The 144179-nt window shown below is 43.4% G+C and overlaps 1 protein-coding gene and 1 pseudogene across 1 annotated transcript; one reads left to right on the top strand and one right to left on the bottom strand.

Annotated features, from left to right (window-relative positions):
* The first annotated feature begins 34569 nt into the window (after positions 1 to 34569).
* Positions 34570 to 137240, top strand: LOC126252421 (uncharacterized). The gene is made up of 8 exons (XM_049953311.1): positions 34570 to 35123; positions 35217 to 35296; positions 69939 to 70162; positions 76517 to 76663; positions 83163 to 83327; positions 112154 to 112441; positions 136827 to 137027; positions 137058 to 137240. The coding sequence occupies exons 1-8, from the start codon at positions 34570 to 34572 to the stop codon at positions 137238 to 137240; spliced, it is 1842 nt and encodes a 613-aa protein (XP_049809268.1).
* LOC126254257 (5S ribosomal RNA) lies at positions 113790 to 113908 on the bottom strand (annotated as a pseudogene).
* Positions 137241 to 144179: the final 6939 nt, after the last annotated feature.

Here is a 144179-nt window from a genome sequence, read left to right as displayed (position 1 = left end):
GGTCAACAGAAATGGCGCGAGTTGAACGAGGGTGTGCCTAACTAGGGGATCTTAGAGGACCCCTTTGACGTTTTATTCACGTATGTGTCAATGTCGCATACTCCATGATCACGCCACAGAAAGGCACGAAGCTGGAGAGCTGAAAAAGCATAAACTCCATTTACTGCTTCAGATTACGTTCGAATTTCATCGAATGTCTTTGAACTGCCCTAGTGGCTCCACCCTACAAACGAAAGCAAAAACCGCGATCGTATTGCACTCCAGATGGGTCAGATCGCGTTTGATTGGAGATGCAGCCCAACGGTGTCCTTAGAGAAGGGATGAATTGGCCAAAGGATGTCAGGAGTGCCGAGCTTTGTCAAGAACGTCACCCTGTTGCTCATCACAGAGCGAACTGACGTTTTCTATTGCGAAATGTGTGGGGATCCATGCCCCAAAGGAAGGTGTGGCTTCATCGACCCCTGTACGTTATCTCCTGAGACCTTTTCGTGTCGATCCTGAGCTGCGGTGTAACTGTAATGTGTAAGAAAACAGTTTGGTTTGAACACTGGGCATCGCGGTTCCGATCATCGTAAAGGCGCCAAAAGAAAAAGTAAAATGTGAGTAAAAGAGGGTGTGAGTACTTTCTCATCATGGGAAACGTCCACGACGGTAGTGGGCACAATTCTGGTGAATGCTGGTGCCAATGTGACATGATTGACGCACCTTACACCTCAACTGAACTTGTGAGCTGAGGCCGTTTTCTCGCATGTGTCGATATCTTGCTGTTCGAAGCATCGGCGAGCCAGAGGGTGACCCCGCAGGGCGGCACGCTTTTGCGCCTTTACAGGGGAAGGCTGCACACGCCTTTGAGCCAAATTTCTAATTTTCGCGCAGCAGTTGGAGTCAGTTATGGGGTTTCTAAAACGTGATGCCTTAATTGTGTTGTTCCGTGTACTTTCTGTTCTAAAGGCAAGAGTTATCTTGATTTTCGTAGAGATCGTTCAATTTTATCAAACGTTGTGCCACGGTGTGTTTTGCTGACGAAGTTACATTACATTGTTCCTTAAATTAGGTGTAACTGTAGAGCTGTGGTATCCACTTGCTTCCGTAATCTGTGTAAAGATCTCAATTACTCTACCAATTTCATCCGTGTTAAACAAAGTCGTAACATACTATGCAACACTGAATGAATATAGGCTTCGTTGTACCATTCTGGATGGCATGATTTCGCACGGATTGTAATACAGGTTTCCTAAAGACACTGAATTTGTGCTTACCTTTACTTGAGACTTGCCATCAGTTATGAAGTACGAGCCTAGTCAAGCGATGGAAGAAGAAGTTAGGCAAATTTAAATTTCAAATTATGAAAGTGAACGTGAAGATTAAGCTTAATAAGATGTTCTTGCAGAGCCGTGTAATCCAAAAGTAGGCTACAGTAATAATTCAGAATAAGTCATATATTGCTTGTTCGATAATTTCGCACTTTGTCTCACGAAGTGTTTCCACGTACACCAAAATTTATAATGCACAATTTACTGTCATGTTTTATGATTTTTTTATAATCTTTATAGTGTTGCTTCTTATGTTTCCTTTTCCCAAATTTGATCTGAAGATGATATACAAGTCACATTGAAACGAGTCATCATTAAAAAAAATAGTGATTCACACGGTGTTTTCATTCAGTATACGAAAAGAGCTCTCGGTTTCCTGTTCTAACAGTTCCTTGAGACATGCGGTCAGTTATGAAATCTTCAAATGGTATTTCAGTCGTCGTACTAGAACTTTGTGTTGATATAAGTATGACAGCATACAAGCTGATTTACTTTTGTGAACCGTTGAAGTCATGCAACAGTTCCTGGAAGAATATTCAGAAGTACTAAGTGCAACGAGTACATGCGCTTTGTTGCACCGTACGGTGATTTCCATTGTTTTTCTAGGTCTTTTCTGGATAAATATTTCCAAATGACAGACCTGCTTAATAACTACAGGCATAGCAAAGGCCTACTAATATATATATATATATATATATATATATATATATATATATATATATATATATATATATATATCCGTGGTGTCAAATTTATGTTTTTTGATTATGTTCCTGAATTCAGTTCCATTTTCTGCATCGTTTACTGTTATGTGTGCTTGTTTGAGGTCATCTTCAACTTCTTTTATCCATTTTGTTTTTCCCCTGCCTGAGTTGATGACTTTAAGAATTCGCTTTGAAATTCGGTTTTCATTCATCCTGTGGATATGTCCGTTGAACTGCATTCTTCTTTTCCTTATTGTATCTGTAATCTTGTCTGTGTATTTATATAATTCTGATGTTGGTCTCTTCTTCCAGATTCCTTGCTCTTGTGTCGGGCCAAAAATTTTCCTGAGAATTTTCCTTTCTTGTTTCTCTATTTCTTTGATTTTAGTTTGGCCACCTATTTGTGTTGTTTCAGATGCATACAGTGCCTCCGGAAGTACGACAGTGTTGTAGTGCCTCAATTTTGCGTTAATGGATATGGACTTTTTGTTATAATAGCTCCACGTGAGTTTATATGCTTTCTGTAGTTTTTTTATTCTTTCCTCATTGGCCTTTAGGTTGATCCCTGATGGCTGGATGATTTCTCCCAGGCACTTAAAATGTGGTACTTGTACGATTTTCCCATGGGTTGTCACAATAGGCAATTTGTCTTGTGGCACTCTCTCTATGTACTGGGTTTTCTCATATGAGATTTGCAGGCCGGTTCTTTGTGCAATTTCGTGTAACTTCTCTATGGCGTTAGTGGTTTCTTTTCTATTATTTGTGTGGATTGCAAGGTCATCCGCAAAATCTTAACACTTCACATTGAATCTATTATCTTTTCTAATGCCAATTTGGATTCCTTTGACTTCTTTTTCCCATGTCCTGATAATTTTTTCAAGAATGATATTAAAGAGTAATGGTGAAAGTCCGTCACCCTGTCGCAGTCCAGTTTGGATTTCAAATGGTTCCGAGATATCCCCCATAAATTTAACCTTGGAGACTGTGTCAGTTAATGTTTCCCGAATGATTGTTCTTGTCTTTCTGTCAATGCTGAAATCTTCCAGCGTCTTGCAGAGCGCTACCCTGTCTATTGAGTCGTAGGCCTTTTTAAAATCTACAAAAGTGACCACTTTGTTTCGGGTGTTTCTCATCTGGAGAATCATTTTCAGATTCCAGATCTGCTCTATGCATGATCGTCCCTTGCGAAAACCAGCCTGGTATTCTCCTATTTGTGGGTCAGCTTGTTCTTCTAACTTTTGATAGGATTTTATATGTGACCGGTACGAGTGAGATACCCCTGTAATTATTTGGTTCAGTTTTGTCCCCTTCTTTGTGGAGTGGATGGATGAGTGCGCATTTCCATTCAGAAAGGATCTGTTCTGTTTCCCAAATGTCTAATATGATTCTGTGAATTTTTCCTGTTAATCTTTCATCATTTAGTTTCCATAGTTGTGCAATAATTCCATCTTCTCCTGGGGCTCTATTGTTTTTCAGTGTCTTGATAATTTCTGCTATTTCGTTGATGGTTGGCGGTTTAGCGTCAGGATTTGGTGTAGACGTCTGGTAGTGAATATCCTCTGTAGGTCTTTCGCAGTTGAGAAGTTTGTTGAAATAGTCTCCGAGGATTTGGCAGTTATTCTTCGTGTTAGTTTATAGTGAACCATCCGCTTTCTTGAAGCAAAGATTGGGTGGCTGGTATCCTGCAATATGTTCTTTAAACGTCTTATAAAAATTCCTGGTGTTGTTCTTCTTAAAGTCTTGTTCTATCTCATCTAGTCACCGTTTGTCATAATTTCTTTTTTCCCTCCGAATAGTTTTCGATGTTTGTTTTCGGATTACTAGAAATTGTCGCCATTTTTCTGATGTTTTGTGACTATTGAAGTTTTTCCAGGCATTGGTCCTTTCTTCTACTGCTTGGTCACATATTATATTCCACCACCTGTGTTTTCTCCTTCTCGGGGGTTGACCCAATTTCATCGTGGATTTGAGGACGTCCACAAGTTCTGTCCAGTTTGTGGTGTTTGTCTGACTAATTTCCTTTAAGATGTTTTCCTTGTTGAGTTTTATGTATTCGGGGTCTGGTCTCAGCATTTTGTTTAGTTTCGGCTTTTTCTATTGGGTTGTAATGTGGTCTTTATCTGTAGAAGATAGTGGTCTGAGTCAAAAAATCCTCTTCTCGTTTTCACATTCAGAATTTCTGCTGTGTTACTCTTGGAGATGGCCACATGGTCTATCTGGAATTCACCCAACATTGTGTTGGGCGACTTCCAAGTATACAGTTTCTTGTTGGGTTTTTTGAATTGTGTTGACATAATTACGAGGCCGAAATTTTCGCAAAAGCTTATCAATCTGGTTAGTTCTCTTGTGCTGTATGGATTCCGGTGATTTTCCTGTATTTTTTCTTTTTGCCTAATTGTGCGTTAAAGTCGCCTAACAAGATTATTACATGATGTTTGGCAATTTTGTTTGTCGTCTCTTCAAGGTCATTCCAGAAGTCATCCACTTTCTGGCGGTTCTTCTTCTTATAGTTATTTGTGGGTGCGTGTGCGTTGATCAAGGTATATGTTTTGTTGGCCGATTTCACGGAGAGCGTTGATATACGTTCTGAGGCAGACTGGAAGTCAATGACGGAGTCGCTGATAGATTTGTGGACTGCAAATACTGTACCAAACTGTTTGAGTCCTTTCTCATTAGTTTTAACTGCTGGTTTTCCTTTGTAGATCCTGTAGTTGTCTGTATCAAAATGGTTTTTCGTCCGTAAATCGTGTTTCCTGGATTGCAAGGATTTTGATCTGGAATTTTTGCAGTTGTTTCATCTTGCCTAGTTTGAAAAGAGTATTAGTATTAAGTGTACCGATGAAGTGTCTTTGTTCTGTGTGTAATAATTTGGACGTCGTCTGGTTCTCAACTTTAGGCGTAACATGATGCTCCTGGTCCCCCGGAATCCGATGACCAGGTAAAGCCAGCCTTGCGACTGGTGCCCGGGGTAGTGGATTCATTCCTTGTGTTATCATGTTTGGTTTTCAAGTTGAAAACTAACTTGGTGGTGGTCCTTCCGAGGAAAGATCACGAGGAATACGACTAGATTGTTGAGATCAAGAAGGTTGCTGCAGCCGCACCACTAGACGCTGACCCCTAACCGCTGGAAACCAGGCAGACGTTAGTGGATTTCGGTTGATAGTTTTGGTCCACCCCGGGTATTTTATTTCCCCGGTACCCACCATATCTGGAGAGCATTCCCCTATCCGCCACCTGAGGAGGCGCCCGATGGGATCCACACGGGATATATATATATATATATATATATATATATATATATATATATATATATATATATATATATTATTTGTCTGTTTCCGCATTATAAGTACTAAGAAAAATAGTAATGCCTGAGAATAATGTTGGTAACGTGGAATCTCGTTATCTGACTAACTCTCATAATTTTGATTTTCCCACTGTGCTTCTGAAGTATAATGAAAGTTTTAGCGTTGGTATACAAGTGTTAACTTACGCTATGTTCGCTTCTACAGACAGCTTGTTGCTTTGCTTGATTAATTTCCAATGACTTTCCTGCATGGCTTATAATAGGCATCTATGTCTATAGTTTTGACTTGTCTTTTCCTTTCTTATGGAGGAATTTAATTACAGATATTGTGTAAATAATTTTCCAATTTCCTTTTTATCATCTTTACTCCAGCTTGAACCATTTCCATTGAAACACCAATTATTTCCAGTCGCTTCTCCTTTTTCCATACCTCATAAGTCTTTATTCATCTCACCTGTCATTACTGGTGACTTGTAATTATTTTCGTTATTAACCATCAACATGTCTGACTTTTGCTTTGAAATATAAAAATATTCAAAGAATTTATCGAAGAGTTATGTAACTTTATTACTGTTGTTAGTTATTGTGTCGTCTGTCATTTTAAGTGAAGAAAAGTCGTATCCAGCGAAAACACTTTTCATTTTGTTTCCTTCACACTCTTATTGCTTATTTTTTATAAGTAGGCCTATTACAATATTGTAAACATAATATAAGGAAGAGAAAAAGTTGTCATGTATACAAATGTGGAACTAAGTCCCTGGTCATAGGTCAGTGCTCTGCTTCAGTGACACTCGAGAAATGATATGCGAGATAGAGTTTCCGACAGTCCGTAGGTTTGCAGTTGAAAACGTTTTGAACTCCACAGCCATTTAAGAAGAGTAATAATAAGACTCGGTAGAAATATCTGAAAAGTCACTGAATATAGTGATTTCAATATTGATTTCATTTTCGATGGTACTCAAGACACCTAGCGCTAATCATGTTCAGCTTTTGCTTGTTCCCTACAGTAGTTCGTTAGATTTCTTTTAAGACCTACTGTCTTTTATAAAACAGACATTATCCTTGCAATAAATAAATTAAAAATGACTTTAAAGGACTAGGTGACGAGTTTTTGTATGTAGGGCTTTACAGACTGCAAATGAATAGACAAAAGAAGAAATAAGCTTCCAGTGTGTCTCAAAAGGAACTTCAGTCAGTATCTATCGCCATTTTTCGCTAATTTTTTATCCACGCCTATATACATACTCCGCTAGCCGGCGTACGCTGCGTAAGCGGAGGTTACGTTGAATCACAACTTATTTTCTTCCTGTTCCATTAGCAAACAGAGCGAGGAAAAACAATATTTATATGCCTCCCCCCACGAACGCTACTTTTTCTCATCTTCGTGGTCCTAACGCCGAATGTGCATTGGCGGCAATCGTTCTTCAGTCAGCTGCAAATGCCAGTTCTGAAGTTTCGCACTTGTATTTCGCAAAAAGAATTTCGTCTTCCCTCCAGAGATTCCTGTTTGGGTTCATGACGCATTTCCGTAGTGCTTGCGATTCGATCAAACTTCTGATAACAAATGTAGCAGCACGCCTCTAAATTGCTTCGACGTGTTCCTTTAATCTGACTTAGCTGGGATCCCAGACACTAGAGCAGTATTGAAGAAAGGGTCGTACTAGTGCTCGTACACCTGCTCTCCTTTATAGATGAGGAACACTTTCCTAAATTCTTCCAATAAGCCTGAGTACCTACTCGCCTTCCCTAATACTGTCCCTAAGTGCTCATTTCATTTCACATCGCTTGCAATGCTATGACAAAATGCTTCGAAAGGTGTCTGTTTCAGCCAGCTTTGAAATTATTACTTGTAATGATTAACTTCGTTTCATTTAGGTCGGCAGATGGTTTCTCTGTTATTTGCTTAACTTATCTTTTAGCAACTTTCTTTCGCACCTGTAGCGTGTGCTTGAGCCTTAGTGCGTTCACAAGAGATCCTGTGTTCCATCCTTCTGATGACACGATCCTTTGCTGAAAGAATTATATCAAGAGAGTTTGTTAAAAGCGCCCCACAAGCGGAAGGAACCATATTATTAAAATGACTTCGCTTTGTTAAAAGATTGCTAAAATCCAGCAGAGAATCTCACACCCATAATAAATGTCCTCTTTCATGGATTATAGTCTGTTAGTGTTTTCACCCACATGCAGTCCACCACTCCCTTCCACCTCCTGTGGTTGACAATAGCTCCCCTGGTTGAACAATGTCATTAGAAATGATTAACGTAATTCATTCTCTGATCAGTCGTTCTGAAGTCGCTTAGTTTCGTTCTGTTTACAGATAAATCATAAGGCCAAATTGCATTAAAATCTCGTAATGACTTCAGACGTCGCAAATGCAGAGGAACTGGTTGTTCACGATGGCTTTATGAAATAGTGAAAGAAGTATCCCTTAATTTACTAAAATCGTCAGTTAGGCCACGGTCAGATGATAGATAGCACCAGTGCGTAAAGCAAATATTATAGAAAGAGCAACGACCATCTTTCAATTTAATCGACGTAGTACTCTGTATTCGAACATTAGGGGATTGTTTATCCTCCTTGTCTGCGTTAACTTATATTTTCTACATTTAGAGCAACCTACCACTCATCATAGCGGCTAGAAATTCTTTTAAGCCATCACGTATCCCCCTACAGTCACTCAACGACGACACCTTCCCGTACACCTCAGCGTCGTCAACAAACAGCTGCTGATCGCTCTGTCCGTCACATCATTTATGTATATAGAGAATAAGAACGGTCCTACCACACTTCGATAGGGCACTCCTTGCGATACCCGCGGCTTTGATGAAGACTCACCTTCGAGGACCACGTATCGGGTTTTATTACTTCAGTATTCGAGCCACTCACATACCGCGAAACCTAAACCGAATGCTCGGACTTTCTTTAACAGCTTGCAGTGGGGCTCCGAATCAAACGTTTTACGCAAATCCAGGAATATGAACTCTTACAATTAAACATGGCTGCGCTTCAGCAGTGGTGCACGTAAAATCTTAATAGGATTGGAAAATAAGAGCCAACCAATTGCATAAGGTTTTTAACGCTTCACCATGGTTTCGACAAATATAATTTTATCTTTTTCAGAAGGAAAATTCACACGTCAAATCACATTTTTATATAAACGGATGCCGGCCACTGTGGCCGAGCGGTTCTAGGCGCTTCAGTCTGGATCCGCGCGACCGCTACGGTCGCAGGTTCGAATCCTGCCTCGGGCATGGATGTGTGTGGTGTCCTTAGTTAGGTTTAAGTAGTTCTAAGTTCTAGGGAACTGATAACCTCAGATGTTAAGTCCCATAGTGCTCAGAGCCATTTAAACCATTTATAAACGGATGTTTTAAGGCACTCATCTCGTACAATGTGCATGTCACCCACAAATATCAACAAGTGAAAAGCATACGTGAAGATAGTAGCCGAATACTGTAGAGTTTGGTCGTAAAACTTTATAATAAAATACACGTGACATTGGCTCCAGTAGACATTTAGTATGACACAACTTTCATGTGCCGTAATACGTCCTTAGCGGATACTATGTAACATACGGCGTAAAATTTTGTTGCATGGTACTATAACGAACAGCGTACCAAGGTATTTTTGTGCATTGCTCCTTGAGGCTGTTCATTAAAGTTAATTAATATCCTTCGTGCGCTAAAATATTAGCTTTTTACGAAAAAATGTGAAGACAGTATGACTAAACACTCTTCTGCGTTTAGAAGTATTCCTTTTCTAGTTTTTAGGGTTCCGTGCCTCACTCTGTAAAAACGGAACCTTTATAGGATCGCTTTCTTGTCTGTCTGTCTGTCTGTCTGTCCGTCTGTTAACAACCATCTTCCTCATAAACGAGTAGACGTATCAAATGGAAATTTATATCACACACTAAGTTTTGTAGTCCCTTGGCAGCGTAAAGATTTTAAGCTCACAAGTCAGTTCAATCAAAAGATTCGGCCATTTATGTGACATGTTTTCATACTCGAAAACTCACTCTCAGAACGTATAGGGTACGTCCTATTGACCTAGAATCATAAAATTAGGCAAGAAGCAATGTTTCACAGTACAAGTAAAGTAAAAAATCCGAAAATTGTTAATTCATATTATTTTTCATCCGTCTGTCTGTGTTTCCGTCCGTCTGTTACGACCTCTTTACTCTTGAACAGATTGGCGTAACGAGTCAAATCTGCGTCACTTTCTGAGGTTTATGGTCTCTTGGCGGTGTAAGAATTTTAAGCTTCTAAGTCAATGCAATCAAAAGATACGGCCATTTATATCACATCTTGATACTCGGAAACTTACTCGTCAAAGCCTACAGGGTACATCCCGTTGACATAGCATCATGAAATTTGCCAACAATCAAGGTTTCAGAGCACAGCTGAAGGAAAAAAAAATTATCAGACGAAAAATTTTTTTGTCATTTGTTATCAGACTGTCTTTCTGTCCGTCTTTTTCTCAGGAGCGGGTAGTCGTATGAAGTTGAAACTTATGTCAGAATTAAGGTCTATGAACCCTTGACGATGTAAAAAAAATAGAGCTTCTTAGTAATCTTATCATACGGAAAAATATTCTTTTGTCATTTCTTACCCGAGTTCAGGCTTTAAAGTAAAACATTCTCAAAAATCTTGGAATCTCTGGGACCGATATCTTGACAGTATCAATGTCGATAACAGGCAAAGATCTTCGAGATTTTCGGTCCCCTGCGTGGATGAACTGTCTATATACATAATAAAGTTTGTACGGAAAATTTGTACTCGCGCCTGGCCAATTGTTTTTGTATTTGTCCTCTGACAAACCAGCTACAAAGCTATGGGTCGTTTTACTTCTGAAAAACTGTCTATGCTTTTGCAATGGGGTTCAGCTTTAAGCTTCGCGAAAGCGAGACAATAACAATGGGATACAGAGAGACACATTATTAGTCGTTTCTGGGAAACGAACTTTGTTTCGTCACGGAGCTAGCGACTGCATAAAATTATCAGGTATGTGTGAATGAGCTAAGTAGTTAATATAATTTCAGAATCATTTGGTTACATTACGTGTTTAGATTCTTTCGCGGCATTTTAGAAGTAAGGCACTAACTTTAGTCTTAGCGAATGTACACCATCTAATCAGTATCTAGACGCTGCTACGTAATGCGGAATTGACTGTAAAATGTTACAAGAAGCCGACCCAGCAGTATGAAAAGAGTCGGGGAGTACTGCATAATGGGTCGGTCGGGAGAGATCCATGTATTTGAACGACATTGAATGACATCTGAGTAACAGATGCATCACGAAAGTTTCAGTTTTTCCAAAGCTGCCATATCGACTGTTGGTGAAGTGAGTATGAAGTGGAAACGCGAAGGGACATCCACGACTAAGCCAAAACCAGGCAGACCTCATATACAGACGAACAGATACCGTCGAACATTGTGGAGTGCGGTTGTATAAAAATCGCGTAAAATCAGCGGAAGGAATCACTACTGAGTTTCAAAGTGCTACTAACAGTGCCACTAGCATAGTGATTGAGCGTAGGACGTACAGCCACACATTTCTGTGCCTAAGCGACGATTCAGATGGCCTAAAGAGCTACGTCACCGGAAAGCGGTTAAGAGGAAACGAATGATTTGATGTCATGAGTCACACTATACCATGTGGCAATCCAGTGGAAGGGGTTGGGTTTGGTGACTGCCAGGACAACGTTACCTGCTATCGCGTGTAGTGCCAACAGTGCAGTACGGAAGAGATCATATTAAGGTACGGGTTTTTTTTTTTTCGTGGTTAGGGTGTGGGTCACTTAATGCGTTTAAGGAAACGCTAAATTCGGAAGGCTGTGAACACATTTTACAGCATTGTTTTGAGCAATAATGGGCCGCCATTCTTCTATAGACTTTCAGATACACTCTGTGATGAAAAGTATCCGGACACCTGGCTGAAAATTCCTTACAAGTTTGTGGTGCCCACCATTGGTAATGCTGGAATTCAATATGGTGGTAGCCCCTTTAGGCTTGATGACATCTTCCACTCTCGTAGGCATACGTTCAGTCAGGTGCTGGAAGGTTTCTTGGGGAATGGCAGTCCATTCTTCACGGAGTGCTGCACTGAGGAGATGTATCGATGTCGGTCGCTGAGGCCTGGCACGAAGTCGGTGTTCCAAACCATCCCTAAGGTGTTCCATAGGATTCAGGTCAGGAATCTGTGCAGGCCAGTCCAACAGGTGCCCGATCCTGTTGAAAGATGCAATCGCCATTCCCGAATTGCTCTTCAACAGTGGGAAGTTAGAAGGTACTTACAACATCAATGTAAGCCTGTACTGTAATAGTGCCACGCAAAACACGTCCACATCATAGCACCACCGCCTCCGAATTTTACTGTTAGCACTGCACACGCTGGCAGATGACGTTCACCGGGCATTCGCCATACCCACACCCTCCCATCGGATCGCCACATTGTGTACCGTGATTCATCACTCCACACAACGTTTTTCCACTGTTCAATCGTCCAATGTTTACGCTCCTTACACCAAGCGCGGCGTCGTTTCGCATTTACCGGCGTGATGTGTGGCTTATGAGCAGCCGCTCGACCATGAAATCCAACTTTTCTCACCTCCCGCCTAACAGTCATAGTACTTGCAGTGGATCCTTGTGCAGTTTGGATTTCCTGTGTGATGGTCTGGATAGATGTCTGCCTATTACACATTACGACCCTCTTCAACTGTCGGCGCTCTCTGTCAGTCAACAGATGAGGTCGGCCTATACGTTTTTGTGCTGAACATGTCTCTTCACGTTTCCACTTAACTATCACATCGGAAACAGTGGGCCTAAGGGTGTTTAGGAGTGTGGAAATCTCGCGTACAGGCGTATGACACAAAGGACACCCAATCACCTGGCCACGTTTGAAGTCCGTGAGTTCCGCGGAGCGCCGCATTCTGCTCTCACACGTTGTCCAATGAGGTCGCTGATATGGAGTACCTGGCAGTAGGTGGCAGCACAATGCACCTAACATGAAAAACGTATCTTTTTTTAGAGGGGGGGGGGGGGAGGGTGTCCGGATACTCTTGATCACATAGTGTATCTCACTGAAGATGCCCCAGCAGAGCTCAAGCAGTCATAATGGCAAAGGGTGAATACGTATTATAGGTGCGTTGAATATCACTTCACGTTATAACCACTACAACGAGAGACAGGACAACCAACCACAGGACAAGATACCATTACTATTGAACTGACTGGAAGGACTATAGATGATATGTCACAGGTAGCAAATATATTTAATAATCATTTCTTAAGTACAGTAGGAACTATAGGGACCAACAGTTCAAGACAAAAATCACTGCAGTATGTTAAAGAAGCGACTCTCATAAAATTCAGTCATATCAATGTATCACCAACTTCTCCTTCTAAAATTATGCAAATTATGTATTCTGTCAAGAATAAAACCTCATGTGGTTTTGATGGTGTTACCAATAGAGTACTACAGATTTGTTCCTATTTAATAAGCTCTGTCTTATCTGAAATATGTAATGCATCACTAATCCCAGGCAGTTTTCCACATAGACCCTTCAATCAGATAGACGACGGGAGAAATGTCATTAATTATCGACCTGTTTCGTTCCTGACATAATTTCCCAAATTTTTTGAGAAGGTGATGTGTTCTAGAGTAGGATCACACCCGAGCAACAACAATATCCTCAGCAAATCACAGTATGGATCTTAAAAGAGTTACAGTGCTGAGAATGTCATGTAGATGTTTACTCACTAAATTTTACAACAGTAAATAATAAAAGAGTGATGGTTGGTATTTTCTGTGACCTATCTATGACATTTGGCTGTGTGAATCACAGCATTCTCCTCAATAAATTGAATTTTATGGGGCTGATGGTATAACCAAACAATGGATAATCTCTTATCTAACCAAAACAATGCAGGAAGTTGTACTGAGTAGTTCAACCCATGTAGCCCGTGGACATTATTCTGACTGGAGAGAAGTCACATACAGTGTTTCCCAAGTCTCGGTCTTAATTGCACTGTTGTTCCTTGTATATGTGAACGATCTTCGGTTGAATATGTACGGAGCAGAATTAGTGCTTTTTTCAGATGGCACTAGTATTACATCAATCCAAAAATACATGCAAAGTATCATTGGCTGGTTTTCTGCGAATGGTCTCACCGTCAGTTTTAAAAAGTTTCGCACATGTAGAGGTACTACAACAGTGATACATGTAACACATGATGCGGAAAGAATAAATAGGGAGGAAACTTCAAAAAAATTAGGTGTCCATATTTGTGAGAATTTAAACTGCAGAATGCACTTTTCGGAACTCCTAAAAAACAATTTAGCCGCTTTCGCACTTAGAATCATTGCAAATCTTGTGGAGAGACAAGTTAGGAGGTTGACACATTTTGCAAATTTTCATTCAGTAATGTCATGTGAAATAATGTTGCGGGGTAAGTCGTCTTTAAAAGTCTTCATTGCTGAAAAACATTCTGTAAGAATAAAATGGGTGCTTATCTTCTACTTCTGTTTATGGAGTTCGGTATTCTCACTACTACTTCACAGTATATTTATTCCCTCATGACGTTTGTTGAAAATAATAAATTACAATTCAAAAGCAACAATGACTTACGTAAGTAAAGCACACGAAGAAAAAATGACGTTAATTACTCCACATTAAGGCTCTCTTTGTGCTAAGAGCGGTGCACAATGCCGCAGCAAAACTTTTTCATAATTCACCCAGAGATATAAAATGTCTGACAGACAGCATAGTAAGATTTGAAAAAAAAAAAAAAAACGAAAAAGTTTCTCCTTGACAACTCTTTCTATTCGGTAGAAAGATTTCTGTTATTGTAACGTGTGAAAATTAGTGGGTAGGAATTACTAACTCACATCTATATATTTAAAAAAAAAGCCTAGTAAATTTTCAGCTTGTAACCATATTTACAAATTAATTTTCTATGTTAATGTGAAATAACTCACTCCACATCATTACAATTCATCGTGCAAATGATCCATGCAACATGGAACTAACTAAAACTTGAAGCTAAAGGCTTATCGCATCGTATGCCGAGGAGAATGACGTTATTTAACTAAACAGGATGACTGAAAAAATAAATGTTCAAACGTGTGTGAAATCTTATGTTACTTAAATACTAAGGTCATCAGTCCCTAAACTTACACACTACTTAACCTAAATTATCCTAAGGACAAACACATACACCCATGCCCGAGGGAGGAACCAGCCGCACAGTCCATGACTGCAGCGCCTAAGACCGCTCGGCTAATCCCGCGCGGCAGGATGACTGACCTAAATCGTTAACCTCAGGTGATTCTGGTGTTAATGAAGATGTCCAAAGAAGTTTTTCGAAAGTTCTCTTGAACAGGCGTTTCAGTAATGTCGTATTTACGTGTTGGGATGTTAAATGTTTTGGTTTATATAACTGTTTTTAACAGATCTTTATCTCGGTCACTCTCTGTTCCGTATACAGGTTGAGAAATGTACAACAGGCCATCCCAAACATAGCCAAGACCAGTGGATGCAGTGAGAAGCGGTTTTCGTTCAGTTATTGCGGACAATGTGGAGAATTTTCTTACGTATGGTATCTAATTTTTAACATTTATGGTTACCGAATTATGACATCTTTTAAAATGGAACTGTGTACTTCTTTGTCGCATTAGAAAGAGCTTTCGAAGAGGGCTTCATGGACATGGCATGTGCGGAAGTTGATCAAACAGTAACAAGATACCAGCACCGTAGACCACTATCCCGCCCTTCAGGAGGCGAGAGTCATCGATAACGGATTACTGTAAGCTGGATACAGAACCCGAGTTGCCATGCATCGTTTACCGCTGACGATATACCACAGGCTACATAGAGTCGCATGGCGCAGAGCCAGAGTCAATTGGGACGTTAAGTGGCATTTTCTGGAGGTCACGAACGAATCTGGTTCTGTTTGTGGCCGCCAACTGCTCTTAGACGACATAGACAGGGGTCACACGCAGCAACGATTCTCAAGACCCATGCCTCTCCAAATCCTGGTATGATGGCTTGGGGAGCTATTAGATACAACAAAATGACTGCTTTGGTAGTTGAAAGGAGGGTGAAAGCCCGCCAACATGATGCCATTTATGGCCACGGAACCAAATTGCATATTCCTGCAGGATAATACAAGAGCCCACACTACAGTTCACACCACATACGTATGCCTTGACGAATTTACGGACCACTGACTAGTGTGCCTGGTCCTCGCATTTGTCACCCATAAAACGTGTCTGGGATGCGATGGGAAGACGTTTATTCGTACTTTCGTACCAGCGTCCTGCCAGTGATCTTCATGGACTGACATAAAATGTGTTTCAGAGATGGCACAAAATTCCTCAAGATGACATTCGACGGATATTTAATTGCATACTACAACGAATAAAAGAGTGTATTCGAGTGCATGGGCGGGGGGCACATGTTGAAAATGGAAATCAGTTTCAGATGGAATGAAAGTTTAATCAGTTAATAACAGTTATGTGATTAACATCTTAGATAAGTTGATAAATGACAAATTTCATAAATTGTTCATATCAACCATGTAGGCTCAGAAGTTTTTTACTTAATTTAGTAATGATAGCAACTACTGTGGTTTCAGCAGCTTATCCACTTCAAAATTACTCTCAAGTGACCATCTTTAAGCTCAGAAGTTTTTTACTTAATTTAGTAATGATAGCAACTACTGTGGTTTCAGCAGCTTATCCACTTCAAAATTACTCTCAAGTGACCATCTTTAAGCCATCTACATATTAATAAAACTGCATAAGAAATATTACATGTAAAATACACTGCTCAGAACAAATAGGGGAACATCTATACCAACGTCCGGTATGTTAAATCTATTTCGGTATGGGCTGTACCTGTGGTCTTATTGCATAGCTTGAGATCTTCGCTTTCAGAATATGCAATAATTAAACTCATTCGCCATGTATTCGCTGCTTTATACATTAGAGTATCAGATGACCCCTCAGAAGGAAGTGAGTACCGGGGTCCCAGTGTTCTATAGTGAGGTACACAGATGGCCGTTGTCAATTGTGGAAGCTCTATTCGACCAAACGCATGTAATGCAACATCTTACTGCAGTGCAGGTTGCAATGGCGGTTCGTTTGATACCAGAAAGATGGACTGTCAGTAGTTTTGCTGCAGGTGCCAATGTTCAAATGGTTCAAATGGCTCTGAGCACTATGGGACTCAACATCTTAGGTCATAAGTCCCCTAGAACTTAGAACTACTTAAACCTAACTAACCTAAGGACATCACACACATCCATGCCCGAGGCAGGATTCGAACCTGCGACCGTAGCAGTCCCGCGGTTCCGGACTGCAGCGCCAGAGCCGCTAGACCACCGCGGCCGGCAGGTGCCAATGTCTCTGCATCTGTGATTGATAGGTTGTGCCCAGGCTACAGGCAGACACGGCGAATTGCACAAGTTTGCGACACATTACAAACCTACGTGAAGACCAATGTATGGCCATCTCAGCATTACGGCTATTACCAGAGCTCTGCAAGACGGTCTCAGAAGCACCACTGGAGCCGGTGTGTCCGATCAAACTGTGTGGAACAGGTTACATCAAAGGACCTTACGTTCCTGAAGACTTGTTCGAGTACTCCGCTTGACACCTCGACTGTTCGCTTTCACTTCTGTCGTTCACATTTCGACTAGCAACTTCATCAATTGCGAAAAGTGTTATAAACAGACGAGTCTAAATTTCCTCTGACACAAACTGATGGCTGTGTTCATGGGTGGAGACGTCGTGGTGGCAACTGTTGTCCAGGAAATCGGCAGAATCGGCCAAGGCTCTGTGGTGATGCGGGGAGACATCAATGTTGACAGCCATATAGATCTTTTCAATGTCCAATCTCACCTTACCGTCAGGCAGTACATATAACAGATCCTGTTGAGCCATGTGGTGGCTGTTGAATACGGTGGTGGCCCTGAATTTCTTTTCATACACGATAATTCCAGGGCCCAAGTGGCGGGTGAAACAAGGAATATCTTGCAAAACCAGGACACTGAAGCAATGGAATGGCCACCGGTGACTCCCGGCCTAAGGCCCATCAGGCATTTGTGGGACGTGTTTGACAGACGTTTTCATGGTCGTACTGTTCCACCACAGACTCTCCAAGATCTCTCAAGGACCCTAATTGAAGAGTGGGAACGGATACCATGGAGTTACATCTGTATACTTACACGGAGCATGTCATGTAGTTGTCAGGCGGTGATCAACGGTCATGGAGGGTATACTCGTTGTTGAAGCTCTCAGAGTCCAATAAAAAGCATGATGATGGGATGAATGATTGTTTCCACTCTATTTTGGACGTATGTTGGATATTTCAGTTCTTGGTATGTTAATTAACGGGGATGTAATGCTATGTGTTGTGTACTTGACTTGTGGAGGATAAAGGTATAAGTTGGTAACACAACCAGTGCTCAAACGCTGCTTAGTGGGCTATGGTAGACGCCCAAAGTTATATTCCCATAGTCCTTCTGAACAGCTTAATTATTCTGATTCATTGTATTATAAGCCGGCCGCGGTGGCCGTGCGGTTCTAGGCGCTTCAGTCCGGAACCGCGTGACTGCTACGGTCGCAGATTCGAATCCTGCCTCGGGCATGGATGTGTGTGATGTGCTTAGGTTAGTTAGGTTTAAGTAGTTCTAAGTTCTAGGGGACTGATGACCATAGAAGTTAAGTCCCATAGTGCTCAGAGCCATTTGAACCATTGTATTATATCATGTGTTCATGTTGTTGTTGTTGTTGTGGTCTTCAGTCCTGAGACTGGTTTGATGCAGCTCTCCATGCTACTCTATCCTGTGCAAGCTTCTTCATCTCCCAGTACCTACTGCAACCTACATCCTTCTGAATCTGCTTAGTGTATTGATCTCTTGGTCTCCCTCTACGATTTTTACCCTCCACGCTGCCCTCCAATGCTAAATTTGTGATCCCTTGATGCCTCAAAACATGTCCTACCAACCGATCCCTTCTTCTAGTCAAGTTGTGCCACAAACTTCTCTTCTCCCCAATCCTATTCAATACCTCCTCATTAGTTACGTGATCTACCCACCTTATCTTCAGCATTCTTCTGTAGCACCACATTTCGAAAGCTTCTATTCTCTTCTTGTCCAAACTGGTTATCGTCCATGTTTCCATGTGTTCATATTAATTATTATCAGCTGCTACATCTAAATGTAACTGTTAAAATACAACATGCGTGAAGATATTAAAATACATAGAGTATATACAGGGTGGTTCATTGATCGTTGACCGGGCCAAATATTTCACGGAATAAGCGTCAAATGAAAAACTACAAAGAACGAAACTTGTCTATCTTGAAGGGGGAAGCCGGATGGCACTATGGTTGGCCCGCAAGATGGCGCTGCCATAGGTCAAACGGATATCAACTGCGTTTTTTTAATAGGAACCCCCATTTTTATTACATATTCATGTAGTACGTAAAGAAATATGAATGTTTTAGTTGGACCACTTTTTTCGCTTTGTGATAGATGACGCTGTAATAATCACAAACGTATATTTGAACATTTTATTTCGGTTGTTCCAATGTGATACATGTACCTTTGTGAACTTATCGTTTCTGAGAACGCATGCTGTTACAGCGTGATTACCTGTAAATACCACATTAATGCAATAAATGCTCAAAATGATGTCCGTCAACCTCAATGCATTTGGCAATACCTGTAACGACATTCCTCTCAACACCGAGTAGTTCGCCTTCCGTAATGTTCGCACATGCATTGACAATGTGCTGACGCATGTTGTCAGGCGTTGTCGTTAGATCACGATAGCAAATATCCTTCAACTTTCCCCACAGAAAGAAATCCGGGGACGTCAGGTCCGGTGAACGTGCGGGCCGTGGTATGGTGCTTCGACGACCAATCCACCTGTCATGAAATATGCTATTCAATACCGCGACTATGTGCTGGACATCCATCATGTTGGAAGTACATCGCCATTCTGTCATGCAGTGAAACATCTTGTAGTAACATCGGTAGAACATTACGTAGGAAATCAGCATACATTGCACCATTTAGATTGCCATCGATGAAATGGGGGCCAATTATCCTTCCTCCCATAAAACCACACCATACATTAACCGCCAAGGTCGCTGAAGTTCCACTTGTCGCTGCCATAGTGGATTTTCCGTTGCCCAATAGTGCATATTATGTCGGTTTACGTTACCGCTGTTGGTGAATGACGCTTCGTCGCTAAATAGAACGCGTGCAAAAAGTCTGTCATCGTCCCGTAATTTCTCTTATGCCCAGTGGCAGAACTGTACACGACGTTCAAAGTCGTCGCCATGCAATTCCTGGTGCATAGAAATATGGTACGGGTGCAATCGATGTTAATGTAGCGTTCGAACACTTCCTGTTTCCTTAAATAACGTAACTATCCGGCGAACGGTCCGGACACTTGGATAACGTCGTCCAGGATACCGAGCAGCTTACATAGCACACGCCCGTTGGGCATTTTGATCACAATAGCCATACATCAACACGATGTCTATTTCAACACGGGTAATGTATCACGAAGCAAATACCGTCCGCACTGGCGGAATGTTACGTGATACCACGTACGTATGCGTTTGTCACTATTACAGCGCCATCTATCACGAAGCGAAAAAAGTGGTCCAACTAAAACATTCATATTTCTTTACGTACTACACGAATATGTAATAAAAATGGGGGCTCCAATTTTTAAGAAAACGCAGTTGATATCCGTTTGACCTATGGCAGCGCCATCTAGCGGGCCAACCATAGCGCCATCTGGTTTCCCTCTTCAAACTAGACGAGCTTCGTTCTTTGTATTTTTTCGTTTGATGCTTATTTCGTGAGATATTTGGCCCGGTCACTATCAATGGACCACCCTGTGTACCTGTATATACGTTACAGGTATACAGATGTGTATTATTTGAGACTTTGCTATATACAATGGTTCACCATAATTATTTTTGTGTGAAATATTCCTTTGCATTATTATTAATATGTAGGGGACTTGAAGATAGTTGCTTGAGCTAAAGTGGTTGTCTGTGAATAAATACATACATACGTCATCAAAAGTATCCGGACACCTGGCTGAAAATGACTTACAAGTTCCTGGCGCCATTCATCGGTAATGCTGAAATTCAATATGGTTTTGGCCCACCCTTAGCCTTGATGACAACTTCCACTCTCGCAAGTATACGTTCAATAAGGTGCTGAAAGGTTTCTTGGGGATTGGCAGCCCATTCTCCACAGAGTGCTGCACTGAGGAGAGGTATCGATGTCGGTCAACGAGGCCTGGCACGAAGTCGGCGTTCCAACACATCTCAAAGGTCTTTTACAAGATTCAGGTAAGGAATCTGTGCAGGCCAGGCCATTACATGGGTGTTATTATCGTGTAACCACCCTGCCATAGGCCGTGCATTATGAACAAGTCCTCGATCGTACTGAAAGATGCAGTCGCCATCCCCGAATTGCTCTTCAACAGTAGGAAGCAAGAAGATGCTTAAAACATCAATGTAGGCCTATGCTGTGATAGTGCAACGCAAAACAACAAGGGGTTCAAGCCCCTTCCATGAGAAACAGACCACACCATAACACCACCGCCTCCAAATTTTACTGTTGGCACTGCACAAGCTGGCAGATGACGCTCACCGGGCATTCGCCATACCCACACCCTCCATCGGATAGCCACATTGTGTACCGTGATTCGTCACTCCACACAACATTTTTCCACTGACCACTGTTTACGCTCCTTACACCAAGCGTGGCGTCGTTTGGCATTTACGGGCGTGATGTGTGGCTTATGAGCAGCCGCTCGACCATGAAATCCAAGTTTTCTCACCTGCAGCCTTACTGTCATAGTACTTGCAGTGGATCCTGACGCAGTTTGGATTTCCTGTGTGATGGTCCGGATAGATATCTGCCTATTACACATTACGACCCTCTTCAACAGACGAGGTCGGCCTATACGTTTTTGTGCTGAACGTGTCTCTTCACGTTTCCACTTCACTATCACATCGGAAACAGTGGACCTAGGGATGTTTAGGAGTGTGGAAATCTCGCGTACAGACATATGACACAAGTGGCACCCAATCACCTGACCACGTTCGGAGTCCGTGAGTTCCGCGGAGCGCCCCATTCTGCTCTCCCACGATGTCTAATGACTTTTGAGGTCGCTGATATGGAGTACCTGGCAGTAGGTGGCAGCACAATGCACCTAATATGAAAACTTATGTTTTTGGGAGTGTCCGGATACTTTTGATCACATGGTGTATAACAACAGCTTTTGCGATTTCCTTGCGCCTTTTTTTTTTTTTTTTTTTTACTACATGTGCTTACCTATCTCCTGTTGTTGTAGTGATCTTCAGTCCGAAGACTTGTTTTATGCAGCTCTCCTCACTACTCTATACTGTGCAAGCCTTACAACTGCGATCTATATACATTTTAACCCGCTTAGTGTGTTCACGCCTGTCTCCCTCTGCAATTTTTAGCCCCCACACATTTCTCCATTACCAGATTAACTATTACTTGGTGCCTCCGGATTTTTTATATCAACCGATCCCTTCATTTCTTTTCTTCCCAATTCTATTCAGTACCTTCTCATTAGTTATTCGTTCGACCCACACAAACTTCAACATTGCGCTGTTGTACCACACTTCCGATGCTTCTGATCTCTTCCCTTCTGAACAGCTTATCGTCCACGTATAAATTCCGGACAAGGCTAAACACAACAAAAACCTCATAACACTTTTGTTTTCGATGTTAACAAAATTCTACATTCCACAAACACTTTTCTTGCTAATGCCAGTCTACATTTTACGTCCTCTCTACTTCGTCCATCATCAGTTATTTTGCTGTCAAATGGTTCAAATGGCTCTGAACACTATGGGACTTAACATCTGTGGTCATCAGTCCCCTAGAACTTAGAACTACTTAAACCTAACTAACCTAAGGACATTACACACATCCATGCCCGAGGCAGGATTCGAACCTGCGACCGTAGCGGTCACGCGGTTCCAGACTGAAGCGCCTAGAACCGCACGGCCACAACGGCCGGCATTTTGCTGTCCAAATAGCATAACACTTATACTATTTCTAATCGAATTCCCTCAACATCACCTGATTTAATTCAACTACATTCCATTATCCTTGTTTTGCTATTGTTGATATTCATCTTATATCCTCCTTTCAAGACACTATCCGTTCCGTTCAACTGCTCTGCCAAGTTCTTTGCTGCCTTTGACAGAATTACAATGTCATCCGCAAATCTCAAAATTTTTATTTCTTCTCCCTGAACTTTAATTGCTTCTCCAAATTTTGCTTTGGTTTCCTTTACTGCTTGCTGAATGTACAAATTGAATAACATCGGCAATAGGCTACAAACCTATGTAACTCCCTTCTTAACCACTGCTTTCCTTTCATGCCCCTCGACACTTGTAACTACTGTCCGGTTTATGTACAAGTTGTAAATAGCCTTTTGCTCTCCGTATTTTATCCTTGCCATCTTCAGAATTTCAAAGCGTGTGTTTCAGTTAACATTGACAAAAGCTTCCTCTAAATCTACAAGTTCGATAAAAGTAGATATGTCTTTCTTCAGTCTGGGATATGTCGTAGGGCCAGTAACGCCACGCGTGTTCCTACATTTCTCCTGAAACCAAAATGAAGTTCCCCGAGGTTGGTTTCTGACCAGTTTCTCCATTTTTCTGTAAATAATTCGTGTCAGTATTTTGTAACCAAAGCTGATTAAAGTATAAGATCCGTAGTGTTCAGATATGCCAGCATGTGCCTTCTGTGGAATAGGTTCAAAATGGCTCTGAGCACTATGGGACTCAACTGCTGTGGTCATAAGTCCCCTAGAACTTAGAACTACTTAAACCTAACTAACCTAAGGACAGCACACAACACCAAGCCATCACGAGGCAGAGAAGTGGAATAGGAATGAAGCCACTTTTCATGGAGTCGGAGAGTTATCTAGATAGTTACATTATACCTGTCTCATATGTCTCATATATCTTGGATACAAGTGGAATAGTTTTGTCACTCTGAAAGACCTCAATAATTCTGAGAGAACGTCGTCTTGTTTCGTCTTAGATCTTTCAGATCCTTCAGATTTCTGTCAAATTTTTGCCGCAGTATCATATCTCTCAACTCATCTTCATTTCCTTCCTCTTGTCTTGCTATAACATTATCTTCAAATTTGTCCCCCTTCTGTCTATCCCCTAGAAAATCCTTCTACCCATCTTCTTCCCTTATTTTCTTCTTACAGACTTGTCATCTGAGCTCTTAATATTCGTACTGGTGATTCTCTTTTCACAAAAGGCTCTTGAACCTTCATATACACATCCTTCTTTCCCATTGTCGTGCACGTTTCTACAGCATTGCATGCTGCATTTCTCTTTGCCAATTTGTAGGTCCTGTCAGTTTCATTTTCTAGACGTTCATACCAATATTTTTAGACTTTTGTCCGAGTTTTTAAGATGTCTCTACAGAGCAGAACATAGAGGTTTATTCATTAGTACCTCTGGGGTTTCAGACTGTGTGAAATCTACAAGACACACAGAAAAATGAGATCAATGGGTAGAGCATGTCTCAAAGTTTTTAACTCACATTACCGATGGTAAGCATGGGCATCGTTTGTGGTGTTTCAAACGTCAACAACAGCTTGGAAATTGCCTGGGAAATTGGCCGGTAAGGCGCGACTGCAGCACACTTTGGAAATTGTATGAATGGGTGCCTTTCTGAAGACACGAAGAAGTTTGGTGCTACAGTTATCGTACTGTTCGTGAAAACTGCAACACCAAGAAAATTGCAACACCAAGAAGGAGCCGGCCAGAGTGGCCGAGCGATTCTAGGCGCTTCAGTCTGGAACCGCGAAACCGCTACGGTCGCAGGTTCGAATCCTGCCTCGGGCATGGACGTGTGTGACGTCCTTAGGTGAGTTAGGTTTAAGTAGTTCTAAGTTCTAGGGGACTGATGACCACAGATGTTAAGTCCCATAGTGCTCAGAGCCATTTTTTGGACCAAGAAGGAGACATGTAGGTTCATGGAAACTGCTTCCTCATGTTTGGAAAATGACAATACGCAAATGATTAGAAGTACAGAATTGTACATGCAGTTTGACTAACGGAATTCAGTACGGTTTGAAACGGCCATATGCTGCAATCAGAGTCTCCAGATGTCGTGGTATGGAATCAAAGAAGATCTCCTTATGCTGTTGGGGAAAACACTGCCGCGTTATTTGTAGGAGCAGCCATAAAACATGGGCAGTGGTTGCATGAGAACCACAACGAACAAGCTGCTGGAAGACCGTTTTCCAGACAAATTTGATGGACGACTTGGTCAGGCTCACGTGCACGATTGGGAATTAGTCGTACACGTCATTCTCTGGAGGAGGTTTGCACATTCCTCCCCACACGTAGCTAGCCCCTGTCGTGTTCGTATATGGCACGTGGAGTTGCCTGCAAGAGGGGCAGTGCCCCAGGCTCTAACATGTCTCTGATGCTGTGACTGCTGTTCAGATTGCCCTCAGTACATAGGAGACGAGATTGCACATTGTAGTCAATGACGCCAGGAACCATCACATTTGGTGTTTGTCGGTTACGCCACTCAATGAAGCAGTGTATCAGACAGCTGTCAACACGGTAGCATGAAACGTATATGCTACCATCACTGTAGAACATGCAGAAGCAGTATCCATCTGAAATTCCTGGGTTTTGCCACTCAGCACTCCAGTGGTGGCATTTACGCGCCCATAGCAGTGTGAGGCGTTATTGGTTTCTGAACAATGGAAGCCGACGCAATCACATGTGTGCCACCAGCCCAGTCAGCAGAAGGTGTCAAACCGTCGACACAGACACGTCCACTCCCGTTGCAGCGCTCTAACATCGAGTCAGTGCTATGGAAGTAAGTTACGGCCACACGAACAAGACGGCTGTCATCCTGCGCTGTGGTAATATTGCGTGGTCCAGTAACCACTTGTTGGTGTATTCGACCCTCCTCTGTCCACTGGCTCCACACAGGTATTACTCTCACAGCAATGTGCTCCGTACAAGCTGCAGTGTCACAGTGCGACAAATTCGTTTCCCGGAGACAAATCATTCTACCCCGTTCGAGCTTTTATTTCAGAGTTTGACATTACAAGGCGTACCGGAACTTGACTGGACATTTCTACTTTGTTCGACAGCTTTGCACCAACTGAGCTTGGCGGAACACTTACCTGTCTGGACACATTGCATTGCTGGGCCTACGTGCATGGCATTACTCTGAAATCTTAATCACTTATTATGATTCCACTGTCTACACATCTACCGGTTTGGGAATGATTCAGCGCATTGATTATGAGGGTTGCAGTATTCGCAAACACTAGAGTAGAAGAAAATAATTCGTTTGCCGCTCCCCTACTGCAACTATACCTCAGCGCATATTGCGAATCGAAAATTGGACAGATGCTCTATCCATTGATTTGTGTCCGTTTTCTGTATGTCTTGGCAGTTGTCGCGCAGTCGTCTTCTGAAACCCCACAAGTACTTCTGAGTAGCCCTGTACTGTGTATTTCTGAGGGCAAGTGAGAGGCTACATTTTCCCCCCCCTACAGCTGCATTTCATTTAGACAACTACGGCCCGTCATCTGACATGGCTTGTGGGGTCCGTTGTTCCCCACTCAGTCCACTTAGCCACTACCCTCAGCCCCCCACCGCACAATGAAATTTGACTGCGGAACTCAGGCCGTGGCCACCGTTGCCCATGCAGCACCTCGTGGAAGTGGGGCTGCGTGGAGGTCTTTAGTCCTCTTTTGTGTTGTTATTACTTCTAGAAATTATAATACATGAAAGTACAAAACGGAAAGTTATAACATATTAACTTTTAAGAAGAGAAAAAAAGAATAAGATAAAAAACATCAGTGCCAGTGATAGTTGTACCTTAACCGGCGCTGCTCAGGGAGCTGGTCTCGGAATGTATTCTCGAGCCGGACGTGTCTGGTTAGCGCGCAGCGCTGTTAGTTCATCACACGACATAATTCACGTATGGAATGTCACGATTCGATTCATCTCTCGTATAATTGTTCAAATACCTAAGTTTTGATAGTGTTTTATACTTTATGTATGCTGATTAGCTAGTTTACTTGTGTTGCTGTTTTTCTACGTCAGTGTAATCACATATTTTGCGTGGCGCCTAGTACAAAAACCGGCCGCGATGTATCCAAATTAATGTATTAACAAGTTTCTATTCTAATCTACATACACATCTATACGATTATTCTGCAGTTCACAACTATATCTTTCCGTCCGATCTCTCATTTTCCTTATATTATTAAAGTGATCGTTTTCTCCTAGGTCGGCGTCAACAAAATATTTTCGCATTCGGAGGAGAAAGTTGGTGATTGAAATTTCGTGAGAAGATTCCGCCGCAACAAAAAACGCCTTTGTTTTAATTATGTCCATCCCAAATCTTTTCAGTGACACTCTCTCCCCTATTTCGCGATAATACAAAACGTGCTACTCTTCTTTGAACTTTTTCGATGTACTTCGTCAATCCTATCTGATAAGGATCCCACACAGCGCAGAAGTATTCTAAAATATGACGGACAGGCGTAGTGTAGCCAGTCTCTTTAGTAAATCTGTTACATTTTCTAAGTGTCCTGCCAATAAAACGCAGTCTATGGTTAGCCTTCCTCACAACATTTTCTATGTGTTCCTTCTAATTTAGGTTGTTCGTAACTGTAAATCCCGGGTATTTAGTTAAATTTACGGTCTTTAGATTTGACTGATTTATCGTGTAACCGAAGCTTAACGGATTCCTTTTAGCACTCTTGTCGATGACCTCACACTTTTCGTTATTTATGGTCAACTGCCAATTTTCGCACCATGCAGATATCTTTTCTAAATAGTTTTGCAATTTTGTTTTGATCTTCTGATGACTTTACTAGTCGTTAAACGACAGCGTCATCTGCAGACGACCAAAGATGGCTGCTCAGATTGTCTCCAAAATCGGTTATATAGACAAGGAACAGCAAAGGTCTACAACACTACCTTGGGAAACGCCAGAAATCACTCCTATTTTACTCAATGACTTTCCGTCAATTACTACGAATTGTGACCTCTCTGACAGAAAGTCACGAATCCACTCACATAACTGAGAAAATATTCCAAAAGCTCGCAATTTCATCACAAGCCGCTTGTGTGGTACAGTGTCAAAAGCCTTCCGGAAATCAAGAAATACGGAATCAATTTGAAATCCCTTATCAATAGCACTCAACACTTCGCGCGAGTAAAGAGCTAGTTGTGGTTCATCAGAAAGATGTTTTCTAAATCCGTGTTGACTGCATGTCAGTAGACTGTTTTCTGAGGTAGTTCATAATATCTGAACACAATATATGTTCAAAAATCCTGTTGCATATCAACGTTAATGATAAGGACCTGTAACTTAGTGGATTAGTCCTACTACCTTTTTTGAATAGTGGTGTGACCTGTGTAACTTTCCAGTCTTTGGGTACGGATCTACTTCTATGTTACTCATGTTGGCAACTGTACTTGATTCGAATTCAGGAATATTTACTTTGTTTTCACTAGTGACGGAATTTCGGAAAGCTGTGTTTAGTAACTCTGCTCCGGCAGCACTGTCTTCGATAGTATCTCCAATGCTATCGCGCAGAGAAGGCATTGATTGTGTTTTGCCGCAAGCATATTTCACATGCGACCAGAATCTCTCTGCATTTTCTGCCAGGTGTGGAGACAAAGTTTCGTTGTGGAAACTATTATAAGCATCTCGCATTGAAGTCCGCGCGAAATTTCCAGCTTCTGTGAAAGATCGCCAATCTTGGAGATTTTGTTTCCGTTTAAATTTGGCATGTTATTTCGTTGTTCCTGCAACACTGTCGTTTGTTAATTTATTTGGTGTAAATTTCTCAATTGCCACCGATACTATTTCTTTGAATTTAGGCCGCATCTGGTCTACCTTTACTTTGTTAATTTGGAATGAGTGGAGATTGTCTCTCGGCGACGCATCAAGTGAATTTTTATCTGCTTTTTTGAGTAGTTATATTTTTCTTGTAGTTTTGTAGGTTTTGGGGGTTACAATATTCAATGTCGCTACGTCAGTCCTGTGTTCTCTAATCCCTGTATCCGTTTTGATGCCCGTTATTAGCTCAGGATTATTTTTTGCTAAAATGTTTTTTCACAACCGTTTACTATTCACGTGGGCTATGAACTAACTGCTCGAAAGAATTTTCGGAGAACGCGTTTAGCACAATTTCGGATGATGTTTTACGCGTACCTCCGGAATTAAACATGTATTTTCGCCAACATATCGAGGGTAAATTAAAGTCACCACCATTATGAACCTTTCAGCAATTGTATCATTTGAATTGGGAGGTCGGTAAAAGGATCCAATTATTATTTTACTCCGGTTGCCAAGAATGATCTCTGCCCATACTAGCTCACAGGAACTCTCTACTTCAGCTTCGCGACAAGGTAAACTACTAACAGCATCAAACACGCCACCGCCAACGATGTTTAGCCTATCCTTTCGGAACACCGTTAGGTTCTTCGCAATAATTTTGGCTGAATTTATCTCTCAGTGCCTACAACGATTTGAGCATCAGTGCTTTTTATTAGTGCTTGGAGCTCTGGTAGTTTCCCAACACTGCTACGACAATTTACAACTGTTATACCGACAGTTCCTGTATCTACTTTCTTCCCGTAATCGGCGAGCACCCTTTGTGAGTGAAACCCATTTTGCGTATTCTCGAGACCCTCCAACCTAAAAAAAACCTCCCCAGTCTACGCCACACAACCCCTGCTACTCGTGTACTCGCCTCCTGCGTGTAGTGGACTCCTGACCTATTCGGCGGAACACGAAACCCAAACACCCTAAGGCGCAAGTCGAGGAATCTGCAGCCTACACGGTCGCAGAACCGTCTGTGCCTCTGATTCAGACCCTTCACTCGGCTCTGTACCAGAGGTCCGCCATCGGTTCTGTCGACTATGCTGCAAATAGTCAGCTCAGCTTTCCTCTCGCAAGCAAGACTGGCAACCTTTACCACTTCTGTTAGCCGCTCGAAACCAGAGAGAATCTCTTCCGATCCAGGATGACACATATCATTGGTACCGACATGAGCTATTTATGTACCGTTACACACTCGAACGGCGCGCAAATTCAAATTTCACGAAAAGGTCCTGCAGCAACGAGAAATGCCTTCGTTTTAATGATTGCCACCCCCTTCAGGAATTTGTCCGTGGCATTCTCTCCTGTTTCGCGATATTACAAACGAGCTGTCCTTCTTTGAACCTTTTCAATGTCCTCCGTCAGTCCAACTTGTTGCAGATCCCACACCGCACAGTCTCTTGCGTAGACCTGCTGCCCTTTGTGATTTATTGATTCAAATGGTTCAAATGGCTCTGAGCACTATGGGACTTAACTGCTGTGGTCGTCAGTCCCCTAGAACTTAGAACTACTTAAACCTAATTAACCTAAGGACATCACACACATCCATGCCCGAGGCAGGATTCCAGACTGTAGCGCCTAGAACCGTTCGGCCACTTCGGTCGGCTGTGATTTATTGGCAGAACATTTAGAGTCTTTGATCTGCTTTCCCCGCAATTTAAGTTATTCGTAATTTTAATCCCTAAGTATTTAGTTGAATTTACAGCCTTTAGATTTGTGAGCATTACCGTGCAACAGAAATTTAGCGGATTTCTTTTAGCGGTAATGCGGATGACTTCACACTTTTCATTACTTAGAGTCAGTTGCCACTTTACGGACGATACAGATAGCTCGTCTAAATCATTTTGCAATTGGATTTGGTTATCTCATGACCTTACAAGATGGTAAATGACAACATCATCTGCATACAACATAAGACGGCTTCTAAGATAGTCTGACACGTCATTTATGTGGATGAGGAACAGAAGAGGGTCCATAACACCTCCTTGGAAAACGCCATTTATTACTTCTGTTTTACTCGATGACTTTCCGTCTATAACTACGAACTGTGACCTTTCTGATAGGAAATCACGAATCCAGTCACACACAACCGAGGTGATACTCCATAGGCACACAATTTTATTAAAAGTCTCTTGTGAGGAACGGTGTCCAACGTTTTCTGGAAATCTAAAAATATGTAACCAGTTTAACATCCCTAGTCGATAGCACTCATTACTTCGTGAGAATAAAAAGCTACTTGTGTTTCACAAGAGCGACATTTTCTGAATCTTAGCTGTCTATTTGTCAATAAGTCGTTTACTTCGAGGCAGTTCATAACGTTCGAACACAGTGTACGTTCCAAAGTCCTACTGCAAATCGAGGTTAACGATATGGGTCCGTAATTCAGCGGATTACCCCTATTTCCCTTCTTTGGCATTCGTGTGAATTGTGCAACTTTCTAGTCTTCGTGTATGAATATTTAGATGAGCGAGCGGTTGTAAATGATTGCTAAGTGTTAAGCTATTGTATTAGCATACTCTGGAATGAACCTGACTGGTGTATAATCTGGACAGGAGGCCTTGCCCTTATTAAGTGATACAAGCTGCTTCGCTACACCGATGATATCTACCTCTCAGTTACTCATGTTGGCAGTTGTTCTTGATTCGAATTCTGGAATATTTACTTCGTCTATGTCTGTGTATTACTACTTCGTCATTTAGCGATTTAGTGTCATGTATGTTTCATGTACATGTTACTGTTCATTTGTCTCGTCGTTGGTGTTAATGTCAGAGGAATCCGTTGTGCCGGAGTCTTCATCTGAGCTAATCCACTCGCCTCGCGCTCATCTAAATCGATATGGATATATTCTCATTTCCTTCTAGACTTTTTTCCTTTTTCTCATCAGTGTCCTGACTGGTTTGATGCGGATCGTCACGAATTCCTCGCCTGTGTCAACATCTTAATCTCAGATTAGCACTTGCATCCTACGTCTTCAATTAACACCTATATGTATTCCAATCTCTGTTTTCCTCTACAGTTTTTACCCTCTAGTACCACGGAGGTGACGTCTTCACAGATGTCCAACCATTCTGTCCCTTCTTCTTGTCATTGTATTCGATAAATTCATTTACTCGACGATTCTCCGGAGAATCCCCTCATTCCTTACCTTATTAGTCCACCTAATAGCACCATATCTCAAATGTTTCGATTCTCCTCAGCATTGGTTTTTCCACAGTCCATGTTTCACTACCATCATACATTCTCAGAAATTTCTTCCTCAAATAAGGCCTATGTTTGACACTAGTATACTTCTCTTGGCCTGGAATCCCCTTTTTTCCAGTGCCAGTCCACTTCTGATGTTCCCCCTGCTCCGTCCGTCGTGGGCTATTTTGCTGCCTAGGTATCAGCATTCCTTAACTTCATCTACTTTGTGATGACCAATCCTAATGTTAAGTTTCTCGCAGTCCTCATTTCTGCTACTTCTCATTACTTTCGCCTTTCTTTCAGTTTACTCTCAATCCATATTCTGTACTCATTAGACTGTTCATTCCAGTCAACAGATCCTGTATTTCTTCTTCACTTTCACTGAGCATAGCAATGTCATCAGCGAGTCTTATCGTAGATATCCTTTCACCATGAGTTTTAAGTTAACTCTTGAACTTTTCTTTTACTTCCGTCATTGCTTCTTCGATGTACAGATTGAACAATAGGAGCGAAAGACTACACCCCTGTCTTACACCCTTCTTAATTCGAGAATTTCGTTCTTGGTCTTCCACTCTTTTTGTTCCCTCCCGTTTCTTGTACATATTCTACATTATCCGTCTTCCCCTGCAGCTTACCGCTATTTTTCTCAGAATTTCGAACATCTTGCACCATTTTACATTGTCAAACGCTTTTTCCAGGTCGACAGATCCCATGAACGTTCCTTGGTTTTTCTTTAGTCTTGCTTCCATTATCAACAGCAACGTCAGAATTGACCTATCTAGTGCCTTTGCCTTTCCTAAAGCCAAACTGATTGTCATCTAACACATCCTCAGTTTTCTTTTCCACTCTTCTGTATATTATCCTTGTCAGCAACTTGAATGCATAAACTGTTAAGCCGATGGTAGGATAATTCTCGCACTTGTCGGCTCTTGCTGTCTTCGGAACTATGTGGATGATGTTTCTGCGAAAGTCAGATGGTATATTGCCAGACCCACACATTCTACACACCAGTGTGAATAGTCGTTTTGTTGCCGCTTCTCCCAATGATTTTAGAAATTCTGATGGAATATGTTCTATTCCTGCTGCCTGCTTCGATATTAAGTCTTCCAAAGCTCTTCTAAATTCTGGTTCCAATACTAGATCCCGTGTATATTCCATATCGACTCCTATTTTTTCCTCTATCACGTCGTCAGACAAGTCTTTGCTCTTGTAGAGGTCTTTAATGTACTTCAATGTACCCGCTCTCTCCTCTCCATTTAACAGTGAAATTCCCATTGAACTATTAATATTACCATCCTTACTTTTAATTTTGTCGAAAGTTGTTTTGACTTTTCTATACGCTGAGTCAATTCTTCCGACAAAGATTTCTTTTTCGATTTCTTCACATTTTTCAGGCAGCCATTTCGTCTTAGCTTCCTTACACTTCCTATTTATTTCATTCCTCAGCGACTTGTATTTCTGTATTCCTGAATTTCTCTGTACATTTTTATACTTACTTCTTTTATTGATCAGCTGAAGTATTTCTTCTGTTACCGATGGTTTCTTTGCAGTTACCTTCTTTTTACCTATGTATTTCTTTCCAGCTTCTGTGATTGCCGTTTTTAGATATGTCCATTCTACCTCAACAGAACTGGGCACTGAGCTATTCCTTATTACTGTATCTATAGCCTTAGAGAACTTCAAGCGTATCTCTTCATTCTTTAGTACTTCCGTATCCCTCTTCTTTGCCTATTGACTCTTCCTGACTAGTTTCTCGAACTTCAGCCTCCACGTCATCACTACTAAATTGTAATGTGAGCCTATACCTGCTTCAGGGTACGCCTGACAATCCAGTTTCTGATTTCGGAATCTCACCTGGCCACGATGTAATCTAATTGAGATCTTCTCGTATCTCCCGGCCTTTTCTGTGTATACCTCCTGCTCTTGTTATTGTTGAACAGATTATTCGTTATTACTAGCTCAAATTTATTGCAGAACCCAATTAGTCTTTCTCCTTTCTCGTTCCTAGTACCAAGCTCCTATTCTCCCGTAACCGTTTCTACTACCGCATTCCAGTCTCCCATGAATATTAGATTTTCATCTCCCTTTACGTACTTAATTATCCTTTCAATATCCTCATATACTTTCTCTATGTCTTCATCTTCTGCTTGCGAGGTTGGCATGTATACCTGAACTATTGCTGTCGGAGTTTTGATTTGCTGTCGATTCTGATGAGAACAACCCTATCACTGAACTGTTCACGGTAACTCACTCTCTGCCCTACCTTCCTATTCAGAACGAAACCTACTGCCGTTGTACCATTTTCTGCTTTTCTTGAAATTGTGCACTCACCTGATCAGAAGTCCTTGTCTTCTTCCCATTTCACTACACTGACCCCAACTATATCTAGATTTATCCTTAATATTTCCCTTTTCAGATTTTCTAACTTCACTACCACGTTCAAACTTCTGACATTCCACGCACCGACTCGTAAACGCTATCCTCTCGTTGGTCATTAGGAAATGGTCATCTCCTCTGGCAGTCCCCTCCCGGAGACCCGAATGGGGGCTACTCAGGAATCTTTTGTCAGTGGAGATATCATCATGACGCTTTTCAGTTACAGGCCACATGTCCTCTGGATACACATTCTGAGTCTTTAATGCAATGGTTTCCTCCGTCTTTAGAAGCAGTTTGCCACCCCAAGCACAAGAGAGTGTGCTGAAACTCTGTCCCCCCCCCCCCTCCGCCCTCTTTGACAATACTGTTGGTACAATGAGGGAGACTTCTTGTGCTGGAAGTCTTCGGCCGTTATTGCTGCCGATTTTCTTTCAAAATTTAAGCGGTGGCGCATTTCAAACCCGGAACCGAGGACGTTTTGATTGGTAATCAAACACCCCACGCCTAAATGACGGGTGGCTTTTAGATAGGACGATCAATTTTGGAGGTTTGGTCTTTGTGTTTGTTTAATAGTTCCTATTTGTCTCCGTCCGTGAGCGTTTCTTGTAGTGTCTCTGTGATAGTTCCCAGTACGTTTCTATATAAGTGGTCGTACCGCTTTCCATACGGACTCCACTTGCAGAGATATCCTGTTCCAGGATGAAAACCGAGATGTGTTCGTGCGACGTTATAGAAGAGGCGCGCAAGAACCTCTGGCCAAAGGACGAGAAAATTGCCGGTCAGGAAGGTCTGAGAAAGTTTTGGAGCGCCGTCTCCGCAGAGATTAGGAAGAACTTACTGGACGGGAAGGCCACTCTGCTGAAGAATGTGGGCACTTTCTCGGTGTCCAAGTGGCAGATCGGCAAGAACACGTTCGAGAGCTCGCCGGCGTTCACGCTGTACGGCCGCGCGCTGCAGAAGTTCGGCGTCCGCGCCGAGAAGAAGTGGTGCCCCAAGTCCGCGCCGCGGCTGATGACCGCCGCCACGATGGCGAGCGCGAGCGAACGCGGCCTGCGGGGGGCGGACGCGTGCCTGGGGGCGGTGCAGCGGGCGCTCGACCGCCGCCTCGCCGCCGGCAGCGCGTCGCTCGTCTTCCCCGGCCTGGGCACGCTGCTGGTGGCGCGCGGCGCCGCCCGCATGGTCTTCACCAGGCAGTTCCTCGAGGAGTTTCGCAGGCGCGAGAGGGAGAACCTGCGCAGACTGCGGCCGCCGTCCCCGCAGCCGAAGCCGCCGCCACCGCCGCCGCCGCAGCCGCCGGAGAAGCGTCCCAAGGTGGAGGCGGCCCCGCGCGACAAACCTCAGCAGCCGGCGTTCGTCAGCTGCGAGTGCCCCGACCGGCCGCCTTCCACACACGACCTAAAGCCGCTCGGAACCCCCAAACAGCGACTGCCGCACAGTGGTAAGCCGTAGTCTTCAAACGTTTTCTTTTGCCCCGGACGGCGACACTCTGCCACGCTGGCTGCCGACGGATGAATTACGACAGTCAACACCGGCCTCCTTACACCCGGTTTCAACTGGCGTATTTTCTTTTAAAATTATTTTGTACAACTAGCGATGTAGGACCAAATTGATGGGCAGTACATGAAATTATCTCCAGGAAATTAATAACAGATAAAATAAAGTCTATAGGGTAGTAATAATTAAACGTTCACTCCTTGAGAGGGCCCCCATGAAAAATGGAACTCGGACAAACATGAGCTGCAGATCGTCAACTGACGCTTGCAAAGTACACTACTGGCCATTAAAGTTGCTACACCACGAAGATGACGTGCTACAAACGCGAAATTTAACCGACAGCAAGAAGATGCTGTGATATGTAAATGATTAGCTTCTCACAGCATTCACACAAGGTTTGCGCCGGTGGCGACACCTACAACGTGCTGACATGAGGAAAGTTTCCAACCGATTTCTCATACACAAACAGCAGTTGACCGGCGTTGCCTGGTAAAACGTTGTTGTGATGCCTCGTGTAAGGAGAAGAAATGCGTACCATCACGTTTCCGACTTTAATAAAGGTCAGATTATAGCCTACCGCGATTGCGGTTAATCGTATCGCGACATTGATGCTCGCGTTGGTCGAGATCCAATGCCTGTTAGCAGAATATGGTATCGGTGGGTTCAGGAGGGTAATACGGAACGCCCTGCTGGATCCCAATGGCCTCGTATCACTAGCAGTCGAGATGACAGGCATCTTATCCGCATGGCTGTAACGGATCGTGCAGCCACGTCTTGATCCCTGATTCAACAGATGGGGACGTTTGCAAGACAACAACCATATGCACGAACAGTTCAAAATGGCTTTGAGCACTATGGGACTTAACATTTGAGATCATCAGTCCCCTAGAACAGGACTACTTAAACCTAAGGACATCACACACATCCATGCCTGAGACAGTATTCGAACCTGCGACCGTAGCGGTCGCGCGGTTCCAGACTGAAGCCCCTAGAACCGCTCGGTCACTCCGGTCGGCACGAACAGTTCGACGACGTTTGCAGTAGCATGGATTATCCGCTCGGAGACCCGGGCTGCGCTTACCCTTGTCGTTGCATCACAGACAGGAGCGCCTGCGATGGTGTACTCAAAGACGAACCTGGGTGCACGAATGGCAAAACGTCATTTTTTCGGATGAATCCAGGTTCTGTTTACATCATCATGATGGTCGCATCCGTGTTTGGCGACATCGCGGTGAGCGCACATTGGAAGCGTGTATTCGCCATCGCCATACTGGCGTATCATCCTGCGTGATGGTATGGGGTGCCAATGGTTACACGTCTCGGTCACCTCTTGTTCGTACTGACGGCACGTTGAACAGTGGACGTTACATTTCAGATGTGTTACGACCCGTGGCTCTACCCCTCATTCGATTCCTGCGAAACCCTACATTTCAGCAGGATAATGCACGACCGCATGTTGCAGGTCCTGTACGGGTCTTTCTGGATACAGAAAACGTTCGACTGCTGCCCTGGCCAGCACATTCTCCAGATCTCTCACCAATCGAAAACGTCTGGTCAATGCTGGCCTAGCAACTGGCTCGTCACAATACGCCAGTGACTGCTCTTGATGAACTGTCGTATCGTGTTGAAACTGCATGTGCAGCTGTACCTGTACACGCCATCCAAACTCTGTTTGACTCAATGCCCAGGCATATCAAGGCCGTTATTACGGCCAGAGGTGGTGGTTCTGGGTACTGATTTCTCAGGATCTAAGCACCCAAATTGCGTGAAAATGTAATCACATGTCAGTTCTAGTATAATATATTTGTCCAATGAATACCCGTTTATCGTCTGCATTTCTTCTTGGTGTAGCAATTTTAATGGCCAGTAGTGTAAATCACCTATATAGCTGCAGTATGTCACTATTCCATCTGGACGCGCGATTTCTTTTCAATAAAAATTAATTTTGTATTTTTATTATGTACGCCATTATTACGACGGCACTTGCGTTATTTTAAAGAAACATGGTCACCTCGATGTTTTATAGTGGCATACACTATATCTAATGGTAAAATGTGATCTTAGCTTACACGTTTGCGATTTTGCTTTCAATCTTTTATTACAGGGGGAGGGACTATTTTATTAACTAATTTGTTATTTTCAAATTTTATGCTATTCTTAAATATCTTTTACACTGAGACTTTCTTAAGAGGTAAAAGACATAAATATAGTAATAATAATAATAATAATAAACTCTGTGTATATGAGGAACTCTTATCACTGCTGGCCGCAATTTACTTCTATTTATTTATTTTTAAGGATTCTTTTAGCATTTGACCACACTTACTTGGGAAGCAAGCGTGACGACTATGTCCTAGGGTTAAGATGCTGCCTGTACGTTTGAAGGTTCCTATATATCAAGCGTTTGCTGTCATAATGCATATTACGAGGGTTGGAACTTAAACAGAGGCAACTATTTTTTCACAACCGATACAAAAGAGTTACATGTTTGCACCTGTTACAGTACTTCAGAGCAGACACCAGCGTTGTGCAGAACCCGTTGCCAGCGACGTGGAAGGCGTAGTATACCATTAGCGGGGCCTGTTCTGTTGATGGTGCGAATGGAGCGGTCTACTGCCTATCGAATTTCTGGAACAGTTCTGAAACGAATGCCACGAAGTGGTTCCTTCATCTTCGGAATCAAATCAAAGTCACAAGGACTTTAGTCCGGGGAGTATGGTGGATGGTACATTACGTCCCAGTCCCATCGACCGAACAGAGCAGCAACAGCTTGCGCTGTATGCGCCCGCGCATTGTCGTGCAAAATGATGGGTGTGTTGCGCAGAAAGTGTAGCCGCTTTTTTCGCAAAGCTGGTCGCAAGTGATGCTCCAAAAACGAACAGTAATACTGTGCATTGACGGTCTGCGTGGAGGAATGTAATGCTTTAGGATAACAACGTCACAGTCGTACACGAGAATCACCTTAACTTTAGACCGCCTCCATTCGCACCATCAACAGAATAGGCTCTGCATAACGGTATACTACGCCAACCCCCGTATTTTTGTAAAAATGGTTCAAATGGCTCTGAGCACTATGGGACTAAACTTCTAAGGTCATCAGTCCACTAGAACTTAGAACTACTTAAACCTAACTAACCTAAGGACATCACACACATCCATGCCCGAGGCAGGATTCGAACCTGCGACCGTAGCGGTCGCGCGGTTCCAGACTGTAGCGCCTAGAACCGCTCAGCCACTCCGGCCGGCCGTATTTTTGTACGTTGCGGTAGAACTAAGGATGGTACTGTGTACTGAAACCGGTCGCCAGCAGGCAAAATAAATAAACTGCGACTGTAGACACAAATATATATTTTTTTGATAGTAGTACAATGGACAAAGAAAACTGGAACCACATGGTCTGATGAAAGGAAAAGAGCTCATTCCGAGAGAATGAAAACAATTTGGGCAGAGAGAAAGTCTAAAAGAAAATAACTGAATGCCCCGTGATTGTACTTCGCGTGGTCCAGTAGGGCCCAAACGTGAATAATAATAACAATGGACTTTTAAAAACATACGAGTATGCAAGTAGAAGCGGAATAGAAATAACGGATAAACAGTTGAAAGAAACACATTTTAATGTCCACATGAGATAGTAACATTTCTTAATTACGTGCCATGTTGACCTTAAGGACTACACACCTTCCTCAACCTGGCGACTATACGCATCCAAAACAGCATGGAGTCGCACTAAAGATATCACTTCACAGTTGTTCGCAGCACTTTTCGAACAGTCGACCATACAATGTTCAGCTCACGCACTGCTTGAATATCGCACACTGAGTCCAACATTCTCAGCCCCACACAACCGGCCCTCTGCCTCTCCCAGGAGCAATTCCCAAATCACTATTTAATTCGAACTTCCTAATCATGTTCCTCAATCCCAGCGTGGAAAGAGGACCTTCTTTTATCGTGTAGATATTCGTGAAGAGCAGCAGCACTATTGCTGTTGTAGCACAAATTGACGAGGCAGTAGAAACCCTCACTAACGCCGTCCAGGACGCAATGGCAGGCACCATACCTGATCGCACCTCACAACAACGCAGTACGGCCCTGCCCCAGGAAATCCTGGTCCTAATCTCAATGAGGAATCGCCTCAGGAGACAATGGCAGCGCACCAGGCGTCCGTACTTCAAACGGCACATTAACAGACTACAGGGCATCATACACGATAAAATACAAACACATAGAACACAACAGTGGAACCAAAAACTCGAACGGCTGGACACCGCACGACCTGGCGTGTGGCAACTAGCCCGACACTTCACCAGGGAAAAAATATACACCCCAACGCTTCAAGGGCCTGACGGACCTGCTTACTCAGCGGAAGAGAAAGCAGAACTAATGGCCCGAACACTCGCAGCGTCATTCACACCGAACCTGGTACCATCAGATCCAGTGTTCACACTTGCTACTGACCAAGAGGTTACACGCATTCTAGCCCAACCATCGCGCGACGACATTCGATATGCTAGCACAGCCGAAGTCTCCTGGGCCATAATGCATTCCGCTGCTAGGAAAGACCCTGGTCATGATGACATTCAGAACTGTGTCCTCCAGGAGTTCACGGATAAAGCAACTGAGTACCTAACACACATAACGAATGCCATACTAAAACACCAACACTTCCCCGCCTTTTGGAAGACGGCCAAGGTCCTGATGTTCAGGAAGCCGGGGAAAGACCACAGCCTCCCACAAAATTACCGACCCATCAGCCTTCTGAGCTCGCTCAGTAAGATTGTTGAGAAGGTGATTCTCAAACGCATCACTAGGCACTGCATAACAAATGACATCCTGAGACCGGAGCAATTCGGCTTCAGGAATCACCACTCCACAACACAACAACTCCTACGGGTCGTTGAACATATAACACATGGCTTCAACATAAACAAAGCTACAGGGGCAGTGTTCCTGGACATCGAAAAGGCTTTCGACCGTCTATGGCACAACGGCCTCATCCGTAAACTCAGCGATGCGGGATTCCCCGACGGGCTGCTGCGTCTAATACACTCATACCTCACAGACAGGAGTTTTAACACTGACGTGCAGGGAAAACAATCAACACGACACGGTATACACGCGGGAGTACCCCAGGGAAGCATCCTAGGGCCCCTACTGTTTAACCTCTACATAAACGATCTCCCAACCACATACAACACAATGATGGCAATCTATGCGGATGACACAGCCATCCTTGCGCAAGATTGGAAACCATCAAACATTACGCCACGCCTACAGACTGCACTCAGAGTGGCCGAGCCTTGGTTGGAGAAATGGCGTGTTAGAGCAAACGTCGACAAGTGCGAAGCCGTTCTGTTCACTAGAAGACCGAAGCAACTGCGCAAACACCGCTACTGCAGACCAATAACTCTACATGCACGTCCAATACGTTTCCGCGAGAAAGTCAAATACCTCGGTGTCTGGCTGGACCGGAAATTACTCTGGGGGGACCACATACAACACATGACCAACCGAGCTAGCGCGAGGTTCAAACAGCTCTATCCTATGCTCAACAGGCGTAGCACACTGAACAGAAGGGTGTCGAGGTCTACTTACATGACACTTATCCGACTCCTGATGACGTACGCAGCTCCTGTCTGGGGATACGCTGCGCCTACACGCCTGGGCCGTCTGCAGCTCATACAAAACAAAGTACTCAAAATCATAAGCAATGCTCCACGATACACACGCATCGCGGACCTTCACCGGGAATACCGACTTGAGACTCTCACGGAGGTAATCCACAAACTCACCACGAGACTATACAGAAACCCCAGACATTCGCAGAACCCGTTTATTCTGAATCTGGGGAACTACGACCACAACCATAGATGGAAACATAAAAGACCAAAAGACATACTTGTAAGGACATAAAGTCTATGGCCAAGCATACGCAAACATAACGGCACAGGCGAGCCCCTGTTAACCAGACGCCACTACTGGATATCCAGCTGAAATACACTGCCGAATAACTGGAACTACACAGGGAAGCCGTACCGTGCATTGCATGCAAACAAGCTCCACACATCCCCCACACAGTGAGATGATCTACGGCTGATCTCCCACTACTGTATAATGATCTTGATTGTTCCAGGAATGTAGCAGCTGCAGCAACTGGGACACATCGCCATCGCTTGTCACGGTAATGATGCATGATACCTATATTAACAAATCCAACCTTGCATGAGCTATCGCAGCTAGTAAGCCACTACTGCTCTTACTACCCATCCCACTGTCGCAGAGGTTTTTTTTCCCACGGCACGAGCCATGGCACTTTTTTCCCTCTGCTCTTCAAATCGCTACCTTCACTCGCGTTTCGTCCACTATCTATCACCTGATGGACCGTGTTAATGCGTAGTCTTACCCAGACGCACGGACATTACAGCCCAGCACCTTGTGATCCACTTACTAGATAACTAACATGTTTACGGAGGTGACAGTAGAGCTCTAGGCGCTCAGTCCGGAGCCTCGCGACTGCTACGGTCGCAGGTTCGAATCCTGCCTCAGGCATGGATGTGTGTGATGTCCTTAGGTTAGTTAGGTTTAAGTATTTCTAAGTTCTAGGGGACTGATGATCACAGATGTTAAGCCCCATAGTGCTCAGAGCCATTTGAACCATTTTGACAGTAGAACTTTTGGTTTGGTCACCACGTTGGTGCGGGCGTGAAGGGGCCCCATCTCTTTTATTGCTGTTGTTTTGGTAAAACAGCTTTATCGCCAAAGAGCTCCTCACCTCTTCCAGATCCATGTTTACTGTCTACAGTTATAATGCATACTGGTGCTTGCGTTCTAACCCTACGTCACCGCACCAGTACCGGCGCCTAACGGCAACTCATGACATTAAAACTACCGACAACGTAGATCCTGCAGCGCACAGTCTGAATATCATTCCAATCCGTACGGTAAATAGTTTTCCGTCGACAGTGGCTCAAGTAGCAAACGTTTGATAGAAATACACTGTACACAAATCCTATGCAGACAACAAATCCTAAGCAAGTATACTGGGTGATTCAAAAGGCGTGTCCAATAGGACAAACAGGGTGAAACAGAACTCCATCGAAAAACTTTCAGAGGTGGTAGTATGGACCAAAACAACAACAAAAATTTCCAGTAAACAAGTGCTCTAAAATGCGTACCTTACGAGCTATGAGCACTTGTTCTTCTTCGCTACTGTGAAAAACATGTGATATATCGAACAAGTGCTCACAACTCTTAAAGTATGCACGTTAAAGCTCTTGTTTGTTGAATATATATATATATATATATATATATATATATATATATATATATATATATATATATATATATTTCGGTTCATACTGCCACACCTCAAAATATGGAAAGCAAAGAGTTTGCAGGAAAAGAGATTTGTTTCACAGCAACAAAGATGAAGATGTTCTCTTATTCTTAAGGTACATATTTTAGACCCCATGTTTACTAAACTTTTGTCCATACTAGCACCCTGTTTGTCGTAAGGGACGTGACTTTTGAATCACCCTTTATATTAGCATAATCAACACTGTAGCACAGAAATCAACTTACTTCTTTACCAGGAACTCCCCTATAGAATAGGAGTGAACCATCAGGGAATTCTTCAGTTTAGACTTGAAAGAGCCAGGGTTACTCTACATTTTCTTTAATTCTTATGGTAGCTTACTGAAAATGCATGCAGCAGAATAGTCGGTTACTTTTCCGTTCAATAAGTATTGCTGTGTGGCATTTTTTGTTGGGCACATTTCTCTTCAGTTCAGTAGATCGTTGTCAGCACTGTTTACGCTTCGTTGTTTGTTCGCGGTATCAAGGAAGTTCACAGGTCTAGTGGCTACAAAAAAAGAGGCAAAAAAAGAGGCAGTCTAGCGATCTAACGTCATGAGCCTTTAAAAATGAATGGGAATGACAGAAGAGAGGGATGAGAATTCTCAATATATATTATGCAGACGCATAAGCAACGGGTACTGCAAATTTGCTATGAAACGATATTACAGCACCGTTCGGAAAGAATTTAAAGATTTAGTTGACAATTAAAAAGTGCAAAACGTTACAACGATCGACAGACGGGATTCATTGTTCTGTACATCAACAAGCACTTTGCGCTGAATTTCCGAGACGCAGCGTGTGAAGAAATTAGTGGTTTGAATAGCAAAACTTCTGAAGTTGCACTTATTATTTCACTGTCACACGCAACAATATTCGATGGAAATCATCGAACAGTATGGAGACTTTATGTACTGTTGCAACGTACGCTGATTAAGTCACGTGGTATACCTGGAACGATTTCTTGATTTCAAACTCGCTATTGTTGAATTTAAAAAGAAAAAATGAGTATAGGAACAAAAATTAGAACATCCGGAATGGATTGCACACTTCTCATTTTAAGTGGGCTTGTCTGCACACTGCCCATAGTAAGACGCTGCAAAGTGAGAAACAACTTCTTTCTGTTTTAATGGGGATGCATTTAAAAATGAAACTGCGTTATAGAAGGGAAAAAGTCTGACACACACAGTCCAGTTCCCCTAGCTCATCGCCGTTAAAGAAAACGAGAGGTTCGAAGAATTCGTTGTGGCCTTGAAAGAATTACAGGGTAGTTTCCTAAACGTTTTGAGCACACTGCCAATCTTATAACTGTTTTCGACCTGTTTTGGAGACCGTTTGCCATTTCAGTTGAAAGTGCCACTGTGCATGTACAGATGTAAATGACTGACGTGCAGGGTAACTCCCGTTTTAACGACAAATCCTTTTACGTTAAGACTGTCTAGCACATTTACATTGCTTCCTTCGGTAGTTTCCACGTCTGCACGTCTCCAGGTTCAAAGCTGATACAAAATTTCGACCTACATACATGTGTGAAAGAGCTTTTTTTAGATTATGAAGCTAAATACATGATTGCTTGACATCATGAGTGTGACAATCTTGAAACTATTTGCGTCAGCCTGTATGCCCACAATTTGTTCCGGGTGACAATTACTGGGTGGTTATAAGTAAACTTTCAGACCGCTGTAGAAATAACACCACTGGTCAGAATGACGTCAAATTGCAACGGAATATTATCGGAGAAGGGGGAAAACGTATGGTAGAATAAAAATAAATAGTTACAAAATGTAGCAATAGATGGCGCTGTAAGTATCATAATTTAATAGTGGTCGACTACAAATGACAAATGAATCATACAACAATGTCTAAGGTGTACGTTTGACGTTAAACAAACTGTACTACTCAGTGTGCATGGGTGTACAGGTGTTATACTGTTAGTTACGTAAGCCCATCCACCCCGGCAAGGTCATATCACATCGGATGGGAAAAACCGGTTTTAATTGTCATGAGGCCAAAAACCGCATAAAAAGCATCAATCAAAATCAAATCGGATTATTAATTTCCGTGTGACTGGCGCAAAGCATGTTCAATATGCTGTCCACCATTTTCTGCAACTAGTTGAAATAGAGATACAGCATGTTCCACAACTGATCGATGTGTTTCCGGGGTCACATTCAGAATTTGTTGCGCAGTGCGTGTCTTCAATGCAGCTAAGTTTGCAGTCGAAACACTGAACGCAACATCTTTCAGATAGCCCCACAGTTAGAAGTCACACGGATTAAGGTCAGGTGGTAGGGACGATCAGGCTGTAGTGGAATGGCGGCTGATAGTTCTAGCATTTCCGAAATCGCGCTTCAGTAGCTGCTGAACTGGATTTGCAATGTTCGGAGGCGCGCCATCTTGCATAAAAATGATCCCATCCACACATCCACGCTGTAGGAGAGCTGGAATGGCGTGGTTGCGCAAAAGACACTCATAGCGCTTACCAGTGATGGTAAAGGTAACAGGACTGGTAGCACCAGTCTCTTCGAAAAAATATGGCCCTGTGATGAATGATGCCGTAAACCCGCACAACACAGTGCCCTTTTCAGGATGAAGTGGTACTGGTTGATTTGCGTGAGGATTTTCCGTTTCCCATATTCGACAATTCTGTGTATTGACATATCCTGTCAGATGCAAGTGGGCTTCGTCTGTCCACAAAATCTTCCACAGCCAATCGTTGTCCACTTCCATGCGAGCAAGAAATTCTAAAGCAAAGGTCTCTCTTGCTGGCAGGTCAACAGGAAGCAACTCGTGCACATGGGTAATTTTGAACGGATAGCAAAGAAGAATGTTTCGTAGGATTTTACGCACCGTGCTCACGGGTGTATGTCCAGTGTCCGGCCAATTCTCCGTGCACTACACGTTTGCACAGACACCACCACTCGTGTCCTGTTGCATTGCTGTGGCCACTGTTTCCACTGACGTCGAATCAATTCGTTTCCTCCCTCTACCAGGTTACACACCAAAAGAACCCGCCTTTCGAATTTCCGAATCATTTTCTCCACACCCACGGCAGTCATCGGACCAATGCATTTTTGAAAGCCTTCAGTGTCCGGAACTTCTGCAGAGCTACGTGTGCACAGTCATCATTCTTGTAATACAGCTTTACAAGCAGAGTATTGAGACAGTCATGGTGAACGTCGCACACGCGAAAGGAGGAAAAGCCGTGTATCTGGCGTGTTTATACAAACTTCAATGGGTTGTGGGCTCGACAGGTGTTTTCATTTACGTATTCTGACACGTACAGCACCATCTATTGATCAATATTCACGCCAATGTTTTTCTTATGCCATATTATTTAACTTTTTTTAAAAAAAATTGTTGTAGGGTCTCTAACTTACGCTAAGGACAACACACACACCCATGCCAGAGGGAGTACTCGAACCTCCGACGGGGGTAGCCGCGCGAACCGTGGCAAAACGCCCGCGCTTCTGCCATATGTTTTCCCCCCTTCTCCGATAACATTCCGTTGCAATTTGACGTCATTCTGGCCATTGGCGTTATTTCTACATCGTTTTGAAAGTTTAACTTTAATTATAATCACCCTGTATATTATCTTTTCAACACGCCAAAAATTAATTGAATAATGGTGCAAAGTCGTTTTGTTCGTGATCTATGCTGCTGCAAAATGTGAAATACAAAACCAAGTCGCAGACACTGAAACTGCACTGTCACTTAAATGTGGCGCGTTCACTGTCTTCCTCTCTTCCCCTCCTCATACTCAGACAGTGGTTCAAATGGTTCAAATGGCTCTGAGCACTATGGGACTTAACATCTGTGGTCATCAGTCCCCTAGAACTTAGAACTACTTAAACCTAACTACCTCCCCCCCATGAACCATGGACCTTGCCGTTGGTGGGGAGGCTTGCGTGCCTCAGCGATACAGATAGCCGTACCGTAGGTACAACCACAACGGAGGGGTATCTGTTGAGAGGCCAGACAAACGTGTGGTTCCTGAAGAGGGGCAGCAGCCTTTTCAGTAGTTGCAAGGGCAACAGTCTGGATGATTGACTGATCTGGCCTTGTAACAATAACCAAAACGGCCTTGCTGTGCTGGTACTGCGAACGGCTGAAAGCAAGGGGAAACTACGGCCGTAATTTTTCCCGAGGGCATGCAGCTTTACTGTATGATTAAATGATGATGGCGTCCTCTTGGGTAAAATATTCCGGAGGTAAAATAGTCCCCCATTCGGATCTCCGGGCGGGGACTACTCAAGAGGATGTCGTTATCAGGAGAAAGAAAACTGGCGTTCTACGGATCGGAGCGTGGAATGTCAGGTCCCTTAATCGGGCAGGTAGGTTAGAAAATTTGAAAAGGGAAATGGATAGGTTAAAGTTAGATATAGTGGGAATTAGTGAAGTTCGGTGGCGGGAGGAACAAGACTTCTGGTCAGGTGACTACAGGGTTATAAACACAAAGTCAAATAGGGGTAATGCAGGAGTAGGTTTAATAATGAATAGGAAAATAGCAACGCGGGTAAGCTACTACAAACAGCTTAGTGAACGCATTATTGTGGCCAAGATAGATACGAAGCCCACACCTACTACAGTAGTACAAGTTTATATGCCAACTAGCTCTGCAGATGACGAAGAAATTGAAGAAATGTATGATGAAATAAAAGAAATTATTCAGATAGTGAAGGGAGACGAAAATTTAATAGTCATGGGTGACTGGAATTCGAGTGTAGGAAAAGGGAGAGAAGGAAACGTAGTAGGTGAATATGGATTGGGGCTAAGAAATGAAAGAGGAAGCCGCCTTGTAGAATTTTGCACAGAGCACAACTTAATCATACCTAACACTTGGTTTAAGAATCATGATAGAAGGTTGTATACATGGAAGAACCCTGGAGATACTAAAAGGTATCAGATAGATTATATAATGGTAAGACAGAGATTTAGGAACCAGGTTTTAAATTGTAAGACATTTCCAGGGGCAGATGTGGACTCTGACCACAATCTATTGGTTATGACCTGTAGATTAAAACTGAAGAAACTGCAAAAAGGTGGGAATTTAAGGAGATGGGACCTGGATAAACTGAAAGAACCAGAGGTTGTAGAGAGTTTCAGGGAGAGCATAAGGGAACAATTGACAGGAATGGGGGAAAGAAATACAGTAGAAGAAGAATGGGTAGCTTTGAGGGATGAAGTAGTGAAGGCAGCAGAGGATAAAGTAGGTAAAAAGACGAGGGCTAGTAGAAATCCTTGGGTAACAGAAGAAATATTGAGTTTAATTGATGAAAGGAGAAAATATAAAAATGCAGTAAATGAAGCAGGCAAAAAGGAATACAAACGTCTCAAAAATGAGATTGACAGGAAGTGCAAAATGGCTAAGCAGGGATAGCTACAGGACAAATGTAAGGATGTAGAGGCTTATCTCACTAGGGGTAAGATAGATACTGCCTACAGGAAAATTAAAGAGACCTTTGGAGATAAGAGAACCACTTCTATGAACATCAAGAGCTCAGATGGAAACCCAGTTCTAAGCAAAGAAGGGAAAGCAGAAAGGTGGAAGGAGTATATAGAGGGTCTATACAAGGGTGATGTACTTGAGGACAATATTATGGAAATAGAAGAGGATGTAGATGAAGATCAAATGGGAGATACTATACTGCGTGAAGAGTTTGACAGAGCACTGAAAGACCTGAGTCGAAACAAGGCCCCCGGAGTAGACAACATTCCATTGGAACTACTGACGGCCTTGGGAGAGCCAGTCCTGACAAAACTCTACCATCTGGTGAGCAAGATGTATGAAACAGGCGAAATACCCTCAGACTTCAAGAAGAATATAATAATTCCAATCCCAAAGAAAGCAGGTGTTGACAGATGTGAAAATTACCGAACAATCAGTTTAATAAGCCACAGCTGCAAAATACTAACACGAATTCTTTACAGACGAATGGAAAAACTGGTAGAAGCCGACCTCGGGGAAGATCAGTTTGGATTCCGTAGAAATACTGGAACACGTGAGGCAATACTGACCTTACGACTTATCTTAGAAGAAAGATTAAGGAAAGGCAAACCTACGTTTCTAGCATTTGTAGACTTAGAGAAAGCTTTTGACAATGTTGACTGGAATACTCTCTTTCAAATTCTAAAGGTGGCAGGGGTAAAATACAGGGAGCGAAAGGCTATTTACAATTTGTACAGAAACCAGATGGCAGTTATAAGAGTCGAGGGACACGAAAGGGAAGCAGTGGTTGGGAAGGGAGTAAGACAGGGTTGTAGCCTCTCCCCGATGTTATTCAATCTGTATATTGAGCAAGCAGTGAAGGAAACAAAAGAAAAATTCGGAGTAGGTATTAAAATCCATGGAGAAGAAATAAAAACTTTGAGGTTCGCCGATGACATTGTAATTCTGTCAGAGACAGCAAAGGACTTGGAAGAGCAGTTGAACGGAATGGATGGTGTCTTGAAGGGAGGATATAAGATGAACATCAACAAAAGCAAAACGAGGATAATGGAATGTAGTCGAAGTAAGTCGGGTGATGTTGAGGGTATTAGATTAGGAAATGAGACACTTAAAGTAGTAAAGGAGTTTTGCTATTTGGGGAGCAAAATAACCGATGATGGTCGAAGTAGAGAGGATATAAAATGTAGACTGGCAATGGCAAGGAAAGCGTTTCTGAAGAAGAGAAATTTGTTAACATCGAGTATAGATTTAAGTGTCAGGAAGTCTTTTCTGAAAGTATTTGTATGGAGTGTAGCCATGTATGGAAGTGAAACATGGACGATAAATAGTTTGGACAAGAAGAGAATAGAAGCTTTCGAAATGTGGTGCTACAGAAGAATGCTGAAGATTAGATGGGTAGATCACATAACTAATGAGGAGGTACTGAATCGGATTGGGGAGGAGAGGAGTTTGTGGCACAACTTGACCAGAAGAAGGGATCGGTTGGTAGGACATATTTTGAGGCATCAAGGGATCACCAATTTAGTATTGGAGGGCAGCGTGGAGGGTAAAAATCGTAGGGGGAGACCAAGAGATGCATACACTAAGCAGATTCAGAAGGATGTAGGTTGCAGTAGGTACTGGGAGATGAAGAAGCTTGCACAGGATAGAGTAGCATGGAGAGCTGCATCAAACCAGTCTCAGGACTGAGGACCACAACAACAACAAACCTAACTAACCTAAGGACATCACACACATCCATGCCCGAGGCAGGATTCGAACCTGCGACCGTAGCGGTCACGCGGTTCCAGACTGAAGCGCCTAGAACCGCACGGCCACACCGGCCGGCTACTCAGACAGTGAAGTGTGGCAGTGGGGGAAGTGTGCAGCCAAGGTGGAGCCCTATGGCACTTGTGTCAGGACACGACTTGCGAGCCGTATTCTTGGCCACCACTGATCTAACTGGATATGGTGGCTCTACCTGAAAACCTCTTCCGGGCTGGCTGGCTCATCAGTCCTCGTCGTTAGTGTCCGAGGCAGATTTGGAGGCAGCTCGCTTCCTCAGATACTGGAAGTGGCTCATTGATGCGCTCGGCTGTATGGGCGGGTCGCTGAGTTGCTTTTAAATTACACTGCAAAATGCAAAAATTCGACAGGAATATGATTCTTGCATCAATTGAAAGGGAAAAACATGTACGTGATAGGAATGTGAGTTTATTTTAGTGTACACGATTCAAATAGACGATATAACGAGAATGAGAAATATGAAAATCGTGAAAAAATAAATGTTATTTACTCTCTTTCTCTCTTTACTCGTACTATTATGTTCCTGTCTGCATTCACAGAGATAGAACTGAAACTTTGGAAAACCCCACAGTGTAGACTCTCCCCTAACCTTCCAAAACTAACTGTCGACAGACCACCTCTTGGAGAACTAACCTCTAACTTTTGAGTGCAAAGTAACTTGGATAACGCGGAAATTGCAGCCCTACTAATAGCTCTTAAAGTGGGGAATTTGCACAAAATTTCACTCTGACTACATCCTATAATTCTCGGTCAGAACAGTGACTGGAAGTTAGTAACTAAATACGAGAACTCCACACATTCATTACCAGCGCAAATGATGAGACAGGCGATCGTCCTGGATTCCTCAAGTGTGAAATCAAATTGAACTGCTCTGAAGGTGCTGCTATTTAAGCTCACCGTAAGTATGACTGCGATGCGCCGAGCTGTGGCACTGCAGATGTCCTGGGCCCTTCATTACGACAGAGTCGTCAGCACCTTTGTGGGACTCCAAGACGTGGCAGCCTCTATTGCACTGCTATGCCAAGTCGATAAGGACAGATCCGCTGCTAACCCCAATTCGATGTGGACACTCTCGCGTACTACCCCGATCTGCTTCCCTCGTGGCGTTCACTTACGCTCCGCCTATTCCTTTGCCATTAGCAGGCCTACTAACCAATGGCAAAATTACGAACCACTGCGGTCAAATCATAAGGATTCCTTCCAACAGAGACTCCAACACGCCGTAAGCAGCGCATCTTTTTTCAGCCTCCGGTGACAGCATGAGACTCTCCCCTATTAAGCTTTAGATAGAATTAATTTTGGTATGGTAATCCTGGAAGCGTTGCAGGGCGCTAAGGCATCAATTTATTCAAATCCGCACCCCAAAACGAGACTGATGAGCAGTAATCAGTGGCTTTTGGGAATCTAAGAAAATACATATGCATAATAATATTGAAAAATCAGTGAATTTCACTTAATTTTGCTGCAGACCGTTTACACTACACATAGTTTACTGTTAGGTTGTCTTAACATTTCACTGTTGCAGTACAGTTACCAAAATTCCGATTCATTTCACTTTTGATGTAACAATTATACAGTCATCAAAGTCCGAAAACTGAGAGGGTATACCCAATTCTTCCTGGGACATCGGCTGTTGTGGCTGACCGTCTATTTCCCATAATTCTTGCTCACTTCCCTTAGACAGAAAATTGCGAGTACAGACGGTGACTGATAATGTGCACTAATCTCTAAACATAGAAAGAACATTTAGATCAGGACTTGGAAGTCAGAAATGGAAATGAAGACAGAGTCATCAGTCACGATATGAACTACTTGTTTTACAGGTTAACGAAACACAGACTCACCTGATTCATCTATTGTAAGGCCTAGAGAGCACGAATCTTCTCTATATCTTCTATTTCTGATCCTGGATTGCCACGCGGAGTGGCAGCGCGGTTTGTGGCGCCATGTCACGGATTGCGCGGCTTCTCCCGCCGGAGGTTCGAGGCCTCCCTCGGGCATGGGTGTGTGTGTTATTCTTAGCCTAAGTTAGATTAAGTAGTGTGTAAGTCTAGGGACCGACGATCTCAGCAATTTGGGCCCTTAGGAATTCACACACTTTTTTTATCCTGGATTAAAAAATCCGAATCTCCGCCTCTGTCTGCTTGCAACGTGTCATATAAGTAACGCAACACATTTCTTTCTGAAAGCAGATCGGTTTTATCCAGGATTCCAATACACAATATTATTCTCCACTCTTTCGACTACAGTACCCAATTTTTCAACGAGTATATACAGGGTCTATACAAGAGCGATGTACTTGAGGCCAGTATTATGGAAATGGAGGAGGATGTAGATGAAGATGAAATGGAGGATATGATATTGCGTGAAGAGTTTGACAGAGCACTGAAAGACTTAAGTCGAAACAAGGCCCTCGGAGTAGACAACATTCCATTAGAACTACTGACAGCCTTGGGAGAGCTAGTCCTGACAAAACTCTACCATCTGGTGAGCAATATGTATGAGACAGGCGAAATACCCTCAGACTTCAAGAAGAATATAATAGTCACAATCCCAAAGAAAGCAGGTGTTGACAGATGTGAAAATTACCGAACTATCAGTTTCATAAGTCGCAGCTGCAAAATACTAACGCGAATTCTTTACAGACGAATGGAAAAACTGATAGAAGCCGGCCTCGGGGAAGATCAGTTTGGATTCCGTAGAAATGTTGGAACACGCGAGGCAATACTGACCCTACGACTTTATCTTAGAAGAAAGATTAAGGAAAGGCAAACCTACGTTTCTAGCATTTGTAGACTTAGAGAAAGCTTTTGACAATGTTGATTGGAATACTCTCTTTCAAATTCTGAAGGTGGCAGGGGTAAAATACAGAGAGCGAAAGGCTATTCACAATTTGTACAGAAAGCAAATGGCAGTTATAAGAGTCGAGGGGTATGAAAGGGAAGCAGTGGTTGGGAAGGGAGTGAGACAGCGTTGTAGCCTCTCCCCGATGTTATTCAATCTGTATATTGAGCAAGCAATAAAGGAAAGAAAAGAAAAGTTCGGAGTAGGTATTAAAATCCATGGAGGAGAAATAAAAACTTTGAGGTTCGCCGATGACATTGTAATTCTGTCAGAGACAGCAAAGGACTTGGAAGAGCAGTTGAATGGAATTGACAGTGTCTTGAAAGCAGGGTATAAGATGAACATCAACAAAAGCAAAACGAGGATAATGGAATGTAGTCGAATTAAGTCGGGTGACGCTGAGGGAATTAGATTATGAAATGGGACACTTAAAGTAGTAAAGGAGTTTTGCTGTTTGGGTAGCAAAATAACTGATGATGGTCGAAGTAGAGAGGATATAAAATGTAGACTATCAATGGCAAGGAAAGCGTTTCTGAAGAAGAGAAATTTAACATCGAGTATAGATTTAAGTGTCAGGGAGTCGTTTCTGAAAGTATTTGTATGGAGTGCAGCTATGTATGGAAGTGAAACGTGGACGATAAATAGCTTAGACAAGAAGAGAACAGAAGCTTTCGAAATGTGGTGCTACAGAAGAATGCGGAAGATTAGATGGGTAGATCACATAACTAATGAGGGGGTATTGAATAGAATTGGGGAGAAGAGGAGCTTGTGGCACAACTTGACTAGAAGAAGGGATCGGTTGGTAGAACACCAATTTAATATTGGAGGGCAGCGTGGAGGGTAAAAATCGTAGAGGGAGACCAAGAGATGAATACACTAAGCAGATTCAGAAGGATGTAGGCTGCGTTAGGCACTGGGAGATGAAGTTGTTTGCACAGGATAGAGTAGCATTGAGAGCTGCATCGAACCAGTCTCAGGACTGAAGACCACAACAACAACAACAATCTCCGTTCAATGCGACGTACACAACGTTTCTAGGAGGGCCTCTATCCCGCATGATACCATTGTATGGGTGGACGTCAGAGCCAATATCTTGCTGTGCCAATAACGTCCCCATCATCCACTTACTGCTTCTCGAGTTATGCATCGTACATCGGGCAAACAGACGGAAGTCGGAAAGTACTGTTGGGTGGATAGGGAAGAAGAGTCCAATGAAATTTTGTGAGCTCCTCTCGCGTGTGCAACTTGTGTTAGGACTTGCGTTGTGATGGAGAACAAGAAGTTCGTTGCATTTTTGTGGCGACCAGCACGCTGAAGACGTTTCTTCAATTTCCTGGGATAGCACAATATGCTTCAGAGCTGGTTGTTGCAGCATGATGGAGGTCCTCAAACAGAAGAACCCATTCAGACTTCCATAAGACGGTCGCCATGACTTTACCGACTATAGGTGCGTCTTTGAACTTTTTCTTTGCATGTGATACGGTGTGGCGCTATTCAATGGATTGCCGTTTTGTTGCCGGTTCGAAGTGAGGAACCCATGTTCTATCGCTTGTGCGATTTCGACAAAAAATTGTCACTATCTTCCTCGTAACGCCAAGCAATTCCGCACGGATGGTCCTTTGTTGCTCTTCATGGCTTTCTGTTAGGCGGCGAGGAGCCCTGTGGGCGCACACCTTTGAGTACCCCAATTGGTGGCAGAATGTCTCACCACTACCAACAGAGACGTCCAGTGGAGCAGTGAGGTGTTTGACTGTGATCCATCGACGACCTCGAATGCGAGTGTCCGCACGTTCGAACACCGCAGGAGTCACAACTATCTGCGGCCGGCCGGCACGCGGGAGATCGAACAGATTTGCGTGATCTTGTAGGGATCGTGACAGACGCCTCGCCCATCGATCACAGTGCGTTTGTTCACTGCCAGGTCTCCATGGACATTCTGCAAACGCCTGTGAATATTTACGAGGCTCTGATTTTTCCGCCAGAAGAAACTCTCTGCTTTGAACGCACTTTGTTACAGACGCCATTTTGAAGACTACGTGTAGCCCCACCACCTATAGGGTTTTTTTTTAACTATAGGGCCTGAAGGGGGAATAGTTCATGGTGTCCCAGAACAAATTCCGCATTTTTTCAGCCGAATTTGGCAGAGAAAAAAATATGTTGCATTACTTATTGAACGCCCCTCGTACTTCCGTAAACACCAGCGAAAAAGCTATAAATGTCTCTCTACCTGTACTTCTATCAGTCATCGCTGGGTATAGAAACACGATATGAGCAGCCACAGAACGAGGAACTACTTGCACATTACGTGACGTAATGGTTTCCGCGACAAGCTGAATGACCTTCAAGTGACAGGTAGTCGCTAGCCCGCCATGGCGAACGACAGGCGAGCGTGCCTGTGCCGCGTACAAGCTTCGTGCTAATAGCATCTTAGTTGAACGTACTGGCAGATAAAAATTGTATGCCGGACCGGGACCGGGATTCCAATAATTTTTTAAACTGCTTTCGGAACGGAGGTGGGGTAATTTGATTTGCGGTGTCTCCCTCGACTCTACATGCTCTGCCATCCGCCTTTTACTCTGTTTTAACTGCTTTCAAATGTGTTTAGACCTTTGTTCTGCCACGCACCTTCTTTTAGTTTTTTAGGAGTAGCACTTCGGTGAATATAAGATCTTAACGATTCACCATCCTTGAGACCAGCTGATGATGCAAGAACAGCTGAAGAAGTTGACACGTTTTCCTCTGAGAGAGTGGGTTCTTTTCCATTACAACGAGGTGACCAAAGTCATGGGATACCCCCTAATACCGTGTCGGATCTCCTTTTTCCCCAGTATAGTGCAGCAACTCGACGTTGCATGCAATCAACAAGTCATTGTAAGTCCCCTGCAGAAATACTGAGCCGTGCTGCCTCTATGGCCGTCCGTAATTGTGAAAGTTTTGCCGGTGCAGGATTTTGTGCACGAACAGACCGCTCGATTATGTCCTCTAAATGTTCGATTGGATTCACGTTGAGCAATCTGAGTAGCCAAAACGTTCGCTTGAATTGTCCAGAAGGTTTTTCTAATCAATCGCGAACATCTGTGACCCGGTGACACGGCAAGTAGCCATCCATAACAATTCCATCGTTGTTGCGATAATGACGTCCACGAGTGATTGCAGAACATAACCATTTCCAGTCAATGATTGGTTCAGTTCGACCAGAGCACCCATTCAGTTCCATGTAAGCATAACCCATTATAGAGTCGCCAGCAGTTTTCACAGTGCTTTGTTGACAACTTGTGTCCATGACTTCGTGAGGTCTGCGCCACACTAGAACCTATAACCAGCTCTTACCCACTGAAAACGGGACTCACCTGCACAGGCCACCGTTTTACAGTCGTCTAGGGGCCAACCCATATGATCACAAGTCCAGGAGATGCGCTGCAAACGATGTTGTGCTGTAACAAAGGCACTCGCGTCGATCGTCTTGCGCCGCACTGTGCTGGCGGATACGTTCGTTTTACGTCCCACATTGATTTCTGCGGTATTTGATGCAATGTCGCTATTCTGTTAGCACTTACAATTCTATGGCAAACATACTGCTCTCGGTCGTTAGGTGAAGGCCATCGGTCACTGTGTTGTCTTTGATGTGAGATAATACCTGAAATTTGGTATTCTCGACACACTCTTGACATTGTGGATCCTGGAATACTGAATTTCCTAACGATTTACGAATTGGAATGCCCCATGCATCTCACCCCAACTACCATTTCATCTTCAAAGTCTGTTAATTTCCGTCGAGCACGACAAATGTAAAGATGTAGAGGCTTGTCTCATGAGGGGTAAGATAGATATTGCCTACAGGAAAATTAAAGAGACCTTTGGAGAAAAGAGAACCACTTGCATGAATATCAAGAGCTCAGATGGAAATACAGTTCTAAGCAAAGAAGGGAAAGCAGAAAGGTGTAAGGAGTATATAAAGGTTCTATACAGGGGCGATGTTCTTGAGGACAATATTATGGAAATGGAAGAGGAGGTACATGAAGATGAAATGGGAGATATGATACTGCGTGAAGAGTTTGACAGAGCACTGAAAGACTTAAGTCGAAACAAGGCCGCGGGAGCAGATAACATTCCATTAGAACCACTGACAGCCTTGGGAGAGCCAGTCCTGACAAAACTCTACCATCTGGTGAGCAAGATATATGAGACAGGCGAAATACCCTCAGACTTCAAGAAGAATATAATAATTCCAATTCCAAAGAAAGCAGGTGTTGACAGATGTGAAAATTACCGAATTATTAGTTTAATAAGTCACAGCTGCAAAATACTAACGCGAATTCTTTACAGACGAATGGAAAAACTGGTAGAAGCCGACCTCGGTGAAGATCAGTTTGGATTCCGTAGAAATGTTGGAACACTTGTGACAATACTGACCCTACGACTTATCTTAGAAGAAAGATTAAGAAAAGGCAAACCTACGTTTCTAGCATTTGTAGACTTAGAGAAAGCTTTTGACAATGTTGACTGGAATATTCTCTTTCAAATTCTGACGGTGTCAGGGGTAAAATACAGGGAGCGAAAAGCTATTTACAATTTGTACAGAAACCAGATGGCAGTTATAAGAGTCAAGGGACATGAAAGGGAAGCAGTGGTTGGGAAGGGAGTGAGACAGGGTTGTAGCCTCTCCCCGATGCTATTCAATCTGTATATTGTGCAAGCAGTAAAGGAAACAAAATAAAAGTTCGGAGTAGGTATTAAAATCCATGGAGAAGAAATAAAAACTTTGAGGTTCGCCAATGACATTGTAATTCTGTCAGAGACAGCAAAGGACTTGGAAGAGCAGTTGAACGGAATGGACAGTGTCTTGAAAGGAGGGTATAAGATGAACATCAACAAAAACAAAACGAGGATAATGGAATGTAGCCGAATTAAGTCGGGTGATGCTGCGGGAATTAGACTAGGAAATGAGACACATAAAGTAGTAAAGGAGATTTGCTATTTGGGGAGCAAAATAACTGATGATGATCGAAGTAGAGAGGATATAAAATGTAGACTGGCAATGGCAAGGAAAGCATTTCTGAAGAAGAAAAATTTGTTAACATCGAGTATTGATTTAAGTGTCAGGAAGTCGTTTCTGAAAATATTTGTATGGAGTGTAGTCATGTATGGAAGTGAAACATGGGCGATAAATAGTTTAGACAAGAAGAGAATAGAAGCTTTCGAAATGTGGTGCTACAGAAGAATGCTGAAGATTAGATGGGTGGATCACATAACTAATGAGGTGGTATTGAATAGAATTGGGGAGAAGAGGAGTTTGTGGCACAACTTGACTAGAAGAAGGGATCGGTTGGTAGGACATGTTCTGGGGCATCAAGGGATCACCAATTTAGTACTGGAGGGCAGCATGGAGGGTAAAAATCGTGGAGGGAGACCAAGAGATGAATACACTAAGCAGATTCAGAAGGATGTAGGCTGCAGCAGGTACTGGGAGATGAAGAGGCTTGCACAGGATAGAGTAGCATGGAGAGATGCATCAAACCAGTCTCAGGACTGAAGACCACAACAACAACAACAACAACCATAATCACGTAAGAAACCTTTTCACATGAATCACCTGAGTACAAATGACAGCTCCGCCAATGCACAGCCATTTTATACCTTGTATGCGCGATACTACCGCCATTTATTTATGTGGATGTAACTATCCCATGACTTTTGTCACCTCTATGTGTTTTACTATTGTCGATCCTGCCGGTGTTCATGACGTTTTTAGCCTTCTCACTTTTACTATTAAGGATTTCCCTGCTAGAAACAATTATTATTCACTTCCTGTCTCTGCACGTCATACTGTTGACGCGGAGGGAGGTGGGGGAGGGGGAGGTGTAAGATGTGGGTGAGGTGAGGTGCCTCTAACCGTAGATTAGCCCTGCGGGAAGTGTCCCTTAACTGCTCTGTGACCTGCATCTCGGCCCGGCCCATTCACTTTTATTTGACTTTTATTTCTCATCTCTACCATCAATATTGCTGTCAGTGCCCCAACTTTACAACTACTACAAACTACAACAGTTCGGAAAAATTTCTGGCTAACATCACTGACTCCGAATAGACTATTTCTTGAACCAGGGAGAGATGTCCTCACTGCTTAGTCCTTTAAACAGCCCTCCAGAACAAACCTAAATCGAACCTGGAACCCTTGCCTTTTGTGGGCAAGGTTACAAGAGAAATTCTGTGAAATTTGTAAGGTAGAAGACAGGTACTGGCGGAAGCACTGCTGTGAAGGCAAGTCTGATTCGGGCTTGGATCGCTCAATCGGTAGAGTTCTTGCTCACAGAATACAAGGATCCTTTTTCAAGTCTCAGCGCAGCATGTAATTTTAATCTTCCACGAAGTTTCACATCAATACACAATCCGCTGCAGAGTGAAAATTCGATTCGAAATCGTGTTAATTTATTCATCCGCTGCTGCTCGGTAGAATAATTTCATTTAAGTTGTGTGTTCAGATTCTATGGTCTGCGAGTTTCTTTCTCGGAATCAGGGAATCAGGTGCAGATACTGTGCGGTTTTAATGAAAGTGCAGCTACTCATGGACGTCCAGTGTGGGCTGCAATTATCGTATGCCAGCTAAATTTGGCAGATATTCTAATGCGTTAATGCGGAACCGGAACCGATCCAAGCGGGAAAAAAATTAGTTCCAGTTTTGGCCACCAAACGCAAATCTGGCGCTGTACAGCGTCTCGTCGACGTCTCCAGAGGTAATAAACAAATCAACATTATGCCTTTCACATTTTTTACTTTTTCTGCCCATGTCCCGTTCGTTCCTAGTCGAGTGCTAGTCAAGCCCCACAGCACTTATGCTCAGTACTGTGACAGGAGCCGGCGTCACCACTGTGGCAAGGCCGCTGGCGGCCTTCGTGAGTAGCTGCACTGTAATTATGACCGCCCAGTAGAAATGGTTTTGCTTAAGATAGGCGGGCACTCTTCCTGTATGGACGGTACCGATGGCAACACTGTACAGCACACGCAACTCTAGCGGCTGCGCCGAGAGCGAGGAGCGATTCTGATAGTACACGCTGTCCGAGACTGCGTGATTTGCTTTCAAAAGTTTGCTAAGTACACAGTTAAAAGATGCAGATTTGAAACAGGGCACAGTTATTTTTAATTATCGGTATGGTTATGAGCCGATGTCCAGAGATTTCTACACAGGGTGAACCAGAATTCCACTGATAAACATTGAGATGTGTTATTACAGACCAAAACAAGAAATAAAAGTCGTATAAAGATGGGCTCCAAAATGCATAGCTTAAGATCTATAAGTACTTGTACAGCAGGAGAGATGTGTTTCACAGAAGCGAAGATGAGAAAATTCTCATAGGTCTTAAGGTATGTATTTTAGAGACCATGCTTACCAGCTTTTTTTCTTGTTTTCGTCCACTCTGTCACGTCTGAAAGTATGTCAGTGGAATTCTGGCTCATCCTGTAGACAAAGTGGCGTCGGTACATTTACTTAAAAAAATTCATTCCTTGAATAGGCACACATTAGAGGTCAACTATTGGAGGCATCGTTTTGTTTCTCTGAGGCTAGTAACGTAGTCAACATATCTCGAAAGAAGATGTAAATAAAAACAACATTTTTTGTGAAATTTTCAGTTTTGAGTGCCGAAAAGTACGACAAAATTGTCCCTATAAATATCAGTAATATTCATCATTTGAATTTGCAGCTCCTTGTGTTGACTATGTTTGCAGCTAAAATTGTAGGATGTGAGGTCCACCAGTTATGCAAAACAACGTTTTTTCTCAGTATCCAAACATGTGCCATCATCAGTGGGTTTCCGTGTTATTTATTCTTTACACTTGGTGTGCATGATTTTTCTGGATCACTTATGTTTTTTTTTTTTTTTTTTTTTTTTTTTTTTTTTTTTTTTTTAACTAGAGGTAGCTTTTCATATTTTGTGGGGCAAGTGTGTTTTGTGTTTTGGTGAAGCGAAAAGTTTTTTACGGCCTTATTTGTGGAAAATACGTTTTATATTTACGTATGCATCACGACACCTCACCATGATGCGGAGAATAAAAGGGCTTACCACACGAAAACATGACACACTACCGGTAGTAAATAATACACAAGCGATCCGGAAAAATCATGCACACCAAATGTAAAGAATAAATAAAACGGAAACCCACTGACGATGGCACAATGGTGCTGAAACATGTTTGGGTACTGAGAAAACACTATGTTTTGCATAATTGGCGGACCTCACATTCTATACTATCAGTAATATCTGAAAATAAAGGATTAGGATCTTAAGTATTCGTAAACTATTGTGTCGTGACGGCAAAATTCAGCTTAGAAAATTTCATCGCCTTAATTCTTTCAATTTCTGAGAAAATTTTACTTAAGACCTGGAAGGTGAAAAAATAGAACTTGAAAGTTTTCTTTGTACCTTAATTAAATTCTTTTTGCTGTGCAGCGCGAGTGCATCATGGTAAGAAAAACTCATTTGCAAATATTACTGGCTGAGCTACAAACGCGAAATATTTACGCAAGACAGCGGAAACACAGGAGACCTCAAAAAGACGTTTTCCACAATTCGAATTTTTACCCCCGATCGGTTAAATCCCGCATTATGAAAATGAGAAAGAAAACGTCTGCCGATGTTGCTTAATCGACTGAGTAGTCTTCAGTGAAATATGTTAGCAAAAGATCAGTCGATATTACATGACTACTTTAAAAATATTTGAAATGAAACGATTTAGGCCGAAACTTGTGAATGAATTACATGGTAACTACATGAAGCAGCGAGTTGCCTACAGTCCTTTTCCGGCACAGTTTCGCAATGCCGTCTCACTTTCTAATCAATGTGCGACATATCGCAATTCATACATTTATTCGACATTATAGCCTACTATCTAATACTTTATACTAGATCGTATCATTTTATTCCTGTATATGCTTGAAAGGAAATAATAACGACTCAGTGGTTAAAAATATAGCAGAAATTATTATCAGCATGCATGCGACAGTATGCGCACCTAATATGTTCCAAAACGCTGTGCGTAAAAACGGAATTTTCCGGTGCTCATAGCTCGTGTTCTAATGGCGATAAAAAGATAAGTTTAATTGTTTTGAATAGCTCTTAGGCTAGCGCCCATTTGTACACCCAACAGAAGGATAGTCTTAGTGTCACTATCCTACAGCACAGGGTCAAAGTATGAATATGACACACTTCCTCCTGCTCAGGCAAATGGAGTAAAGTCTTTTTTTATGAGGTCTATGGTGGTCGTGATGGGACTTAAGAAGGCACTAATTATTCATGGTCGGTTCCTTGGAAAATCCCACAATTATGTTTCCGCCGTCACTAGCGGACCAAAACCCAGCCGAGGATTCCAAGACAGTTATGCACAGTAAATGGATGAAATGTATACAATATATCCCCAAGATAGCTATTTCGAACAACCTCGAAAATTTTCTCAACATATCCATCCATTTCCAAGTTACAGAGATTCAGCGCTACCCTACATCTACACGTAAAACCCTATAGAGGCGAAATCTAAGTAACAAATAACCACAGCAATTTGCTCAAAATTTAACGGTATATTCTCTAGGCATTTATCCTCGAAGATTCATCTCCTCATTTTCAAAAAAATTGTATACGTTATCAAGAAACACCCCAAACGCTTTCCTTTTGGTTATCAAACTCAGCGGCGGATTCCGAGGTGGCCATATGCAGAAAATGGCTGCAATTTTTATTCCTATGGCTGCAGTTTTATTCCTAGGATCCCGATCTCGAACAGTCTTGAAAGTTTTCTTCATATATTTATCCCTTTCCGAGATACAGAAGTTCAAAGTTAGACCAGTTGTACACGTAAAGTCAGATGTGAGTCAAAAACCTAGTTTATAAAGCGTCATAGCAAGGAGAAATATGCTGTAAACTGCCTCCGTTATCATCTGGGAATACCATGTTGTAGCACAGAAAAGCACATGGAAATTTTTTTGTACATAAATCCAGCCTGAACTGTAAAATTAGTTTTGCTTTACTTCAATTTCAGGTAATTAAACCATTTAAATTTTATTGAGCAATAAATTTCTTTTCATATGAGCTACAGGCCTTGCTGGAGCAGGGAAAAGAAGGGCAACAGCCGAAAAATACTGATGTCGGAGCACAAAAAATGCGAATATACTCGCGTTTATTTAAAAGACTCTGACAAAAAATGGGGTACTAGCTGCCTCATTCTACCTTCCTCAGCACCTTTAAAAATTTTACAAAAATGTTTGCCATGTCAACATATTTGCGCATTTTTACGCCGAGAGAGAAAAAAGCAGTGGCGTGGCAAAGAGACGGAAAAGTAATAAATACTGGAAGATGGTAGACAGTAGTCGTATTATAGAAACAGCGAAGAAGACAATGGCAGTATGAGAGAAACAGAGGGACATAGTGGCAGTGGAACATAGTTGACAGTGGCAGAACAGTGCTAGGAAAAGAGGGAAGGAGAGAGTACCAGCCAGGGAGGGGAGGGGGGGGGCGGAAGTAAAGAGAAAGAGAAAGAGAAAGTGTAAGTTCGTGAGAACCAGTGATAATGAGAGACAGAGTCTGTGACAATGAGAATGAGGAAGAAAGACAATGATAGTGAAAAGAGACAGAAGCAGTAGGAAGGAAGGATAGACATATTAGCAGTGAGAGAGTGTAAGAGTTAGATTGACAGTGAGAGGAGATTGTAGAACCAGGACAGATCGAAGGGGAGTGTGGCTTTGAGGCAGGAGACAATGACAGAAAGACACAAAGAGATAATGACCATGAGCTGGACTGAATAAGTGAGTGAGAAAGGGCAACGAGGTATGAGCGACTTAACAGCGATGGCCTAGCGGTTATGAGCAAGTTACAGTTAGGGGAGCTTGTGGGCGTTTGAGTTGCATGTTAAAAAACGCACGAATATGTTCGCTGCCAAAACGTCTGGGAAAATTTTTAAAGGTGCTGAGAAGGTGGAAGGGGACAGCTGGTAACACACTTTTCAGTCAGTACATATTCGCTTTTTTTTTTCTTTTTGTGCTCCGGTAGGAGCACTTACCCGCTAGTTATTACTGTTAACCTTCAATTTTACTAATGGTAACCAGCACCAATATTAGCTATTACTACTACTACAACTATTACATCTACCTCCAACATTATTGTTTCTGCTACCACTTTGATATGAACTACAGAAAACTGTCTATCCGCTTTACAATTTTTGCATCGTAAATTCCTCATACTCACTCAATAACACCATGTTCCGTAGGTAGACCGCCGAACCCGTGGGCATTGCATTTACACAGAAGGAATGTGGTATTCTGATCTAAGGGAGATCATTATGTGCAAGAGATGAATAGGAAACTACTTCATGTTGTGTTACAGGCCGGGATGTTATCACGATACCTGTTCGGACCTTGCCATGCCATATGTCTCATTATGGGGAATAATGAATTTTCGCGTGGCTCCATGGCTGTATAAGACTAATGAAAAATTGTGCAGAAATGTTCAAGATCCCTTTCTGAACATAGCTTCTAAGACGGAGACGTAAATATTTCTGAGTAAGGCACGACAGTACGCACACAGATCCGCTGAATACATAATTTTTATGTATATGTACTCCAATATTCACTATACTGTTTTGACGTACGGGTATGGGAGCTTCTCCACAGAACTGTAGAAATGGGGACGTTTTCGTTACAAGAGCAGCGAGTAATCATTCGTTTTGTCCATTAATAGTCATCAGCCGTTCAGTGACAGATTTGGTGATCGTGTCATGAATGTGAAGAATGAGCGCTCATGGGTGCGACAGTCTAATGAAGGCAGAACGTTGTGTCACAACGAACCAGAACAATCTCGCCTCGCTCCTGCCGGTGTGACCACACAATCGGATCGTGCAGACGGTCGTTTTGGAGGACAACAGTACTGAGTGCTAAGGACATCGTCTTCATAATTGGCATTTCCGTACTATCTGTGTACACAATCCCGTAAGACGAGCTGAAAATGAGGAAACTGTCCCCCATATGGCTGCCGCAAAAGCTGGGGGACAACCTCATGGCAGCGCGCTTGGAAATGTGCCAGACGATGTTTACACGTGGTGGCGGCTTGAGTGGGACATCTTTTTGTGACAACAGAAGAGACGTGGCTACTGTTTTCCAATCCTGAAGCCAAACGCCATTCTGATCAGTGAAATTACACAGATTTACCGCCACCAAAAAACTTCGGGTAATGACTGGGGCTGAAAAAGTGGTGGTGGCGACGTTTTGGGAGAGTGACGGTGCATTGCTTACACATTATGTTCCAAAGGGCGATAGCAGCGTGCTACCAAGATGTCTGGAGAACAAGTTCCTTCTCTCATTGCGAGAAAAACGGACGGTAAAGGCTGCACGTGTGCTCTTTACCTTGACGATGCACCAACGGATTGGGTCAACGCGAGTTCCATCATGAAAAGTACTTCGATGTGGTTTCGCATGCTCCTTACCCGTCTCACCTAGTTCCTAGCGGTTTTTGGCGCTCTCCAACGATGAGAGGATAATCCGTGGACACAGTTTCCCAAGTGGTCCTGCTTAACTATTTTTGAGTGCTCAGAACAGACTCTTAACGAAGTATTCACAGCGGCCGTTGAATAATGTCGTCGACGTTGTAGTAGGTCTGTAGGACTGCTGAGATATTTCTTTCAGAAAAGACTTAAGTATCAAGTTTTTTGTGTGTCTATTTTGTGAGAAAGATAACTGGTGGCTGTAAAACTTAAACTGCACCTTGTATAAATGAAAAACACAAAATTGTGGGCGTTCTACAGTATTATGTTATTTGGTTGACCGGTTTTCAGCTTACAGGGTCATCACCAAATTATAAATGACTATCGCCATCATAGAGAATACAGCACTGTTGAAAAGTATATTACACATGAGAAACAGTGTAAATAAGTCCAGCGGCTCTAGACGCTCCTATCTATATGTGTCCGTTGTCACCGGTGCAGCAGTTGAACGAGGAACGTCTACTTGGCCTCACTAGAAGTCGGTCTTAAGACCGACATCACAGTATGGTTTCGCACAACCACAATGATAATAATTGTACTGAATGATCATAAGAGTTTCTGAGATTTTATATGTAGTACAAGGGCAAAACAAACGTAAAGTCAGTGCATTGCAAATGAATCTGAAATAATTTTTTTTTAAATGTGGTACTTATATAATTTTGACCAGTTCTTATAGCCAGGTTCACGTAACACGATCCCTCATTTAATCCCAAAAGTCACAGTTCATCATGTTCCTATGCAGCAGAAAATAGCGGACGTGAACATAATTAAAAAGACAAAAAATATGAAACACAAGTCAACAAAACACTTAGGCTTGAATTATTGCATCTTCTTGCGACAGCAATACAAATACGGTTACAAGATTTAATTATTTCTGTTCTTCCTGTGGAGTGACTAGATATCCAGAACGAACCAATCACAGAAAAACCAGTTTTTACCACCTAGGAGAGAGACCTCGCAGTGATGAATACAGCCCACCCCACACGCTGTAGCAAAAGCTCATTCTGGAACGGTGACTTTGTTACACCAATACGGTCTTTCAATTACATTCTTCGTTGGCAAGATTCACAGAGTATACACAACAAAAAGTCTGTAGTATGATCATGATACTGTACAATAAATAAATATGGTTTACGAAGAGAAGTACGAGTGCCGTTCAACCAGTAATGCAACACTTTTTTCTGAAAGCAGGTTGGTTTTCTTCAGGATTCCAACACACCATATTATTGCACACTCTTTAGGCTACAAGACCCCGTTTTCCAACATAATCTCCGCTCAAAGCGACGGCCTTACGCCAACTTACTAGGAGCACCTGTGTGCCCGCACGGTATCACTCTACTGGTCACTGTGGGAGCCACAGTAACCTCCACATCATCCGCGTACTGCTTCTCGCGGAGTGCATCCTTCATTGGGCCATACAGATGGAAGTCGGAAGGAGCGAGACACGGGCTGTAGGGTGGATGAGGAAGAACACTCCAATAAAGTTCTGTGAGCTCCTCTCGGGTGCGCAGACTTCTGTGAGGCCTTGCGTTGTCATGGAGAAGGAAGAGTTCTTTGGCTTTTTTGTGGCGACGAACACACTAAGTCATTTCTTCAATTTCCTGAGTATGTGCCCCAGGGCTCTCCCCTCTCCCCTCTCCTCTACCTCCTGTACACGGCTCCTGGATTTCTCCCTTACTGTCTGCGCCCGTCCTGTCCGCCTCTCCCCCACTCTCACCTACCTTGACCTCACCGTTGACCGTCACCTCACCTGGATCACTCATCTCCGCTCCATCCAATCCAAAGCCCACATCCACCTCAGACTCGTCAAACTCCTCTCTGGCCGAACATGGGGGTTGCACCCCTCTACCATCCTCCACACCTACAAATCCTTAATCCGTCCCATCCTCTGTTATGCCAGTCCCGCCTGGATATTGCCCCCCCCCCCCCCAAATTCTATAAGTCCCTCCAGATCCTTGAGCATCATGCACTCCACCTCGAGTTCCGTATATGCCTCCCATCCCCCATGCGGATCCTCTATGACCTCATTCCTTTCCCCCATCTGCTCCTATTCCTCGAACATATCCGCATACTCTACACCGCCTTTATCCCCCTCACCCCCTGGTTGCTCCTCTCCTCTCCCGTCCCTGCCCCCTGCCACGCCTTCACTGTTGTGTCCCCCCTACCCTCCATCTCTAGACCCGTCATCTCCTTTCCCAAGGTGGCTTCCATCAACTCCCCCTCCCGGATGATGCCATCTCTCCCTCCATCTATCCCTCCTATCAACTCTGATCTTCACCCCCCCTCCTTTCCTCCATTCTTTCCCTGGGCTCCCTCTTCCCCCCCTTCCATTCTGTTTTCTCCCTGCCAAACCTCTTCTTATCTCCCTTCTCCCCCCCCCCCCCGAGTCCTTTTGTATTCCCCTCCTTTGCCTTCCCCACTCCCTGTCGCATATGCCCAGCACCCCCCACCCCCCTTATGGGTCCTCATCCTCCATCAGCTCCTTTCCCCCCTCCCACCCTTCGATTTTCCTCTCCTTCCTCCCCTTTTTTACTTTTCCATCATCTGTCCAGTTTCCCCTCACCAGCTCTCGGCTGTATGTCACATTTGCCAACTTTTTAGTGCAGTGTTCCAGTGAATGTTCAGTGTTGTTTTGTCTTTCTAGTGTTGCGAACAGAAACCATGCTGCCGCTGGGTGTGAATTTTATGTCTTCTGCGAACAGAAACCAGACTGTCGCCGTGTTTTTTTAATTGTCTGTCTATTATTTTACCTGTCTGCTTCGTATGTATTTTATTAGCATCATCACCCCTTTGTTCTATGTTTTAAGTTCCACAATTTTTTATCCATGTTACTATTTAAGTCTCCGATTTTATCGCCTGTTTTTATTATTTATTTTCTTCATCTTATTAAAACAAAGTCTGTAGGCTGAAGAGCGGCATACTAAGCTGTTGCCAGCCCGCCCCCTTTGGGGGGAATTGAAATTCAATAAAGGAAAAAAAATCCTGAGAATGTGGAATTCCCCCCGCCCGTGAGAGATTGGACAGGTATGTGCGACCTTGTTGCGATGATTAACAGACGCCACTCAGAACGACTGACTGTGCTTTTCTTCACTACCAGGTATCCGGAGACATTCTGCAAGCGCCCATGAATGTCTGAGATACTCTGGTTTTCCGCGAAAAGAAATTCAATGACAGCTCTGTGCTTGGAACGCACCACCTTTACAGACGCCATTTCGAAGGCTACGTACAGCGCCGCCACCTATCGGAAACTTCATGAAACTATAGCGCACCAAGCGGGAATAATCCACGTAGTCCCACAAAAAATTCCGCATTTTTTGACCTAAATTGGCCAAGGAAAAAAGTGTTGCGTTACTTATTGAACGCCCCTCGTGAAACGTTTCAGCATCCTAGTAAAAGGAGTAAATTTTTCGGGCCAAAAGATATACTCGTACACCGCTTTGCAGATCTATAGTAAGTGACCTGACTAAATAAGAAAAAAGGAAAACATTATATTTTCGAAAACTGTAAGACCTTAGCAATGTATAAAATTTCAGAATTTTAGATGTGATATATTTCATACTTATACTGCAATAACTTGTGTGCTATGTGCATAGTACCGCGGCAATTGTACATCTTCCTTCTGATTTGGCCAATAGTGGACTGCAGGAACAAAAGATTTACTGAATTATCTCTCTTCCTCCATCATCCATTCATTGAGTGTCTTCCCATTTTCTTCTTTGACTCGAAATTCCCGACCTTAGTTCGGAATAACTTTTTATTCCAGATTTGCTATGGATCGATTTCAGGTTCCTCCGTGTGCTTATTTATTTTTTCCAGCCATTCTGTAGCCGTTTTTAACTTGATGACATATTTTAAAAACTTTCCAGGTGAATCTGCTCTCGTTGTCTCTTGTAATGTGCACATATAATTTTCAATTTTACTTGTGTATCAGGTCTGTCACATTTCCTGGCTCTCCGTGAAGATCTATTCTTATCTCTCCATAAATTATATTTTTCTTTGTCTGATGCTAACATCTTCCTGAAGATATTTTTTTTCTTTCTTCTCTAGGTCTTCGCTCTCCCTTTGTTGTTCAATGTCAAGACATTCTGGCTATAAAATGTTTCTGTCTTCACTGTCATTGTATTTTTTCAGTTCGTGTTCGAGATTCTCTATCCTAGCTCGTTGTTTATTCGTCTCTATTAAGTGTATTTCCGATATATGCATTCTCCGGGATTTTTGTCTTCTCTTACTATTTCTCCAAACTTCGTTTCCAGATACATCACTTTGTCTCGTCCTTTTTTGTTCACTCTGTCTTCTAATGAATGATGTTGAGTCTTGGCTTCTCTGTAGTCAGGTGTATTTTATTGCGCATGTTATCCATTATCTATCAACATGACTGAAAGCCTTTTAAGTAATCTCTGCCTCGTGATGGCTGGGTGTTGTGTGCTGTCCTTAGGTTAGTTAGGTTTAAGTAGTTCTAAGTTCTAGGGGACTGATGACCATAGATGTTAAGTCCCATAGTGCTCAGAGTCATTTGAACCTTTTAAGTAAGCATGTTTGATTATTATTTCCAGCATCTGAATCGCTCTGCGTTCTAGCGATATTCTCGCTTCATGGATCCGTGAAACTCCGTATAAATTAATATAAAGATAAATGTTCCCAGGTCGTCCACCACCTGACGATGAAGCAAAATCAGAACGCCTTGAGACTAGGCAGACCGAACCGCCCCCTGCGCACCAGAAGCCACCGTCAGTGCCCGCATCCACGGCTGGCACACCGCGAGCACCAGAGACTGCTCGAAGCCAAAAATCTTCCAGCCGTCTTAGCCGCAAGTCCTCCGGTCACAAGCCACAGGGTCCGCCACCGGTGCCTGAAGAAGTCACGGAGGTATGTAGAATCTTTCCGTCGTATGTACCACTCACTGTACGTTATGTAAGTTCTTGTCTGTATGACGTAATGCTAAAACGATTGTGTGCTACGTATTTAAGACCAACCGTAAGAAGAACGTGGATAAGCAACAGGCACAAAAGAGTAATATGTTGTTGTTTTCAGTCCGAATATTGTGTTCAAACATTAGTCACTCCCTACGTTCCTCCATCGACAAATTAACTGTTCCTACACGCCATTTTAGGCATATTGTGCCATAGGTCGACATTTCTTTTCTCCCCAAATTGATTCAGTATCTCCTCTTTGGTTATTCGCTCTGCCCATCTAATCTTTAGCATTCCGCCGTAGCACAACATTTCGAATTCTTCCATTCTCTTGTTGTGTGAACTGATTATCGTCCATGTTTCACTTCCTGACAAGGCTACACCCATACGAATAGCTTCAGGAAATACTTCGTAGGGCTTAAATTTAGACTCGACGCTAACATTTTCCTTCTTTTCAGAAAAGATTTCGTTGATACCGGCAGTCTGCATTTTATATCCTCTTTATTTCTGCCACTGGTTATTTTGCTACCTAAGTAGCGTTTTAAGGTCTCATTTCGTAATCGGATTACCTCGGCATCACCTGATTTATCTTTTCAGGACGCTTTTCATTCTGTTCAACTATCATTGAAAGTCCTTTAACGTCTTTGACAGAAAAGTAATGTCGTCTTGTCCCGGAACTGTAATCCCTTCTCTAAATTTCTCCTAGTTTCCTTTACTGCTAGTGTAATCTACGAAGTTAATAACAGTGTGCATAGGATACATCCCTACTTTCCTCCCTTCTCAATTACTGCTTCACACCTGCGCGTCCTTCGACTCTTACAGCCGCAATCTACTTTCTGTACAAGTTGTAGATGGATAACTTTTCGCTCTCTGTGTTTTATTTCTTATAACTTCAGAATTTCAAAGAATGTATTCCAGTCGTTATTGCCAAACGCTTTTTCTAAATCTAAGAATTTCGTGAAGACGGATATGCGTTGCTTTAATCTATTGTGTAAGTCAGTATTGCCTTCGTTTTCCTACCTCACTCCCCATGTCGATCTTCCCCCCATGTCGGCTTCTGACTGTCTTTCCACCTTCCATCATTCTTATAATTATTATGCAACTACATCTTGTTAAACTTATGGTTCGGTAATACACCTATCACTACATGCCATCTTTGGTATTGGAAGCATTACATTGGTCTTCATGCCAGAGTTAGTGATGTAAACAAGAGTTAATGCTGCAATTCCTGACTAAGACAATGAGAATAATGAAGGCACTGGGAGGGGTATGGTTTTAATACAGTTTCCGATTTTGAGCCAAACTGACATGCTTCCACGGCGGCCTGATAACGTAATTTACTATAAGGGATCCGAAAAATTAATTACGCTGACGTACTCTGATAATACTGCTCTGGCTACCGTTTTGAGCATGTGTCGCACAAATGATATAGCTATGATTAGTTAGTTTCATGTTCCATGGATCATTTTCACGATAAATCGCAATGAAGTGGAATGAATCGTTTTACATTCACTACGTAAACTTTTCTTTTAGAACGCATTACATTGCACTTGTCTGTGAAGTGTACACCATATGTTATAGCTGTTTACAAAGACAATCGTAATCGTAACGTGAACGTGCAGTCGTTATAATACTGTAATTATGAAAAGGAAAGTTGCTGCTCACCACATAGCGGAGATGCTGAGTCGCAGATACGCACAACAAAAAGACTGTCACAATACAAGCCTTCGGCCATCAAGGCCTTTGTCGAAAATAGACGACTGCAACCAGCTGCCAGAGGTTGCAGTCATGTGTGTGAGAGTTGCGTTTGCGTGTGTGTGTGTGTGTTTGTGTGTGTGTGTGTGTGTGTGTGTGTTTGTGTGTCTGTCGTCTATTTTCGACAAACGCCTTGATAGCCGAAAGCTTATACTGTGACAGTCTTTTGGTTGTAACGATCTGTGACCCAGCATCTCCGCTAAATGGTGAGTAGCAACTTCTCTTTTCATAATATTGTTACATTCCATCCTGGATTTTCCATTGTTTGATACTGTAATTACATATACGAGGATGGAGATTCAAATCCTGTCAGTCCACCCAGAATAACTTTTCTGTGGTGTCTGGATGTTAGTTAAGCCGATTGCCGGGAAGTTTCCTCTGAAAGGGACAAGGATGAATATTTGTCCCGTCCTTGGCCAGTCCAACTTGGGCTCCATCTCTGAAAAGGTTCAAATAATCTCGCAAGCAAAATCGTATCTACTGAACCGATGAAACAGACGGAGAAGTATTGATATTACGTAAAGTCAGTCAACGGCTCAGAATCATACATGCTCAGACAGCTAAGACAGGGAAACCTAGATATATCCAAAATGAGTGGATAACTCGATATTCTATTTTCGATAAGTTACAGTGGACAATGTGGCGGATATTCTGACGTATGTAATTTAATTTTTAACTTTTATAGCTGCCGAATTACGACATCGGCCTTTCTAATGGAATTAAATACTTTTTTCTCTGGCGCTGAACAGAGACTTCGTTGATGACTTGCACTACGTAGTGGTGTGGAACTTGATGAAATACACTGGTGTACAAAAAATAAGGACGAAAGCACCTTTCGCGTGATGTCTCACTGGCAAGTAACACAGGATGATTCAGCTTGCTGCATACATATAAAGAACTGCTACAGTACAGTGCAGAAGGTAACTGAAAGAAATACGAAAGACGAACAGAAATGACATCTTTTATACAAGGACGATAATTTCATTGAAATAAAAACACGATTCACAATGGTGCCCTGGACATTACACGTGGTCAACATGGTTCTTCATTGGGTGTGTGTGCACCACGGACAACCATGCATGCTCTGAAGCGTGGTCCCACGCCAGGCACAAGGTACGTGAAGAGTTCCTGTGGTAAGGCGCTCCTCTCCTCCACGAGCGTGTTTGCAAGAACTGGATGGCCGTTGGCGCATTTGGGCACGTTGCAGTAAGTCACCCAACGCATTCGACTCGTGCTCGACGGGATTTATCTGGGAGAAACTGGCAGTCCATTCGCCGAATACCTTCTCTTTCGAAGAACTCCTCCACCAGCGCCGTTCGATGCGGTCAGGCATTATCACCCATAAAAATGAAATCTCACGAAAACACGCACAAGGAAAAGGAGTACAGTGTCACAATGACGCTGACCGGTGAGTGCAAAGTGTTGAAAGATTTGGGGGTCAGTACGCCCATGCAATATTATGTCTCCCCACGCCATAACACCTGGACCACCAAAACGATCTTGTTCGACAATGTTACTGGGTGCTTCACATTTTATTACCGCCGCCATATGAGGGCACGTCGAGAACAATCACTGAGCCAGAATTTGTCCTCATCTCAGAAGGGCACGTGACTCCACTCCTCGTTGGTTCACTCCCTATGCTCCTGGCACCATCGCAAACTGTACAGCCGACGTGCTGGTGTCAGCAGAAGACAACGTACAGGTGGTCGGGCCGTGCCGTTGTGGTGAGATTGCGTGCTTTCCAGCCCTGTTAAATGTGGTTGCAATGGCACCTGCTGTTTGACATGGGTCCCTTCTTGCCTGTTGCACAATGCAGCGGTCATCTGCTGCTGTAGTTGACAGTCGTGGACCACCTCCTCTGCTTCGGGCAGCAGTGCCCGTGGTTCGGAAGTCCGTGCACGTGGAACAATGCTGTGTGCAACACCAAACTCCTGGGCTACACCTGTCGCACCCAGCAGACATACCGAGTGCACATTGGGTTGTTTTTCTGTCCTGAATGCTATTTCCCTAAGAAGCTCCATAATAGGCCTAACATCAGAGATACCGAAATCTAGGAAATCCCTCCCCTCGTGTGCCTGCTCGCACGCTGGTGAGGGAATGGCCACCTGTCCACTCACAAGTTGAACGGGTGAGACCAGACGGTCAGTCCCCCATTAGCTCTCCGCCTCGAGCCATGCAATCGCGTTAACAGCCACCACTAATTACTCATCCTAAAATGAGGGGGACTCCCCCCACCACCACCACCACGTCGGAGCCACTGGAAGGTGCCTCAACAGCAGAGCCCGCGGAAGAAACTGTCGACACCTGAGGCGTCCCATGGAACGCGCCAGATGCTTCGCCTCCGCTGCATCCCGCGGCAGCAGCCTGACGACGGCTAACTACAGCCAAAAGCGCATTCAGCTGCTCATGAACTGCGGCCAGCTCCTCCTGCGTCCGCACAGAGCATAGAAAACACAGAAAGAGAGAAATACGTGTTGCTGTTTAGCAGGTATGTAGCAGGAGACAGCTGGAATTTGACAGTATTGCTATCGAAATTATGTGGAATGGCTCAGTTTATATATATATATAGTTTTAGTGCATGACTAATGCTGGCCGTTTACGTGTTTCTAAATGACGTAGTGGCCTAAATTTAACATTAATGAACACATTAATTTTCAGTTCCTTTCACGCAACTGCACTTGAAGCTAGGGTTCCTTCAGCCTGCAACTTTTTAAATCAAAATACCTCTATGACTTACAAGGAGTTGTCTAGACTAAGGAATTTTAGATTAAAAATTAAAACTTCTTATATTACTTTCACACGTTTTATTTTATTGGTCAAATGATCAAAAATATTGTTGATGCACATCGAAAACCTTTCTTAGCCAGTGACAGCTTTAGTACCGATTAATAATGGTCTTTTTCCTTCTACTGTTGTAGGTATGGACATCGCAGTTCTTTTCAAATAGTGGTATATCTCCTAATATCGCGTCGGACCTCCGTTTTGCTCGGCATAGAGAAGCAACTGGAAATGGCATCGACTCAACACGTCATTGGAAGTCTCCTTCAGAAATACTGGGCCATGCTGCCTCTACAGCTGTCGATAATTGCGAAAGTATTGCCGGTGCTGCATTTTGCACACGAACTGTCCTGTCGATTATGTTCCATAAATGATCGATTGGAAAGACGCCGGGCGATCTGGGTGGCTAAATCATTCGCTCGAATTGTCCAGAATGGTCTCCAAACCAATCGCGAACAACTGTGTCCCACTGATATGGCGCTTTGTCATCCATAAAAAGTCCATAGTTGTTTGGGACATGGTGTCTATGAATGGGATATTTTAGAAAAAGACGTAATTAAGGAAACTAGGCGATAGTTATTTAAGTTTTTCTTGTCACTTTGCTTATAAAGAGGTTTAGAAAGTCTCCTATGCCAGTGATGCATGATATATTTCACTAAGCCCATTACTTATTAAGTTACAACAACTCTTCAGAATTCGGTCGGAAATTGCATCAACACCATATGAGCTTTTGTTTTTGAGAACTTTTATAATTCTATTATGTTCAGTGATGCAGGCATGTTACACTTCTAGTTGCTTAACGTTTCATGGGGTGACATTTCAAATAAAATCTCTAACTTCTTCGACTGAACCTTTTAGTCCTATTTTTGCTAATGCATGTAGAAAGTGATCGTTAAAAATATTCGCAACTTGTGAAATATCAGTCACAACGTTATCATTCCTTTGTTTGTGATAGTTTCTTGTGCGTTGCCTGGTTATCCTCTCTTCCTCTTTGAAGAACATTAGTAACAATTGCTTCTGTTGTTTTTTCTCTAATGGGATTTATTATAACTCTAGTGTACTCTGCAAAAAGTACCTGTTCCGCTTGATGAATGTAAAGTGGTAGGCCATTCATATATACAAGTTGTTTTAAGACTATTTTAATCAAACGTCTAGGGGGTGATAGATCACGTCATGAAGAACAGCTTTTACTACCGACAAAACGTTCGCTGACGCTTCCCGGCGATGCTAGGCGTCATTTGTATTGATTATGCCCCTGAGAGGCGGCAGGCTGTAAGCACTGTAAGGCGTGTGTATGAATTGCGCGCTGCCTATAATCCAGTCATCCGCTCCACATGAAAGAGGCGCACCAAAATTAAAGTTACTGATTCGCCTCTAAAATATATTTATCCAACTCATTCTTAAGGTTTCCTGGTTGAAAATCATTCTGTCAGTTTACTGGGGTAGAGAGTACATGGAATACCTGGTTAGTAAACCCTGGTAGTTTGGTGAAAACTCATCGTCCCAGGGTCACCAAATACTAAACGTTGCCTAACGTCCACGGGATTCGCCAGTGAACATCATTTTGTCTCTAACAAAAGTATTTCCCCATGACGTGATCTATCACCTCTGCACGTATGATGCAAAAACGTTGGACAGCGTGTGTAAGTAATAGAGCTGGACCCAAAACTGAACCCTGTGGGACTCTATTCGTGATTTCTTCTCAGCTGCGTGACACTGTTTGAACTATTCAGTTTGTGAAGCAGCTATGTGTGACGTGGCAGGTGTGTGTGTGCAGGAGGAGTGCATGGTGCAGCTGCCGCCGCCCCCACCGCCGGGCGTGGACCCACGTCTGTGCTACGTGTGCCAGCTCAAAAAGCTGAGGGAGGAACGCGCCGCATTAGCACCCAGGGAGCCGCCGGAGGTCACGGCCGCCAAGGAGCGGGTGAGTACTGGCGCCACCGATCCGCTCTCCACAAGCACAGCCGCTATGTCAGCACTTACACTACGCAAGCTACCGTTAAACAGTACTGAGAGGGTTACGTGGTATCTTCACGCCAACCAGCACGGATGCCCAAAACATCGGTCATACGAAATCACATGGCCTCCTCACAGCAGTCGATCGAGGCAGTCAGGTAGATAGAGTATTTCATGACTTCAGGAAAGCATTTTATTCTGCCACATCACTCTGTTAACTAGGCAAAGTTATGAACAGGTTCCCCATTGAAAACCTGAACCTACGTGGCATTATTTATAGGCACTATACAAGAAACCTATGTTGTGTCTGTGCTGGTAATGCACGATGAAAAAAAGAAAAGAAAATATTCGTATTATACCAGTGATAAAAACTATGGAATATTATATAAACACGTACCACTTATTATTGTAAAAATAAGTTAATGTACACTGAGGCGACAAGAGTCATCATATACCTCCTAATATCGCGTCGGACCTTCTTTTAACCTTCTTAGTATAGCATTTCGACGTGGCATGGACTCAACATGTCGTAGGAAGTCCCCTGCAGAAATATTAAGCCATGTTGCATCTATAGCCGTCCATAATTACGAAGGTATTGCCAGTGCAGAACATGCGCAAGAACTGACCTATCGATTATGTCCCATAAATGTTCGATGGGACTCATATCGGTCGATCTGAGTGACCAGATCATTCGCTGGAATTGGCCAGAATGTTCTTCTAACGAATAGCAAGCAACTGTGGTGCTCTAACGTAATGCATTGTCATCCACAAAAAGTTCATCATGTTTGGGAACTTGAAGTCCACGAATGCAAATGGTCTCCAAGTAGCTGAACATAACCATTTTCAGTCATTGGTTGGTTCACCTGGACCAGAGGACCATTCCACATAACCACAGCTAACACCATCATTGAGCCATGACCACCTTCCACAGTGCCTTGGGTCCATGGCTTCGTGGGACCTGCACCACACTCTTAACTCTACCATCAGCTATTACCAAATGAAAATGGGACTGATCTGACCAGGCCGCGGTTTCCCAGTCATATAGAGTCCAACCTGTATGGTCATGAGTCCAGAAGAGGAGCTGCAGGTGATGTACTGTTAGCAAACGCACTCACGTCGGTCGTCTGCTGCCTTAGCCCATTAACAGCAGATTTCGCACACTGTCCTGTAGGATACGTTCGTCTTGCGTCCTAATCGATTCCTGTGGTTATTTAATCCGGTGTTGCTTGTTTATTAGCACCGACAGCTCTATGCAAACACTGCTGTCCTCGATCGTTAATTTAAGCCTATCGCCACTGTGGTGTCTGTGGCGAAATGTAATGCCTGAAATTTGGTATTCTCGGCACACTCTTCACACTTTGGATCTCGGAATATTGAATTCCCTAACGATTTCCGAAATGGAATGTTCCATGCGTCTAGCTCCAACTAACATTCCGTGTTCAAAGTCTGTTGGTTGACTGGTTGCCGTGCGGGATTAGCCGAGTGGTCTGAGGCGCTGCAGTCATGGACTGAGCGGCTGATCACGGCGGAGTTTCGAGTCCTCCCTCGGGCATGGGTGTGTGTGTTTGTCCTTAGGATAATTTAGGTTAAGTAGTGTGTAAGCTTAGGGACTGATGACCTTAGCAGTTAAGTCCCATAATATTTCACACACATTTGAACTTTTTTTTTTGATTGGTTGATTTGGGGGAGGGGACCAAACAGCGAGATCATCGGTACCATCGGATTAGCGAAGGATGGAGAAGTAAGTCGGCCGTGCCCTTTCAAAGGAACCATCCAGGCATTTGCCTAAAGCAATTTAGGTAAATCATGGAAAACCTAAATCAGGATGGCCGAATGCGAGTTTGAACCATCGTCCTCCCTTATGCGAGTCCTGTGTGCTAACCACTGCGACAACTCCATCGGTCGAAGTCTGTTAGTTCCTGTCTTGCAGCCATAATCAAGAGGGAACCGTTTCACATTAATCACCTGAGTACAAATGACAGCTCTGCGAATCCACTGTCCTTTTTTACTTCGTATACACGATGCTACCGCCATCTGTATCTGTCATATCGCTATCTCATGAATTTTGTCACCTCAGTGTACTTACCTTAAGGGAGGTCATCCATCAGACACTTAATGCACATTATTTGCATTATGCAAAGTCACTAGCTTCCCCATTCCATTACATTAACATAGCCCTGTTTATCTATTCCTACTACATTACAGCTTAACATTTTTCACATCTATAATAGCTTTCCTTTTTGCTTGTTGCAGTATTTCTCGTTGTATGACGTTTGGGCACTCAGCCTTCATATGTGGTAGCGTTGCTTGTATTCGTGATGAAATTATTGAATTTTCTTGTTTCTAGTGCTAGACTTTGTGTGTGTGTGCGTTTTAGTTGGTGGCAAATCACCGACCTAATATTTAACTGACAACAGATCCTATAATGCTTTTGTTTTCTTAGAGTGGCCTCTATTATCCATGTCATCCCCCATTTTATATTTGCTTCCCAACTTCTCTCTCTACTCCGCTGTTCTGTGTGGAACTCATCAAAGAGTCTTTCTGGCGGTACTACGTGCAATCGCCTGTGATGTGTCTACAGTGGAGTTAACCACTGTTTCATATTCATGAGTTGTCAGATATGAGGCATTACTGTTTACAGGGATGTACAAACGAGTATTTAATACATGTTACAGCAGCAGCCGTCGACATTTATTGTCGTGGATTGAAGTTCACGAGAAACTGGACCACTCAGCTAACACAGAGGTGGACAGGTTTATCGAAAATATAACTATTCGCACAGTAGAATTTCAGGAGCTGCTTCTGGATTTTGCTTCGGAAATTCATCAGTAAGCAATCTTCAACTAGTTCTTAAAATGCACACTTAGAAGAGCAGAGGTGGAGCAGCGAATCTAGTACTATCACAAAGCGTGTATCCAGACAGTGGTGCCAACTTATTTTGATTCCACAGTTCAATTCTGTCGATGAATACATCAAAATTGGTGATTCTCACATGGAACACTTGCCATAAATTTAAGCTGTTGCCATAAGGTGAGAGTTGCTTATGTCAATAAAAACTAAAGGTGTATGAATTTCTTTCTGTCCATGAGTTCCTTATCTAAAAGTCCCCCGTCTACCATCCTTTGCTATCTATATGATTTTGATCCTAAGTTTGAGAACACTATAAAACATGAACCGTTTCACTTCTGCCATACCTCCCTACATTATGCCTAGCATTACTGTAGTGATTGCAGATGATTTCATATCCCAGGGCACAGTGCTGCACTCGCAGGAAGTCTGACATCTGAAACTGTATTTCTTAGTTCTTCTTAATCAATAAAATTTAGAAGCCCAAAGTATCTGCTGTGATACACTTTAAACTCGTAAAAAGTGAAGACTTAACTTCGTTGGCTCCAGTTTACATCATCTAGAAGAACAGTCGCCGAATTTAATACAGAGATGAATTACTTGTCGGTATTTGACAGTGATCTTCTTGAAATAAAACTGATAAGCAGTTGCAAATTTGATTTTTCGCTAAGTTCCTATGGGACCAAACTGACGGGGTCATCGGTCCCAAATTTGATGTTGTTTCACAGTTGTTCATTCTACAACGTTTTCACGCATTTACGTCATTTGCTGCGCATAGATCCACGATTATACCACAGTTAGTTCAAATGGCTCTGAGCACTATGCGACTTAACTTCTGAGGTCATCAGTCGCCTAGAACTTAGAACTAATTAAACCTAACTAACCTAAGGACATCACACACATCCATGCCCGAGGCAGGATTCGAACCTGCGACCGTAGCGGCCGCTCGGCTCCAGACTGTAGCGCCTAGAACCGCACGGCAACTCCGGCCGGCGATTATACCACAGTTAGTCATCAGATTATTTATGTTTGCCAACGTATATAAAATACTGCACCTATCTAGAAACCACCACTTCGAAATTCTCAAAACTCTCGTAGAAATTCTCCCAGGGAACTCGAAAGTCGGAGGTGACCCGAACGGCCGTCTGTCCGGCGGCCAACGCACTACTTGTAGGTACACAGGTCGGTCGACAGCAAACCATCCAGTCGTTTCACAAATCCATTTGTGAACCTTGCTATATGTGCTGTGTGTTCGTATTTTCTTTAGGCACGGTAGTGGTAATGTTGTGGTAAATCGAAAGACTTTTTGAGAGTCTAGAAGTACCAAATCCAACACTGAAGCGTAACCGCCAAATATCAGGTTGATAACTGTTTCAATTTTACGCCAACACTTTGCCGCGGACATGTCAAAGGCTGTCATCGCTGTATGCCACCTTCCTGGATTAGATGTCCTCTACATCTACATCTACATCTACGTGATTACTCTCCTATTCACAATAAAGTGCCTGGCAGAGGGTCCAATAAACCACCTTCAAGCTGTCTCTCTACCGTTCCACTCTCGAACGGCGCGCGGCAAAAAAGGAAAACTTACATTTTTCTGTGCGAGCCCTGATTTCTCTTATTTTACTGTGATTATCATTTCTCCCAATGTAGGTGGGTGCCAACAGAATGTTTTCACAATCGGAGGAGAAAACTGGTGACTGAAATTTCATGAGAAGATCCCGTCGCAACGAAAAACGCCTTTGTTTTAATGATTGCCACTCCAATTCACGAATAATGTCTGTAGCACTATCTCCCCTATTTCGGAATAATACAAAACGAGCTGCCCTTCTTTGAACTTTTTCGATGTCAGTCCCACCTGATGCGGATCCCACACCGCACAGCAATACTCCAGGATAGGGGGACAAGCGTGGTGAAAGCAGTCTCTTTAGTATACCTTTTGCACCTGAGCGTTCTAGCAGTGAATCGCAGTCTTTGGTTTGCTCTACATTACCTATGTGATCGTTCCAATTTAGGTTATTTGCAATTGTAATCCCAGCTGAAATACACCGCCGAATAACTGGCACCACACAGGGAAGCCGTGCCGTACACTGCATGCAAACAAGCTCCACACATCCCCCACACAGTGAGATGATCTATGGCCGATCTCCCACTACTGTATAACGATCTTGATTGTTCCAGGAATGTAGCAGCTGCAGCAACTGGGACACATCGCCATCGCTTGTCACGGTAATGATGCATGATACCTATACTAACAAATCCAACCTTGCATGAGCTATCGCAGCTAGTAAGCCACTACTGCTCTTACTACCCATCCCACTGTCGCAGAGGTTTTTTTCCCACGGCACGAACCGTGGCACTTTTTTTCCCTCTGCTCTTCAGATCGTTACCCTCACTCGCGTTTCGTCCACTATCTATCACCTGATGGACCGTGTTAATGCGTAGTCTTACCCAGACGCACGGACAACATCACAGCCCACCATCCTGTGATACACTTACTAGATAACTAACATGTTTTACGGAGGTGACAGTAGAACTTTTGGTTTGGTCACCTCGTTGGTGCGGGCGTGGAGGGGCCCCATCTCTTCTTCCTATGTATTTTGTTGGATTTACGACCTTCAGGTTTGTATGACTTATCAAGTAATCGAAATTTAGCGGATTTCTTTTAGTACTCATGTGAATAACTTCACACTTTTCTTTATTCAGGGTCAATTGCCACTTTTCGCAGCATACAGATATCGTATCTAAATCATGTTGCAATTCATTATGGTCATCTGATGGCTGTACAAGACGGTAAATGACAGCATTATCTGCAAAAAATCTAAGAGGGCTACTCAGATTGTCTCGTATGTCGTTAATATAGATCAGGAACAACAGACGACATATAACACTTCCTTGGCGAACGCCGGATATTACTACTGATTTACTCGATGACTTTCCGTCTATTACTATGAACTGTGACCTTTCTGACAGGAAATCACGAATTCAGTCGCACAACTGTGGCTATATTCAATAGGCACACAGATTTGTTAGAAACGCTTGTGAGGAACGGTGTCGAAAACCCTCTGGAAATCTAAAAATATGGAATCAATTTGAAATCGCCTGTCAATAGCACTCCTTACTTCATGAATATAAGGAACTAGTTGTGTTTCACAAGAACGGTATTTTCTGAATCCCTGCTGAATACGTGTAAATAATTCATTTTCTTCGAGGTAATTCATAATGTTCAAACACAGCATATGTTCCAAAAATCTACTGCAAATCGACGTTAGTGATATGGGCCTGTAATTCAGCTGATTACTCCTTTTCTCTTTTTGGGTATTGGTGTGACTTGAGCAATTTTCCAGTCTTTAGGTACGGATCTTTCTACGAGCGAGCGGTTGTATATAATTGATAAATATGGAGAAACTGTATCAGCATACTCTGTAAGGAACCAGACTGGTATACGTTCTGAACCGTTCATACAATGGGTCACGTCCTGTGGATTTGTATTACAGAAATCAAATATTTCATTTTGGGACTTTCACAGCTAAAGATACAGGTTTCTACATTTTTGTTATCTGAACTTCCGTATTTCATCTTTATTTCTGCTAAGGAATGTCTTACCTAATGTGTTACAGGTGATAAACTTGGATATTATGAGGGTCGACGCTGGAGGCGCAATAGATGCTATGAAAGAGGCGGACGCCCGGCGGTCAAGAAATATAGAATTCGCTCTCTACAACAAACATATCGGCGAGCAACGGCGCATGGACATGGTGGAAGAAAAGCAGAGGAATTTAAACGTAAGCCCCGCACCACTAATTGAGTTTCATGTGTTTTCATTCGGTTTCCTCATAAGACATCCTCACACTGACCTAAAGAACTGTGTAGTTAGTATCATCCACAATAACATTTCTGAAAATTTCAACATCAAAAGTGTCTGTAGGGCTGAAATGTCTATTATATTACAACACATATTTATCCTGCCAGAACCCTTTCGTTACTTGAAACTAACAAACAATCTATGACATTCAGAAGACGCCATTTTCACTATGTATGAGAAAATATGGTTAACGACATAGCTCTTACAAATGATCATTTTCCAGAAATTAGTTTCTGCCGTTTCCTCTGTAAGATCAGTCTTAGTGCTTCAGGTCGGATACAGATTGTAGTGGGTTAGACAAATCGTTAACTCCACTTTAAGAGCACACGTCTGCGAAGGAAGCGTCATAAATCCGACCACACATTATAAGGAGGAAAAAGCACGCTAGCAAGATATCAGCCTCAGCAATGAAGCCGCGCGAAATTCTGGGCCATAATTCTGATAGTACTCAGTTATGACCTTCTGAATGCACAGCCTTTAAATTCCGGTACGCACCAGTTGTTTGTCACTCACTGCGTCCCACTGCAGCCGCCTAATGCCGGAGTGCGAAGTCGTAACTCTTTACTGTCATAATTATGGCCCACATTTACACGTGGGATCGCTTAGGGAGGCTGATATCTTGCAAGTGTGCTTCTTTCTACTTCAAATTTGGCGGTTTTTCCATGTTAGAAGCTATCTTTAAAGAACTGGATAAGCGAGAACACGTTACAGATATTTTTATAGATTGGTCAAAAAAACTTGACGTAACTGATAATGACATTCCTATTCACAAATCAACACAAAAAGATGTCAGAGTGGTCCAAAATCCGCGGATTAAGGTCTTACATAGAAGACAGGCATCAAATGGTAATATCAGGTGGTCATAATTATAGTGCAGCTACTCACAGAGGTCCAATATGGGTTGTAAATATCGTATGGCAGCGAAACTTGGTATATATTCTCATGCGTTACTTCAGAACCGATTTACGCTGGAAAAAATTAGTTACTATTTGGCCACCAGGAGAAAATCTGGCGGTGTGAATGCAATAAAGACGTATATGAATATTTCTAAATATAATGGATTAGGAACAGGACGTGGACAGAAAAGGTCAAACAAGTGGGAAAGGCATATGTTGACTTTATTATTAACCACCACTTACGCACTTTTCTCAACATGAGCACCGGACTCGTCGACGAGATGTTGTACAGCGCCACATTTGCGTCTAGTAGCCAAAATTGGAATTAATTTTTTTCCAGAGTAAATCGGTTCCGCATTTACGCAATAGCATGTCTACCAAGTTTCTCTGTCATCCGATAATTACAGCCCACACTGGACCTCCGTGAGTAACTACTCTTTAATTATAAACACCCGACATTAAGGCATGAGGGCATTTAAGACAATGTCGTTACAGCAATAACACATATATCCAGTAAACCACAGCTGAAGTAGCCCTACGGAGCACAACAGGGCTATGTCCTAGGACCTCTTTTGTCCCTCCTTTATGATGATGACGTAAATGACTTTATTAAAGCAGATGACAGTATAATTTTAATTAAAGCTTCGAATAGAACGTCTATGGCACCAGCCATAGATGCTTCAGTCTCTCTGATAACTAGCTGGTTAGAAAAAATAAGACAATAAATAAAGAAAAAAATCGTCTTCATGAATTTCCACTCTATTTATACAAGAACATGATACTATACCACGTCATAACAACAGATTACTGAGACGAGTTACTGAAGCTAAAATTGTAGGTATATAGCTGTAAAAGAAATTAAAATGGGACTGTCATGTGAAAGTACTGGAAAGAAAGATCTGAAAACCTTGTTAGCTCTTCGTGTTCTAAGCCAAAGTTCAAGCAGGTGAACAGTATTTCAGGCACATTAAGCATACTTTCACTTACTAATCTGGTACGGGTTAATCTGACGAAACTCAGCTCCCAACCTAAAAGTTTGTAGGATACAGGAAAAAGCTGTCATGGCTACCAGCAACTTAAAGAGACTTGAAACATGTAATCTATTGTTTATTCAGCTGAAAATAATAAGTCTCTCAAGCCTATACAAATATGAATCGATTCTGTTTGCAAATGAGTATCTTTCAAATAGAACCGGGGATCTACAGCAAAATAAAACTGTCCATAGGTGCAGCGCAAACAACAGTAACACAAAAATTCCTTTAAATATAACCTAAGTTATTTATGATAGAACCATGGTTTCAATTCTTGAGTTATCAGACACAGCTTTTGTGAACTGAATTTGTACTTACGGAGAATTCCTACCACTTAAGACACAAAGGAATTACTGACATTGGCCGCGAGCTGTCATTCATTGAAATGGCTGCTCGCAGCCAGTATCTGTAATTCCATTGTGCCTTAATTCATAATGGCTGCTGGATCAAAAAATGTCAGACAAAACAGACACCACATATATCTATCATTTACTTTGTATTGCTTGTTATTTGTACTTTATGATTGCAATTTGTAATCTGAAATTTTTCTTTGTTCTCTCTCTCCCCCTCTCTCTATCTCTCTCTCTTTGTCTCTCTCTCTCTCTCTCTCTCTCTTTCTCTGTCACTTTCTTTTTCTCAAATTCGACTTGTCGTACATTCAATAAACTCTATATGTATGTAATGTATCCGACTGGGTCATCACATGATTATGCTGCTGCTGCTGATGATGATGTGATGACGTGCAGACAAAGGCATTGTTGCATAATTTTTGTACATCATTACTCCAGTTCATTAAAAAGATAATAATTTTCGCCAAGATGTCGTTTTCCGATAAAGGTAAGGCGAGACGGGAGACGCCAGCTGTCTGTACGAGCCTTCTATATTGGTGCAAGCCTTGGAGGCCCCTGCAACAGTTCCTCAGGCGCCCCCAGCGTCTTCCAGCGCCAGTGCTTCTGTTGCCCTCTGGTCGAGCCCAGGCGCACCGCTACACCGACAAGCCGACGGGACGGTGGAACTTGAAGAACAGGATGCCGCGTCTACCCCCTGCCCTGCGTCGGACACAGAGACGAGACAGCGTAAACAGAAATCGCCGAAACGCCATAAGAAACGGCCATAACAATCGACGCGTTAGAACTGCCAGAGACAGCGACGATGGATGATGAAGTGCGTCAGCCGATAAATCGATCCGACACGGCCGATATTAACGTACCACACTGTTCGACGTCTTCTCCCACTACCGGTGGGCCTGCGCACAGTGGAGATGCGGGAGATCACCGAAGCCCCGACCCCGGAAATGCACTTACGACTACGTCTGCCTCTCGAGATCCAGTGGTATCGACATCCCTGGGAGACTGGGGGTAGGAGATGGAGATGCAGGATGCGTTTCAGGACCCTGACGATACACCGATGCCGTTGGCAGCGTCTACGTTGACGGCGACAGACGCCTAGGCCGGCATGACCCACACCCGTCGCTTCGTATCTCTACGCCCTAACGGCGCTCCACACCACCGCACAACTACCGCCCACCTGTAATACCAAGGACACCCCCCACGACTTGATGGAACAGGCATACCACGTCGCCACGTTCGATGTCCACGGCGTTACTTCTGCTCTCAAAACCCGTATGCTGCGAGATACGTTACGAGCTGCGGATCTGGATGTTGTTTCCCATCAAGAAGTCCGATCATGACTCTGTTTCGATATCTACGGATATGACGCCTACACTATGCCTTCAGATGTGGGCGGAGGAGGTACGGCTATTCTGCTGTGGGAAGGGATTACGGCAACTGACGTATCCTATTTACCGTCGGCCCGGTGGGTGGGAGGCTGGAGCGGGGCGGGGGGGGGGGCGCACTCACGGTTGGTACAGTTCGTCTGGAGGACCTGTATGCTCCTTCTGGCACCGACAGAAGGAGACAACGCCACACCTTTATTGCCGAAGACATAGCTCTGCTCTTCCAGGGTAATGCCGACCACTTGGTAATAGGCGGATATTTCAGCTGTGTGCTCAGACCATCCGAGCAGGTGCCGCACTATATCACCTGCCCAGCACTTCAGGCACTTGTAAAGGACTTGGCTTTGTCAGACACATGGGTCACACAACACGACGACCGAAAGGCATACACCCACTTTACTAGTCATTCCGCGAGCCGTTTGGATCGAGTCTACGTCACACGCAGCCTGCGTTCGGCAGTTGCCGACGCTGAGATGTGGCCGGCAGCATTCACGGATCACCTAGCGTATGTGTGTACTCTCACCCTCCCCCGCCAACGCGTCTGACGAAGTAGGAGTCCGTGGCCCCTTAATGTGGCCCTTCTTGATGAGGTAAATTGCAGACACGATGTTGAGTCCACAAGGAGCAAATGCCACCGGCGATTACCCGCCTACTGTGCCGTACTTCAGTGGTGGTTACGGTGTGTTAAACCCGCCTTGTGCCGAATACTAGCCAGCTATGGACGAGATAGAGCGCGCTGGTGTACCGCGACCACTGATTTCTATTGCGCTGCGCTCTGCGAACTGGCTGTGCAACCGCTGTCGCCGGAACGACAATCGGCAGAACACCAAGGCACAGTTGCTACGTATCACCGCCATAAGTCTCGCGGGTGTGCGGGTGCGAGCGAGGACAGCTAATGACGCTAGTGGGGAACGACCTTCCCTCCGCCACATCATTCAAGGTAGGAGAAGACGCAAGAGGCAGCTCATTACGGAGGTTGAGACGGAGGATGGACGACGAGCTGAAACGCAAATGGACATCCTCCGAGCGTTCACACAGTCATATACACTTCTCTACGAGCGAGAGAACAACATGGATGTAGGAGTCAGGGAAGTCCTATCTGACCTGCCCGTCTCGCGGACCTACGAGATGATGCTACGCCCTTGTCGAAGGTGACTTTAGAAGAACTACGAGAAGCTACGTTGCGCGGTGCTCCCAACAAAACACCAGACCCTGACAGACTTCCTCTTGAATTTTACAAAAGGTTATTTGATCTTATGGGCCCAATGTGGATCAGGATGTACAGAGAACACCTGTATCCCGATTTTCAGGTACCATCTGAATTCACTGAGGGTGTCTTGATTCCGGTGTCCAAACCCAGAGGAGGCTGTCGCCCACTTGATTTTCGACCATTGACAAAGCTAAACACCGATTACAAGCTGTTGACACGCATCCTCCGTGAGAGGCTCAACTCTATCGTAACGGCGGCCATTCACACTGATCAAACCTGCCTCGGAGGCGACACTAACACGTTTACGACTTTAAGCACCTACAGAGACGTGGTGGCGCTCATGCAAACATTCCGCCTCCAGGGCGCTCTTGTTGCGCTGGATTTTGACAATGCTTTCGATCGCGTCGAACACGGTTTCCTGCGTGCAGTTATGCAATACATTGGTATCCCGCGCATGACATCTGTTGTGCTTCGTTTGATCCATGAGGCGGTCAGGAGGATTGTGGTAAACGGCTATCGGTCCGCCCCAGTCCGTGTCAACAGGGCCGCCAGACAGGGTTGTCCTCTTTCTGCCATGTTATTCGCGATTGCCCTCGAACCAGCTCTTCACGGACTGCGGAGACACTTGGAAGCACTTAGCCTCCACTCCGTGACCTTTCGATGTGGTGCATACGCCGATGATGTGATGTTCTTCGCACGGACTGGTGACGAAATACAAACGGCGCTTTCCTGGCTCCAACAGTATGGGGAGGTGGCAGGCAGCGTGATCAATCTCCGGAAATCACGCTACATGGAGGTGGGACGAGGCATGCCTGCAGAACTGGATGTAGCCCTGACAAAGGTCCCAATGCTCAAATGTACAGGGATATCGCTCCACTGTCAAATACAACGTGCTGCGGCCTTTACGTATCGTAAGGTCTTACGACGACTCCGCATAGAGGCTCCTCTCAACAAATTCAGATCGTTGGACATTTTGCAATGCGTTCAATACGTCAATGTGTACGTGACCTCTCACCTTAACCATTACGCCGACGTATTACCGATGACAGACACGATAGCTTCCAGGATACAGGCAGTGTTTGGACACGTGGTGAAAGCCGGTGCCGTTTTTAAGATCCGTTTTGTTACTCTTACTTTACCATCCACAAAGGAGGTGTTGGACTCACTCACGTCAAGCACAGAGCTTTGATGCTGTAGCTTCGCTCAACGTGGCGACTCTGGCTTTCACCAACAGACAGTCTTCCTGGCATCCTGATAGCAGAGGTGGCCCCAAACACGCCGTGCCTACCGGTACGAGTTGTACATTTATCGCCCTCGCTGTCACATATTAGGACGTTTTTCGAGCAGCACAGCTATATGGCGAGGGTTATACCGGAGACACGGAACCCGACAGCAAAGACTTATTATAGTGTTCTCCAGCGCTGGAATCCGGCTAACGACACTGTACGACGCCACCCCACGATCGACTGGACGCGGGTTTGGTGAGCCATCCATCAACATCCTGTCCACTTTAGTGCGGTCGACGTGGTATGTGGTCACTAACGAGAAATTTCCGACCCGACGAAGGCTACATGCCATTCACCTAACTGACGACCCGATGTGCCCCCGTTGCGCGACGGTAGACACGGACGAACACAGATTGAGCTGTGGCCCCGCACGCGAGTGCTACAAACTGATCCGCCAGCTGGCTTTCCTGCTACGCCGCCCCTTTGTTTCGATTGTGCCCCTGGACCTGTTTCATCCCGACGCTATTTCGAGATGACCCGGAAGAATGCAGTCAATTTGATACGAGGAATAGCGATACTCTACATGTACCGCGACGGCGAAAAGGAAGTCCTCGATTTGTGGCAATACATGATCGACGAGATCCTGGTCTTAACGAACAGAACGGAATACCGGAACCTTTTTCTAATTATTTGGGATCGTCATTCATGGACCCACCGCCCAGCTGGGGTGTGCCGGATGTGACAAGAAATTGACTTGTAGACGTGATGTTTCCACGATTCCCCTACGGTAACAGAAACAGTCTCCGTGTGCAGCGGCCCCGGACGCTCAGACGGTTGATGACTGGTGAAATCTATTGCAATGACGACCGCCTCTTACTAGCCGCCCGCTTCGATAAGACGATCCCAGTGGGCGAGATGGCCCATTTTAGTTCACATTATCGGCATAATTTTTGGGGTATGGCTCCCTTGTTTTTGTTGCTTCTTATAAAAAAAATTAAATTAAAAAAATGTCATGGTGCGCTTAACTAGGCCTCGCTATCCGTCCCCTACACGCGTCGCCTCCACCAGTCTTCCGCTGATTGTGCTACTTAAAAAAAAAAAGGAAAGAAAATGGTGGTAGAGCACTTGCCCGCGGAAAAAAGGTTGGTAGAGAACTTGTCAGTGAAAGACAAAGGTCCCGACATCGAGCCTCGGTGCAGCACAGTTTTTATCTGCCACGTAGTTTCATATCAGCGCACACTCCGCTGCCGAGTGAAAATTTCATTTTGGAATTAATCTTATGTTCGCTGCAGTCTTTTTCTGAAGTTATGGAGATTACTCCGGAAAAGTAAGATTTTTGCAAAGGTAAAAAACTGTTCCAAGGTCCATAGTCATATACCGAGGAACAAATATTCCGTTCAAATTTAAAAGTGTTGCAATCGAGAAAATCTTGCCAATACTGTATTTAATAGTCTACGTGTTGCATTATTATTCTGCTACACTCCAACAATCAGTAAATGAAATCAAATGAAGAAGAGCTTTTATCACAAACCAGTTACAAATTAAAAACATTCTGAAATAGCATCCATTGGCAACTAACACATATTTCCATTTTGAAGACAGAGAAAATTGTTAAAACATTTTAAAAAATTCAGTTCATTTGTATATATCACATGTTTCATGGTACAAGACCTTTTGTTTCAAGGCACAAGACATTGCATGACAGACGATGTGTGATGTTATGTGGAATTTTAGTCACCATAAAACTCTGTAACTGAAGAATTAACAATACTTTCAAAACAATTTTATTATATTACTCAGTAATTAAATGTGTTGAGCTTGCAGTATTTACGGACTCTACATGAAACACAACCTTATGTCCCAAAACAACAAAAATAGTATAATATTACGGTAACTGTTTATGGCAGTCTCTATTGCAAGTCTCTTCATGCGATTCTAAAATCGGTCACAGATTGAGATACCGACCACGAAACGACATATGTTCCTAGGCACGCTATCCTCCAGGTACAACAATGTCCCCTAACAGAACGTAGGCAACCTGCCGTGGTGTGCAGATACGTTAATTATATATATTCATTTTCCAAATAGATTGTATTTTTTAGAATAAGTGGTAATAGGCTACATAAACCACTATAAGAGCTGTTACAGTTCTTGCAATATTACTTGTCCTGTGCGCAGAAATTCTCTTTCTCTGCGTTGGGCGAGTCCACCCCTCTGTTTAGAAAGGGGTACCGCCTCGGGTGTTGACACCTACGGACCTCTGCACTTCGCCCGTTACGAACGACCTTTCTTTGCCCACCTAGGCTGCATTGAGGGAACGAAGGTGTGTAGATGCCGACTGCACTGAAACATTTCTCAAACGATTTTATAGAAACTATTCAGTAAAAGAGATTCGTTCTCACGCATCTCAAACTGTTTGGGAAAGGTGCTGCGCTAAATGTGAATAGTTTGCTGAGGAAAATAAGGTTCACTATGAGGTTGTGTTTGGTGAATGTTACATTATATATCAGTGCAAGCAAAATGGAGCTAACGTAGGTTAGGTTCGGAAAACTCCCAAAAAATTATTTCTTTACTATATTTTCGCCGTCACCAGCGGGCCAAAACCCATCCGAGGATTCCAAGATGGCTACGCACAGCAAACGACTGATTCTTCTACGATGTATACCTGAGATCCCGATCTTGAACTACCTTGAACATTTTCTTGATTATTGTTGTTGTGCTCTTCTGTCCTGAGACTGGTTTGATGCAGCTCTCCATGCTGCTCTATCCTGTGCAAGCCTCTTCATCTCCCAGTACCTGCTGCAACCTACATCCTTCTGAATCTGCTTAGTGTATTCACCTCTTGGATTCCCTCTACGATTTTTACCCTCCACGCTGCCCGCCAATACTAAATTGGTGTTCCCTTGATGCCTCAGAACATGTCCTACCAACCGATCCCTTCTTCTAGTCAAGGTGTGTCACAAATTTCTCTTCTCCCTAATTTTAATCAATACCTCCTCATTAGTTATGTGATCTACCCATCTAATCTTCAGCATTCTTCATTAGCACCACATTTCGAAAGCTTCTATTCTCTCCTTGTCCAACTATTTATCGTCCGTGTTTCACTTCCATGCATGGCTACACTCCATACAAATACTTTCAGAAACGACTTCCTGACACTTAAATCTATACTCGATGTTAAATTTCTCTTCTTCAGAAACGGTTTCCTTGCCATTGCCAGTCTACATTTTATATCCTCTCTACTTCGATCATCATCAGTTATTTTGCTCCCCAAATAGCAAAGCTCCTTTACACCTTAAGTGTCTCATTTCCTAATCTAATTCCCTCAGCATCACCCGACTTGATTCGACTACATTCCATTATCCTCGTTTTGTTTCTGTTGATGTTCATCTTATATCCTTCTTTCAAGACACTGTCCATTCCGTTCAACTGCTCTTCCAAGTACTTTGCTGTCTCTGACAAAATTACAGTGTCATCGGCGAACCTCAAAGTTTTTATTTTTTATCCATGGATTTTAATACCTACTCCGAATTTTTCTTTTGTTTCCTTTACTGCTTGCTCAATATACGGATTGAATAACATCGGGGAGAGGCTACAACCCTGTCTCACTCCTTTCCCAACCACTGCTTCCCTTTCATGCCCCTCGACTCTTATAACTGCCATCTGGTTTCTGTACAAATTGTAAATAGCCTTTCGCTCCCTATATTTTACCCCTGCCACCTTCAGAATTTGAAAGAGAGTATTCCAGTCAACATTGTCAAAAGCTTTCTCTAAGTCTACAAATGCTAGAAACGTAGCTTTGCCTTTCCTGAATCTTTCTTCTAAGATAAGTCGTTAGGTCAGTATTGCCTCACGTGTTCCAACATTTCTACGGAATCCAAACTGATCTTCCCCGACGTCGCCTTCTACCAGTTTTTCCATTCGTCTGTAAAGAATTCGCGTTAGTATTTTGCAGCTGTGACTTATTAAACAGATAGTTCGGTAATTTTCACATCTGTCAACACCTGCCTTCTTTGGGATTGGAATCATTATATTCTTCTTGAAGTCTGAGGATATTTCGCCTGTCTGATACATCTTGCTCAGCAGATGGTATAGTTTTGTCAGGACTGGCTCTCCCAAGGCCGTCAGTAGTTCTAATCGAATGTTGTCTACTCCCGGGGCCTTGTTTCGACTCAGGTCTTTCAGTGCTCTGTCAAACTCTTCACGCAGAATCGTATCTCCCATTTGATCTTCATCTACATCCTCCTCCATTTCCATAACATTGTCCTCAAGTACATCCCCCTTGTATAGAGCCTCTATATACTCCTTCCACCTTTCTGCTTTCCCTTCTTTGCTTGATATCTTGATCCATTTCCAAGATACAGAGGTTCACAGTTACACTACTTGTACAAGTAATACACGTACGAAAGATTTATTGTATAAATTGATATCTCCGCATTTAAACTGAGGATACGCCCGTGATTAATGACTGAATGAAAGAATGAATGGTGTAAAATGGTTCAAATGGCTCTGAGTACTATGGGACTTAACTGCTCAGGTCATCAGTCCCCTAGAACTTAGAACTACTTAAACCTAACTAACCTAAGGACATCCTGCCCGAGGCGGGATTTGAACCTGCGACCGTAGCGGTCGCGCGGTTTCAGACTGTAGCGCCTAGAACCGCTCGGCCAATGAATGGTGCATCTGCGTAAATTTTGCGGGTACACTTGATTCCAGGATGTCTATGCAAGCAAACAGCTGAATTTTTTACGATACATTCGTAAGCTCCCGATCTCGAACAACCTTGAAAATTTTCTTGACGTCTTTATCCCTTTCCCTGGTACAGAGGTTCAGAGTTACCCTACTAATACAAGTAAAATATGCACGTAAAAATTAAATAAATTCACTGATGACAGGTTTACACGTGATAAACCGATGATTTGATTAAAGTGACGGTTATATCCATGAATGAATGAATGGATGAAAGCATTTGCATAAATTCATGGGCGGTTCCTGAGGAAACGCCCAAAAAATGAATTCATCATCATTTCTTCGCCATTAACAGCGGACCATACCACAGTCGCGGATTCCAAGACGGCTATGCGCGACAAATGGCTGTAATTTTTACGATATATTCGTAAGATTCCGGTTCCGAACGACCTTGAAAGTTTTATACACTCCTGGAAATTGAAATAAGAACACCGTGAATTCATTGTCCCAGGAAGGGGAAACTTTATTGACACATTCCTGGGGTCAGATACATCACATGATCACACTGACAGAACCACAGGCACATAGACACAGGCAACAGAGCATGCACAATGTCGCCACTAGTACAGTGTATATCCACCTTTCGCAGCAATGCAGGCTGCTATTCTCCCATGGAGACGATCGTAGAGATGCTGGATGTAGTCCTGTGGAACGGCTTGCCATGCCATTTCCACCTGGCGCCTCAGTTGGACCAGCGTTCGTGCTGGACGTGCAGACCGCGTGAGACGACGCTTCATCCAGTCCCAAACATGCTCAATGGGGGACAAATCCGGAGATCTTGCTGGCCAGGGTAGTTGACTTACACCTTCTAGAGCACGTTGGGTGGCACGGGATACATGCGGACGTGCATTGTCCTGTTGGAACAGCACGTTCCCTTGCCGGTCTAGGAATGGTAGAACGATGGGTTCGATGACGGTTTGGATGTACCGTGCACTATTCAGTGTCCCCTCGACGATCACCAGTGGTGTACGGCCAGTGTAGGAGATCGCTCCCCACACCATGATGCCGGGTGTTGGCCCTGTGTACCTCGGTCGTATGCAGTCCTGATTGTGGCGCTCACCTGCACGGCGCCAAACACGCATACGACCATCATTGGCACCAAGGCAGAAGCGACTCTCATCGCTGAAGACGACACGTCTCCATTCGTCCCTCCATTCACGCCTGTCGCGACACCAGTGGAGGTGGGCTGCACGATGTTGGGGCGTGAGCGGAAGACGGCCTAACGGTGTGCGGGACCGTAGGCCAGCTTCATGGAGACGGTTGCGAATGGTCCTCGCCGATACCCCAGGAGCAACAGTGTCCCTAATTTGCTGGGAAGTGGCGGTGCGGTCCCCTACGGCACTGCGTAGGATCCTACGGTCTTGGCGTGCATCCGTGCGTCGCTGCGGTCCGGTCCCAGGTCGACGGGCACGTGCACCTTCCGCCGACCACTGGCGACAACATCGATGTACTGTGGAGACCTCACGGCCCACGTGTTGAGCAATTCGGCGGTACGTCCACCCGGCCTCCCGCATGCCCACTATACGCCCTCGCTCAAAGTCCGTCAACTGCACATACGGTTCACGTCCACGCTGTCGCGGCATGCTACCAGTGTTAAAGACTGCGATGGAGCTCCGTATGCCACGGCAAACTGGCTGACACTGACGGCGGCGGTGCACAAATGCTGCGCAGCTAGCGCCATTCGACGGCCAACACCGCGGTTCCTGGTGTGTCCGCTGTGCCGTGCGTGTGATCATTGCTTGTACAGCCCTCTCGCAGTGTCCGGAGCAAGTATGGTGGGTCTGACACACCGGTGTCAATGTGTTCTTTTTTCCATTTCCAGGAGTGTAGATATCTCCATGCGTTACCAAGATAAAGATGTTCAAAGTTACCCAACTTGTGCACGTAAATGCGATGGAGTCGAAAATATAGTTTATAAGGTGACGTAGCACGGAGAAATATGATGTAAAGGGTCACTGTTATCATCAGAAAGCTTCTGGAAACTCCACGTTGTAGTACTGTAGCACATGGAAAAATTTTGTGCATGTAATAATCCGGACTGAAATGTAAAATTAGTTTTACTTTATTTCAAATTTCACATAAGTAAACTATCAAAGTTTTACTGACGCGCAAAGTTCTTTTCATACTACTGACTACTAAAGACGAATATGCTCCCCTTTATTAAAAGACTCTGACTGAAAAGTGAGGTACCAGTTGCCTCATTCCACCTTCTTCAGAAAATTTGAAAATTTTCGCAACAGTATTGACATGCGAACACATTTGCGCCTTTATATGCTGAGAGTGAAGGAGACAGTGGCAGCAGGGAAGAGATCGAGAAGTAGTAAATACTGGAAGGTAGTAGATGGTGGTTGTGGTACAGAAAGAGCAGTGTCAGCGAAAGACAGGGACACATTGGCGGTGGAACATAGCAGACAGAGAGAGAACAGTGCTAGGAAAAGAGCGAAAGAGACAGTGGGAGAGGTAAAAAGAGAAGGGCAAAATGGAAGTGAGTGAGACCAGTAACAATGACAGGCAGTCTGTGTCAGTGACAACGAGGAAGAGAGAGGTATTGACAATTATAACAGATAGCAGCAGTGGGAAGGGCTAAATGAGATAGCAGAGAAACAGAGAGACAATGAAGTGATAGGAGTCCCACCAGGTTAGCCGATAGTGCTAACGCGCTGCTTCCTGGACTGGAGTAGGTGCTCTGGTTCCAGATCGAATCTGCCCGGCGGGTTAACGACGGGGGCCGATGTTCTGGCCAGCCTGCATGTGGTTTTTAGGAGGTTTTCCACATTCCGCTAGATGAATAGTGGGCTGGTCCCCACGTTTCGCCTCATTTACAAGGCTCGCAGACATTTGAACACATTCACACTATTCCATGGATTACACTAGATGCAGACAATTGAGGTGCACTAATTCCTTCGCGGGGGATATGGGGTGGCGACAGGAAGGGCATTCGGCCACCCTTAACATTAACATGCTACATCCGATTAACCAGCAGACCCTGCAAGTCGGGATACATGCTTAGGAAAGAGAATGAAGTGAGAGGAGACAGTAATAGTAGGACAGAACGAAGGCAACTGGGGCTGTGAGACAGGAGACAGTGACAACTGGAGAGCCACAAAGAGATAATGACAATGAGTTGGGCCGAATGAATGAGTGAGAATAGGCGGTTGGGAGTGGATGGGCATGAGAGACTTAAGACAATGGACTAGTGGGTGTGAGTCAGTTTCAGTTACGGCAGCTTTTGTAAGTGAGAGCTGAGTTACATGTTCGCTTGTCAATATTTTTGTGGAAAATTTTTAAAGTGCTGAGGAAGATATAACGAGGCAGCTCACCCCATTTTTTAAACAGAGTCTTTTAATGAAGAGGAACATACTCGCCTTTTTGTGCTCATATAGGAGCATTTTTCCGCTTGTTTATATAATACCTCGACATTTTCGAGATTCCTCGTACTGCTTTTACTCTATTCTCTGTAACTTAGTTGTGAAATTTGGAAATTGATATACAGGTTGATTCAGCTGAGCTCCTGGACCCTTTCAGATATCGTAATTCTGTTTTCATCCAAATTAATTGTAAGAAAGTTCTCACTAAACAACGTGTATTGCCTTTTCATAGTTACATTAATTGAAGAGAGACCTGTATCAGCTTCGCTTTTTCCAATGCCCTATGGTAATTTCTGCTGCTAGTATCGTAGTTATAAAAGAGACAAATTCAACGGCTTTTTTTTTTTTTTTTGTTTTTTTTTTTTTTCAAAATCTGCTTAGCAGATTCGGAGAAATTACAGCATTTAGAACTTACGATTTATCGGTTTCGAATATGTCTTAAGCGGATGTTCGTGTTGTTTACCCATTCTGAACATGCACACGAATGCTCTTATTGTTATGTCGCATCAGGCTGATGGGGCGCTCCTGCTCGACGCAGCTAAGAAAGACCACTTGCAAAAGCGGAATACCGGAGAAACGTTTAATTTAAACCTTACACTAATCACACTTGGCTCATGTAGTTGAACCAACAAACCAACTCGAAGGCAAAGGACGTGGCGTATAAGATGATTCACCACTTAACTACAGTAATAGTTCCTTTTTTGTTTGTGCCGGAGACCTGAGAGGAAGATGCGCGTCAAGAATTGAAACATTAGTAAAACAGGGAATTGAAGGAGGAAGATTGGGTTTAACGGCTAGTCGACATTGCGGTCTTTAGAGGCGGAGCACAAGCTCGGATTGTGTTAAGGATGGGGAAGGCAATCGGCTGTGCCCTTTTAAAGGAACCATTCCGGCATTTGCCTGGGTCGATTTAGACAAATCACAGAAAACCTAAATCTGGGTGGCCGGACGCGTGTCTGAACTGTCCTCCTGTCGAATGCCAGTCCAGTGTACTGACCACTGTGCCACAGGGAACTGAGGTATAAAGATTGTTACATCAGCACAAAAAAGAAATCACAAAATATGTGGTGGTAAACAATTCCTTAAAATACCGTTCATCACATGAAGTGTTCGAAATGACATCCGTACATGTTAGCAGTTGCTGGTGCGAGGGCTTCTGGAGAGACTGAAGAAAAAATGCGATGTTTTAACTCCTCTTGGGTGGTCAGAACTTGTGCGTTGACTCCATCTTTGAATTTATGGCAGAGAAAAAGCGAACGTGCAAGCCAACTGATAACACCTTTACATCCTATCCAGCGACCAAGTAAGAGCTCGGTGAGCACTCTCCCAGCCACTAGCGAATTGTGAGCCGAGCACACATTGTGCTGCTGCCATGTACCTACATGCCCGTATTTGAAGTGGTATTTTCTCTAGGGGAGCCAGTGGCTCTTAGGTAATAAATTGTGCGCATCTTTCATCCGTTGAGGTTTATTATGTGAAGTAAATACGTTCGCAGCTCATTGCCTCTGATGTTCATCACATCATAGCCAGTGCGGATTCTCAGCAGTCCAATCATGCATATTTCTTACATTCAGCTACCCATGATTTGTAAAGGTAGCTTCGGCGGTAAAGAGAATTCTTTAACGAAAGAACCCGTTGTCCTGCATCGAATCAGAAACACGCAAGAGAATTACCTGAGTCTTCTGCATTCCCACTGGTGAATCTACTGGTAAAGCGACGTACGACACAGATGGAAACTGTTCGTGTGCAAAATGCGAACAACTGATATTCCACAGGCACTCGCAGTTTCTTTGGAGCTAACATGTGGCTAGTGACCAACAGATGATCTGTTTCGCTGGCTTTACTAGTTGCAGACTTGCTCCGTACCTTCCACGTAGTATTCTAGTGCCCTTCCGATAACTTTTTTTTCAGATTTGCTGAACTGTCGTTCTTGTTGGATACCTTTTGTCGGGATATCTTTATCCTTTCTCTTCTTGTTCCTTCTGTGTTCTCCGTAAAGAAGCAGTATATCTAGTTTCTCCTGGTTTGTGAAAATATTTTTTTTCAAAACAATCGCCATTGCATACACGTCAACGGACGCTCCATTTCCTCTGCGCCCCTTCTATAGCAGTATCGCGGCGGTGCAACTCACTGTTTCCGCCGGGTGCTGTAGCCGAGCGGTTCTAGGTGCTTCAGTTTGGAACCGCACGACCGTTACGCTCGTAGGTTCGAATCCTGCCTCGGGCTTGGATGTGTTTGATGTCCTTAGGCTAGTTAGGTTTAAGTAGTTCTAAGTTCTAGGGGACTGATGACCTCAGATGTTAAGTCCCATAGTGCTCAGAGCCATTTTTTTCACTGTTTCCTCCTTGGAGGGTCAATGTGGAGGCTGGCCGTGTGGCATCACCCGCTCTGCCTGTGAGTGGACATGTGGCCGCTCCTTCAGCAAGGTCCGAGCAGGCACACGGGGGGAGGCGTTTATTAGTTATTGGGAGCTCCAACGTTAGGCGGGTGATGGAGCCCCTTAGGGAAATAGTGGAAAGGTCGAGGAAGAAGGCCAGTGTTCACTCAGTCTGCTTGCCGGGGGGTCTCATCCGAGATGTGGAGGAGGCCCTGCCGGCGGCGATAAAGAGCACTGGGTGCACCCGACTGCAAATTGTTGCTCATGTCGGGACCAATGAGTCCTGCCGTCTGGGTTCAGAGGTCATCCTCAGTTCATACAGGCGGTTGGCGGAGTTGGTGAAGGCGGAAAGCCTCGCTCGCGGGGTGGAATCTGAGCTAACTATTTTTAATATCGTTCCTAGAACCAATCGCGGTCCTCTGGTTTGGAGCCGAGTGGAAGGCTTAAACCAGAGGCTCAGACGACTCTGCGGAGATCTGGGGTGCAAATTTCTCGACCACCGCTATCAGGTGGAGAAATGTAGGGTGCCCCTGAATAGGTCAGGCGTGTACTACAAGCAGGAAGCGGCTACAAGGGTAGCGGAGTACGTGTGGCGTGCACATGTGGGTTTTTTAGGTTAGAGAATTCCCTCCCTAGGCCCGACAAGACGCCACCAGAGACGCGGCAAGAAAGGAGTAGGCAAAATGCAACAGGGAATAACAATATTAATCTGCTAATAGTAAACTGCAGGCGCGTCTATAGAAAGGTCCCAGAACTGCTCTCATTAATAAACGGTCACAATGCCCACATAGTACTAGGGACATAAAGTTGGCTGAAACCAGATGTAAACTGTAATGAAGTTCTAAACTCAGATTGGAATGTATACCGCAGAGACAGGTTGGACAGTAAAGGGGGAGGCGTGTTTATAGCGATAAGAAGTGCAATAGTATCGAAGAAAATTGACGGAGATCCGAAATATGAAATAATTTGGGTGAAGGTCACGGTTAAAGCAGACTCAGACGTGGTAACTGGATGTCTCTATAGGCCCCCTGGCTCAGCAGCTGTTGTGGCTGAGCACCTGAATGATAAGTTGGAAAATATTTCGAATAGATTTCTCCACCATGTTATAGTTCTGGGTGGAGATTTTAATTTGCCGGATATAGACTTGGAGACTCAAACGTTCATAACGGTTGGCAGGGACAAAGAATCCAGTGAAATTTTTTTAAGTGCTTTATCTGAAAACTACCTTGAGCAGTTAAACAGAGAACCGACTCGTGGCGATAACATATTAGACCTTCTGGTGACAAACAGACGCCGGCCGCGGTGGTCTAGCGGTTCTAGGCGCTCAGTCCGGAACCCCGCGACTGCTACGGTCGCAGGTTCGAATCCTGCCTCGGGCATGGATGTGTGTGATGTCCTTAGGTTAGTTAGGTTTAAGTAGTTCTAAGTTCTAGGGGACTGATGACCACAGCTGTTAAGTCCCATAGTGCTGAGAGCCATTTGAACCATTTGACAAACAGACCTGAATTATTTAAAACGGTTAACGCAGAACAGGGAATCAGCGATCATAAAGCGGTTACTGCATCGATGATTTCAGCCGTAAATAGAAATATTGAAAAAGGTCGGAAGATTTTTCTGTTTAGCAAAAGTGACAAAAATCAGATTTCAGAGTACCTGATGGCTCAACACAAAAGTTTTGTCTCAAGTACAGATAGTGTTGAGGATCAGTGGACAAAGTTCAAAACCATCGTACAATATATGTTAGTTGAGTATGTGCCAAGCAAGATCGTAAGAGATGGAAAAGAGCCACCGTGGTACAACAACCGAGTTAGAAAACTGCTGCGGAAGCAAAGGGAACTTCACAGCAAACATAAACATAGCCAAAGCCGTGCAAAAAAAAACAAAAATTACGCGAAGCGAAATGTAGTGTGAGGAGGGCTATGCGAGAGGCGTTCAATGAATTCGAAAGTAAAGTTCTATGTACTGACTTGGCAAAAAATCCTAAGAGATTTTGGTCTTATGTCAAAGCGGTAGGTGGATGAAAACAAAATGTCCAGACACTCTGTGACCAAAATGGTACTGAAACAGGGAATGACAGACTAAAGGCCGAAATACTAAATGTCTTTTTCCAAAGCTGTTTCACAGAGGAAGACTGCACTGTAGTTCCTTCTCTAGATCGTCACACAGAAGACAAAATGATAGATGTCGAAATAGACGACAGAGGGATACAGAAACAATTAAAATCGCTCAAAAGAGGAAAGGCCGCTGGACCTGATGGAATACCAGTTCGATTTTACACAGAGTACGCGAAGGAACTTGCCCCCCTTCTTGCAGCGGTGTACCGTAGGTCTCTTGAAGAGAGTAGCGTTCCAAAGCATTGGAAAAGGGCACAGGTCATCCCCGTTTTCAAGAAGGGTTGTCGAACAGATGTGCAGAACTATAGACCTATATCTGTAACGTCGATCAGTTGTAGAATTTTGAAACACCTATTATGTTAGAGTATAATGACTTTTCTGGAGACTAGAAATCTACTCTGTAGGAATCAGCATGGGTTTCGAAAAAGACGATCGTGTGAAACCCAGCTCGCGCTATTCGTCCACGAGACTCAGAGGGCCATAGACACGGGTTCCCACGTAGATGCCGTGTTTCTTGACTTCCGCAAGGCGTTAGATACAGTTCCCCACAGTCGTTTAATGAACAAAGTAAGAGCATATAGACTATCAGACCAATTGTGTGACTGGATTGAAGAGTTCCTAGATAACAGAACGCAGCATGTCATTCTCGATGGAGAGAAGTCTTTCGAAGTAAGAGTGATTTCAGGTGTGCCGCAGGGGAGTGTCGTAGGACCGTTGCTATTCACAATATACATAAATGACCTTATGGATTACGTCGGAAGTTCACTGAGGCTTTTTGCGGATGATGCTGTGGTATATCGAGAGGTTGTAACAATGGAAAATTGTACTGAAATGCAGGAGGATCTGCAGCGAATTGACGCATGTTGCAGGGAATGGCAATTGAATCTCAATGTAGACAAGTGTAATGTGCTGCGAATACATAGAAAGAAAGATCCCTTATCATTTAGCTAGAAAGTAGCAGGTCAACAACTGGAAGCAGTTAATTCCATAAATTATCTGGGAGTAGGCATTAGGAGTGATTTAAAATGGAATGATCATATAAAGTTGATCGTCGGTAAAGCAGATGCCAGACTGAGATTCATTGGAAGAATCCTAAGGAAATGCAATCCGAAAACAAACGAAGAAGGTTACAGTACGCTTGTTCGCCCACTGCTTGAATACTGCTCAGCAGTGAGGGATAGGGTGGGACAGGGTTGATAGAAGAGATAGAGAAGATCCAGCGGAGAGCAGCGCGCTTCGTTACAGGATCATTTAGTAATCGCGAAACCGTTACGGAGATGATAGATAAATTCCAGTGGAAGACTCTGCAGGAGAGACGCTCAATAGCTCGGTACGGGCTTTTGTTGAAGTTTCGAGAACATACCTTCGCCGAGGAGTCAAGCAGTATACGAGGTGCGGCTAGAAAAAAACCGGTCTGATGCTGTAAAAAACATTTATTTACAATTATTTACAATTTCATGTTATCTCCTTCAATGTACTCTCCTCCTCGGTCTCTACACCGCTCCATACGAATTTTCCACTGTTCATAGCAATGCTGCAGAACATTTTCGGTAAGTCCATACATTACTTCCGTCGCTTTTTCTTTTACTGCTTCAACAGTCTCAAATCTAGTTCCTTTCAAAGTTGACTTGACTTTAGGGAAAAGAAAGAAGTCACAGGGGGCCAAATCAGGTGAGTAGGGTGGATGATCTAAGATGGGAATGTTGTGTTTTGCCAAAAACGTCTTCACTGACTACGCACTGTGAGCTGGGGCATTGTCTTGGTGAAGGATCCATGACTTTTTTCTCCACAAATCGTTCCGTTTTCTCCGTACTCGCTCACGTAGGGTAGCCAGGACGCTAATGTAGTAATGCTGATTCACTGTTTGTCCCTCTGGTACCCAATCAATGTGCACAATCCCTTTGATGTCAAAAAAAACAATCATCATTGCCTTGAATTTCGATTTTGACATTCGTGCTTTTTTTTGTCGTGGAGAACCAGGAGTTTTCCAATGCATCGATTGGCGTTTAGTTTCGAGATCGTAAGTAAAAAACCACGATTCATCGCAAGTAATAACATTTTGTAAGAAGGTGGGATCACTTTCAATGTTTTCCAGGATGTCAGAACAAATCATTCTTCGGCGTTCCTTCTGTTCAATTGTGAGACACTTTGGAACCATTTTTGAACACACTTTGTTCATGTTGAAACTTTCATGAAGAATCTGTCTAACACTTTCCTTGTCAACTCCTGTTAACTCAGACACTGCTCTGATTGTTAAACGGCGATCTTGTCGAACAAGTTTACCGATTTTTTCAATGTTTGCATCAGTTTTTGCTGACAATGGTCTGCCAGTGCGAGTGTCATCACTGGTGTCTTCGCGGCCATCTTTAAATCGTTTAAACCACTCAAACACTTGTGTTCGCGATAAACAATCATCGCCGTACACTTGTTGTAACATTACAAACGTTTCACTTGCAGATTTTCCTAGTTTGAAACAAAATTTGATGTTAACACGCTGTTCTTTCTGTACACTCAACATTTTCCGACGCACAGACAAAACGTCAACTACTTAAAACAGACGCCACGGGCAGACTGAGTGCAGGAGGCAGATGAAACTCGAGCAGTAGGCGAAGCGAGAGTCACGTGACAGGCCACGCGACTTTCAGCCTTATTGCATTCGTTTTATTGTTTCACCAGTACTAGTCCGGATTTTTCTAGCCACACCTCGTATTGCTCCCTCCTACGTATATTTCGCGAAGAGACCATGAGGATAAAATCAGAGAGATTAGAGCCCACACAGAAGCATACCGACAATCCTTCTTTCCACGAACAATACGAGACTGGAATAGAAGGGAGACCCGATAGAGGTACTCAAGGTACCCTCCGCCACACACCGTCAGGTGGCTTGCGGAGTATGGATGTAGATGTAGATGTAGATCCGATGTGACTTGTTTCCTTATTTGGGTATGAAATCACGAACTTCTGCATAAGATAAAAACAGGTTTAATGTTCAAATCAGATAAATCCTAATAAATTGTTCCATTCTGCTCTTACCGCCGGCCGAAGTGGCCGTGCGGTTAAAGGCGCTGCAGTCTGGAACCGCAAGACCACTACGGTCGCAGGTTCGACTCCTGCCTCGGGCATGTATGTTTGTGATGTCTTTAGGTTAGTTAGGTTTAACTAGTTCTAAGTTCTAGGGGACTAATGACCTCAGCAGTTGAGTCCCATAGTGCTCAGAGCCATTTGAACCATTTGAACCTGCTCTTACCTGGTACAGCGACAGTTGTTCCATATTCCAAATAAAAATACTGTCTGTGTACTAATATTTATTGATTAATAAGGAGTACCGCGCTCTTAGCGCGTCATCAGATCAACTGCAAAACATGACGAAGTAATATTACATAAACGTCTTGATTCGTAACCTATTTAAACCATTAAAAAAGTGGCAGACCAACCTAATGGCGTGAGGATGCAAACATGCCTTAAAAAGGCAGCGTAGGCCGCATTAGTCAGATTCACAAGACATGGCGGCAATCACCTTTGTCAGTATTAAAACCATGGAAAAACCGGTTAAAGCGAAAAACACAGTCGTCAAACTGAAGTTAATATTCTGAAACGATAAAAAAATTACCATGCAGGAACCAAAAACAACCAAACACATGCGAAGCCAAGTGTTCAGTATACGAGAGGTGAATGAACTTGTTGTGGACTGGGAAGACAGCCAATCCACTATGACAGGAAGCCGAAAGGCACGCGTTTAACCTCACACAGGCTGGCGTGAGGTCTGGAACAGGATACGGAAATGAGACTAGTAAAACAGGTACGTAGCTTCTGGAATCCTTAACTTTAATCCATAATTGGTGAACATCGGTCTGACGGTACATGCATCACAAGATAAATAGCAAATGATAATGGCGCCTTGCTAGGTCGTAGCAAATGACGTAGCTGAAGGCTATGCTAACTATCGTCTCGGCAAATGAGAACGTAATTTGTCAGTGAACCATCGCTAGCAAAGTCGGCTGTACAACTGGGGCGAGTGCTAGGAAGTCTCTCTAGACCTGCCGTGTGGCGGCGCTCGGTCTGCAATCTCTGATAGTGGCGACACGCGGGTCCGACGTATACTAAGGGACCGCGGCCGATTTAAAGGCTACCACCTAGCAAGTTTGGTGTCTGGCGGTGACACCACAGAACTCATCGAGCAGCGGTAGTAAATGGTGTAGATAGGCCGGTGCTCCAGGCATGTGTGTCACTAATAAACAAGTGCTGCAGCCAATGAAATGTGTGCTGAGGCGTGGGGGACGCGGAGTCAAGTGAGGTAAGAACGGAAATTGATGAGAAGCTCCGAGTGGCACTTCCTACTGTGTATTTTATTATTGTAATATTGCCGGCCGAAGTGGCCGTGCGGTTAAAGGCGCTGCAGTCTGGAACCGTAAGACCGCTACGGTCGCAGGTTCGAATCCTGCCTCGGGCATGGATGTTTGTGATGTCCTTAGGTTAGTTAGGTTTAACTAGTTCTAAGTTCTAGGGGACTAATGACCTCAGCAGTTGAGTCCCATAGCGCTCAGAGCCATTTGAACCATTGTAATATTATCAGCCTACAGAAGTCGTTTAATTCATCTTATCCTCAGTACTAGCGCCGCCACTCGGCGCTTCTCATCAACTTCCGCTTTTACCTCGCTTGACTCAGTGTCCTCTACGCCTCAGCACACATTTCATGGGCTGAAGTACTTGTTTATTCGTGAGACACATGCCGGTGTACACCGGCCTATCTACATCGTTTGCTACCGCTGCTCGTTGAGCTGATTCACCTCTCTTATACTAAACACTCGACTTCGAGTATATTTCATGGTTTTCAGTTCCTTCATGGTCATTTTTTTATAGTTTCAGAATATTTATCTTCAGTTTGATGAATGCAGCTTTCGTTCCAACAGGTTTTTCCATAGTTTTAATATTGTCTAAGGTGATTGCCGCCATCGCTTTTAAATCTGACCAATGTAGCCTACGCTGCCTTTTTAAGTTATGTCTGCATCCTCTCACCATTAGCTTATTCTACCATTTAATGGATTAGATAGGTTCGCGAATCAAGACTTTTACGTAACAACCACTTTTTCATGTCTTTCTGTTTATCTGATTACGCGCTAAGACATGATTAACAAAAACCTTCAATTCCAGTTACCAGAATCGCTTTTTTATCAGAAGTACATTCGGAACAAAACATGCTTCTATGTCCTTAATTAGGGTGAAAAGTTTAGGAGATCTTGCAATTAGTGAAAAACATAAAAATTCGATCAATGAAGAACAAAGGAAAATCTGTGTAGGCCATACAGTCTATGCGAGCGAAGCAGCGGGCGCTAAGTTAGTTCTACACATCTAAAATATATCTATCCTCTGTGTGGCCAAATGCTTATTAGTGCTACGTAAAAATTTGAAGTAAATCGGTCAAAACCCTTTCGATATTTTTGCTAACAGCGTAAACACGGTGTCCTAGAAAGAATGGTCCATATTCAGGAGTATCACAGGGACGCGTATTTGAAGTAAATATCTTCGTATGGAGATATGTCCTATTTCAAATTGTTTCCGAGACATAACACATTTAATTTGTGTTGTTATTTATGAAACTGATAGCTTTACACACAGATGATTTCGGTCAAACTTAACAAACAAAATGCGAAAAGCTATGCTAAATAATTCAAACAATGTTGGAAAGGTAGAAATTTTTGTGAGTAGGTAGAAATGACAAACGGAGTCCCGCAGGGTTCAATTTAGAGCCCACTCCTACTCTTATGGCTGAAAGATATCTCAAACAAAGAAGTTGAAAGCTACAAGGTAGGTTGGACGAGAATAAAACGTCAAAGAGGTTGAGTGGGTAAGACACACCACTTGCCCGAAAAAAAGTGTACATTAACTGTGTTTTATTTTGGAAACCATACGGAAAAGGGCATATGCCCAAATAAAATGTTTTACTTCAAATGAGTGTTTATAGCATATTCCTGAATGTTGACCATTCCTCCTGGGACATCCTGTATAACATACATGAAGGCGTGTTGAAAAGTAATACCTGCGAAATTTTTTATGACAATTTTTAAAGCTATTTAAATAAAATTAACGTTATTAATATTCTACATTTATATTCTACATCTCTACGTAATTGGAGTCCACTGCCGCTAGAGGGCTCCGAATTGTAGCGTGTAACAAGACGATGTGTGGTACAACTATGTCAATGCGTGATAAACAGCGTGCAGTAATCGATTTTGGCAGTCGAAGAGTTGGTTCACGCATGGAGCACCTGTCCTTCAGCATGACAACACCAGAACGCACACGAGCGCTGCCACATTTGCAATCCGATGCCTTTGGTTCACTGCAGTAGACCATCCTCCATCATTCACGATTCGGCACCTTCCGACTTCACCTGTTTCCAAATGTTAACGAACACCTTCGATGACTTCACTTTGATAGATATGAAACTGCGCAAACAGAGGTGCGGTTGTGGCTCAAAAAAAAATGGTTCAAATGGCTCTGAGCACTATGGGACTCAACTGCTGTGGTCATCAGTCCCCTAGAACTAAGAACTAATTTAACCTAACTAACCTAAGGACATCACACACATCCATGCCCGAGGCAGGATTCGAACCTGCGACCGTAGCAGTCGCACGGTTCCGGACTGCGCGCCTAGAACCGCGAGACCACCGCGGCCGGCGGTTGTGGCTCAGTCAACAAAGTCAGACATTCTACAGGGACTGTATCAGCCAACTGTTCTCTCGTTGGCAGAAATGTGTTCGTCGACAGGGTAACTATGTTGAGAAATAAATATGTAGGCATGACGAATAACGATGTAGAATGACGAATCACGATTTGGAATGTTAATAACGGTTGTTTTATTTAAAAAGCTTTGGGGGCTTTCACATAAAAAATTGGGAGACATTATTTTTCAGGTAATGTTTAACGTCGTTACCAAAGAACTCGCAAAGTTCTTGACCGATTTACTATAAATTGTTACATGATACGCTAATAAACGTTTAAACGGACATAGGCTACATATATTTTGAAATATAAATGGCATGGAGAGCTGCATCAAACCAGTCTCAGGACTGAAGACCACAACAACAACAACAACAATAACTTTTCAGCACGCACTCGGGTTTATATGCCATTTATATTTCAAAATATATGTAGCCTATGTCCGTTTAAACGTTTATTAGCGTATCATGTAACAATTTATAGTAAATCGGTCAAGAACTTTGCGAGTTCTTTGGTAACGACGTTAAACAACGACTTGTCTTAATACACACACATCAAAACAAGTTTTGCAACACACTGATTCCCAGAACTCCTGAAGATAAACGTTGACTGTGAATATTGTATCATAGACACAATCCCTTCGACTGTTCGACCGGCCGGGGTGGCCGAGCGGTTCTAGGCGCTACAGTCTGGAACCACGCGACCGCTACGTACGCCGGTTCGAACCCTGCCTCGGGCATGGATGTGTGTGATGACTTTAGGTTAGTTAGGTTCAAGTAGTTCTAAGTTCTAGGTGACTGATGACTTTAGAAGTTAAGTGCCGTAGTGCTCAGAGCCATTTTAGCCTTTCGACTGTTCAGAGATGTCACTAAACCCGTTCAAAGATGTAAACAACCATACATGAGCAGCGCCTATTAGATGGAGGGGGTCCGTCAGCCCATCATTTCCGGTCGTTCCACCAGGAAGGAGGTACACGGCTCCTGTTGTCTGTAGTTCAACCATGCCTAGACGGTCAATACCGCGGTTCACTCGCGTCCGCATTGTTACTTTGTGCCAGGAAGGTCTCTCAACACGGGAAGTGTCCAGACGTCTCGGAGTGAACTAAAGCGATGTTGTTCGGATATGTAGGAGATACAGAGAGACAGGAACTGTTGATGACATGCCTCGCTCAGGCAGCCCAAGGATTACTACTGCAGTGGATGACAGCTACCTACGGATTATGGCTTGGAGGAACCCTGACAGCAACGCCACCATGTTCAATAATAATGCTTTTTGTAAGGCCACAGGACGTCGTGTTACGACTCAAACTGTGCGCAATAGGCTGCATGATGCGCAACTTCACTCCCGACGTCCATGGCGAGGTCTATCTTTGCAACCACGACCCCATGCAGCGCGGTACAGAAGGGCCCAACAACATGCCGAATGGACCGCTCAGGATTGGCATCACATTCTCTTCACCGATGAGTGTCGCACATGCCTTCAACCAGACAGTCGTTGGAGACGTGTTTAGAGGCTGCCCGGTCAGGCTGAATTCCTTAGACACACTGTCCAGCCATTGCAGCAACGTGGAGTTCCCTGCTGTTTTGGGGTGGCATTATGCGGGGCCGACGACCGCCGCTGGTGTCCATGGAAGCCGCCGTAACGGCTGTACGATATGTGAATGTCATCCTCCGACCGATAGTGCAACCATATATTTTGGCGAGGCATTCGTCTTCATGGACGACAATTCGCGCCCCCATCGTGCACATCTTGTGAATGACTTTTTTCACGATAACGACATCGCTCTACTAGAGTTGCCAGCATGTTCTCCAGACATGAATCCTATCGCACATGCCTGGGATAGATTGAAAAGGGCTGTTTATGAACGACGCTACCCACCAATCACTGTGAGGGATCTACGCCGAATCGCCGTAGAGGAGTGGGGCAATCTGGACCAACAGTGCCTTGAGAAACTTATGGATAGTATACCACGATGAATACAGGCATGCATCAATGCAAGAGGACGTGCTGCTGTGTATTACAGGCACCGGTGTGTATCTGGACCACCACCTCTGAAGATCTCACTGTATGGTGGTACAACATGCAATGTGTGGTTTCCATGAGCAGTAAAAAGGGCGGAAATGATGTTTATGTTGAAATCTACTCTAATTTTCTGTACAGGTTCCGGAACTCACGGAACCGAGGTGATCCAAGACTTTTTTTGATGTGTGTAGTACAGGGTGGGCCAAATAAAAGTGGCCCGGTGAACAGAGGCTCCCCACCCCCACACCAAGTAATCGCGGACTGACAGATCAGGTGACGTGGGTGGACAGCTACGGCCGCCACGAGACCGACCTCTCCTAACAACTCTTGTCAGACATGAAGAATATATAAATGTGCTCCAAGGTTCGGCCAGCTGTATGAGCAGTTGCTCCATCCTGTTGGACGTAAGTGTCTCTTCCTCCTCCGTTAATGCTGCCACAAATGATAATCCATTCGTATCCACTCGTCCGGACCAGTTTTATTTCACCGATGTAACATTCTGCTCATCGGAGTTAATGAACACGTGGATGCTCCGTTTTCTTCCAAACTTTTATCGATGAGCCAGAAAAGCAATTAACAATAATTACTGTTAAAAAAAATAAGGACAGCGTCTGCATGGAGTCGTGAAATTCGTCTTCCTAACTCCTTTGGCCTGGCTGCAGACGCAATAGCGGTCAGTTTACAGTCGACAGCGGACGAACTTCATTCAGCCTCGAAGCTCGTTAGTTGCACGCAAAAAAAGGAAAGAATAAACCCCAGAAGTAATCAGTCCTTATGAAAACAAACGTAAACATAATACCCATCACTTCCCATATCAAAAGAATTCCGTCCTGCACAACATATCAGCGCTGCAGGGTATTTTAATGTGGAATTGCAAAGAATGTGCTCGTTCGCATCGGTACCTGCGCCGTCAGCGCATCGGATTGCTAAGCAAAGAAGCTCGGGTTCGATTCCCGACCGGGTCGGAGATTTTCTCCACTTGGGGACTGGGTGCTGTGTTGTCCATAATTTCGTATCCTCATGATTGACACTGCTATGGAGATGGCTGACTGGGTACGGCCTGAAAGCCAACAAATTGAAAAAAAAAAGAAAAATGACTGATCCAATCCAGCTTCGGCGTCAATGGCTACAACAGAGCAACGCGTAGGGGTTTGGTATACTGTATGTGTGTGTCTTTTCCGTTTGACATTCAGTCCTGTTGATAGCTTCGGTTTTCTGTGTTAACCGAAAAAACTTAAGTCTTTTCTGTTTCTGTATTACCCCGACGAAACTGAAGTCTCTTATGTCAAACCTTGTTTCAGGCGCCGCCTATGTCGGATGTGCTTTACCAGCGGCCCACGTCACCACGCGAGAATGACGCGTATTACGTGGAGATACGGGAGATGGCGAGGAAAAAACGCGAATCGGATCAGAAACAAGCGGAAAAGCAGCACAAGGAAGACTGCGAAACGTTGAGAAATCTCATACGAGCCGCTGAGGAAGCCAGGTGGAACGAAGCGAGAGAGCGGAAGGCGGCGATGGACACCCAGCGAGGTGACCTCCTGGTACAGTGGGCGGAAAAGCGAGAAAGGGACAGCAGGGAGCACAAGGTAAGTACTTATTTATTCGTTTATTGCTGCTAACAAATGAAACTGGAGTCTCGCTACAATTATAATTGTACAAATATTTAAGTGTGCATTCATACATCATCGTACGATGCGGATTAATTTGCTACAGCAAGGACAATCTATCCTAGAACTTGCCATACAGCCCCATAAAACTGAAATCGAAAGTATGCCACACTGAGTAGATCTGCCATTGTACATAGAAATTATGACCTGGTATTCTTGCAGTGATTGGTGCTCCGTAACCCGTCTATACTCAACCATTCACGAAAAACTAATTATTACTATACACAATAACTGTACACTAAAGTACTGCAGTCAGAGTTCTAATGATTTACTCTGTCGAATTTTACACTATAGAAAGCACTGGAAGTCTTTCTAACTCGTAACTGTTTTCTGTCTTTGAGCGCGAGATGACCACAGTGTGACCAGGGGAGTTGTCCTCGTATCACATCGTTAGCTTTACATCCACAGAGTGAAGTATGCCAGCATCCAACATCGCATCCCATGGGACTAAAAAAAAAAGGTTCAAATGGCTCTGAGCACTATGGGACTTACCTGCTAAGGACATCAGTCCCCTGGAACTTAGAACCACTTAAACCTAACTAACCTAAGGACATCACACACATCCATGCCCGAGGCAGGATTCGCACCTGCGACCGTAGCGGTCGTGCGGTTCCAGACTGTAGCGCCTAGAACCGCTCGGCCACCCCTGCCGGCCCATGGGACTCATCGGCAGGCATTTCTCCCGGAATGTCCCGGCACAACACAGCAACGGACACCCATCTCCGCCCCTTAGTTATACTAGGAAAAATTGTCTTCTATCAGTACTCCCTTTGTAGCTGATCTTCTGTAGACACTTCACGATTCGCATCATTGGAAAGACCACGTCTTGATCTTGATCTTGCCATAACTCATAGTGATGATTCTCCGCCTGCAGCGGTCGTTAGATCTTGCTGATCTTCAGTATCTAAAATTGATGTTCATTAAGTTTAACGTTGTGTATTTCATTCGCTAGATTATCAAACGGCTACCACTTTTCTTTGTTAGGGACTATGTCATATACAGAATCAGATCTTATATGCACTGTCTGCCCGAATTTATTACAAGATCAAACAAACAGCGTCAGAACAAGCCTTGAAGGCCCACTGGTACGAACTGGTCGCCGTGTCATCCTCAGCCCCTAGAAGTCACCGGATGCGGGTATGGAGGACCATGTAGTCAGCATATCGCTCTCCCAGCCATTCAGTTTTCGTGACCGGTGTCGCTACTTCTCAGTCCAGTAGCTCCTCAGCTTCTCAATTGGCCTCACAACGGCTGACTACACTTCGCTTGCCAAGAGCACTCAGTAGACCCGGACGGAGATCCATCCAAGTGCTAGCCAAGCCCGACAGCGCTTAACTTCGGTGATCTGACGGGAACCGGTGTTACCACTGCGGCAAGGCCGTTGACAGTAAGAAGAAAATGTTTTCAGGTGTGCCTACCAATCCACAGTTACACGTCAGTTTACTAATCTTCTTAATTCTAAATAAAAACACAGGAACAAGGTTAAGTCCTATAAGAAATGCATCAGCGCTTTGGAGGCGTTCGTACGAGGGGGCTTCAACAAATTAGTTAGACACTATTATGAAAGGCCAAGTACATTTTTTTTAAATGATGCATTAGACTGAGAAGTTCACAGACATATGACACTATTTTCCAACACAGACACCAAGTCTCTGTTAACAACAGTTGGAACGTTGTACCAGTCGTTCAACTCCTGGACGTTATTCACTCTTTGGTCACGTTGACACCCAAGAACCTCTGTGCGAAGTGGTCATCGTTGGGAAGTCCGCAAACGCTGCCAAGCAGTTCCTCGATTACCTGGACATTCTCGTCTGTTGTTGATGTCAGTGGCCTTCTTTCCTGAGCAACACCCCCCACGTCGCACGGCCTTGGTCAGATTGTTAACACCCTTCACTAAGGCTAGAGGAGACATTGCGTTTGGCCCATACACTGCCATAATCTCATGGTGACTCTTCGTGCACAAGAATCGCACTGTCCCGCGTGCTTTAGTTTTGGAGTACGTTTCCAGTTGGCGCGCACCTGACTCACATACTGTAACGCACCAGTTATCCGTACCAAGCAGAACTGTGTCTGTAGCAGAGGTGTACAAACTCTCCTTCCAGCCTCCCTGCACCTATTCCGTCTCACTGGAGACACAAGAGTACCTGTGTACTGAAGCACAATGGTTGAAGCAGGTCAGCTTGGGTATCCACAAGCCTGGCAAGCTTCACGGGACCCATTCAGCCTGCTGCACCTGACAACAGCTAGTGTTGTCGGTCCTTCGTGACCAGCCACGTATATGTTTGCGTCGGAAGTTTCACTGCACTTCATTTATCATAACGGTGGGAGCTGCAGAATGAACAAACCAAACTTAAAGGAGATTGAGGAGATATTAAGAACTGGAGATGATGATGATGATGATGATGATGATGATATTTGGTTTGTGGGGCGTTCAACTGCGTGGTTATCAGTGCCCATACAAATTCACAATATTTTCACTGTCCAGTCTCGCCACTTTCCCGAATGATGATGAAATGATGAGGACGACACAAACACCCATTCCCCGGGCAAAGAAAATCCCTGATTTGGCCGGGAATCGAATGCGGGACCCCGTGATCCAGAGGCAGCCAAGAACTGTAGAATATGCAGCAGTCACGAAACGTGAGCACGTCCAGCTGCCAGCTGAGGAAACGTTGTCCTATGTTTATGAGGCAGCTTTAGATAAATCGGTAGGTGTATCGCAGTTCAAACTGTGTAAAAAGTTACTAAATGGTCATTCGGGAACCTTGTGGATGTTACGACATGTTCTCACTCCATATATATTCTGAAGGAGGCCAACGTCTTAGAGGCTGATAAGTATGTGGGAATGTGTGCTAATGACTTTGAGGCCATTTAGCAGAATATAGGATTTCTAAATTTAGAACAAACTTTTGATTAAAGTTGGGGAAAAATATGGTTCAGCGGATTCCGGTGGTATGCAGCGTAGTGCGAAGAAACCATAGTATGTAAGAAAAACTTCTTCTTTCAGACATGTGCTTTTTAGATTAACGTAATATGAAAAGCGAACTTCGTGATTGCTAAAATTCATTTGAGGAATTTAGAATGAACTATTTTGGCCACTTAGAGTGCATTCAGCAAATTTGGCGTTGCAGTATAACAGACATCCTCAGGTTCTTAGGTACAAAAGATCTCGACTTTCATTGATGGTTTGGCTTGCTACAGAACATGTACCGGAGGTGACCTGGTATGATGGTTCGAATTGAGAATAGCCAGTACTATAGATAGAGTCAAGAACGATGGCGGTCGAATTTAGGCTTGTTCTGCGCGCCTATGTCACGCATATTCCGATCGCCAATGAGGGCTCTGAGTGCTCTGTTCTGAAAGCAGTAGCTAATGCGAGCATTAAACATGAACGTAGAGAGTTGTTTAGTGCATTTATATTTCGTTTGCTGCGAGTTGTCATTACTGATGATGGTGGTAAATGATAAATTGTGCATAAGCAAGGGAGAGACATAATTTGCAGGATATATGCTGCCTTCAAACGGAAAGCTTGCCCATGCGCGTACCGCAACTGTCGCTTGGAATCATCAACAATGCCATTCCCGTCCGTGCCTCGATATGCGCGAACCGCCATCTTTCGTTGTAGTATAGACGGAAGAGTGTGAAAAACCGTTCATATCTAAATAAAGAAATAAGCCCGAAACGCGCCGAAAGAGAAAAAAATTACAAATAAAATGCACAATTTTCTTATCTACAATGACAATATTAATATACAGGGCGTTTCAAAAAGAAAGAGCAGATTTCAAACATTTATTTCTCAAAAACTACAAATGATAGAAACACAATTCCAACGGTCCTTCACTCAATATGAGTACCAAATGTTACACAACAAATATCAAAACTGTACCTCAATATGAGCACCATTTGTTACACGACAAATATCAAACCGGTATCTCATTTCTTGCCACACACGACGCAACTGGTCTTTAGTTACCGAATTCACGGCCGCAACAATTCGATGTCGTACCTCTTGAAGAGTAGCGGGCATAGGTGGGACATAAACACAGTCCTTTATGTACCCCCACAAATAAAAATCGCAGGGAGTAAGGTCTGGTGACCTGGGAGGCCACAGACGATGACATTGATCTTGTGCTCCTGCTCTTCCAATCCACCGTCCTGGAATGGTGTTATTTAGGTACCGTCGTACAGGTTCAGAGAAGTGTGGTGGGGCGCCATCTTGCATGAAGATGAAGTGATTTGAATCTTCCTGAAGTTGAGGAAATAGCCAGTTTTGTAACATGTCCAGGTAAATGGTTCCTGTGATAGTTTTCTCCATGAAAAAGAAAGGTCCATAAACTTTGTTTACCGAAATTGCACAAAAGACGTTAACCTTTGGTGAGTCTCTTTCATGTTGAATAACGTCCCTCGGAGTTTCACTCGCCCAAATTCGTACGTTATGCCGATTAACTTTACCAGAAATGTGAAACGTTGATTCATCTGAAAAAATTAATCGTTCGGCAAAATTGTCCTCTTCCATGTCCTGTAGAATTGCAGTTGAAAATTCGAACCTTTTGTTGTGGTCGTCAGGACGCAATGCTTGCAATAACTGCAGTTTGTACGGCTTCATGTGCAGACGGTTACTCAGAACGCGCCATACCGTTGTTTTAGACATGTTTAGTTCGTGACTTGCCCGTGCCGTGGATTTTCTAGGGCTCCTTTCGTAAGCTGCACGGACACGCTCGACATTTTCATCCGATGTGCGTGGACGACCCGTGCTTTTTCGCTTGCAGATGCAACCATCTTCTACGAATCTGTGATGCCACTCATAAATTTGCTTATGACGAGGCGGCTGTTTGTTGAATTGACGGCGGAATGCACGTTGCACACCAACAATGGACTCTAACTTTGCAAATTGCAGCACACAAAATGATCGTTCCTGTGGTGTCGTCGCCATTTTCCTACAAACAAACGCCAGCGCCACTGCGGATTTGCATGGAACTTCTGCGCGGACCATTGAAAAACTTTGAACCTTTCTCTGACAAGAAACGTTTGAATTGTGTTTCTATCATTTGTAGTTTTTGAGAAATAAATGTTTGAAATCTGCTCTTTCTTTTTGAAACGCCCTGTATACTTTGTTGAGCCTCGCCTTGTGACACCCGAGATAAAAAAAAGGCTTTTCATCAACTTCCGATCCCTACTCATAACACTGTAATGAAAGCGTACAGAGTAAACTGCCATGTACCGTAAAACAGCAGGAAGATGCCCTGGCAAGCAAGATCGCTTTAGCCTGCTTGGGCTGGGCATAGCTTCGGTTCGATGGGAGTAAAGCACCGTACCCGTTCCGCTGATAACGTGCGACAACTTGCTTGCGTGGCAAACGGGCAAGCTTGGGCAGGTCAAAAGCGGAATGTGTACACCTCTGCCCTAAAGAGAAACCAGAATATGTACTCTCTTCTGACAAGGCGCCACTCTTGTTGCGTAATGGCCTTAGCGTGGGCTGACATGTGTAACTTACTTTTTGAAGGCCTCTCGTATGATTTAGTTGAAGTCTTTCACCGATGTCTGGGAAAACCCAGCACCCCCTTGCTGTGCTCCCCGCGTCCCACTCCGTTATTTCATATTACTGCCACTCTGGCAAGTAAAGTCTAGTACATTCGCTAGTTTACCTCTGCGCAGTCAATGACAAGTCCATAGATATCGTCTTATATGTCTATGGGGCAAATTACTAACAAGACGAGGAGTGCTTCGATAGGCGTTGTACTAAAAGAGCCCATCAGCATGAGTTCTATGGATGCGACCCGTATTTGTCTGCGACATGTTCACTTCGTAATTTCCAATCCCACATACCTGCTGCGAAGCTGAATATTGTTGTCAAAACGGCATCGTGATACTTTTTAAACTCAGATATTGATAGCCGGCATTCATTTGTAAATAGTGTCGTAATCTTACGCATAACTTTTGTAAGGGGTGCCCCACTGATAATATAACTTCTGAGTGCATAACAATATACAAATTTATTCATGAAATTAAGCAGTTTACATATTGCCGTGTATGCTATAAGTGATTACGTATGAAATACACAGAGTGGCGCACATAAAACCGGCCCCTGCGCTGAAAGGAATATGAATGAAGAAAATCAATGTACATAATCGATTTCTTACATTTTTATTGTGCAGTTTCACCATTAACTATGTAATTAACTGTTCAAGTAACAGATTTATTTTTATTAGTTTAATAAGCATATTTTACAAAGGAATTTAAAGTCTGTGTTCAAAATGTTCTCCACCAACATCCAAGCAAAGTTGTGCACGTCAAAGCATATTACGGAAAACACTTTTCAGTACTTTTTGAGGAATGTTCGAAATTTCTTCACATATGTTGTTTTTCAATGTGCCAAGCGTTCTGGGATTGTTGCGGTAGACTCTAGCCTTTAGAAATCCCCAGAGCTAAAAGTCACATGGTGACAAGTCAGGAGAGCGGGGTGGCCACAAGCCCTTACTACTGGTCCTCTCTTCTGTAAGATCAGTATGTACACGAGCTAAGGACAAGTCCGACATGTGAGAAGTTGCCCCATCTTGCTGGAAATATGCACAACATTTTTCGTTGTAGAGTTGTAGAGTTGCAAGTAAACATGTGTGTTGACAGTTTCGTTGAAGATCAATGGCCCGATAATTCTGTTACCAGATACAGCACAGCATACACCAATTTTTAACCCGTGTAACGGCTTTTGCGGTATGCCATGGGGGTTCTCTGTATCCCAGTGTCTTGGATTTAGTGAATTAACGAAATCCAACAGATGAAACCAAGCTTCATCCGTCGAAAAAAGGAGGAACAGATCAGGATGTCCTCCAGCGATATTTTCCAGCACCCAATTACAGTAATGTGTACGCTTACTCTTGTCCGCTTCTTTTATTTGCTGATCAACACTCACACGGTAAGGTTTCATTTTTAAGCTATGAATGATGCGTTGATATGACCTGCGAGATATTCAACAATGCTGTGATAATCGTCGTGTTGACTTGTAGGGACTTCTTTCAGTGTGTGTCATCACGTTTGCCACAACTTCAGGTGTATGTACAGTCGGTGCCTTATTTATCTTTGAATTAACAACACTGCCTGTCGAACGCCACTTTCTCACTAGATCCTGAATGGTTGATTTTGCAGGAATAGTACTTTCTGGAAACGTTTCATGAAAAGTGTCATGAACAACTTTAATGGATTCAGACCGCACATATTCTTCAACAATAAACACACGTTCTTCAATGGAGTAAGGGATGACAATGATGTACACGGTTTATAACGACTATTTTCCGTATGAACTACTCACACGCTACTGATGTTGGAAGATAGAAAAGAAACTGACAATCTAGTAATGCTACTCACGCGCGTTCGCATTCCGGTTCGGGCCGGTTTTATATGCACCACTCTGTATTACTCAAATGTCCTCCACGACTGCCGGCCGCGGTGGTCTCGCGGTTCTAGGCGCGCAGTCCGGAACCGTGCGACTGCTATGGTCGCAGGTTCGAATCCTGCCTCGGGCATGGATGTGTGTGATGTCCTTAGGTTAGTTAGGTTTAAGTAGTTCTAAGTTCTAGGGGACTTATGACCACAGCAGTTGAGTCCCATAGTGCTGAGAGCCATTTGAACCATTTGAGCCATTTCCTCCACGACTCTGCTGGCAAACTCTCGTTCTTTCGATGAAGCTTTCCATAACTTTCCGATGTACTTGCACTTCTAGCTCTAAAATTACCCTCTAAATCTCGCTCTTGAGCTCTGGAAGTGATAGTGGTTTACTGAAGTACACACGATATGCCAAGTACGAGGGGCGTTCAGTAAGTAATGCAACTCATTTTTCTTATGAAAGCAGGTTGGCTCTATTCAGGATTCCAATACACCACATTTTCCCCACTCTTTTGACTACAGAACCCTACTTTTCAACATAATCTCCGTTCAATGCGACGGCCTTACGCCACTCTGTATGCCCGTGTGGTGCCACTCTACTGATCGAAGTTGGAGCCGACTTTTTGGTGCGTAAGTAACCTCCCCATCATTCATAGACCTGCAATACGTAGAAACCCTCTATAATGTAATTGTAAACTCTTTAACTGTATTAACAGGTTTTCTTTTTCTACTCTCGAAAGTTATGTACAACTTTTTTTCAATTTTTTAACTTTTGTATTTGTTCACCCTCAATACGCTTACTACCTTTGCATTTTCCCCTTGTTGATAGCTTTCATTCTGATAAAAGTCCGTGTCCATAAGAAACACATTAGCAAAGTCCTTACAAAAGATAACACAAGATAGGCAACATAAAATCGCAGCCATTGCAATATCTTCAGATGACCAGTACGCATAGTCCTTTCGTAACCACTTGTCGGTGAATCGGAGAAAGAGCCATGAATCACTTTTTGAACATGTTTCAATTTTAGTAACTCGGCACTACATCGAGAGTGATTATCTTGTAAATCTGCAATATTTTACGTGAGGTCTTTTACTTCTGTTTCCATAATTTCTAATTGTTGGCGTAAGCACGCATTGCCGCATTCAAAGCTGTGTTTTGTTTTCATGGTTAATGTTTTGTCTGGAAGAAATTTCTCTATGGCTAGTAATATATAGACCTGTAAAGTATCTTCTATTCCTTTACGGGTGCTTCGTTTTTGTGCCTGAATATTTATATCGTTTCATCTGAGGTTGGAGCATTTGGAGTTAAAACAGCATCAGTCTAATGAATATTCAGCAGTTCATTTTTCATGCCCCTTTAATAATCCGAATCAGTAAAATGTTTGATTAGACGAGGTTTTTCAACTACACATGAGCATTTTCAACTGTAAATGGACCTCCATGTTTACTAGCATTTACTCATTTTCGTTTCGTCTCATTGTTTTTAAGAAATGAATGACATTTAATTCCTAACTTTTTAGTTGCCTGCTGTGATTAGTACAACTGGCGAACATGCAGCAAAGCATTATTTTTCACCTACAAACATAATCTAAAAAGAATCTCTGAATATACTGATAGTAACAGAGACGACTTGTACTAATTCGCCAGTTGCTAATAAAAATTCACACTGCCGTAAACAACCTTGTTTTCACTCGTAAACGAAATTATCACACAATACATTATGGCAACTGCCAGCTACTTAGCGCCGGTTGGGTTCACTCTAACATCATTGGCGCGGTTTGCTTCTGCGTACATACCTCGTGATCCCTACTGTGTATTCTGGTTTGCGTGATTACATCCTAGTTCACCCAGTGTCACATATGGGTAGGAGGAATGGACGCTGACACATATGAAAAAAAAGCTTTTACAACGTTTGAGCGAAAAATAGTACGCAAAATTTATGTCCCAGTAAGGGAGGAGAAGGCTGGAGAATACGCTATAACACTGAGCTACAAGCATTAATACAAGAAAGAGATATAGTGTAATTTATCAAATCACAAGGAAAGCGATGGCTATGTCACATGGAGAGAATGGCGGAGGAAAATACAACAGAAAATGAAAGTGGATTGATGATGTCAATGGAGGATCTCACCAGTGTGGAAATTCAGGGATGGAAAAGAGCTGCAAAAAACAGATAAGCATGGAGAAAAATAGTTGAAGAGGCGAAGTTTCCCATGGGCTGCAGCAGTACGGAAGAAGAAGGAGAACACGTGGTCCGTCCATTATACGGAGCCTGCGAACGGTTCCAACGTGAAAACAGGTGAAGATCGTGGAAGATCCAGCGCTGTAAACTTACTAAAATGGAAATGGACGACATTTCAAGAAGTTGCGTTCTTTATCCCTTCGTTGCCTGAACCATCAAAAACACACATATTTCCCAGTTTTTTTAATGGATAGCAGCAGTAAATAGTAACAATAAAATAATGAAATTTTCGGAATTTTAAATGTGCTTTGTCATTTTATGAAGGTGGTACTTTATAGTATCGTCTGATTCTCTAGAGCCTTGCCGATCAACAGTTCTCACTGCAGCACATTTCCTATGTAACAAATCCAAATATCTTAGACTGCACTAAGGTTACAAAGCAGCGAACATTAGGAAGGTAATTACACAGTTACTAAGTGGAGTTCAGCAAAAATATTTTTAATTTCGTTGCAGGAGAAAAATACTCCACAAAATAATCATCATCTGTTTGCTAGAGACTGAACCTTTCTTTCACTACATACATCAAATATTCCTCTGTTTACTGCAAAAGTGACAAAACTTAACACCTTTCTTTTCAAATTATACATTTTCTGGCGCCAATTTCTTCCTTTTGTTGTATACATTGCTTTCTGTCAGGATGTGACTTTTAGCTCCGGGATTGATATGCTTCGCATTCATCTGTTGCATCAGCCCCTGAGCAACAGCGCGGTCTATAGCGCATTGTACGGCTCGCGCGGCTCCCCCCCCCCCCTCCCCCCTCGGAGGTTCGAGTCCTCCCTCGGGCATGGGTGTGTGTGTGTTGTCCTTAGCGTAAGTTAGTTTAAGTTAGATTAAATAGTGTGTAAGCCTAGAGACCGATGATCTCAGCAGTTTGGTTCCATAGGAACTTACCACAACCACCACCACATCTCCTAAACTCCTGAAGTAGAATCTTTCCGCCGCGTGGGATTAGCCGAGCGGTCTTTGGCGCTGCAGTCATGGACTGTGCGGCTGGTCCCGGCGGAGGTTCGAGTCCTCCCTCGGGCATGGGTGTGTGTCTGTTTGTCCGTAGGATAATTTAGGTTCAGTAGTGCGTAAGCTTAGGGACTGATGACCTTAGCAGTTAAGGCCCATAAGATTTCACACACATCATCATCACATCAGAATCTTTCCGAATAGTTCAGAGTACAGTTCATAAGCAGTTTGAAATACTTTTTGGATCTTCTTCCCAGCCCATAAGCAGATCCACTTCTTCAGCATAATCGACAAATCCCATATTACAACTATACTACAAACGAGCACTGGATGTTGATTTCTGAATATTGATTTTCTTGCCGTCCTCCTGCTTCCTGGAGGCAAATATTACTTCTGCTCCATGGTAATTGGAAGCCAAATACACAATTTTGCCGTTTTTCAACAAAGTACCCCAATTTCAGAGGATGACATTGTCTAATGAAAGTCACCTCTTTTCATTTCACTAGAACGTGAAAGGCCTGATGGGAAACTTTTTGTACATACCGTCATTATGCCACAACCCAAAGTTTTCTTTACTCTTGCCCTACAGGAAAGAAAAAGTGAGTAAAAAGGTTATCAAATGCCAGTCTCCTGTTTTTGCGCCTAAACATCTCTGAAGACCTAAGTATACCCTAATGCACAATTTTCAGATTCCCTCTCCAACGCTTCATTTTTCGTTTGATAAAAATCTAAGGCAAGAATGTAGCTATTCACGTCTGCAGTACGCTGAAGTTAGTACTCGTGTTGTACAAGCTTCATTGCTTTGTATTGTTTCACCAAATTTCTTACTTTGAAGAAAATAATCGACTTATTACGTTTCCTCTGTTTCCCATCAAGTTTAGGCTCAAATATCTTTCTACTTTTGGGGTGGTTTTCATGTAAGCAATCATTTATCCCTTGTTTTTCACATTTCCCCACAGTTTAAGATAAATTTATTTCGAGCTCCACTGGTGCACATTCCATCAAAACTTTTTCAAAATTTGCATCAAAATCTAAATCTTTTTCAAAAATCTCCTCAAAACCTAAACCTGCAGGATTTGCATCAGTGTTATTGTCTTTATCATGCCCTACTTCCATAACGTCCATATCATCTGGTAAATCTTTTAGAAGAGCTGCAACAATTATGTCGTCTGTTAGTATTGCCAAAGCCCAAAAACAGGCACTTCTCTGTGAGACAACATTTACAGTAATGAGAACTGCTGCTAACACTAAAAGGAGCCGGACCCTTGTGTAACTAGGTGGACAAAGCTAGTGAAATGCAGAGAAAAGTATCAAATAAAGCAACAAACAAGAGTTTTACGTGACAATACACGAAAAATGCACATACGGCCAGGTGGTGCTCTCACGGATACTACAATGAACGGTAGGCATCATGTGGTGTATGCCCAGTAGCAAGCTGCGCCGCTGACTTCACTCAGTAGCCCGCAATTATTATAACCTATCGTGTGGTAATTCTGTTTACAAGTGAAAATAAGGCTGTTTACGGCAGTGTGCATTTTTATTAGTAACTGCCAGTTGAGTACAGAGTTACACCGTAATTATCAGTGTACAGAAGGATTTTTAGAGTAAGTTTTTAAGAGGAACATACATATGTTGTAAACGAAACATGCCATCAACAGTCTAGACAACAGTATGGTAGTACTACATAATGAAGCCAATGGTAAGACCCTAAATCTGTTAGAAGAACTGTAGATATACCTCCATGAAATAAAAAAAAACCGGAATCTATGCTAAATGAACAAACGGATTTCGCAAGCCACAGTTATTTCAGTAATTTTAAACACCTATTCTAAAGTTATTCCCAGCATATGTGAATAGTTTAATAATTAGATCTCTGGCACTACGAATAAATTCATCTTTGATCAAACCATGTACAGCAACATCTGTGAAGTGTTTAAAACGTGTGTATGCAAATGTGCAGCTTGAGGGAAGTGGTGTGCAGGAACACGATAGAGGAGAAAATGTATGATGGTATTAAAAAGCTAAAAACGCTTTTCTTGGATGATGTGGCAAGTCTACACCGTTCACTTATCCACTATTTCGCACATATTTTACGCACTTGATTTACGAAATTCATAACCTAACATCGAACTCTTCCGTGACAGGAATGTGCATTTCATCTCACTCAAGAGCAAAAATAAATCATGTATTAAGACAAGTTACACCAGATGTTGTACCAACAGGGTCATAAATGCATTGTGTATTTAATAAAACACGAAAATTTTTTACGCAAGAGGGCCCGTGTTGGATTCCCAGCCGGGTTGGACATTTTCTCCGCTCGGGAACTGGGTGTCGTGTTGTCATCATCATCATTTCACTCTCATCACCGGCGCGCAAGTCGGCCAATGTGGCGTCGACTGAAATACGACTTGCAATTGGCGGCCGAACTTCCCCGGATAGGGCCTCCCGCCCAACGATGCCATCCGTTCATTTCTTTTTTTTTTTTTTTTCTTTTTACCAAAGGCGTCTTTTGATTCATACTTCCACTGTATTTAATGCATCCAAGTTTGAAGCTGCCAAATATGGATAAAATTAAAATAATGATTTGCCATGCGATCGCCAATTGTACTAACCACAGCAAAGAAGTAGTCTAAGTAAGTTAGGAATTAAGTTTCATATACTTGCTGAAAACAATGAGACGAAACGAACATGGATAAATGCTTGTAAATCGGCAGATTCGTTTTCCGTCGAAAATGCTCGTGTCTGCTGGTGCTGTTGCAACTCTAAATCTACCATCCTCCTGTGCTGATTTACGGCTTAGTAATGAGCCTAATAATAACAGAAACATTCGGGCACAAAACGAAGCTAACGTAAAGAAGTAGAATTACCAACTAACGACGAAATTACTACTAGACCAAAACGTCAACCTTGAAAACAAACACAGCTGTGAATGCGACAATGCGTGCTTACGCCAACAATTAGAAATAATGGAAACACAAACAAAAGACCTCAGCCAAAAGAATGCAGATATACAGGATCGTCTCTGTCGATGCAGTGCTGAGTTACTAAACTTACAACATGTTCAAAAACTGATTCAGAGTTCTTTTTCTGAATCGCCGACAAGTGGTTATAAAAGGACAGTGTACTTACAGGTCATCTGAACATACTGCAATGGCTGAGACTTTATATTATCTATCTTATGAAGCGTTATCTTTTGTTAGGAATTTGCTGTAATGTGTCTCTTATAGACATGGATTTTCATCAGAATGAAAGCTATCAGTAAGGGGAAAAAATGCAAAGGTAGGAAACAAACTGAGAGTGAACAAAGACAAAAGATAAAAGAAAATTAAAAAAGTTGCACGTAACTTCCCAGGATGGAAAAAGAAAACAAGTTAACAGAACGAAAGAGTTTAAAATGACAATATAGGGGGTTTCCCCGTTCTGCAGGTCCATGAGGTCTTAGCCTGCATGAGCCTCTTCTCCCAGAAAAAAATTCAGTACCCTCTGAGATGATGAAAGAGGATGACGTCCTTTCGAGACTTTACACAACCATACAGTAGGGAAAAAATGGTTTAACTAATGTAAAGCATAATAAAAATAACAATAATATACTAAAACCTGGAAAATCTCGATTACATTTAAGCCAAATATGTGTGCACCTCATGCATATAAGCTTCAATGTAGTGCGACGTAGTGAGATGGTTCACGGTGACAACACAGCTGAAAGACCGCCTGCATATGACCCCTAATGTGTATTATAGTGTCTGCAGATACTCTGATGTAACATACGATTTTCCACGTATTTCGTAAATAAAAACTACAGATTTAATTAAAGAGGTGCATGCAGCGGCGTAGCCAGCTTGGGTGGCACCCGCGGCAGATATCAGCGACGTCACTCCACTAATAAAAACTCTCAAAACCAATAAAACTGGATATGTGTCAAGACTGAATATAAATAAGACAAATAAAGGCCTGACAGTCATTAATCATCAAATTGCAACATACACACCTCAAAAAAGTTTTGCATCACCTCAGTTCCGAGAGTTCTGGAACCTGTACAGAAAACTGGAATAGAGATCAACATGAATATAATTTCCGCCCTTTTTATTGCTCATGAAAACCACACATTGCATGTTATACCACCATACAGTGAGACCTTCAGGGGTGGTGGTCCAGATTGCTGTACAAACCGGTACCTCTAATACCCAGCAGCACGGTTTCTTGCATTGTTGCATCCCTGTATTCGTCGTGGCATACTATCCACAAGTTCATCAAAGGACTGTTGCTCCAGATTGTCCCACTCCTCAACCGCGATTCGGCGTAGATCCCTCAGAGTGGATGGAGGGTCACGTCATACATAAACAGCCCTTTTCAATCTATCCCAGGCATGTTCGATAGGGTTCATATCTGGAGAATATGCTGGCCACTCTAGTCGGGCGATGTCGTTATCCTGAAGGAGGTCATTGACAAGATGTGCACGATGGTGGCGCGAATTGTCGTCCATGAAGACGAATGCCTCGCCAATATCCTGCCGATATGGTTGCACTGTCGGTCGGAGGATGACATTCATGTATCGTACAGCCGTTACAGCGCCTTCCATGACAACCAGCGGCGTACGTCGGCCCCACGTAATGTCACCCCAAAACATCAGGGAACTTCCACCTTGCTGCACTCGCTGGACAGTGTGTCTAAGGCGTTCAGCCTGACCGGGTTGCCTCCAAACACGTCTCCGACGATTGTCTGGTTGAAGGCATCTGCGACACTCATCGATGAGGAGAATGTGATGCCAATCCTGAGCGGTCCATTCAGCATATAGTTTGGCGCATCTGTAGTGCGCTGCATGGTGCCGTGGTTGCAAAGATGGACCTCGCCAGGGACGTGCTGTGGCTGCACTAAAAGCATTATTCAACGTGGTGGCGTTGCTCTCAGGGTTCCTCCCAGCCATAATCCGTAAGTAACGGTCGTCCACTGCAGTAGTAGTCCTTGAGCGGCCTGAGTGAGGCATGTCATCGACAGTTCCTGTCTCTCTGTATCCCCTCCAAGTCCGAACAACATCGCTTTGGTTCACTCCGAGACTCCTGGAGTCCAGGCCCTGGACACGTCCCTTGTTGAGAGCCCTTCCTGGCACAAAGTAACAATGTGGACGCTATCGAACCGTGGTATTGACCGTCTAGGCATGGTTGAACTACAAACAACACGAACCGTGTACCTCCTTCCTGATGGAATGACTGGAACTGATCGGCTCTCGGACTCCCTCCGTCTAATAGGCGCTGCTCATGCATGGTTGTTTACATCTTTAAGCGGGTTTAGTGACATCTCTGAACAGTCAAAGAGACTATGTCTGTGATACAATATCCACAGTCAACGTCTATCTACAGGAATTCTGGGGACTGGGGTGATGCAAAACTATTTTTGACATGTGTATAATAGTATTCTTTTATTATGCATTATACATTAGCATATCGTATTGTATGCTGTACATTAGTATATAGTATTATTCTCTATGCATAGATATACATTATTCAGAAAACTATTTGCTAAAGCGAGACGTAAACACTTAAAATTTCTTTATAGCTTTAACAGCTGCCAACTCTAATATCACATCCCCAAAACTGATATTTTGTGGTTTCTCGGGTTCGATAGTTAAATAAATATGGCAAGATTGTGTAGCCTGGTTCAGCTCATTGTTGATCGTAAGTAATATTTAATTAATTTACTACAGCTCGTCCCACATGAAGCAACTAATACGCAAATCATCATAAATAATTTTAGAGCGCACATAAGGTTTGGAAGAGTGTCTTTAAAATCCAATTCCACGATGGATTTCTAAAAATCAAGACTAACTAATCAAGACTCAAGCCCTTACTTTGCAATGCAATCTGAGTACAATTTACTTCTCTCGGTACATCATTTCAAATTTATAGATAAAAAAAATGTGAAATTAGATACAACAGGCATAAGACCTTGTGCAGCATCTCTGTTGTCCAAATTCTCTTGTTGATCACATTATTCGTCTACTGCAGCGACAATCCTATCAAAAGTTTCCCCCAGTCCTTTTATTGCAGCACGATGAGCACTCCAATACATTGTTGAGTCTTTTAACAGATACTTTGCTGCGTTTAATAAGAACATCCCAGCGGCTAGTGGAAGCATGAACAAAGGTAAAAATGGTCTGTACTGTTCCGAAAAATGTTACACAAGAAACATTTTGTGCAACGGGATGTTGGCCACATAAATTAATTGAGTGATCAAAATATCCAACCAAACCTTCATTTTCAAGCTTCGTAACAATTTCGTCACTTAGATCAGCGACTTTTTTTCCTTTAGAGGAAAAAATCCAAGTAAAACTTCTTTTACTTCCACCTCTCGATTATCAGTTTTCACTTCTGACTCCTGATCAATGTGCGGGACGTCATCTGTGCTATCAAACATAATACCAAAATATTTAGACGATTTAATGTCGTTGACAAGCGTAGATGTGTTCATTCAACACTACATCATACTTTGAAAGCAGTTCCATTAGTTCAAAGAAATTGCCTTTATTTGTAGAGCTTGTACTTCATTATGTCCACTAAATGCTAGGTTTTGTTCAGGCAAAAAAGTCATATCCAATAACCTCAATAAAAGATGCTTCTCTTTCACTTTTTTTAGTATCCATTAATTGCAAGGCTGCGTCATCTATTGTTTTATGCAATTTTAGTCTCATTTCCAAAATTTTCCACTTTTCAAGATTTTCCCGGTGTTCATTTGTAGTTTTCTGGTCCGCCATTTTAGGATTCAGTTTCCACCACTTCTGAAATTGAGTCACAAATATAGAACTTGCGTTAGCACTATGGGTGAAAGCAAACAAACAACAGCAGAAGCAGAAGAGGTTTTTAGTTGTTGGAGAGTAAACCATCCAAGACCTCAGAATTTTCTAGCATCACCTTATAAAACCATTCCTTTGAAAGATACCGCACGTCACCTTTTGTTTATAATCCGTTTAGATGAGTGTCAAATGCCCTTCCCTGTTTTGGAAATGGTCACTTCCTTTTCTCAGGAACGCAATGCGAACATTATCAGGAACATGTGTGCTCCAGTGAGAGACACGTCTCAAGTCCTGCAGTGATTCATTTACACCGAAGAGGCAGAGGAACAGCTACACCTGACTGATATCGTGTAGGGCCCCCTGAGTAGGCAGAAGTGCCGCAACACGACGTCGCATCGATTCGACAAATGTCTAAAGTACTGCAGGAGGGAACTGACACTATGAATCCTGTAGGGCTGTCCATAAATCCGTAAGAGTACGACGCGGTGAAGGTCTCTTCTGAACAGCACCATCCAAGGCATCCCAGATATGCTCAATAATGTTCATGTCTGGGGAGTCTGGTACCCAGCGGAAGTGTTTAAACTCAGAAGACTGTTCCTGGAGCCACTCTGTAGCAATTCTGGACGTGTGCGGTGTCGCATTGTCCTGCTGGAATGGCCCAAGTGTCGGAATGCACTATGGACATGCAAGTAATCAGACGGGATGCTTACGTACGTGTCACCTATCAGAGTCATATGTAGACTTATCAGAGGTCCCATATCTCTCCAAGTGCACGCGCCTCATACCGTTACAGAGCCTCTACCTGCTTGAACAGTCCCCTGCTGACATACAGCGTCCATGGATTCGTGAGGTTGCCTCCAAACCCGTACACGTCCATCCGCTCGATACAATTTGAAACGAGACTCGTCCGACCAGACAACGTGTTTCCAATCATCAATAGTCCAATGTCGGTGTTGAAGGGCCAAAGCGTGGCGTAAAGCTTTGTGTCATGCAGTCATCAAGGGTATACGAGTGGGCCTTCGGCTCCAAAAGCCCATATCGATCATGTTTCGTTGAATGGTTCGCACGCTGACACTTGTTGATGGCCCAGCATTGAAATCTGTAGTAGTTTGTGGAAGGGTTGCACTTCTGTCACGTTGAACGATTCTTTTCAGCAGTCGTTGATTCAGTTCTTGCAGGATCTTTTTCCGGCCGCAGCGATGTCGTAGATTTGATGTTTTACCGGATTACTGATATTCATGGTACACCCTTGAATAGTCAGTCTTGCGGGAAAATCCCCACCTCATCGCTACCTCGGAGATACTGTGTCCTATCGCTCGTGCGCCGGTTATAACACCACATTCACACACCACATTCAAACTCACTTAAATCTTGATAACCTGCCATTGTAGCAGCAACTGCGCCAGACACTTGATGCTGACCGCAGCGCCGTAATCTGGCTGTTTACGTATCTCTGTATTTGAATACTCATGCCTATACCAGTTTTTTTGGCGCTTCAGCGTATATTATTACAATATTTGATAGCAATAACATTGTCAGTATTATAACAGTAATTTTCAGTACTTTTCCTGATTCGTTTTCTTCACGGGTTATCATCATACCTGTATTGCCGCTGTTGCCTTGTGAAGATGAAATGCTATTATCTGAATCATTCCTTGCATCAACGTGAGAATCAGTTTCTTTGATGAACTTTGGCTATCATCAGTTTTTGTAACATATTAACATGGTGCCAAATATGCTCTGAAGTGTATCAACTTTAGCCCATTTTGCTTTTCTCTGCTGAAATCCACTTTCTCTTTTAGATGTATGAACTCCTCGAGGCATCTGTATTTCATTAGGTCTTTGGTACGCGCGCCTATAAAAAGTATTGTCAATTAGTATAGCCGACTCATATACAGGGTACCGTATACATAAAGTCCGGAAACACTTTCAATTATTTATTGCACAAGAACTAAACATTGTACAGATGTCGTACATATTCCATTTTGAAGAGAAACTCTGAAAGTTTTTTTTATAAGCATTCGATATGCGAACCATGAGTGACCCAGCAGACGTCAATACGGTAATCCAATGCTTGCCATACCCGTCCCAGAGTGGCATCGTCCACTGTGGCACTCGCTTACCGTATTCTCTGCCGGAGCTCTGCTACATCACGTGCTAGAGGCGGTACATACAACATATCTTTAATGTGTCCCCACAGAAAAAAGTTACACGGAGTGAGATCTGGTGTTCGGGGAGGCCATTTCATGAAACAGCTGTTCCCTTCTGTAGCAAGGCTGATCCGCCGATGCGGGATCTCCGTGTTCAGATACCCACGAACTTAACGATGAAAATGGAGTGGAGCCCCATCCTGCTGAAGGATGAACGGAGAGGCCGATTGAATTTGAGGCATCAGCCATTGCTGCAACATATCCAAGTAGAAATATTCAGTGACAGTGCTCTCCGCGAAGAAGAATGGCCCGTAAAGTTTTCGACGTGACCAGGCACAAAAACCATTTAGCTTTGGGGAATCACACGCAAATTCAATGCATTCGTGTGGATAGTTTGTACCCCAGATTCGACAGTTATGCCTGTTCACTTTCCCCATTAGTGTGAAAAGTGGCTTCGTCGCTAAAAATTAAGCGATCAACAATGCCATCCCCATCGTCATTCAATTGTTGCAACTGCTAAAAAAAACTCAAAACGCTTATCTTAGTCGTCGCATTGAGCTTCTGCACTGGCTCCAATTTCAATTAGATAGCTTCTGTCGCTGGAATTTCCATACTGTCATTCGAGCCATTTAGAGTTCTCGGGATGAACGACGCACAGATTTCTTTGGACTGCTTATGTATGTCTCACGAACGCGCTCCACATTCACTTCAGTCACACTGGGACGTCCGCTTCTCTTCGTCGGGCACAAGCAACCGGTCATAACGAATTTGTTGTGTAAGTGGTAAATGGCCTTCTTTGTTGGTGGTTTCTTACTGTACTTGGTTCTAAAAATCCGTTGTTTTTGTCGAACTTCAACACACAGAAAGCTCGCTCCGCACCTGAAGTCGCCATGTTTGCGACTAGCGCTGACTATCGGCAAATTAACAAACTACGCTGCGGCGGTATACATGAAAAAAAAAAAAAAAAAGAACTTTCAGAGTTTCTCTTCAAAATGACATATGTATATCTGTATAATGTTTGGTTCCTGTGCAATAAATAATTAAAAGTGTTCCCAGACTTTATGTACACTCTGTATATGATACTGTGTGGAAAAAAGTGATGAAAGGCAGTGACAAACAGATATTTTTTAGTTTCAAGAAAAGCATTAGTTAGCGTGGTGTTTCGTTAAAGCTTTCCAGTTGCCAGACAATGGCCTTCCCTGAGAACTACCTGTCTGCTACTGTACATTGTATGTATTCATTGTTGTTGGTAAACGGAGGCGCATAAACAGTTTTTTATAAACCCCCGCAAGAAATAATCACTTGCAGTCAAGTCTGGTTACCTTGGAGGCCAGTAACGCAAGGCTTAATCATTTGGTCCAGTGTGACCGATCTATCGTTCAGTAATCCTTTGACTTAAAAATTCCCTGACTTCCAAATGCCAGTGTGGCGGTGCCCCATCCTGTTTGTAAGTGCAGTTCGAATCAGTCTCCAACTGTGGGAAAAGAAAGTTCTCAACCATGTCGAGATATGTGCCTCCTGTAACAGTGTTCTCGGCAAAGAAAAATGAACAATTCACCTTATCCCGTGAAACTGCACAAAACGCGTTAAATTTTGGAGAGTCTCTCTCATGTTGTACAACTTCGTGTGGTTGTTCCGTACCCCATATTCTCTCATTATGACGGTTCAAAAATGGTTGAAATGGTTCTGAGCACTCTGGGACTTAACATCTGAGGTCATCAGTCCCCTAGAACTTAGATCTACTTAAACGCAACTAACCGAAGGACATCACACACATCCATGCCCGAGGCAGGATTCAAACCTGCGACCGTAGCGGTCGCGCGATTCCAGAGTGAAGCGCCTGGAACCGCTGGGCCACATCGGCCGGCGTTATGACGGTTCATCTTTTCATTTAAATGGAATTTTGTCTGGGCACTAAACACAAAGCGTGAAAGAAAACTGTCATCCTCCGTCTTGCAAGAACGAAATTACCTACTCCACACGTTGTTGTTTGTCACCTTCACGAAAAGCTTGCATTAGCTGAATTTTGTTTGGTTTCATGTGTAAACGCTGGCGCAACACACGCAAGGCGGACATCCGGGACATGTTGAGTTGTCGAGCTTCACGGCGAATGGATTTCTGCGGACTCCTTGTGAAACTATGGCAGTTGCGTTCGACGTCTGTGTCAGACACTCGCGGACGGCTTGGCGATTTGCCTTTACACAAACAACCTGTTTCTCGGAATTGTTCATGCCATCGTCTGATGCTCTGTGCTATAGGAGGATCCACACCATATCTAGTACGATGAAGAGTTATTACGGACCCGTACTGCGCGTAACGTGGAACAGAAAACGCATTTTGTTGTCCCGGCACCATTTTTACTAGAACTGAAGTGGGCGCACACTGCTGCTGCCTAGCAGGAACTATGTGAAACTCGAAAGTTTGCTCTTTCCAACAGTAAGTTGTTCACGCACTTATCTCAAATAACATAACAGTTATGATTTTTTTTAAATCGGATGATTCTTTTTGAAACACCCGGCAAATAAAAATATTACTCGCATACGGTTGCGGACCGCCCCCCACCGTCCCCCTCCCCTTCACAGCTACGCCACTGGCTCTATTAGAAGACAATATGACCCAAACTTCATCGTATCTGTGCTAGTAAACACAAAAGTTGCTAACAGTTGTGTGACGGTAAACAAAACAAATACAGTCTCTCCAAACAAACCTTCAACGGTCGCCAAAGTTTATACAAACATACAAGGTGACCAAAAAGTCAATAGACACTGGACTCGCATTCGGGAGGACGACGGTTAAATCCCGCGTCCGACCATTCTGATTTAGGTTTTCCGTGATTTCCCTAAATCGCTACAGGCAAATGCCGGGATGGTTCCTTTGAAAGGGCACGGCCGACTTCCTTCCCCATCCTTCCCTAATCCGATGAGACCGATGACCTCGCTGTCTGGTCTCCTTCCCCAAACAACCCAACCCAACCCAAAAAGTCAATATAAATTTGAAAACTGAATAAATCACGGAATAATGCAGATAGAGAGGTACAAATTGACACACATGCTTGGAATGACATGGGGTTTTATTAGAACCAAAAAAATACAAAAGTTCAAAAAATGTCCGACAGATGGCGCTTCATCTGATCAGAGTAGCAATAATTAGCACAACAAAGTAAGACAAAGCAGAGATGATGTCCTTTACAGGAAATGATCAATATGTCCACCATCATTCCTCAACAATAGCTGTAGTCGAGGAATAATGTTGTGAACAGCACTGTAAAGCACGTCCGGAGTTATGGTGAGGCATTGGCGTCGTATGTTGTCTTTCAGCGTCCCTAGAGATGTCGGTCGATCACGATACACTTGCGACCTCAGGTAACCCCAAAGGCAATAATCGCACGGACTGAGGTCTGGGGACATGGGAGACCAAGAATGACGAAAGTGGCGGCTGAGCACACGGTCATCACCAAACGACGCGCGCAAGAGATGTTTCACGCGCGTAGCAATATGGGGTGGAGCGGCATCCTGCACAAACATCGTACGTTCCAGGTGGTGTTTATTAGCCAGGCTGGGGATGATGCGATTCTGTAACATATCGGCGTACCTCTCACCCGTCACGGTAGCAGTTTTGCTGTCCAGCGCCATCTGTCGGACATTGTGTGAACTTTTTTTTTCTTTTTTTTGTTGTTGTTGTTGTTGTTGTTGTTGTGTGTGTGTTCTAATAAAACCCCATGTCATTCCAAGCATGTGTGTCAATGTTTACCTCTCTATCTACATTATTCCGTGGTAGTTTTCAAATTTATACTGAGTTTTTGATCACCCGGTATTCTTTGAGTAGCAAACGAGACCTAGAAGGCAGTGAACTGTTTCTAACTCAACATTAACACGTACAGCGTACCATCAGCCCAGGCTGTGGGAAATACGTGTGACATCAGAATTAAGAACGATCGAACGAAGTGGTACTTAAAAAGTACCGACAGCCAAAAAAGGGTACTGGGTCAGCCATTAGTCCTCTGACTAAGATCCTCAATATGAGATGTTGTTGTTGTTGTTGTGGTCTTCAGTCCTGAGACTGGTTTGATGCAGCTCACCACGCTACTCTATCCTGTACAAGGTTCTTCATCTCCCAGTACCTACTGCAGCCTACATCCTTCTGAATCTGCTTAGTGTATTCATCTCTTGGTCTCCCTCTACGATTTTTACTCTCCACGCCACCCTCCAATACTAAACTGGTGATCCCTTGATGCCTCAGGACATGTCCTACCAACCGACCCCTTCTTCTGGTCAAGTTGGGCCACAAACTTCTCTTCTCCCCAATCCTATTCAATACCTCCTCATTAGTTACGTGATCTACCCACCTAATCTTCAACATTCTTCTGTAGCACCACATTTCGAAAGCTTCATTTCTCTTCTTGTCCAAACTATTTATTGTCCATGTTTCACTTCCATACAAGGCTACACTCCATACAAATACTTTCAGAAACGACTTCCTGACACTTAAATCAATACTCGATGTTAACAAATTTTTCTTCTTCAGAAATGCTTTCCTTGCCATTGCCAGTCTACATTTTATATCCTCTCTACTTCGACCATCATCAGTTATTTTGCTCCCCAAATAGCAAAACTCATTTACTACTTTAAGTGTCTCATTTCCTAATCTAATTCCCTCAGCATCACCCAACTTAATTCGACTACATTCCATTATCCTCGTACTGCTTTGGTTGATGTTCATCTTATACCCTCCTGTCTGGCTTTAGGCTGGGACTTGTGACCGGTTCGCCTTCAAGTAGAACGTATGTACCAGGTGGTGGACAAGGCGCTGCCCGACCTGATGGGGCTGCCGTCGGACGAGCAGGCGTTCCGGGACAGGCGGCGGCAGGCGCTGGAGCTGGCGGACTTCAACCGCGACCAGAAGGACGAGAAGCTGGGCCGCGACCGACGCTGGCGCGAGGACAAGCTGGCCTGGGAGCGGCGCTGGCTGGACACGCTGGAGCGCGAGGCGCAGGCGGAGCGGCGGCGGCGCGCCGTGCTGCAGCACGCGGCGCAGGGCGGCCTGGTGTGCACGTGGCGCGACCAGGCCGCCGGCAAGGGCCGCCGCGACGCCGACGAGCGCGCCTTCCTGTCGCGTCCGGCCGGCTTCGTCATCACCGACATCTGCCCGCGCTGCGAGCGCTGCTTCCGCCGCCTCGGCTACCCCTCCGAGAGCATCAAGAAGTGACCGCGCCGCGCCGCGTGGTCGCACGACAAATCCGTGTGCACGCTATTGGCAAATTTTTGACAAAGATATTGTTTTCTTGTGTTGAGTCTGGTGTTCGTATGTTTCGAATAAATTATTATCCGTTAATTAAGCTTATCCATTACGGACATTGCAAAACCCGGAGCTTTTTCCTGCTCATGTGAATAAGTTTTCGAGCATTTTCAACTTCATGTTCAGATGAAGCTAGAATTGCGGTCTACCAAAACTATGCCTCAACAGCTTTGATATACTACACAAATGACGTAATAAATAATAGTATTGCCAACACCGTTGCTGCATGGTAATATAAGTTCCCGTCTCACCGAAGTTAAGCGCTGTCGAACTTGGCTAGCACTCGGATGGCTGACCGTCCGGGCTGTTGCACTCAGCCCTCGTGAGGTCAATTCAGGAGCACCTCGACTGAGATGCAGCGGCTCTGGTCACGAAAACTGGCAACGGCCGTGAGTGCGCTGAGCACATGCTGCTCCACATCTGTATCCAGTGACGCTTATTGTCTGAGGATGATGTGGCGGGCGGACGGTCACGCTGGCCGTTCCGAGGCCTGCTCGGACTGAGTTTATCTTTTTAAATGGTAGTTTTATCGGCAGTATTGGTAGCGAAAGAAACATAAATGAGTGTCTAAGAGGGAACCTGGGAGCCGATGACTTCTTTTTGCTTTTTTGTTTGTTTCGCTTTTTGTTTTGCATGTAATTAGAACCGGGCGTCATTCAGTGTTAGTCCATTGTCTATTTTATATCATCACAGAAAATACATTGCATTTTGTATGTAATTCACATTAGCTGATCACGTAACTTCTGCAAAAAGCAATTATTTTTGATGCAAGTACAGTTTACATGCACCAATTATTGTTGTTATTTTGTACTCAATAGAACGTTCTACATCATATCAAGACAAGGGCTTCCTGTTACTACTGATAAACGCGCAAGTTAATTATGAATAACAGAGATGAAAGTTCGACGAAACATTAAAGTGATGTCTGATATACTTTTAATATAAAAATAGTTTCTGATATGTAGCCGCCAGCCAAGCTACACACATGCAGCACTTCTTAATGCGCCACTCTTGTACGACTGTCTAGCCATGAAGACACAGCTGTCTTGTAATGCTGTATTTTCCCTTTATTATGAGTCCTTTACAATGGTATGAATACAAACATGAGGTCTATTGCACAGAATGACTTCATAATCTCTATTCTCTGTATTTGAAGATGGCGGCTCAGCCCTGTGGAAACCAATAACCCAGTGCACATACACAAGGTCAAATCAATAAAAAAAACTTCATGTCAGAAGCTTTCTTTACATGGAATTAATTAAACGCTCTCCAGCCGACAATGTCAGGTATTTATGATACATTTTTTTAATTTTTTTATTTCACCTTTTTATTCACGAAATTGCATTTTCTAGAGCCATATGATAAATATGTGTTGTTTTCTTTATTTTTACTGCATCATCACTCTGTTTCACATTACAAATCAAAACCTGAATTAAACATTGTTAATTTCTATTTCGATATATATACTGTTTATTTTTAAGTAATAGACAGGAGGATATGTAGAAAAAAATTCTGTAGGTTACCTAGCCCTTTATATATCCTCACTCAGTTTCCAGACCGTTCACTGCTTCCAGTTTTTAGGAAAATCTAGAAAGACACTGATCGTATAAGATCATTATGAGGAGAAAACGCCTGATAGGTACGCAGCACACTTAACATGCACGTAATGTGGATATTACCGTAACTGACCAAAGCTGCAAGGGAAACTACCACAGTCTACACTTACTGACCTCAGTCTACAGTAGCCTACAGTAGTTTTACAGCTCTAGGTAGGTACCATGAGAGTTTCCTCTTTTTCCCATTTATGGGAACAAGTGATGATTCGAAAAGGAACTGGATGCAGTTTTCTGTATGTATATTTTGATTAAATTATTGCCTGTTGGGTGCAAGTGGAGTTCGAGCAGCCGTACTGAGCCATTGTGGGTGTCAAGGGCTTACCGAGTAACACATGGTTCATCAACCAATCAATACACTGTTCGTGACCATTGTATCAAACAAGCCACGTGTGTACTGTCGGTCAATCCTAAACAATGCCAAATCAACAAAGTGTGTTGATCAAATAGGAAAGGACCTCCCTGCAAAGCAGTAAAATCCTAATCACAAGCCCAGCCACTTATGTACTGGGATCAGTACCGATATGAATGCTTTAAAGGTTAACGTAACCAATACCACATAAGAATCCAAACCAGATTAGGTATCTTATACACGACGACTTCCCAAAAGGTTTAACATCAGTTAATGATAGCTATCATCGTTCACCAAGCCTTCTTTCTGGGTTTTACTAGAAGTTAGTGTGATTTCTGTAGCTAGACGTTACTACTTGCCATCCAGTATACTACTGGTAGGTGGATGTCATTGACAGCTTACAGGTTACACTGATGTAAGCGCTAGTAACGTTGGACGTCAATCGTCGATTAAACTAGATACCTAATTGGTAACAGACACCAAATTTTCGCATCCCGTAGAAAATCGCGCCTTGCTCACCCTTCACGTCACACAACAAACGATAGAGAACGTAGCTACAGTACAATTATTAAATGTAATCTGACCACAAAGAGCTAATTCTTCCTAAGAAGAGGAGTTTCGGATAGAGTACTGAAGTTACACATTATTCACTCATCAGGAGAAAAACCCCTTATTACTAATGCCTGGGATTATTATTTATGGAATTACTATATACCTTTAAGATACTGATCGACACTAACAAGACTTATGGTTCAGTGTGTGACATTAGTACTAATCAATCACACTGTGGCTTCCTAAAGCCTTTTCCTAAGTTTGCCACACACGGTATTATAATAAATTAGAATAACCTTCGTTAATCAAACTAAAATATTAATATTTCACTGAAACTAAAAACACTCGACAGTAGTTTCCTGCATCATTCACAGCAAACTCCAAAGAAGCAAATCTTCATCTTACCATAAACCCATGCTAACAAGTCCGAGTCCATCAATATTTCATCAATCAGGTATCAATGGCCCTTAAAAAGCCGTTTACTTGGTATTTATTTTCGAGTTGCTTACAAATTTTTACACCGAGAAAGGCTGATCCAAGCTTCATTCTTTTGTTTCAGTTATATGTAAAGTTACGTTTAATCACATATCATTGCTAACAACGGTCAACGATATTACACCAGCTGTCAAGATAATGCCAATATCTATATGGCAAAGCTTACAAGCGCACTACAATTCCTGTTAATAAAGTAACTTTCTATATTGCAAAATATCACTCCATAACTAATGGTCATTTAGAAGACTATTGTGCACTAATACTAATAATACTTATTTTCTTTCACGTTTTCTCAAATCTAGGAACAGTAAATTGTAGTGACTCTTGCGGTTTTGGCTGGTTTCGTTGTCTAGGGGCTGGGATACGTAGTTGCCGCATTGCAAGCCAAATACTGCTGAGCCGTACGGTTCTAGGCGCTGCAGTCTGGAACCGCGAGACCGCTACGGTCGCAGGTTCGAATCCTGCCTCGGGCATGGATGTGTGTGATGTCCTTAGGTTAGTTAGGTTTAACTAGTTCTAAGTTCTAGGGGACTGATGACCTCAGAAGTTGAGTTCCATTGTGCTCAGAGCCATTTGAACCATTCTGAATACTGCTGAGTCTACAGTGTACAATATGAATAGACACATGAATCGAATGGTCGAAGGTTCCTATCACTCGGAAATTGCGAATTTTGAACGTAATATAGACATTTTTAAATTAAAGATTGCAATTAAATAAACTTTGCAGGTTCTATCTTAACGACTTTAAGTGATGAGTACAACAGTAGAAATACTTTTGAGAACGCGGTATATTTCTGCCAAACACTTATTGGTGCCGATGGTCTAGCGATTAAATAAAATATAAGTTGAATAACAGGGAAACAATAGATTCCTACTGCACGTAATTACTTATGAACGACAACATAGCTCGCGAGGTATTCACTTCTAAACGCACACTACGTCTTCATTATAGAAGCCACGGAAATCTCACAAGTGCCCAAGTCGGCACTCTGAAGTATTTCTATCTGTCGCGACCACGCGCAAACCGCTCCACACTCTCCAAGTCTCTCTCTCGACCGTGCGTCCGCCGCGCCGTCGCGTCCAGCACTTTCCGCGTCCTCTGCCGTACTGCCCAGAACTGCCGCACTGCCCGTGTCCTGTGCGACCCCCCCTCGCGCGGCACTGTTCCGAACTCCCTCGTGTCCTCTCCGGAAACGATGCTCCTCCCCAACCTCCATACGTCTCTCTTAGTAACGAACGCTGTGATTGCCTAGAGCGCTCCCTCCGTGTCTCCATGCCAACGTACACTCACAAACATAATGAAACATATTCGAAATACTGGATTTACATTTAAATACTTGAAATTCAATAACTATTCCTACGGCTGGACCATAAACACGCTCTAACACACGTTATTAAATACATAAACAATTAAATAAATGTATATCAAAAGAAAAGATGCAAAAGGTAGGCCAGGAGCCTAATGTTTCTGTGCTTTCTAAAACACAGTCAACATTTAACCAGTTTCTTCATGAATAGTATATATCGGTATAAACAAAGACATAGATGAATAAATATATTTATAAGCTTGCTGCTACCGTTTTTTGTGTATCTGTGGAGTACTTATGGCCTGACACTCTACCGTATCTTCCTTCGTCGTCGGCGTTGTCGTTGTTACCAAGAGACACCGTTATACCAAGATGAAAGGCGCGTCGATCTTAGGGCATGAGATATGATGACCTTAAGCCATTTACAACACACAACGGTCACGGTAGCACCTGATTCCAGAATAGCTGCAGTAGTTAGTATCCACGAACAATCCCCTCTTGGCCAGGTCCCCAAAACTAAACTCGTAACGAGATCCCTTCAAAGCAAATTGTCATAACGATCGTCTGTAAAGGCTTCATACAACGAGAAGAAATGTTACAGTTTATGGAATAATAACAGATACGTCCAAACTGTTTTGTCTCTTCTGTTTACAGTTTCATTTCGCATTCACCGCTCATTCACCGAAACCCTTTTATGAACATTTTTGGTTGCTTGACACCAACAGTTAATGATAATGATACAACTTTTCTCCTTTTTATAAATTGAAGCCCGTATTATATCTCTTAAAAAAATGTAACTATGTTATTTTGAGGAAACACTCTCCTAGTAAATTTGTTTGTCCTTTGATTTATCGTGATCTGTTACTGATTTTTAGTGGGGTTAGCCGGCCGAAGTGGCCGCGCGGTTCTGGCGCTGCAGTCTGGAACCGCGAGACCGCTACGGTCGCAGGTTCGAATCCTGCCTCGGGCATGGATGTGTGTGATGTCCTTAGGTTAGTTAGGTTTAACTAGTTCTAAGTTCTAGGGGACTAATGACCTCAGCAGTTGAGTCCCATAGTGCTCAGAGCCATTTGAACCATTTTTTTAGTGGAGTTAGTTTTTACTTTTAGCTTTCAAAAAAATACAAAAGAGATATAATAAGCAAAATAATGAATTTCGTAGGTTGCCAATTACGTATTATATCTGGTTTTATCGAGCGCCAGGCTCCCTACAAATTACTGTAAATGCAATAGCGTAGTATTACTCAGCTCTGAAATTATATCACAGAAAATAGACAAGTTTTAATGAAATGATTTCACTGGATTACTTCAGTTAATCTCACTGAATATTTTTACATAATTTCTTCCGCTCCGGCTATCAGACATTGTGCTGTGAAAAAATATTTTTAAATGTACCGCGTAATGGCGGCTAATTGTTAACAACCAGAGATCACTGTTACTCACTCCGCAGCAGCTGGAAACATGCTAAATAATTTTCATTAAATATTCTTTTCATAAGATAAATGTGGCGTAGGTTCTTGAAATAACACACGGAGATCACTTTATACTAATATATTCTTACTAGGACACAGTTTACACGATTAAATATTTGCAATTACGTTACGACAGAAACAAGTGCTAGCGCAGCACAATAGCTTGCGTACCTTATTCCAGCTAACATCAGAACGAACAGAACAAAACAGACTAGACAGAAGAATGAACATTGCATTGTGTTTTATACTCTTACAGAGATGATAATACTTCTTTTAATTACTTACACATTATAATCTCATACACTAAAAATAATGTCTTTTCTGCATTTATCGATATATATTGTATATTTTTACAGTTAAATCAATGATAAATCAATGTTTGCAATTCATTTTGAGTAACATACAGTCATTTTTATTTATGTTTCACCTCGATAAGGGTGAATATTGCAAAAGGGACACTACACGGACCCCTGGGCTACAAGGAACACACTACTTAATGTTTGGTCCTTGTAGACCACGAGTGTCACTTTTCTTTCGTTCGTTGGTCACTTTCAGTTCACTTTACCGTGTATTAGGTCATGGGTACACATTCATTTTGAGTCTTTTTACATGACATGGCTGGGGACAGTTGCAATATAACAGGCTCTTCCATTTGGACGAGGGCAGCAGGGAAACCCCAGAAAAACCTCGGCAGAGCTGATAGATTTAACCCTTTGCGTTACTTACATTAGTTGGTTCTACATGTTTTGGTATTACAATTATTTACATCAAATATAAAAATTTCTGAAAAAGAAACAAACATATAGTTTTTATATGAAAGTGTTCATCAAATTTTTTATATTGTGTTGGTAATATTTTGAGTTTTTTTTTATTTTTGTCGGCGAATTTCTCGTCGTGTGGTGTGGATGACGCTGTATGTCGCTACCGCGATGCCTCGTGCCCGTTGCCATGGAGCGTCGGCTGGAAACTGTTGTCTTCTTTCTTGTCCGTAGGCGGCGGTCAGGATGTGGAGTACGGAACGACGTTATTTTGTCTGCGTGGTGCGTCAGCATTGTTGCG

This window comes from Schistocerca nitens, chromosome 4, assembly GCF_023898315.1.
Source record: "Schistocerca nitens isolate TAMUIC-IGC-003100 chromosome 4, iqSchNite1.1, whole genome shotgun sequence".
NCBI lineage: Eukaryota > Metazoa > Arthropoda > Insecta > Orthoptera > Acrididae > Schistocerca > Schistocerca nitens.
Note: the sequence above shows the minus strand (reverse complement) of the source record. Positions and strands in the feature narration are given on the sequence as shown.

Excerpts from the sequence above, each read along its gene's own strand:
- LOC126252421 (XM_049953311.1), top strand. The coding sequence starts at position 34,570 with ATGTGTTCGTGCGACGTTATAGAAGAGGCGCGCAAGAACCTCTGGCCA. Across the intron at positions 35,124-35,216 it reads CCGCCGTCCCCGCAGCCGAA|CTGCGAGTGCCCCGACCGGC; the intron begins GCCGCCGCCACC and ends GGCGTTCGTCAG. Across the intron at positions 112,442-136,826 it reads GGGACAGCAGGGAGCACAAG|GTGGTGGACAAGGCGCTGCC; the intron begins GTAAGTACTTAT and ends CGTATGTACCAG.